The sequence below is a fragment of the Malaclemys terrapin genome, chromosome 8 (genome assembly GCF_027887155.1).
Source record: "Malaclemys terrapin pileata isolate rMalTer1 chromosome 8, rMalTer1.hap1, whole genome shotgun sequence".
Classification (NCBI taxonomy): domain Eukaryota; kingdom Metazoa; phylum Chordata; order Testudines; family Emydidae; genus Malaclemys; species Malaclemys terrapin.
This window is the reverse complement of record NC_071512.1, coordinates 78,935,076-79,056,971: the sequence shown is the minus strand read 5'-3', so window position 1 is coordinate 79,056,971 and position 121,896 is coordinate 78,935,076. Positions and strand designations below refer to the sequence as shown.

Sequence of the window (121,896 nt, the reverse complement as noted above, 5' to 3'; positions counted from 1 at the left end):
CTCCCATTAATAAACACGCAATATTCCTGTGGCAACATTCCTTTACCTAGAATAGGAATACTGGGTAAAGCATGTATTTTTAAATTCTTTAATGCAGTTTAGCATTAGCATTTAATGCAGTTGGAAATGAAGAGTCAGCTGTCTATGGACTTGAAATCAGTAAGTGCTCTGCAGAACACTAGTAAATCTAAAATCACAATTTGGGAACATCTAGACTAGATGACCTAAAGGGTCCCGTCCACCTGTAACTTCTCCGACTATATATGAGTCCAAAGGCCAGGTCCTAAGAAGGCCACGCATGGGTGAAGGAGGTGGTGTTTCACCGCTGTGGCTAGCACATGCTTGGACTCTGTGACCACAATGCGAACTTACAGCTGTTTCTCACATCGTCCGTCGTCGCCCCCGCCCCCCGCCGCTGGATCTTGCTCTCCAGCTCTTGCGAGCAGTCGCTGTCTCTGGTGCTAGGTGTTGGTCGGGTCCCCAGCCAGCACCCTGGGGCCCTTACCCTGGCTGGGGCTTTGGGGTGCTACCCTAGCGATCCGCGCTGCGGATGCCTGGGGGGCAGAGGCGCGGGCAGGGACGCAGTGATGTGCCCAGCCCGGCTGCAGCAGAGAGGAGTCCAAGGGGGGGTTTGCTCCGCCGGGCACTCGGGCGCCCACCCTGCCCGGGGACCCCAGGCAGCTCCTGGGCTCTCGCCAGCCGCCTCCCTCCCGGGCTGGGCCGGGTCCCCTGGGGGCGCCCGGCGGGCTGGGGGCGTGTCTCGCCGGCCAGGCCCGGGCGCAGCGGGCGGCCCCCGGCTCTCGCAGGAGGCAGGGGGTGGGCGAAGCTCTGCGCCTTTGTCTCCAGGCCCCCCCGGTCAGCGGTTCCGCCAGCCGGGCCCCCATTGGCGGAGGGGCGGTAACGTGACCAGCGAGGCGGGCGGAGCCTGAGGTGCCGGTTGGAGCCGGTCCCCCGCGGGGCGAGCGTGCGGCGGGGAGGCTGAGCGCCCGGCGCGCTGGGCCCTGGGGGACGCGGACCGGCCAGGTAAGCGGGGGCGGCGGCCGCAGCAAGCGCCTGGCTGCCCCTGACGTGCGGCCGGGGCGGCGGCCTGAGGCTGGGGGAGCCGGGAGCAGCGGGGCGGCTCGCCCGCCCGCCGGGAGCACCGGGGTGAGCTGCCCGCCCGGTGCCGGAGGCTGGGGGAGCGGCCTGCCCCCGCCCGCTGTGTGCCCCCGGGCATCTCCCATAGGAGGTGGGCTCCCGGGATCAGCCTCCTGCGTGCGCGGGGCGGGGGCACGCAAGTTGCTGCCAGTGTCTCTGTCCGGCCCTAGTTACATTGCTGTGCCCCGGGGGGGGGGCCGACAGTGGGTCTGGCTACCTGTGCCCCCCCACCTCCAAAAACGGGGGATTATCCTTCGGCGAGCAAAGACCCGTAACGTGTGTGCATGTCCCATAGCTGCAATTAGCCTGAGGACAAACCTGTTCCTCTTGTGAACCTTGCCTGCAGGTGTGTGGGATGGGTGGGACCCAAAGCTTTATTCTGCTTTACATAAGTCGGCTTTCTTCGCGTGTTGTCTGGTGACCCTGTGGTCTAGGTTACCTCAGAGCTTGTTTTCTTCTCTCCCCAAAATACTGATGAGCAGAGATGAACAAACCCCTAGATCCAGGTGTGAACTTAGTATCTGATCTTCAAAAGAGAGGGGCCCAAAGTCTGGATCTGAACATCCGATCAGTAGGAAAAGATCAGATCTGAAATTAACAGCTCAGGCTTGTATTGTGAATGAATACCTCTGGGCTTCCTCCCAAGAAACCGTTCAACAGAAAACAAAGAAACTTGGCTTCTTGCACTTGCTGCTTTCCTATCTAAAATCAAACACAGCTTCTCTTTATATTCCGAGCCATGGTGTTGAAATATCAAAATGCAGTGGTGGAATGAAACTTGATTAGGTGGTGGTGCCTCCACCCTCTAGAGCAAAGCTAATCCAGTTTTCTGAACAGAAATGGGGAACTTGAGTTCTACAATAAAATTAAAATTACACTACAGTGATAAAACTGTCAAAATTGACTGCCCTGTAGCTTAACCTACCTTTAAAAGGGTGTCATTTAAACTGTCCTGATTATGGAAACTGTTTCTGAAATGAGAACAAAAATGTTAATTTCTAGTTGATGCTATAGCAGGGGTTCTCAAACTGGGGGTTGGGACCCCTCAGGGGGTTCTGAGCTGTCAACCTCCACCCCAAACCCCACTTTTCCTCCAGCATTTATAATGGTGTTAAATATATTAAAATGTGTTTTTTAATTTACAAGGAGGGGGTCGCCCTCAGAGGCTTGCTATGTGAAAGGGGTCACCAATACAAAAGTTCGAGAACCACTGCTCTATAGTAACAAACTAAGGGCACTGAGTCCTTTACACTCTCATGTGTGCTGGGCCGGCTTTAGGAAGTGTGGGGCCTGATTCGAATACCCGGCGGCGGTCCGGATCTTCGGTGGCACTTCGGCGGCAGGTCCTTCACTCGCTCCAGGTCTTCCGCGGCACTGAAGGACCTGCCACTGAAGACCCGGAGCAAGTGAAGGACCTGCCACCGAAGACCCAGACCGCGGCCGGGTGAGTAAAAATTAAAAAGTTAGGCGCTCTTCTGTAGGGCGTGGGGGCCCTCTTAGGTGCAGGTGCGGGGCCCGATTTGGGGGAATCGGCCTAAAGCCAGCCCTGCATGTGTGAGAGTACATATCCTGCTATGCCTCTGCTTTGCTTCTCTGTCCTTTCTTACTGAATTGATAGGGTAAGGATCCTGCTTTCTGATGGCAGGATTCCTGCATATGTTAATATCCTGCCTGATGTGCACATCCTCAAAGCAAAACACAGCTGGTATGTCTAATTTTAAGTATAGTGGCCTTATATGTTTTTTTAAATCTTTCAGAAAAAGATAAAATGGGGGTAAAAGTAAAGTGCAAATTCACTATATCCTCCAGTATTTAAGTACAAGCCTCAGGATATAAGTTGAAAGATTATCATGATTATTATGTGCATTGAATGTGTGTGTTAGGAAGAAATGTTTATGCACCATATATAATCTTGCCCAGCTGGTTATGAGAGTTATGGGTGGAGCTTTGTTTTTCTCCCCACTCTCCTTTATTTAAAATGTCAGGTACTAGTTGCTGCCGGAGGCATGGTACTAGTTTTAATAGTGGTTCTTATATGTGATTTGTGGCAAATCCTAACTATTGATCATATGTACATTATGGCTTGCAAAGCAGTTTGGATGGCATCTCATTGTACCTAGGTATTCAATTCTTAGTATAATCCCTAATTTTACGTTGGTATGTAGAATGACCTAATTTTACTGTATTTTGTTAATTTTGCCTTAAAAACCGTTTCAAAGATGCCTGTGACAACGTACTTTTTTGCTCATCCATACAAAAATGAAGTATACACTGACATCATTCAGGTCCTAGTTTGAACAGATTTACCCTAATGAAACAAGAAAAACCAAATGTTTTTAATGGTTACTTTAACAGAATAGCTGCTATAATAATGTGATGTTAAAATGTATTACAAAACTGCATTCTGGCTTCTCTGATGCCATTTTAGTCTATATTCATGCACAACCTTTTTTATAATATCCTTTCTATTAAACCATTAGGGCATAGCCCTTGGGCTCTGTTGAGATGTGAAAAGATTTTTTTTTTTTTTTTTTTTTTTTTTTTTGGTAACTATCTTACAGATGTTAAACTGGAAGGCTGACATCTTTATCAGTTCTTCTCTCCCATCTTCTAACCCGGTCTATCTTCTCCTACAAACTCTCTTTTCTTCATAGATAGGACTCAGTAACATTAGATAATGGAAGTAGTACAGGTCTGCCGCATCTTATGCGCATTTAACATGCGCGATTTCAGCTTTATGCGGGCAGCAAAAACAAAAACAAAAAACGAGAAAAATAACAATTTTAATACTGTCCCTGTAGTGCGGGCGATTCCGCCCACCATTCAACGCAATGTAATTTTGACTATACGCGGTTTTCGCTTTACGTGCTAACCGTGGAACGGAACCCCCGCATAAGATGAGACTCATGTACCAACAGATCCTTCTTCCACAAAGGCCAAGGGAAGAGGAGTTGATCTAAGTTTTTCTGTCACTTTCCCTTTCTTCCAGGAAGTCAAAATGCTCATGAGGAGGAAGACAATTGCATTTTTCCTGTTGAATTTCCTGTATAGTTGTAACAAACTGAGGGCACTGGAACATCTAGAGTAGATGAAACATGCTGAGTAACTTCTGGGTAATTTTCAGCGACACTAAATAATCATCCCTCAGAATTGGGAATGGTACACTACAAGATAAATTCTATAGAGCAAGCTGCTATAGTGGGAGCACAAAGTATAGCATTTTTGGTGGGTTCCTAACACTTCTCCTGTTCCACCAGTGCATGACGAGACCAGCCAAGTGTCACTCTTCTCAGAGATAGTGCTGGAGAGAGACCTTCCCCCATAAAATACTTTGTAATGTATGGAAAGGTCATGCATTGGGCTGGGAGTCAGGAGACCATGAGTTCTAGGCTCTCACTGTTAATATTTCTGCAGTTCACAATCTTTATTATTGATCAAGGCCTTATACCCTACTTCGGAATATTATGACAGACCCAAGTCTTATCCCCTTAGATCAGTGGTCTCCTACCTTTTTACGTCTAAGATCACTTTTTGAATTTAAGGGCAACCCAGGATCTACCCTGCCCCTTCCCCGAGGCCCCCTCTGCTCACTCCATCCCCTCCTCTTTCCGTTGCTCACTCTCCCCCACCCTCAGTCACTTTCAGGGATGAGGTAGAGGGTTGGGGTTCAGGAGGGAGTGAGGGGTGCAAGCTCTGGGAGGGAGTTTGGGTACAGGAGAGGGCTGGGGCGGGGGGCTGGGGCATAGGAGTGGGAGGGGCAGGGCTGGGGCAGGGGGTTGGGGTGCAGAATGGGGTACAGGGTGCTGGCTCTGAGAGGGGGGTCAGGGCTGGGGTTTGGGGTGCAGGAGGAGGTATGGGGTGCTGGCTCTGGGAGGGGGCTCAGGGATGGGGTTGGGGTGTGGCCTCCTGCCGGGCACCACTTACCTCCAGTGGCTCCTGGTGTGTGGTGCAGTGTGGCTGCCGCTAAGGGCTGGGAGGCTGGGGGCACGTGGCTCCGTGCACTGCCTCTCTCTGCAAGCACTGCCTCTGCAGATCCCATTGACCACAGCTCCCCGTTCCCAGCCAATGGGAGCTGTGGGGCAGGGTGCTTGCAGGCAGGAGCAGTGTGCGGAGGGAGACCCCTGCTCCCGGGCTTGCGCTGGCCGCTTCTGGGAGCGGCGTGGGGCCGGGGCAGGCAGGGAGCCTGCCTTAGTGGCAGCTCTGCTACGCTGCCAGAAATCACGATCGACTGGGAAATCCTCTAGGATCAACCAGTCGATTGCGATCAACTGGTTGGTGACCACTGCCTTACAGTACCTTCCATGTTACAGGTATCTATCAGATCTCTCACCATTCACCAGATACCATAGATCCTCAGCATAGGCTTCAATGTCCAATTGACTCTTTCTACCAGACCGTTAGTCTGTGGATGATAGAGGGATGCCTGTTAAGAACAAAAAAATGGTCATACTGGGTCAGGTCAATGATCCATCTAGCCCAGTATCCTGTTTTCTGACAGTGGCCAGTGCCAGATGCTTAGAAGGAGTGAACAGAACAGGGCAATCTATTGAGTGATCCATCCCCTGTCATCCAGTCCCAGCTTTTAGCATGCAGCAACTGTCAAGCATTTCATAAAGTCTAAACACATTCTTGTAATTCTATTGCCTATTTTAACAATATAAACACACAGGTGAGCCAGAGGATTCCATCTATTTGTCATTGATCAATAGAGACATGGGAACGAGCTGGCACCTGATCTACCAGCATCATACATACCCATCAGTAAGGAATCTGATTATAATATAACATGGTAGTAGGGAGGCAGCTGTTTTTATTAACTTTTTGTAGTTTTAATTTATTTATTTAGATAGTAAATCATGTTTATAAAACATTTGACTCACTCAGATGACATTAGGAAGATTGTTTCCTTTTTTAAAAGATGCAGCACATTTCAATCTTGTATCCAAAACCAATATTGTCACCAACCATAATAAAGTGATACCAGCTTTTTTAAAAATCCCTTAATCACATTAAATTATAAGCTTTCTATAATTTAAAGTAATTCTAGTTCCAGTATACAGTTTGACAACATGTATCTTCCTATTAGGGATGGGGTTGGGGAATTGTATTGACAAATATTATAGTTTAGACATTAAATACTGTAATTTTTTAGGAAAATATTGCTCTTTGAAATACAATGATTATGCTATTGGCACTATAAAATCTGAATAAATAAAAAATTTAAAATATTAAGTCTATCCTGTGAAGAACAACAAATCTGAAAACTTAAATGCTATATTGTGGAGGGGTGAATTTGGGAACTGAATTGAAATTGTCATGTCTGAGTCTCCAGCCAGTGGTTTTATATTGATCAAAAGCATGATAATTTATGATTTCTAATCTGCAAGAAATGGAGGAGAGTGAAACTAATTCCTATATTGCTTTGCTTGTGGATTAGCATCATGTGAAAACTGACTGAGTAAATGTTAGACATCTTGTTTAAATATTAATGTTGTAGTGACACTGACCCCAGTTCAGCAAAGTACTAAAGCATGTGCTTAACTGAAGTGGGATGGGATCACTGATATGCTCAAGTACCAAGTATCAGCAATGGTGTCTCTACATGGCCCACCTCAGCCAGCTTTTCAGCCTCGACAGACTTGGGCTTGCACTACCACACTAAAAATTGCTGTGTAGCTGTTGTGGTTTGGGCTGGAACTCAGGTTCTGAAGCCTAGAGAAGGGGGTGTGCTTCAGAGCCTGATCTCCAGCCCAAGCTGCAACTTCAGAGCGCTGTCTACACAGCTATTTTTAGCATGATAGTGCAAGTCCCTCAAGCCTGAGTCTGTCAACCTGGACTGAGAGGATCGCTGCTGCAGGCTGTGTAGGTGGACCAAACAGAGTGCACTCTGTCTCACACCAACAATCTAAAAGTGCACAGGTAAGGACCTCCAGTATTGTATTTGCTAAAGTTCTTAATTGACATCAATGTTAGTAAGCTTATTAAACTTGGTTCAGAGTTTGTAGTATTTAGATGAAAATTTATAGTGGTGTTTCAAAGGCAACCTACAGAGAAGTGATTGTTCCTGTACTATTGCTAACTGAAGAAGCAGATATTGAATCTCAAAAGTAAAAGATTTTGTCAATCTTAAACCACTTTTTAAGGTGACTTGAGTAGCGCTTTTGTAAAGAACTTAATGCATTGTATTTTACTTCCCATATTATGTAATGTATAACTTGGCCTTGATGGCAGTATAAAAAGTAAGTGTGTGTACAGATATTGAGTCATGTTTTGCATTCACCTTGTGCAACTCAGTGAGATTACTCCAGGTCCTCAGTGCAATATTTGGCTTTTTGTGTTTGCGCTCAGTTTGAAGACATAACATTGCTAGTAGTTACATTAAGAGATGGTGTGTGTGTGTGTGTGTAACAAGATTTATAAAGGGTCACATTTAGGCACTAACAATGTTAATGTGTGCTCTAAAGTAGGGGTGGGAAATTGCAGTACTTCATTTAAAATTTTTTGACAGAGTTGGCCCTACAGTCCTGCAACAGCACAATATGCAGGGTGTAACATGGACCCAAAGTACACCGTGGAGGCACCTCACTCGTTATCTGAAGAATGGAAATCTCTTGCTAATTGGCCACCTCAGAAATATAGTTTTCTCCTCTGCCCCCCACTACTTCACAAAAATTGGTTTTATGGCTTAATTTGATACATATTCACTTTCACTCAGTGATAGTAAGGTGGACTTAAGATTTTTGTATAATGTTTATAAGTATAATACCCGAGACCTTACAAGATTTGTGGGCATACAATAGAGCTGATATCAATACTCTACCACCACATCAATTTGTGCCACTATATCAATTTGTAATTACCGTATATACTCGTTCATTAGCCCATTCGTTTATAAGCCGATCCCCCAAAATGGATAGCTGTATGACCCTTTCATAAGCCGACCCTATATTTCAGGGGTTGGAAAACTTTGGCTCCCAGCCCATCAGGGAAAGCCGATGGTGGGTCGGGATGTTTTGTTTACTTGGAGCGTCTGCAGGCATGGAGCCCCTCAGCTCCCTGTGGCCATGGTTCGCAATTACCAGCCAATGGGAGCTGTGGGAAGCGGCCACAGGGAGCTGAGGGGCTCCATGCCTGCAGACGCTCCAGGTAAACAAAACTACAATATATTAGATCAGGGATCGTCAACCTTTGGCACGCAGCCCGCCAGGGTAAGCACCCTGGTGGGTCGGGCCGGTTTGCTTACCTGCCGCGTCCGCAGGTTCAGCCGATCATGGTTCTCACTGGCCGCTGTTCGCCACTCCAGGCCAATGGGAGCGGCGGGAAGCGGCGCGGGTCAAGAGATGTGCTGGCTGCCTTTTCCAGCTGCCCCCATTGGCTTGGAGCGGTGAACTGCGGCCAGTGGGAGCTGCGATTGGCCGAACCTGCCGACGCGGCAGGTAAGCAGCCCGCTCCGCCAGGGTGTTTACCCTGGCGGGCCGTGTGCCAAAGGTTGATAATCCCTGTATTAGAAATTCAATTCAATGATTCCATAGAGTTAAAAATCATGAAATTTTGGTGTAGACCCATTTATAAGCTGACCCCTGCTCTTTGATGCATCACATTTTTACCAAAAATATTCGGCTTTTGAATGAGTATATACAGTACACATCCAAAATTAGTTTAATCTTACTAGGCTGACTTTGAATCACAGCTGAGTCTTTTTAGAACCAGAAATATTTCATCTTGTTTAATAAGAGATGCACTAACCACCAAGAACAACTTAGTCAGCTAAAATAAATCAGCTTTCCAATGACAGGGCTAGAATGATATATATTCTGTTCTGTAGTGTTGCATCTATACTTATACTTCCATGGATTTAGTTACAGTGTAGGACGGGTCGGCAACCTTTCAGAAGTGGTATGCTGAGTCTTCATTCATTCACTCTTAATTTAAGGTTTCGTGGGCCAGTAATACATTTTAATGTTGTTAGAAGGTCTCTTTCTATAAGTCTATAATATATAACTAAATGATTGTTGTATGTAAAGTAAATAAGGCTTTTAAAATGTTTAAGAAGCTTCATTTAAAATTAAATTAAAATGCAGAGCCCCCCGGACTGGTGGCCAGGACTCGGGCAGTGTGAGTGCCACTGAAAATCAGCTCGCGTGCCGCCTTTGGCACGCGTGCCATAGGTTGCCTACCCCTGATGTACAACTTGGAAATAATAAACTCAGAATCTCCTATCTTCCCTTTTGGAAAAGCTGTTTTAAGAGGACAGCTCACTTACTTATCAGATCAGCGGTGGTGGGTCACCAGTGTTGTGAGATTTTTGGCTGCGTATGTGTGTTTTTCCTGTGTGCTGCCCCAGCTTTGTGCAGACAGCCAGCACAGCAGACCCTCAGCAAACCACCGAATGACCACAAGATCTGTTAAGCTACGAAGGCACTAGGTCAGGTTTATTGTCAACAAAGCACGGTAATAGCACCTGGCACACTTTACAAGGATAGCGAGGAGTCCTGTGGCACCTTAAAGACTAATGGATTTATTTGGGCATAAGCTTTTGTGGGTAAAAAAAAAAAACCACTTCTTCAGATGCATGGAGTGAAAATTACAGATGCAGGCATAAATATACTGACACATGAAGAGAAGGGAGTTACCTTACAAGTGGAGAACCAGTGTTAACAAGGCCAATTCAGTCAGGGTGGATGTGGTCCACTCCCAATAATTGATGAGGCGGTGTCAATAACAAGAGAGGGAAAATTGATTTTGTAGTGAGTCAGCCACTCCCAGTCCCTATTCAAGCCCAAATTAGTGGTGTTAAATTTGCAAATGAATTGTAGCTCTGCAGTTTCTCTTTGAAGTCTGTTTTTGAAGTTTTGTTGTTGTTGAAGGATGGCTCCTTTTAAATCTGTTGTTGAATGTCCAGGGAGATTGAAGTGTTCTCCTACTGGATTTTGTGTTTTACCATTCCTGATGTCTGATTTGTGTCCATTTATTCTTTTACGTAGAGAAAAGAAAGAAAAAAAGAATAAATGCTCAAATAAATCTGTTAGTCTTTAAGGTGCCACCAGACTCCTCGTTGTTTTTGTGGATACAGACTAACACAGCTACTCCTCTGATAGTTTGAGGATACTAAGACATGTATGCCCGTGACAATGGATGCAGCTCAGTGAATGGCGGAACTTTACGTTCCCCTCTCGGCTGGACCAAGACACTTGCTTAGAGATCCCTCTATATACCCTGATACAAACAGGTTATGTCCTGCCCCTCTGACACAGTTAGTTACTGCCCCCTGATGTGGCTAGTTATCACCCGTTTCCTTGTACGTGTTGGTTTGAGTAAAACATTTTTATTTATTACACTGTCATCCTGACTTTATCTTTTAGGAGGAGTCAGTATGTTCCTGTTATCCTTTTTGTATCATCCTTGATATTGGAATGTTCTGGTGCCACTCTTCTGGAATGTGTTTGCATAAGTACTTTGTGACTAGCACTTCTTAGGAATGTGAGTTTCTGAAATATCAGCCTTGTTCTTGCCAGATTCTGTGAAGTTGCAAGCAGACAGAGCATGACGTTTGCCCACAGCCTGACTTTTGCTAACTTTGCTTTATATCTACAAAGCTTGCTCACTACTTTAGCTCAGGCCTCATACCAGCCTCTAATACAAGTCTCAAGCTCTCTTCCTACTACACCATCTACTGTCAGCAAAATTTAGAAGCTCTTGAAAACTTTCTAGACAAGTGGGTTTTTTTTGTTTTTTTTGTTTTTGTTTTTTTTAAATCAGCATTAATCTTAAACTTTTAGCTGTATTTCAGTGTGCTGGGAATTGATTTGATATATATAATGCATGTATTTTTGTAAAATACATTTTGACCTGCTAATCTCATTTAGATTTGTTGTTCTTAACAACTGTTCTTCTAACAAAGCTGTGTAAATCTTATCAATGTTGGAAAAACATCAGCTTGCTTTTTAGTTTAGATTCAGTGATCTTGAAAAATTCTGCTTATTTGTACCAGATAATCGTTCAAGTAATTTTAGCAATATAAAGGCTATTCTAACCAGAACAAAGTGCATAAAGAGTGCATTTAGACTACCGAGGTTAGAGTAGAGAGAATAAACACATTATGGATACTCCAGATGGAATAGTACTGGCCATGAATTGTGCAGAGTCGTTAGTGTGTAGAGCCATGCTATTTATTTCTGTGTGAGCCTGCTCTTTGATTGCTTGGCTATAATAATAATGCCTAGCTCCTATGTAGTACTTTTCATTAGCAGATCTCAAAGTGCTTTTACAAAGGAGGGTTGTATCATATATCCATTTTACAGATGGTGTGGGGGGGAGTTGCAGTAACTTGCCCTAGGTGACCCAGCAGGCCAGGCAGAAGCATTACAATTAGGTGTGCTAGAGACCATAAATAGTTCAATAGTATAAAGCCGTTCCAAAAGTGAAGAAATTTAAGTTCATGTAAAATGGAGATGACGAAAATCCGTGACCACTTGTACATTTTATAGCACTGGACATATTTTTTTTCAAAGCACAGTATTACATTTCAATCTTAGTTTCTTGGTGTTCATAGGTCCTAGTATGTTGGAGCAAGACCAGCAGAATCCCTGCAGCTTTTGAATAATTTTCATAGATTTTTAAGGCCAGAAGGGACCATTGTGGTAATCTAGTCTGACCTCATGCATAACAGAGACCATAGAATTTTGCCCAGTAATTTCTGCATCAAGCCCTAAACTTCTTTTCTGAGCTAGAAGATGTCTTTTAGAAAGACATCCAATCTTGATTTGAAGATTTCAAGTGATGGAGACTCCATCACACCCCTAAACAAGTCCTTCCAATGGTGAATTATCCTCACTGTTAAAATTTACACCTTAACATCTAGTCTAAATTTGTCTAGCTTCAGCTTTAATCTGTAAGGCAGCTACTAAAAGAACTATTGACCCCTTGTATCCCTACCTTGCACCAAAATATGGAGAGACAACCCTCATAGACCTCATATCTCAGAAACACCCCCTCTGACTGAGAGCTCTGCTTTTAAGGGGTTATCTTTGAAGTACTGTAGGCTGGCCCTGTGTGGATTTACATGAGTGCCTGCACTTCCTGGGGTGCCTCAAGGGGCATTTGAAGACACTGCTTGTTTTTCAGTGACCTGGGTGGCACATCAGAAAGTAGTTAAGGAAAAAAAACAGTAGAGACTATAAGATGGGAGCCACAGAGAAGAGATTCCTACCTTACCTGAAGAAGCTTTTTCTTGCTCTAGGAGATGTCTATACTGCATCTGGGAGCGAGCCTCCCAGCCTGGGTCCACAGGAGCCCCCTGTGGTAGTGGGGCTCCTCCTGGCAGGGCCGGCTCTAACGTTTTTGCCACCCCAAGCACCAAAAAAAAAAAAAAAAAAGTCGCGATCGGCGGCAAGTCCTTCACTCCGAGAGGGAGTGACGGCCCCGCCGCCGAATTGCCACCGGACGTGCTGCCCCTCTCTTCATTGGCCGCCCCAGGCACCTGCTTGCTAGGCTGGTGCCTGGAGCCGGCCCTGCCTCCTGGCGCTCTAAAAATAGCTGTGTCAATGTTGCTGTTTGAGCTGGAGCTCAGGCCTTCAAGCACCCCTCCCCCCCCCAATCTTCATAAAGCTGGAAGGCATGCCTCTTGGCTCTGTGCTGGCCTGAGGTAGTCAGGATGAAGGAGCTCCATGTCTGGGGCCTGCATAGCCATGTAAGGATGTGGGGAGCCCGTCGCAGATCCTGATCTTTCTGTCTGATATGGACCTGTGGTGATTACTGGTGCTTCAGGATTATTGTAAAGTCTCATAGGGCTGCCATACTGGGAAGGAGTAGAGAAAATAAGGGGGTAAGGGGAATCCCCAAGCTTGTCAAAAAAGTTTCCTTGGTATGGGATGTTTGTAATGATGGTGTCTTGAATCCTGTGCTTGGTGACAGCTCTGTTTCAGAGTTGTCAGCCAGGAGTACTGAATTAGTGCAAGATAGCCTCCTTTATAGGGACTCTTTTCCCTCTCTTCCCCCAGGTTCAGACTTTAGGTAGCCACTGAGAATGCACCCACTTTCCTAATACCCTTTTTCAGAGCTCACTGTGGGTGAAATCTGTGATATCAAAATTAAATTGCTCCATAACATTCATGCAGTCACCTCTGTGCAGAGGTTTCTCCCCTTTCCCTCCTCTTCCCTCCCCTGATTTGGTTATGGATTTGCAAAATGGACCCAGTAGCTCTGTGCTAAGAGACAGTTGGGGCTGGATTTTAGCCCTAAATGCTGTAGGATTCAGTTCTTTGTCATTGTAGCTTGGCTTGCTAAGTAGCAGTAGCACACCTTGTTGGTTTCTTAAATACAGATTAACTTTTAATTATTTATTGTATCCTTATGTTCCTCTGTCTAAATGGTTCCCTGTGAAGTGTTTGTGCATGAAGGATGCATTGCTTTCCTGGCTATATTTGATATCAGCATTAGCTAGATTATTTGATGGGATGGTGGTAGCAGTGGTTAATGTTTTTGCATTATACAATCCTGATAAAGTATCATTCTGCTGTCTGAAAGTAGGAGAAAAATCTATGGACATTTTTGTCTGTATTATTTTCCCTTGGAGCAAATCCTGCAGAACCAGAATCTCCATCAACTATAGCAATTAGCCCCTTCTCCAAAGTATAAACTATGTTAGTGCATGTACTGCTGGAAGACAGAGAAGGGGACAGCTAATAAGGAGACTGGGAAGGGGTCTGTACCCTAGAGGTGCCACCTAGTGGTTGGGTGAGAGCATGACAGATACTTTTTAGTCTTGAGCCACCTGATGATAGCCACTCCAGCCCTGCAGTGGTTTGTCCCCTCTGTGATTCAGCCCTCCATTTAGGGCACAAGTTGTGTCCACCCCTTCTGGGATATGTAAAAGGTCCACCAAATGCTAGTTCCACTGCCCAGCAAGGGACTTCAGGCTTCACCCAGCCAAAGTCCCAGACTCAGGACTCTCTGGGTTATGGGGTCTTCCTCATCCTGAGTCTAGTCTCAAGGATAGGCTTTTTGCCTCCAGCCCTATTAGGAGGCAGGTTGGGGAACCCAGGACCATCCTCTTCACCAGATTCTGATCCAGGACCCCAAGGTAGGCAGCTGAGTCCTGCACCCTGGAGTGCTGTGCGTCTGTCTCCTTGGATCACTTCCTATCAGCCGCCCAACACAAGAGGGAACAGCAAAGCCATGTAAACAAAAGAAATCAAAGAATAAATCTCCCAGCTTGCAGAGTCCTTTTCCCTGAGCAGGTCAGACCATCAATAGTCAGGGGCGTCTGTAGCTGGGCCTCCCACAGTGCTCCTTTTGCAGAGCTTCAGGTTGTAGATCTGCTTACCTCCATAGGCAGCCTGTAACTAAAAGGGGAACAGAGTAGCTCAAGGTCCTCTTCCAGCCTATGCATGCATTGCAGGTGTGGCTTGTACACCCCGTCACAGAGACCCATACAAGGTTTCAATCGGGAAACAATTCCTCTGGCACACTTCAATAGTTTGGGTTGTCAAAATAACCAAAGCAAGGCTCCGAACTGAATAGTCCAAGAATGCTAGTATTTTACAGCTCAGCATCTATAAGGCTGCAGCAAGAGAAACTGAAATGGGACATTGCCCCAAGTCACTGGGTAGCAAATAGAATTTGCTGGAACTATGTATTAGATACTTGACTATATTTGTAGTCTTTCCACCTCTCAATCCTTATCTTTGTCATCACGCTTTCTCCAGTGTGCCATGGTCAAACATGCTCACCAGTGACTCTCACCTCACACAGTCAGCTTAGGGCAGACAGCCCTGCAGGGTGGATTAAAAAGCAACAATGTATTATAAAAAAATAAAAAATGATTTTTTAATTTAAATACATTTTCTTTTAAAAATATAAACATACTTAAAATTATGACAACTTATGTTAAGGCCTAAACTTACTATAGAATAATCATTTAAATAAAAATAAAATACACACAGATTTCAAAATGGAAGTATTAGGATGAAAGTCCAAGTCCATGATGTGGCTGACAAAATCCAGGAAACACAACTTTGTTAGTTTGGATGCAAGCAGAGGATGAATGAAAGGGATCTGCTGAAGATAGCTTGGCAGAAGGGGGGTGCTAAAAAAGAGAAACTGAGGAAGCAGTGGATCGATTGCATCAAAGAAGATGGTAAGCAGGTGGACCTTAATGCCACCTCAGATGGACAAAGATGGTGGATGCTTACACAATGATCTGACCCCAGTTGAGGAGATAAGGAAAAGAAAGATTTAAATTTAAAAAAACATTCCAGCAGTACATTTGCTGCTGAAGTTCTGAAGAACATCACATCACTGAACTGGAGGAAGTCACTGGGTAAGCATCTTAAAACAGAGTTTTCGAAGTGTTAAACCAGCTTTTAACAGCAGTAGCCTCTTCCGCAGGTGCATTGAGAATATTTTCTTCATTTGAATTTATTCAGCTAGTTCAGTTTAATGATTATTTATAATATAAGAACGGCCATACTGGGTCAGACCAATGGTCCATCCAGCCCGGTATCCTGTCTTCCGACAGTGGCCAGTACCAAGTGCTTCAGAGGGAATGAACAGAACAGGTAATCGTAAAGTGATCCATCCCCTGTTGCTCGTTCCCAGCTTCTTGCAAACAGAGGCTAGGGACACTTCAGAACATGGTTTTGTATCCCTGCCCATCTTGGCTAAAAGCCATTTATGAACCTATCCTCCATGAACTTATCTAGTTCTTTTTGAACCTTGTTATAGTCTTGGCCTTCACAGAATCCTCTGGCAAAGAGTTCCACAGGTTCACTGTGCATTGTGTGAAGAAATAGTTCCTTTTTGTTTGTTTTAAACCTGCAGCCTATTAATTTCATTTGATGAGATTCTCTGTGTTATGAGAAGGACTAAATAACATTTCCTTATTTACTTTCTCCACACCAGTCATGATTTTTATAGACATTTATCATATCCCCCCTTAGTTGTCTCTTTTCCAAGCTGAAAAGTCCCAGTCTTATTAAACTCTCCTCATATGGAAGCTGTTCTATACCCCTAATCATTTTATTGACCTTTTCTGTACCTTTTCCAATTTCAATATATCTTTTTTGAGATGGGGCAACCAGATCTGCATACAGTATTCAAGATGTGGGTGTGCCATAGATTTATATAAAGGCAATACGAAAATTTCTATCTTCTTATCTATCCCTTTCCTAATGATTTCCAACGTTCTTCCCCCCCTTTACCATATCTTCACTTTCTCACTCTCATAATATTGGGTGTCCTTATCCTGTAGGTTAGTATATTAATTAGGCAAAGCTCATTAGTATATACTAATGTCAGTTGAATTACCATGGTTACCTGCAGTTGAGCATCTGCTGATGTCCCCTTCCAAAAATACTCTAAACTGGTGCAATCTGCCTTCTTGCGGTTACCTACCAACAGATTGCAATGCTTGTGATTATTACAAAACAATAAACAAAGTCTTGTGCCATCTCATGACTTAAGGTCACTATTAGTTTAATTACGTATGCTAATTTATTGAGCAACAATTCCTACTCAGGCCATAAGGCTTTATGCTAACTGCTTAAGCTATTCTTATAGTTCCAGGCCTATAGGTCACTTGTGTCCCTGCTATCAGTTCCTTACCCCTTTATCTTCTAATATCTACTATAATTATTACATGGCTACAATTAAAATTCATTTAAATCAAGATATCCTGCCTGCTGAGTTTAAATCATGATTAAAATCAGTCCACCCTGTAGCCATGCATTCACACTGACAGCCACCTTCTTCTCAACTCCTACATACTCTCTACAGTTTTTCACAGCTAGAAAATCAAGTAGAAGTCCAAACCTAAATCCTTCTTTTTTCCAGTCTTCTCTCTCTGGGCCTTGGACTATTACAATAAAGAATTGCTTCGTAACTGGATCCAACCTCTGATCAAAGGCAGGGCATACAGTGCTGGAGTTGCCTTTAGCAACAGTCAGAGAAAATACTTGGCTTTTTGAATTAAATCAATATAATTACATAAACTCCTATCATGAAAACCCTCTCAATGTGGATGCAATGGGAAAGATTGTAAAGAAGTTAGTCATACAGAAGAAAACTGACTTGCCAGATTCAAGCAGTACTGTGGGTCCATAATGCTCTCGCAATCCATGTTATGTAAATTCAGTAAAACATCTAGGGAACAAGCTAGCTTTTATCTGTAAGGGTACCTTATGTGTGCATTGAGCATTGTTAGCTTAATTCTTATTCTTCCCACCCACATTCTTTGTACGGTTTGCGAACTAACTTCTCCTGCTGTGATCAAGTGTCCCTTCTCGAGGGCCAACGTGAATTGGTTTTCCTCTTTGCCAACTTGCAGAGTTTTGCCTGTCTGTGTATTTGGACTGCTTTGTTTTCTTGATACACTTTAATGTTTTGCATATTGGAAGTTTTTGCATGGTGCTGAGATACCTGGTGATATTTAAAAGTGTCAGATGTCCTAGTGAGGGAAGGCCATATATTTCAGTTCTGTGAAGTGTCACTATTGGTAACTCTTTTCCCCCACAATTGAAGTGCTTGATATTTTGACTGCCAAAGCAAAAAAAAAAAAAACCTCCAGGAGCGCAACTGCCGAAGAAAAAAAAAAAGGGGGTGGCCGGAATCCCTCCCCTGCAATTGGTTTGCTGGTGCCTCGAGCCGGTCCTGTACAGCATTCCACTAGGCGGTGGTTTGGTTAAGTTGGTCCTATTTTCATTGTGTATGAATGTTGGAAGTGATGATTTCCAATAGAATCAATTTATAAATCTTATATTGTGTTCTCTATAGTGTACCCTTTAAGGTTTTTAAAGCATTTATTGATATTGAAAACAGTTCATAATTGTCCATGTATAATAACTGGTTTGCGTTATCTCTATAGGAATTGTCAAGCAGAAATTCCAACAGCAGAGCTCCCAAGTGACTGGCATTCAGCAGGTAGGACCAGTGTTTTGAACGCTGAAAAAACTCTGCCTTATCTCTCTTTGTATTTAAAATAAGATAAGCAGAGGTTTCACCACTTCAGAAACTAAGTAAAAGGAGCAAGTGCATAATTCTTCTCCTTAGCATTTAAAAAATTAATTGCACTATAGACTCTATGTGGGTGTATAGACCAAATAACTAAAAGAAAAATCAACAAGCATTGTAATAAGGTCAAATAAATAAAACATGAAGAGCAAATAAAACCTATGCCTTTATAATAGCAAAGAATTCACCATTTGGATTCCTTATAAAATTGATCTGGAGCATTCTATGCAAGATAGCTTCTTATATCTGCCTTTTCTATATTCAACATTTTAGATGCCATAGATTAGGACTTTTGCTTCAGAATTTGTACAAATCTTTGTCAGGCAAATTTGTAGTTAATAAATTAAAGGTACAACCATGTTTCATTGACAAAATAATTTTAAAAAGTTACTGTAAGTGCTCTTCAGAGTAAGCTTAGGTTTGAGGACGGGGGTTTAAAACTCGTAGGATGAACATAAATGTTTTGACACATTTGGTCTGGGCAAGCAGTTGACTCTAAGTGCTATTAAACTAGTAGAAATACAGGTGTAAACCAAATCTGTATTTTCCTGCCAGGTGGACAAACAGAACTATATGTTATGTGCTTATACTGAAGACTGTCTTGCAGAAAGAATGTAGAGACCCATGGTGTCTTAGAGCTTGTCTATATGGGAAAGGGTTTTTTTTTCAGTATCACTTTAGCGTTTTTTGGTATAAACTGCTTTGTGTCCATGCAAGTTTTGTTTTATTTTTTTTCCAATTTATCTGGCATCTGATCTGGTGAAATAACTCTGTTATACAATGAGTTATACTGCTAAAAGGTTCATGTGGATGTATCCCTATTTTTAATTAACCATACTGTTTCAGGTAGTCCTCCCACTCTTCTAGCGATATCTGCTTGACATCACAGAAGTAATGCCAACTCCTCCAACTCATCCAAAGCCGCCTGCCTGTATGATTGCCAGTACATCTGGTACACCTTATTCATATTAATGATAGTCAGGATCATGGTGCTTAGCTGTGCTTCTTCCATGTTGCCTGAGGTGTTTGGGCAGTTGGAAAATGGTCTTAGCCCACTAAAACCAGATGAGTTTATGGGATACCAGGAGAGGAATCATGGGAGTTTTCCTATTTTGTATTTCTGTTGACCCCAAGTCCTGGCATTCCAGTAGGTTTTGGTAGGTATCCCACAGTGCTCTGTGAGAAAAATCCCTGAACGCATTGAGCCTGGCAGCAGAACATGAGGTATCTGCCCAAAATGCAGAGCAATTTAAAAAAATAAAAAAAGTTCAGAGCCATGTGGACACAGTGACTCACAGAGGAAGTACATTAAGTCGGCATCAACAAAGCGGTGTGGATGTACTTTCACTGTAGTTACAACAGTATAACTATAGTAGAAAAACCTATACTGGGAAAAAATTTCCTTTGTAGACAGGTCCTAAGTTTCACTGCCTGACCTGTTGGGCTAATATTCAAAGTGTAGCACCTCACCATATGAACTGGACAAAAGTCTTCTGTGTGCCTTATGTTTCAGGTCTCAGTAGTAAACTAGTAATGGTCTGCATGACTCAGCTTACACAGAACTTGCAAGAAGGTAATAAAGATATGGCCAAAAATATCTGCCTATGGTGAGATGGTATGATCCACACTGCCAGACACCCAGCATAAAGCACATGTTGCCTAATGAGGACTTGAAGAGAAAAGCACAAGTTAAACTCTCCACTCTAAAATAGTGAAATTGAAGAAAATCTAGCAGGGGAAGGTGATATCTTCACTGTGTAGGTTTGAAGTCTGGAGAGGGTTTAGCTACTGAGATAATTATGCTCTCCAGCAAGATTTCTCAGGGGTATTAGTTACTTGCCCTTATTAAGGATTTCAAGAGGTTAGAATAATTTGTTCTAATAATTGGGCTGGTATCTATTTACAGTTATTTCACAGATTAAAACATAGAAACCTGTCCCTAGTGCGCTTTCGCAAACAATAGGGTGTACCCTTATGACTGGATATAAGATCTTCCAAAGAGAGATAAGAAAAGGACAGGAAGCCACAAAGCTGTGTTTAAATGTAGTAATCCAGCTGTGATTATGTGGTACATTTTAGAACAGACTTTTATTCTACTGCTGCATGCTGAGATGTTGGGCCCTTCCACCACACTGATTGCATTGCTCAGTTTCATTCAGGGAACAATCAGTTGCAGGGTTAATTTGATAAACCTTATTGCCATGAGCAGTCAGTCTTGTGTGAAATTAACCAATACATAAATAAGCAGAATTTTCCGCACATAGCAGAGAAAAACACTGAGGGCAGATGAAAGAAAGCAAGTAAAGTGAAAGAAAGAAATTAAGAGTGTGATGAAGCTAATTTATTTAAAGAATAAAGGGGCAGATGATATCACCAATGACGAAGGGTGTGATCCAATGCCCACTGAAGCCAATGAAGGAACTCCTACTTAGGGGCATGAAATTAACCTCTAGCTGCCATTTATTTTGCAGATTGTTCTCCTGGCAAGGCCTCTTGTCCCTCCCTTAGCTGATGATTGTCTTGGGCTTTCTCTACATGGGAAAGTTGCACTAGTTTAACTTAAATATTTTAAAACTGATTTAGTTAAACTGGTGGAAACTTCTATATAGACTTGCTTATTTTGATTTTAACTGGACCTGATTCCCAATCAGTTCAAGCTAAACTGCAAAAAGCCACAGTTAAACCAGTTTCTGCATAGACACACTTATTTTGGTTTAAATTCACATTTCCTGAAATGTTAGCAACTTTCTCAGCCGTCAGTGATTGGGATTGTCAACAGTTCATACTCGTGAGTTGGAACTAGTGACACCCAGTTGGACTGGCTGCAGGAGTGAATTGACCGAGTAGTTCCACACCAACACAGCATCCTAGAACTTGACGCTGCATCACATGGCTTTTGAATGCTGAGAAATTGCATAAAGAATCTCTGATGTTTTCACTTGTGGATCATAAATAGGATCTGTTAGAAAAATGATCTTGTCACAGCTTACAGTAAGACAGTTTTCTTTTGTGATTTGCACTACTTCTGAAGTTTGTTCAGAGCTTTGTAAAAATTACAGCTCAAATAGGTTTTCCCTCCCACCCACCGCTGAAGATTAAAGGCCAAAGTGACCGATGATGTAATCAGGCAGAAATCTCCATTGACGTAAATTCATGACAGTTCGACCCAAAGTTTTGTAATCTATTCCATCTCTTCTACAGTCCTGATGTTTTGGTACAGTTGATCTTATTAGTGGTTGCTTACTTGACCAACGATAAACTGAATCCTTTGTAGTCAAACACAGACTGTTCTTAACTGAGCGTGGGAGAATATTCTGTAGCTTGATGCATTGCTGAAATTTAGTCACTGTCATATGTGATCAGTTGACTTTTGGTCAAACAAGGAGTACAGCCTCTTCTTTTAGAACGTTTCAGCAGCACATCAATAGGTGGGGAAATACATTGAAATAAACCTAATCTAGCTCAGTTCAAATTTAAAAAAGAAAAGCAGTAGATTGGAAGGTACAAGCAGATGATTTTGTTCCAGTCTGCTTAGGATGTCGTGTGTATTCTCTTGCATAATATTTTGTATGGAAAATCAAACAGTACAGTGCTAAGGTTGTCATTGTGACTCCCCACTTGGGTCTGATTTTAAGACCTCATCCATATATTAATAGACAGACCCTTCATCTTAAAACTAAAAATGCTCAAGCCTATGGATTGTATCAGTGTTTGAAACCATTTTCCAACGATGTTGCGAACTAATGCCAGTTTTATCCAGCACTAACAGTGCTGGAAAATTGTCAAGTACAGTTACAGCAACAGTATGTGTTTAAGAATATGCATGCTGTAGTTTCAATAAGGGATTTACTCTCATAGGTTATTGAAACACTAGTATTAGTTAAGAATTTTCTGCAAGGCAATTGTGATTCTGGTCTCAAAGACCTTCTGCAGAGATTTATCAATGTTGTAGAATTTGGGGAACATTTTTATTGGTTGTATTGAATACAAAAGGATAAATGCTCATGTATGTTCTATTTCTCACTTACAGCATCCTCCTGAAAGAGCTAGGAAAGGATTTGTCTTAATTTTGTTGTCTGAGTCCTGATTGTGCTTGGTGCTGTACAGACACAGAGAAACACAATATCTACCCTAAAAAGCCTACAATCTAAATTGCATGAAAACAAAGAAGGAATAGTTCAGACAAATATGATGCAACATTGAAAGGCCAAACTTCAAGTCATGTAGAATTTTTATAAATATACTGGTGGGTGTAATCCTGAAAGAATTAAGGAGCCAGTTGTGCAATTGAATCTGCCTGGATTATGCAGCAGCCTGTTGACTTTGGTGGAGCCTGACACACAGTCAGAGATCTGCCCATGGAGTTCTGATTGCAGTGCCAGGTCCTTTGTTTTTAAAGATTGGATTTGGCAGTGGAGTGCATGGTTGTAATGAGAAGGATGGAACAGAGACTGCATGAAAGGTGACATGAAGATGAGTGAAAAGAATAAAAATAGGGTTTTTGTGATTTGTTTCCTTGTGGATTCACACTTTTCCCCTTAGTATGGGAATACTGTTAGTGTCTAATATAGTTCCTATAACTCAGATTTCTAAAAATTATCCCTTATGTAACTTTGTTTAAATTTAGCTTCTCGCTTGAAATCGTTATTTGCTTTTGAGCATTGCTTTTCCTCCAAAGCTTCTGCAATTAGTGTTGGAGGTCAGGAACTACAGCTTGCCTAATCAGTGACCTGGCAGTAACAGTATTGGATACATTTTAAGTAAAAATTGTTGGTGTCTCTTATCAGGGCCAGAAAGTACATCCTGTCTCACTGGAATAACAGAAGGGGGCCTTCTGAAAGACACTGGTTGAAAAGACTTGATGCGTGTGCTCTTCTGGAAAAGAGAACCTACAGAATTAGAGGGTCAACTAAAATGCTCGACAAGGTGTGGACTACATAAATTTGTTTTCTTTGGTTGATGAATGTAATTGTACTTTGAGCCAAATAATACGTAACAGGGCTCATTAAAGACTGCTAGTTATGAATTGTCAACAAAAAGCAATATCTCTTTAAAACTAGAACTGCAACTCCTGTTCAGTGAATCTTCCTCTCACACACCCACACCTTTTTCTCCCAGTTCAGCATTCTTGGGGAGAGGAGAAAAATGCAGCTTCTGGAGCTTATATATAATGTGGCATAAATTATGCAACTTTGACAAGTGATAGCAAAATCTAGAGACCACAAGACAAAGTAGTATAACAAAACTTTTTAGATTTGTAATATTGTGTAGGGCAGGGGTTCTCAAACTGGGGGGTTGCGAGCTGCCACCCTCCACCCCAAACCCTGCTTTGCCTTCAGCATTTATAATGGTGCTAAATATATAAAAAGGTGTTCTTAATTTATAAGGGGGGGGGTCGCACTCGGAGGCTTGCTATGTGAAAAGGGTCACCAGTAAAAAAAAGTTTGAGAGCCACTTATATGCTTTATAAATTGTAACTAATTACTAGTATTTTGTTTGTTTCCATTGACCACCCTTGTAAGATTTTCAGACCTGAAGTAATTATTTACCTGGAAACAGATTAGTGCTTTGCTGTCAGGGTGACAGGCCAATTTAGTCTGTGATGTAATTCCAGTGAAATCAGCAGAATTACTGTAAGGATGAATTTTTCACACTTTTAGGAAAGATTTCCAGTTAAATTAAAGCACTTTGGAAAGCTTTTATGGCTTTGAATTGGGTTAAAAGCTGCTGAGATGGAATTAGAACTGTCAAACCCACTACACTTAAACATTATTTCATTTGATGAGTCACTCAAACATATTCATACTACAGATCCGATCTGGAATACGGATCCTGTATTTTAATAAAATTGGTTTAAGCAAAATTATCATTAAATATAGTACAAATTGGTGGGATATTACATTTAATTGCTTAAATATTACAGAATTAAACACTGAAGTTATAAATAGGATTAATGCCTATAAGTTAATTTTAATGCACAAGCATAGTTTGCCAGAGGTTTCAGAATTTAGTCATTAACGAGTCCAGATGGTGTATAAACACTAAAAAACTTAGTAGTATGACACTTGAATTTTTCTAATAGAAAAATGTACTTGTGCTCAGAGACTAGAGAAAACATGTGGTCTGTCTGGGATATACAGTAAAACGTAGCAACCTTCTGGATGTGTGTGTTACAGGGAACTACAAACTGACAAAGGGAACTTGTATGTGTGTATGTATGAAAACTTCCATCAGTGTATAAACAAAAACTCATTGTAGTCTTTGCTTCATAGGACTGTTCTAAGAAACTGTCACTAGGTCATGCTTTCTCGATATTTAGTTTATTAAAAATATCTTGGGACATATTTCATCAGTCTTTGCTTTGAATTGATTTGAGTTTGCTATTTTCTGTCTTGACTACCATCAGATTTTAAAGGACATGCAAACTCTTTATCAAACATTATGAAGGATAATCACTGTATTGCTTTATTTTACATTGAGTTCTATGGGCTGCTGTATTCAGTGGAGGCCTTGCTTACACTATGAAATAGAACTGTTGCTAGCATTTGAAAAAGGGGTAGATGAAGTTTCTCTGCATTTGCAGTTCAGCCAGGCACATCAGTTCAGTTCAGTTCAGCTGCAATTGTTGCTAATTACTTGTCAGTAATAGTTCAAGTTCATAATGTAGACGAGGCCTGAGAATGAGAGCCCTGTAAAATACATAGCCATACCTGTAGTATTTCACTGGTGACTGAAGCAGGTCTATATAGCTACAAGAAGAAATCTTTCTAAGAGATTAAATACCATACTGATGCTGCTGTAATGTAGACTTGCTTATATTTTCTGTCTCAGTTTCCGAACTGGTTTCTCTCTCTCTCTGTCTAAGAAAGATTGGGAGAGTAAACAGGAAGTGGTGCACATTTGTGCAGGATGCGACAGCAACTTTACACTTCTTGCTGTTTCTTAAATCTTTATAGCACAGTCCCCTGTAGGCAGTGTTTAATTTGTGTCTCTAGGCTTGGCAGTTCGTAGCCCTGGCACCTCTGGGCTTGAAACATCTGTTATGAAAGTAAAAAAAACTTGCTTGACCCCGGCACCTAATTGCTTGAGCCCCGGCACCTCTTTCATAACAAATTAAGCACTGCCCGTAGGCATGCTGTAGGTATATTCATGTAACACTGAAATATTGTAGGCTGTGTGTTTTGACTGTGTTAAATTAGGAATTTTTTTCTGGGCGATGCTACAACCTTTTAAAATGGATGAGTTAAAAAGCTGAATGATGAACAATCTGGAAGTGTGATTCATTTCACAAGAAGAATAAGCTTGAGCAACAATGCACAAGGGTTAGGAGGATTATTCTGCCAGGATAGACGCACTTTAAGTGTAAAGGATGAGGTCTAACATGGTACTTATGACCCACTCATAGTAGCAGATTGACTGATTGGAAACACCTCTTAGAGTATGGTATGGATTTTTTAGGAATTTTTTGTAAATATAATGAGAGACTTCTAGTTGATTTGTTAGTCAGGAATCTGTCATAATTTGGTGTAACAACTACAGTATATCATGTGTTCCTTGCAATTATTCTGTATGCCCAAATTATATTCTACATTTTAGTGTCCAGTTCATTTTTTGTTTTACCTCCACAGTAGATCTGGATTGTTCTTAGCCTGTAATAAATGATAAAAAGCAGTCCATTTCTGAGCCAAAGGAGGAAATGGAATAAGTGAATTCAGACACAATTACAGTTGCTAAACACCATTTGTATCTAATTTATTGGTTTATTTACTTGGCAAAACCCTTTGTCTTGTACAAGCAGTCTCTCTCTTCTATTTGAACTGAGAGTCCAGTGAGGCAGAGGTAAATAAACATCTTTTTAATGTGCAGTCTGTTCAAAGGCAACTTTTTCTGTTTTGTTTTAAAACAGTCTTAATTTTACTCAGAGCTTTCTGTTGGTGATCCTCATCAGTTTCAAAGGCTTATTAATGTGTGGCAGGCAGTAGTAACATATGGACTATTTTAGGCCAGGGACTGTGGGTACCCAGGATAGTTGTGAATTAGGCTTTAGCAACTGCAAGCAAGCAGTAAACGAGCTGCATATAAACTGAATAAAACACAGAGAACTGTGTCTATATTATAATTCTAGCAAGTCCTCTCATAGGCCCTAGTTCAGGAAAACACATACACAGCCTTCCTGAATAGGGATGCTTTATGGAATCAAAGCCATAGGGACCTATTGGCAAGAGCTGGATATTCTTAAATGGGTTGTAAATAAGGGATTGAAAGCGGCCAACACAAGCAGATACTGTATTTAAAACTACCTTAATTTAAAATCCATATGAAAGCAGCCCCTCCATTTAAAATACTTGCAAGTAATCTACTAGACAATGAGACTTCTCTGTCTAGAAGGAAGAAAAGCTCTCCCAACTGCAAATAGGACATAGAAAGTGAATTGCAGTTTTACTTTACTGTTAAACAAAAAACAAACTTTGTTCAGATAAACTACAGCAGTGTAGGACGCAGAATGTCTAACCGACGAGAGCCTTTCAGCCTAACTGCCAGAGATGCAGAGTCCATGTTTTCAATCTCCCCACCTCTCCTGAAACTGGAGGGATGGGGTGCTCAGCCTCCCCAGTTCTAAAGCTAGCAGGAGGTGGAGAGGCTTCTCCAGCCTCAGAGTTGGGAGGAGACATAAGGGGCAGAGCTGTCTGGCCCTCGAGCTTGGAGTAGGGGAGGGAGGGAGGCACCAGAGAGTCAGAAGGCTCAGAAGCCCTCCTGGAAGGCTTCTGTCAATTTCACTTTTTACCTGCAGGCAGAAAGTAGAATTGACAAAGCCTTCCCTTGGGGTAGCTGGGAAGTTGTTGTTTTTTTAAGTTTTTAGTAGGAAAATCTCAATTTTCCATCAGGTACCTCAGAAGAACAAACAAACAAAAAATCAGAAAATCATTCCAACAGAAACTTCTGACCAGCCCTCTGAGTTTCTTATGTTGCCTCCATTACTGGGCATTGCACTCCTAAGTATGTGATTAAACACTGCTAATTGGGATCTATGCCTTTGTATTACTTAAACTTGCAGGAAAGATACAATTGCCTTTTTATTCTAGGTTTGAATTGAATGCAGCAGTTCAACAGCCCTCTTTCTGCAGCAGACTTGGTGCAGGTAGACCCCTGCACAGAGGCTCATTGGCTTCAGTGGGGCTAGGTGCACCTGAAGTCATTTGCAGGATCAAGGCCTTAATTTGGATATTTACAGTACCATTTTTCATGGTCTTGAACTTAAGTGTTTTGTTTTAAGAAGCAAGAGAGAGGACTATACCAACAGAAAATTTGTTTTTAGAAAGTATCAGGATTCATTTTGAAATGGACCTTTGAAGTTAGCAATCCCTGATTCTTTCATCTTGTTTAAGAATGGATCTCTGCAAGCATATACCAAGGAAGGGCAAAGAGGTTGTTTGTCTAGATGTTCAAATCTGGTGGAGTTCTAGTGTTACAGGGCTTTCCCTTCACCCTCTCCCCTGGTTCTTGTCACAGAGACAGAAAGCAGAAGACCTGAAGTCCGAAGCGCAGATAATGCAATGTTTATTGGGGTTAGTTTCCAAACAAGCATATTCCGAAGCCCTTCACACCAGTCGAGCTTATCTCTATATGCGGATAGACTGTTCCCCAGTGTTCTGTTCCCAGCTCTGATGCCGCATAGCATTTACCCCATTTCCCCCTTACCAGCTCTGACCCTGCAGTAGGATTACCATATTTTGAGCCTCCAAAAGGAGGACACTCCATGGGGCCCCAGCCCCGCCCACGCTCCGCCCCAACTCCGCCCCTTCCCCAAAGTCTCCGCCCCCTCCCCTGCTTCCCGCGAATATTTGATTCGCGGGAAGCCTAAAGCAGATAAGGAGGGTGTGGGGGGAGGAGGCCCGGCCCAGTCTGGCCGCCCCGGCGTCTCCAGCCTGGGTCAGCCCGCCCAGCACTGCCGGGCCCCGGGCCCCCGGCCGAGCACCCCCGGCCCGCCCAGCACTGCCGGCACCCAGGCCCCCAGCTGAGCACCCCCGGCCCGCCCTGCACCGCCGGCCCCCGAGCCCCCGGCCCGCCCTGCACCGCCGGCCCCCGAGCCCCCGGCCCCGGCACCGCCGGCCCGCATGTCCCGATTTTCCCGGACATGTCCGGCTTTTTGGGATTTCCCCCCGGACGGGGATTTGGAGCCCAAAAAGCCGGACATGTCCGGGAAAATCCAGACGTATGGTAACCCTACCCTGCAGAGTGTTTACCCAGTGTCCCCCTTCCCAGCTCTGACACTGCAGAGCCTTGCCTGTGTCCCTGTTCCCCCTTTCCCCCACTTTCTGTTTGACCCCAGTTTATATAGTAATATTCTCAGCTATACCTTAACCAATTTTTACTGAAATTTAACTAACCAATCCTCACATATTGTAACATAATTCTCTAACCAATTATATCCCACTACCCTCATCAAGTATCAGAGGGGTAGCCGTGTTAGTCTGAATCTGTAAAAAGCAACAGAGGGTCCTGTGGCACCTTTAAGACTAACAGAAGTATTGGGAGCATAAGCTTTCGTGGGTAAGAACCTCACTTCTTCAGATGCAAGTAATGGAAATCTCCAGAGGCAGGTATAAATCAGTGTGGAGATATCTCTGGAGATCACCGGCAGACTGTAATGTTGATTCTTTGAATTTATACACCTGTACCTAGCTAAGTGATAAAAATACACCTCAGTTCTTAAAGTATAGTCCTTTACAGGCAGGACTGAATATCTATAGTCTAACATCTAGCATTTTGATTCTCTGACATTTTATCTGTCTTTAGGGATGGACAATAGCTATCTGAGCCCTCCTTCAATTGCTTTTCATTAAGAGGTTCCTAGAAACTTAGCCCTCTGTCTCCCCATTTTAAACTCTTTGGAGTTGAGGCACCCCAGAGATTACCAGACAAAGGTATACTTTCTAATCAGTTTGCCCAGCTCTAGCATCTTGTAACTTTGGATTAGTAGCATCCAGAGTATGGGTATTAATGGTATTTGGCAATATTTTACTAGCTTGTCCCATATAGTAGAATTTGTACTCTTGTAATGGAAACTATTACCTCTTGTATGTCAATGCTGAAAAAATATTGAAATGGACTAAATTATACCTTGCGTTTTTTGAAATCATGCAGGTTCCTCCCACATATTCATTTAGCAAGAAACTATAGAATTGCCACCCAGTATTAGTTAGGGATAAGTTCTTTTATGTGGTTTCCTTTTTGTTTGTTTTTTGTATGGGTTTGGCATGGTGCAGAAAACTTGACCTTCAGATTGTTTCTGGGTATATTGTTGTTATGGCTGCAAAATGGAGAACATGCTGAATTAGAGAAAATGCTTGTAAAGCATACCCTTTAAACAGGTCACATCAGCAATGAGGTAAGAATTCTGATTAAGGCTGACCTACTTGCTCTCTATTCAAAATAGTCTGATACTTCAACTGTACTCCCAATGTTTTCCCATGCAGAATGAAGATAAATGCAAAGATGGCATGTCCAAGGAATTTTAAAAGGTGTAGACCTCCTGATTGAAGATTGTTGTGTATCTTATTCTGTTTAACTAGTAAAGTAAGTATGAACATTTTATGTATGGTATATAAATAAATATGGATTTGCACTTGCTGAATTAAAATAAACTCAACTATTTACTATCATTAACACGTAAAATACAATAGAGCCTTTCTAATACATACTAATTGGGCCACTCACCCTGACTATTGAATTTTGTGAATTAGGAATAAGCAAAAAATGCAAACACAATGTGTCATGATCCGTATTTCTCTTCACTTAACTGTGCTTAATTATAATATCAAACCATGCTAGTTTTCTGTTCTGTAGCATATCTTATAAAACTAAGTGTAGGTAAGCATACATTTGTCTGTAGAACTCTGCTCCTAAATTTTTGCTGGGGAAAGACAGAAGGGTTGAGGGGGGGGCCTATGTGAATTACTGGGTGTCAGCCATCAAAGTTGTATTGCATTTCTAGTCCATTTGGGGCGTTCTGTTTTCCTCAGTTGAACAGAATTCCATCTAATATCAGCAAGTCTATATCAGGCAGTACTGCTGATATCTTATCAAGATTGAAATGTTCTCCTTATTCTGTAGTAATTGGCCATAGTAATCTGGCTAGGTAATTACTCCTGGGGGAATTCTACACCCGAAAATTTAAAAGTTCTGTACACAATGTTTTAAAATTTTGCAAAATTCTGCATGAATTTGTCAAAATAACACAATTTAATCATATCAGTTTCAATTATTTTAGTAATTTATTTCAAAATGCCTGTCAGCAAATTTGTAACAATACAGACAAAAAAATTTAGGAAGTGTTATTTTGACAAATATATTCCTTACTAGATATATTAAGACAAACTTTGAGTAATAATTCATTTAAATTACAATACAGAAACATATTTCCCACACCCCTCAGAAACAGTGCAAAGACTTGGCAGAGTCAGGGGTAATGGAGGAACTGAGGGAGAGGGAAGTAATTGCTGGGAAGAAGCCTAGGAGTGAACCTGGAGGGTTGTTTGGTATGGGTGGGAGAAATATGAAACAGGGACTTTTTTGCAGGGAGTTGGAGGGGGGAGGAGAGGGAGGATTATTGGGTGTCTCCCCCATGCAGACCCTGGCAGACTCCTGGTCTCTCCCATTCAGTCAGGCACATCTGCCCCCATGTAGCCCCCCTCCCATTCAGCCTCTGGCTCAATGCCATCACCCACTAGCTCCTGAGCCCATGCCCCAGTCTGTCCACCCCCCTAGCCCTTCTGAGCCCCCTGTCTGTGACCCCACCCCCAGCAGTCCCATGTGCCCTGCCCTGCTCTAACCGTCCATGCCTCCTCACCTGGCTCCGAAGACTGGCTGTTCTCTCTTTTGGCACCAAAGCAGCCCCTGGAGGGTAAAAGGTATAACTGCAGCGCCTCTCCAGCAGAATATATATTCTGCGGAGAAAAAAAATCTGCGGGGGATGAATTCTGCATGTGCGCAGTGATAGGGAATTCCCCGAGGAGTAAGTAATGGCCAAGAGTAGTCTTAACTCTTTATGCTGTGATTCAAATGCCTTTCCCCAAAGGAGCAATATAATGTTTACTACTGTATAACTTTAAATGCTAAACAATAAGTGAACTGCTATTAGTGTTTTCAGTAAGAATTTCCCTAGCTAAGTTCCACATTTTTGTAGCTGTTCCTGTGTCAGAGCAGTAGAAAATGGAATGACCAAAGGGTCTGTCTCATCTCTAATGCATATAATGCTGTTTGAACGCTTCTTGTTTAAATGTTCATATTGTAAGACATGTTTACTTTATCTGAAATGGACCAAAACTTGGTCTCTTCAATGAGTTCTTCTCTTGAGGTCGGATTGTCAGCATTGAAGCCTTTCCTAAACATTTACTTAGTATTTATAGAATGTTACATATATTACTCTAAATACTTCCAATACCTTTGTGAGCCACATAAGTTTTAGCCCCATTTCACAGATGGAAAAACTGTGACACTGAGATCACAGGACCATGACTGAACAAAGCACTTAATCAATGCTTAACTTTGAATTCAGTGGGACTACTCTTGGTTTTGGTCTCACTGGTAAAGTTCTATTGGAGGAATCAATGGAACTACTCAGAACATGCCTAATTTAGGTAGTTTTCCCATTGACTTTGGGGGTTAAATCAGGCCCTAAATGACTTCCACCAATTCATTATTCAATTTTATGCAAGTACTAGGATTACAATTTTGGGAATTGCTGGGCCATAGTCCAAAGCTCAGTCCACTAGATCAGTGTTGTTATGCTTGTTTATAAAGGAGTAAACTGCCTAATAATCAGGACTTAAAATAATTGTATTGCATAGTTCGATTATATTAAATAAATAGATTTGAGCACTTGTTCTAAGGATCTTTCTCTTTCTCTTCTCTAGTTGCTGCTGTCCTACAGGTGAAAGTCATGATTACGCTAACTGAACTCAGATATTTAGCAGACGCTCAGTCATCCTACCACATATTAAAACCATGGTGGGATGTCTTCTGGTATTACCTCACCATGATTATGCTGCTAGTTGCTGTACTAGCTGGGGCTCTCCAGCTCACTCAAACTAGAGTGTTGTGTTGTCTTCCTTGTAAGCTAGAATTTGACAGTCGTTGTGCAGTGCCTTGGGATTTGGTTAAAACCAACCTTAACGTGTCCTCTAGCTCTGCCACACAAATAATTCTCCCTTCGAGAATCCAGAATGATCTTCATCGTCAGCAATATTCCTACATTGACGCAGTGTGTTATGAGAGACAGCTTCATTGGTTTGCCAAATTTTTCCCATACCTAGTGCTTCTGCACACTTTCATTTTTGCAGCTTGCAGTAACTTTTGGCTCTACTATCCTAGCACAAGTTCAAGGCTTGAGCACTTTGTAGCCATTCTTCACAAGTGTTTTGATTCTCCATGGACAACACGAGCCCTCTCAGAAACAGTTGCTGAGCAGTCTGTAAAGAGTCTGCCACTATCCAAATCCAAAATATTGCTTTCATCACCTGGGAGTCAAACGGATACAGAGGCAAACAGGCAGTCTCTGCCATATACACAGCCTGGTTTAGAAACAACTGGAAGAGAGAACTCTTCGAGTGTTCTAGACAAAAAAGAAGGGGAACAAGCTAAAGCTATATTTGAAAAAGTGAAAAGATTCAGAGTACATGTTGAAGAGAAGGATGTCATATATAGAGTGTATATGAAACAGATTATAATCAAAGTAATTGTATTTATAATAATAATGATTTATGTCTCCTATTATTTAACTTTTATTACACTTGAAATTGATTGTGTAATTGATGTTCAAGCCTTTACAGGTTACAAAAGGTACCAATGTGTTTATACGCTCGCAGAAATTTTTAAAGTATTAGCTTCATTTTATGTTGTTTTAGTGACCTTCTATGGCCTGACCTGCACGTACAGTTTGTGGTGGATGTTGAGAAGTTCACTTAAGCAATATTCTTTTGAAAAGTTAAGAGAGAAAAGCAATTACAGTGATATCCCTGATGTAAAGAATGACTTCGCATTTATTCTTCACTTAGCAGATCAGTATGATCCACTTTATTCACAACGATTCTCAATATTTCTGTCTGATTTGAGTGAAAACAGACTGAAACAGATAAATCTTAACAATAAATGGTCAGTGGAAAAACTGAAAAGTAAACTAATAAGAAATTCCCAGGACAAGATCGAACTTCATCTTTTCATGCTAAATGGTCTTCCAGACAGTGTCTTTGAACTGACTGAAATAGAAGTTCTAAGCTTGGAACTCATTCCTGAAGCCAAGCTTCCTTCAATAGTGACTCAGCTAGTCAATCTCAAAGAAATTAATATTTATCATTCATCATTAACTGTGGATTACCCAGCACTAAACTTTCTAGAAGAGAATCTGAAAACATTGCGTCTAAAATCCAGTGAAATCGGAAGGATTCCACTTTGGGTCTTTCATCTAAAAAACCTCAAGGAATTGTGTTTAACAGGATGTTTTTTGCTAGATTACCACAACTCTATATACAATGAAGGTTTTCAGGATCTAAAGAATCTGAGAACAATTTACTTAAAGAACAGCCTTTCCCGTATACCTCAGGTGGTTACAGACCTATTGCCTTCACTGCAAAACTTATCTATCAATAATGAGGGAAATAAACTGGTCGTACTAAACAACTTGAAAAAATTGGTAAACCTGAGAACCTTGGAGTTGATCTCCTGTGATTTAGAGCGCATTCCACATTCTATTTTCACCCTAAACAATTTGCATGAAATAGATTTAAAAGAGAATAATCTCAGAACAGTGGAAGAAATAATGAGCTTTCAACATCTCAAGAACCTATCTTGCTTAAAATTGTGGCACAACACCATTTCATATGTCCCTGCGCAGATCGGTGCATTATCAAACCTGGAACAACTGTACTTAAATTACAATAACATTAAAAATGTTCCACTGCAGCTATTTCTTTGTAAAAAGCTACACTATTTGGATCTTAGCTATAACAAGCTAACGTCTATTCCGGAAGAAATCAGTTATTTGACAAATCTGCAGTACTTTGCTCTGACAAAAAACCATGTAAGTAGAACTCTTAAATTACTTTAAGCATTAGAAATTCTGACTTTTGTCTATCCTGTTTCTTTTTGAAGACTCTCTGGCCTGCTAGAGCTCACCAGCTTTATGGCACTGTAAACAACAGGGACATGAAACCCAGTTAACTGAGAGGGGAACTGATTTTTTTAAAACTGGTCAAAGTAGGGTCTAAATGATCAGGTAGTTGACACAGATGTTCTGTGTAAATTGGCCTAATCTGTAATGACTGTTCAGTTGGGTTCAGCAGTGTAAGATATAACTTGACTGTTCACAGCTGTGTTCAAATATTATTAAAGTGTTTGTATAGCAGACCAGGTCTCTGAGTACTCACAGTATTGCATGGATGCAGTTCTGCCTGCGTTGTCAAAAGGATTGTGGGGTACTTAGGAGATGCAAAAGGAATGTCATTTATTAAGCATAATTCTTAAGAAGGAGCGTAAGTAGGAAAAACAATCTGATCATACTAGCAATTTGATTTTTAGATTTCCTTGATGTTCTGTGAAGAATTAAACTTTTCTCACCTAGCCACATTCATAACCAGAGATACACAGCACTGTTTTCATGCAAATATTGAAAGTAGACTTTTTCCTGACTGTACCCCTTTTATAGCATACAAAATTGTCATTTCCTTACGCTGTATCTATCTTTTTTTAATTTAAAAACATTTTGAGGGTAAAAAGTGTATTGGGTAATGAAAAATATGCAGTTTTTGTATAGGTTAACAAGCTCTAATTAGCATGTCTTCCTTCCTCTTTGTAGATTGAGATACTGCCAGATGGATTATTTCAGTGCAAAAAGCTGCAATGTTTACTTCTGGGATATAACAGCCTGACGAGTTTGTCTCCTCGTGTCGGCCAGCTGTTGAACCTTGTTCAGCTAGAGCTGATTGGGAACTACCTTGAATCGCTTCCTGCTGAACTAGAAGAATGTCAGTCTCTGAAACGGAGTTGTCTAATTGTAGAAGAAAGGTTGTTAAAAACGCTTCCACCTTGTGTGAGAGAGAGCTTGCAGACTTGCTTGGATAAATGTTAAATGAGATGAGACTCTGTACATCAACAAATCCTTTAGGCCTTTGACTTACTATCTGTGTAAAGATCGGTGCAGGTGGAAAGAAGGAAAGAGAGGTATCAAATAGTTTACAATTCAGGTCTAAATCGACCCGTATTGCCCTGAGTCTTGTTTATAAGAAAAGGAAAAAATTGCATTTGTCTTAAAACAAGCAAACAAAAGTGTAGACTTAGCAGACAGACATACATTTGTGAATAACCTGATATGTAAGTGATTGGGTTCTACTGGCTGATGTGCTTTCAGTAATAAATGTTTATGGTCACGAGTGTTGGGATGGAAGAGTTGGTTGCTTGGCTGTAGAGTATCTCATTTTTTCATGGAAAATGTATTGTGTTGTTTCTTCTGAAAACGATAATTTTAAATGGCTTAACCGTATGTTGTATTGGGAGCAAGGATTACCTAGGTTTGTTTTTTCAGACATATACTCACTGCTGACTTGGAGTAGCATGTGTTAAGTTAGGACTATCCTATTTAAAATAACACAATTAACTGGTTCATCGTGCGTTTTGAAAATCATTTTACAATGTAATTTTACAGTTTTAATGGGTTTTTTTTCATGTGACAAAAGTGTTGAACGTTAAACTTGTAACTTTGGAAGATGCCACTTGACTCTCTTTATTAAAACAGTTGGAGAAGTATTCTACACACCCTTCTACAACCCACTTCAATATTTTATGTCTTTAAAGTAGCAAAAATTGAACTAATTAACTATGTTGTTTGCCTAGTAGGTGGGATTCAAATATAGCTTATTTAGTTTTAAAAATCAATCTGAAGAACCCTAAGTATTCAAGTAGCTACTGTTCATGTAACAAAGATACTTGCTTTGTTCACATGTACTTAACTGAGACAACATAAATTGATAATTCCATAATATCTACCTTCATTGATCATAATGGCAAATGGAACACAGTGCAGCCATGAATTGTTTGGTAAGTTGTGGGGATCCCAGCTGTAAGTGGTGTATACTCCCACTTGCCACTTAACCTTCCAATTGTTGACTCCCTCAATGTTCCCTCCCCCTCACCCCCATTGTGGTGTTAATGTACTGGTGAAAAATTTTCATCAAAGATTAATGGATGGAGAGGGAAAGATACAACTTAAGAAGAAGAAGAAGAAGGAAATAAGCCCATGCAGTTCAGAAGTGCTTGTAAAAACACCATAAGCTTTCTCTTTTCTGCTAAGTGGTATGTGTCTACAAGGTGTGAGCTGAAGGGAAGCTCTTATTACCCTTTCCTTTATTTTAATATACTCCAAACTGGAAGGAAATAAAGTGGTTGCAGATTTTATATATTCTTTTCCTGTACACTTTGTTTTATTATTTACTTCTAAGTCTGCTCTTCTGGAATTTATCATCTCAGCTAAGAATTTTGGATTTTGCCTGTTATGGTATGTATATACACACACACACACAACCTGCTAGCATGCATTCAGGGAACTGATGTTTAATGTGTTAAAATTCAAATGTAAAATGCAGGCTAATGTATATTTAACCAGATACAACTACATCTGACAAAAACACTAGAAACGTTGACTTCTTAAGATTCTTGATGTTGAATAATTGTAATCCCTGGTTTGTCATTAAATCACTAGAGGATGAGTTAATATATCTAGTTTATTTTTGGTCACTCTTTGCTCTCATTCACAATGGCATTGTCTTGGAGTTAAGGTTTACCTTTTAATTTTTTTTTTAAAAATCATATACTTAGATTCTGATCCCCTACATATAAATAGGAGATGGTCTTTAGCTATCCAACAGGTTAATATTTATTCATCCTGCAAATTGCATTCCAAAGACCTTTCTAAATAAAACATTCTTCTCAGGGAACCAAACATATGGAACTTAATGAATTTTTCCATAGCTTTTCAATCTTTTGTTTTTAGTAGGTGCTGTATTGAAAGAAAAAAATTGTATCAACTGAACAATCACATCTAAATGTTAAGCAGTATTTCTGGAATAGTATCTTTTTGTAACTTCCATTTCTAGTTTTTTCAAGTTTTAGTCCAAGATATAATTTTCATGTCTCATGATAGGTCCAAGGGTACTTGCATATTCACAAACAGAGCTAGGCTTAGAATATAACTACGGAGAGCGGAACAAGTTGTGCCACTATCAATAAAGTTAAGTTAATAATTACAGTATAAATGACATGCGTCAGGACAACTTTAAAATCACTTTGTGCTGGAATTTGATGCACAAGATTTTGGCCTACAAAGTACTTTAAAAATAATTATTACAAAAGTGGATTTTGTTTTTGGTAAAAGTTCTTTTAGTCTTAAGCTTTATTTCATTCCTTTGTTGAAAAGCAGTATTGATATTTAAAAGAGCATAAGGTTAAACAGAACTGTTTGCACCAGACATTTAGAACAAAATTTTTACAGCTTTTTAGTTGTGTAAACCCTTTTTCATGATTAGCACACTGACACAGCTTAACTATAGCTTTGATCTACTTAGTATGCATTTATTTCATCCAGAGTTTGTCCTTCAGAAGTGAACTAGACTAATAAGAAAATAATGTAGAGGCTGATCCTGCATTCTTAAAATGTGCATAACTCCAAAAGAAGCTGGGGAAACTGTCTAAGAACCATGGAATTAGACCCATAAACATTAATGTTTCATGGGTGGAGTCTGTTTTTTAAAAGAAAACCAAAAACCTACAGCTGTACTGGATGAGTATCTAACATTTTGTTATTTTTTCACTTTTAAAAAAGATAAATGAACTCAAAGCCTACATCTTAAAGTAATATAATATGAATGTTATGTTACACCCTGACAAAAGCCAGGAAGTTTAAAGGCAGGCATCTCTGGCCTTAACTCATGCCACAGTGTGCCTTTTTTGTTTTCCTTTCTGTACCCGGACACTCCCTTCCCTAACATTTAAGAATTGAGGATGGAGGCAACTGTAACTGAATTTCATGATGTCTATTTCAATCATTTAAACATCAGCTTAACATTAAACATTTGTTCAGAATGAAGAGATCATCAGGGAATCAGGATATTAATCTAATTTCATAACTACTGTACAACAAGCTGTGGTGACATCTGCCGTATTTGTATAAACCAGTCCCGTTCAGCAAAAAAAGGCTTCTCAATTTGTTTCAATACTATTGTGGTGGTTTTTATGTATTTTGTATTAATTATGACCTTGTATATTTTGGACATTTTTGCCTGAAAAACTATTAAATTTTTTGCATAACAATTCTATGCACTTTATATTCCTTACCTACATACATGTCAGCAGCATTTCTCCCCATCTTTGACACATGAAATTTAGCCATTAGAACTTTGCTCTCTTCTGTTAAGAGAAATCAGTTATTTTAATTATTTATAGTCCCTCTGCGTTTGGATCTGAAAACACCCCAAAGAAACTGCTCCTTGAACTGCCTCAGCTGCCTTTAATTTGAATTTAAGATGCCATATAAACAAGTTCTGAACACTTTTTGGTAATGCAGCGCAGCATTACACAGTGGAACCTGGCAGACACTGAGCAAAGATCACTTCGGACTGGTTCTCTGCTGTTTTGAGTCTCCTGTGTTGAGCAGATAAACTTCAGTGCATTTAAACCGCTGCTTAATGATGGCCTATAGGGGGTTCTCTGAGGAAGCGTTGTTCCAGGTCAGCCATAAAAATGTTGGCATATTGTGGGGCCATGCGGGTGCCCATGGCGGTGCCACTGGTCTGGAGGTATATATTGTCACCAAATTTGAAATAATTGTGCATGAGGATAAAGTCACAGAGCTTAGCAACACGTTGTGCTGTGTCATGATCAGGGATACTGTTCCTGACAGCTTGTATTCCATCTGTGTGTGGGATGTTTGTGTAGAGAACCTCCACATCCATAGTGGCTAGGATGGTGTTTTCTGGAAGATCCCCAATGCATTGTAGTTTTCTCAGGAAATCAGTGCTGTCACGGAGATAGCTGGAGGAAAACACTTCAACCTCCCTGGCCACACAATAGCCGATGTAAAGGTAGCCATCTTACAGCAAAAAAACTTCAGGACCAGACTTCAAAGAGAAACTGCTGAGCTTCAGTTCATTTGGAAATTTGACACCATCAAATCAGGATTAAAAAAAGACTCTGAATAGCTAGCCAACCATAAAAGCAGTTTCTCCTCCCTTGGTGTTCACACTTCAACTGCTAGAAGAGGGCCTCATCCTCCCTGACTGAACTAACCTCGTTATCTCCAGACTGATTCTTGCCTGCATATTTATACCTCCCTCTGGAAATTTCCATTACATGCATCTGACTAAGTGGGTATTCACCTACGAAAGTTTATGCTCCAATACATCTGTTAGTCTTTAAGGTGCCACAGGACTCTTTGTTACTTATGACATTAACAGACATACAAGTATCACTTTTCACAGCGGAGGCAGTGGGGGCTGGAGTAACAGAGCCCAAAGTCACGCGGCAAGAGCCTGGGGCCCCCTGCTGCACCGTCGGAAGCCCGAAGCCTGTGGTCAGAGCTTGTGACCTTATATGGAGATATACCTATCTCATAGAGCTGGAAGGGACCCCAAAAGGTCATCAAATCCAGCCCCCTGCCTTCACTAGCAGGACCAAGTACTGATTTTGCCCCAGAGCCCTAAGTGGTCCCCTCAAGGATTGAACTCACAACCCTGGGTTTAGCAGGCCAATGCTCAAACCACTGAGCTATCCCTCCCCCTAGTGCTGAAGCCCAAATCCTGAACCCTGGGATGGTAGGGAACTCAGCAGCTGCCTGCTCCTCAGCATTGTGCCCCAGGTGTCTCCAGAGGGAGGCATGGCCCAATCTCTACTAGCGGCCCCAGCAACCAACACCAAGGTCGTGCATCCAAGAGCACCAGGGAGGGGCCCTGTTCCCCTCCCCGCCCCCCATAATCACAACCCAGGAGGCTGTGGCTGTAAGAAAAGCCCCTGGTGGCTATGTGCAGCAATGGTGGCCACACTTGAGAAACACTGGTATATATTGCTCATAGGGTGACCATATGTCCCATTTTTAATGGGACAGTCCTGGTTTTTTGGGACTTTTTCTTATATATGTGCCTATTATCCCCCACCCCCTGTTCCGTTTTTTCACAGTTGCTATCTGGTAACCCTAATTGCTCATGTTACAAATTGTGTGGTAATCTTTATTAATGGATTGCTAAGATAAAATGCTCACCCTATTGTGTGTTTTAGTTAGTGGGACTTAGCTTCAGCAGGATGCCATGTTTAATGCAAAGTTCCAGTTTATAGGGCTGGAGCTACACTGAGCATGTATTGGCAGGTAATGATTTTGAAATATTCCTTTTGCAAAGAAATTGTGAAGGCAATAGCTGTGGCAATGTCAGGAGCTTCAGCAGAAGTGTACTGTCTAGGCAGTTCTCATACAGTGTGCAGTAAAGGAAACACTTGTTGGTGATGGAAGCTACTTAGCTTTGATCCTCTTCATAGTCACGGTCTTGCTACAGAAAGGCCACATCCCCTAACCTTTCCAGCTCCACTTCTGTGAGCTTCTGATTTTATATAAGTATGGAGTGCAGGCAGGGGTCACAGTGGGGGTGGGGGGGGGAAGGTGATGGTACTCTTCCACTTTCTGACCCCACAATAAGTTCTTCCCAGCCAGATGACCAAAATGAGCCAGTGCTCACAGAAAATTGTACATATGTTCAAAATATGATCCTGTGTAGTCTTTGGACTCTCCTGGGCTTCTTGGGCTTGTCTCCATGATTTGGAAGGGGAAAAATAAGCGGTGGTATCTCCCAAATGCTATATTCTTGGGGCACCAGAATGAGACCTTGTGGTAAATTGTGCAGATCTGTGATCCTTCCCTTCCTCTCTTGTATGAGGAATTGAATAGTTAGCAAGGTTGGCATCTAAATTATCATCACAGAGTTAATGCCTCACTAAGATAAATGGGGCAGTCCACATCTCAGAGCTATGGTTCCAAGCTCTGTGAAGACTTGTCTCTGTCTCATTTAGGGCTTATCTACATGCACTCTTTTATTCTGGAATAAGTGTCCACATGGGGAATTTAAACGAGGATAAGTAGAATGGTATAGATGACAATAAATTTCCCTATGTAGACCAGCTCTTAACCTCAAAAATTTGAGTGTTTTTCTACAACCAGTCAATAGATTCTGGAGAATTAGATGGCAGGAGCTTGAGAGAGAGGCTTGTGTGGCAAAGGGGTGTGAGCCCTGAGGGCAGGAAACAGCTCCATTTCCTCTTGCAGATTGTTTAAATCAGTAAAGTTCTAGAACCTTTGAGGATGTGTCAAAGCTATTTGGGGCTTTATCATGCCCTATATTTTCTCAAGTGTACAAATCTGTTGTTGCATTTCATGTGTGGGAATGTGTGTCCTTGGAATGTAGGAAATACAGCATATAGTTTGTCTTCAGTGCATAGTTTACCTGGATTTGGGCCCCTCAGTAAGCCAAGCCCGGCTGCGAGCATCCACACTGCTGAGCCACACTTTAGCCATAGCTGTGTAGCTGCATCCACACAGGCACCCACAGTAACCTGGGTTAGACACTTGGATTTGGGAGTGGAGGGTGGGCATATCCCATGGTTTATAGTGCTGCAGTAACTTGAGCTACTCTAGGAATTGTTTCATGATATGCTTCCCGAGCTCCTGTGTGGAAGTATTCTTTGTCCACCAACACAGTAAACTAAAGCCCTTCTGGTTCTGTACGCACCTCACCTGTCCATTCCAGCTGGTGCCAAGGCATGGATCCAGCATAGGTCAATGACCTGTTCCTGCTTTTGGCTGAATTGTTACTGAGGGAAAGAAATGGTTGGGGCAGTGGCTTGTAGCTCTCAGAATATGTTGGCAGTCTTGTGAGGAGATCGTGCAGATTGTATGCTAACATGTTAGAGTGGAGACAGCTAATACAGATTGCAATAGCTGTGAATTCCCCCTGTGTGGACTGGTGGTTCTGGTGCAGGAAGTAGGAGGAGGAGTAATGCCACATGATAATGCACACCTGCGATGACCAGCAGCCACTCCAGAATTTCCACATGAGGAAGACCACCTTCTTGAAGCTGTGTGAGGAACTTGCCTGACCCTCCAATGCCAGGACATGTAGATGCAGGTTGCTATTGCCATCTGGAAGCTGGCTGCCCCAGCCTGTTACAGATCAGTGTCTAACTAGTTTCCTGTTGACAAATCAACTATTGGTGCTGTGAGGATGGAAGTTTGAGGCAGTTTGCTGTGATTTACCCACAGATGGTGGACATAGCTAATATACCTAAAATAATAGGTGGCTTTGAGAGAATGGGGCTCCCAAAACATCCTGGGACTCTCATGGCACAATTAGGCCCATAGTCTGCCCACCACACAATGCACATGAATGACAATTGTAAAGGATACTACTTGATGGCTGTGTTCATTCATGAGTACCAATGTGGGATGCACTGAGAGCATGCCCATACCCTGATGGAAGAGCACCTGGCAGAAGAAGGGTTAACTATACACTGAGCAGCTGCAGATGGCAGTGAAATGTACATTTGACCAGCAAAGCAAGATGGTGAGGCCTGCAAAGTCATTTGGATACCACTGTGCTCAACGCCATTCATCTTATCAGGGCGTGCTGCACACTACACAACATCTGTGAGGATAAGGGTGAGAGCTTTCACCACGAGTGGGCTCAAGATGGTGCTGGTTTACAGGCCCAGTACTGGAAACCTGAAAGTGGCCTCTGATAACAGGTGCTGGGGCCATGCAAACAATGGAAATAAGAGATGTGTGTGCCCACATCCTTGTGTTGTGTGGGGGAATGTGATGCTGTATAGTGTTGTAGTATGCATATCCATTTAGCTATCTGCTAGTGTTTTCATCTCTTTTAAGAGTCAGACTTTATTCAAAGCTTTGGATGCAATGTCCTACCTCTTCGTTGTTTCCCAAGCAGTCTCACACCAATGTGTAGTGTAAAAACCAACTACTCTTTAAAAATTAATATGGTCAGCTCAGCTGCCATTACATAAAGTATGCAAATGTTTGTAAAAGTGAAATGAACGTGAACAGGAAGGCTGGTCCAGTGCCAACTCACTAGTAATGAAATTCAAAGCTCATATAATCCCAGTTGTGTGTGTGTGTGGGGGGGAAAGAATTGGGCTAAAAGCCAGGTAACAGCCTGAGTCAACTGCAGTGAAGAGTCGTGCCTATAGCCAGCCAAGTCTGGCCCAGCTGCCAGTAACCAGCCATGTGCATTGATTTCTTATTTGTAAATGATCAGCCTTGTTCAGTAGAGAAATTGCTTGAAATAAAATCATTGGGCAGGTCGAATGATAACTTGAGCCCTTTGTCTAAATAAAATTACTTCCCACATCCTATGGGTCTGGGTGTTTTGCTTCTTTTTAGATGTCTATAAATTATACTGGAGCCTTAAATAGTTACACCTTTTAAAAAGGGCTACATTGTTTTTTGTAGCCCAGTCTTACGACATGGCATGTTACTAACTTTTTACGCTTTGGCAGTAATGTACTGCTATCATCTGGCTGTTAAATCCGGTACACTAACTGGTCCAGCACACACTAGTCTGCTGAATGGTTTCTTCTGTTATATCTAGAAGAGGACACCAGTTAAGTGGAAGGAGGTGTGTATGTGAACATCACCTAGAACCTAGTCATCATGAATTTTAAAATACTCCTTTCAAATGCTGGAATGAATGTTATGGAAAACCTTTATATAAGGTCAAATGTATATGGTGATTTACAAAGTAAAATCAAGGCAGCACTGTCACAAGAAAATGTGGAACTGTTACCTTATCTCACAGATTTAAAATGTATGCTATGTAACTGGCTGCTGTGGGAAAGAACAGCCAGCCGCAGATAATCTTTTTGTTCACAAGGAAGAAGACCTAGCACTTATTTCTGAATCAGCTCTAGAGAATATAAGACTTTATACTGTGATTCATTTTCATTTTTCTGTTAATGCTGTGTTTGTTTAAAAACAAAAACTTCCCCTCCTGTCCCAAGCTGTCCAATACCACCAAGTAAAAATACAATTCACAATCCTTGCACAAAACCAGCCCCCAATCCAACACAACATCCAGCAGCCCATCAGCAACCAGACATTAGTGAATCAAAATTATTCCACTTCTCTGATCTTTTTTAACAAAGCAACACCCACATCCTTTGCCCTCTCAGCCCTTTCAAAGGGCCGTCCAAAACAACAAATTCTGGTAGTGTTGGACTAATGGCAGCAATGGCCGAGTGATGAATGCAAGACAGACAACTCTGCTGACAGTTCCTTCTTTTCTTATTCTAAGGGAGCTGCAGCTGGAGGGTCTGCCCACTGCAGCTGTGACAATCACAGGGGAAGAGAGGTAGGAAAGTGCTATGCCATTAGGGCTTTACAAGTCAGTATCAACACCTGAAACTCCAACTGGAAACTCATAGATAGTGTACTTCATGGAGCACTGGGGCTGTGTGTTGACAGCAAGACAATCCTCTCAAGTGAGCTGCCATATCACTTCCAGAGCAGGTTGTGCATTGCAGTCAGGTGCTGGTGGAAGGCAGTCTTGGTTACCCTTGCTATCAGATCTTTTAAAAGCAGCCGGAAATCTAATCAGATCTTGAAACTGGGAACCATGGTCAAGAGGCTGATAGGTCTGTCAAGTATTCCAGCCTACCACAATCCCCTTAATTTTAATCTACATTAAGTCTCATTCACCTTGCGCTCATCCATGCCCTAATCTCATCCAGACACTGGGAAAGACAGTGAACACTTCATTCTCCCAGGCAATCCTTGTTTGCTATAGGAAATTCTCATTTACTAACGTGATGGGTGTACTGAATCCACTTCTGCAAGCTTATGTGTAAGCCCTGGCTTCTTACTGAAGCCAAGATGAGTTACTTGCACCTCACCCCATAATGAATAACCCTTTGTTTCCCAAAGATGTTTTCATAAATGAAGGTGGTTGTAAAGCTAGTGTTTTTTCTGTTCTGCAGATATAAATTATAACATATGCATGAAGAGGAAATGGAAACAAAATGATTTGCTAATTTAAAAAACTGGCAAGAAAACAAACAGCAATGTCAAGGTCAAGATCAGAAAAAAAATCTGATTTGAATTAAATCCATTTTATGCCAAGTGTGTGCAGCTCTTGTTAAAATCAGGAAACAGCTGGCCTAGATGGTCCTGATGAACTGAATACATTCTTTCTCCAGCATTGGTTCATTATGCACTTTATGATGATCTAAATGCTTGATCCTGTCTTTTAGCTACAGCTGCCCGTTTTCTGGATAGAAAAATACCATTGGATTGTTAATGGATGGTTGAATTGAATTCCAGTAGATTCATATATACTCCAGTGTGAGTATAGGCAAGGTCCTTATATATTCTATGACAAACTAGGTTCCAATTCTGCAGCAAGGTTCCTGGACCAGCCAGCTAGAGATTATGTAATTTTATTATTAATTTAATTTTTAAATGAGTTTTTTAATTAGATAAATCTGAAAATGAACAATCTAATCATCCAGCTTGTTCTGCCTGAGAGGAGGGACTTCTGCCAGCACAGCTCTGTTCCTCAGGGATGACACCTCTTCACACTCCAGCTGACACAGCTATGCCAGCAGGAATATGTAGCACAGACATAGCCCAAATTCAGAACATGGGCTAACAACTTTATTCACTATGCTCACCTCAGGCCTAGCCTTCAGATGCCGTTTTGGGCCAGCCCATCTACCATGTGAAGGAATGAAGCTAACAAGCACCACCAGTAAAAACTATGCCTCTTGGAAGGGTTGCCTACTTGAAACATGGGCATTTTCCAGTTTGCCAGGTAACTGAACATTTAAAAGGATGCAAATATATGTTTGTTATCTCCAAAGGATTAAGATTTAAGATTAAGTTTTTTAGGATTTGTTTTAGGAGTTATATAATTCTGTGGGACAGTGGGAAGGGGATAGAGAAGACAAATCAAGGCAAACCCTAATTAAATAATTATGCAATTTTATATTTTAAAACTCAGATTTGTGTGTGTATCTAATCCCCGCAGACCTGCATCACACTCTCTTTTCAGGGAAGCAGGGTGATGTGGCTCAATCACATGTAGTAAGTAATTTAACACACATATAACACAGGCCAGTCTGTTGTCTTTTGCCTATAGGGGTGGCCAACCTGAGCCTGAGAAGGAGCCAGTATTTACCAATCTACATTGCCAAAGAGCCACAGTGATACGTCAGCAGCCCCTCATCAGCTCCCCCACTCACTCCCAGTGCCTCCTACCCACCGGCAGTCCTGCTGATCAGCATCTCCCCCTCCCCGCACCTCCTGATCAGCTGTTTCGTGGCATGCAGGAGGCTCTGGGAGGGGGGAGGAGTGAGGGCATGGCAGGCTCAGAGGAGGGGATGGGAAGGGGTGGAGTGGGGGCAGGGCCTGTGGCAGAGCCAGAGTTGAGCAGTGAGCACCCCCCGGCACAGTGGAAAGTTGGCGCTTGTAGCTCCAGCCCCGGAGTTGGTGCCTATACAAGGAGCCGCATATTAATTTCTGACGAGCCGCATGTGGCTCCGGAGCCACAGGTTGGCCACCCCTGGCCTATAGGGACATGCTCTTTCACATAATATGACTATCAACACAGACTGCCAGATTGCTGATCTAGATGAATAAAATAGTTTCTCACATAAGTACTGAAATCAAATAGGTGTGAGTATCTACTTACCAATGTGGCTAAGTGGTTAATGAATTAGCCCAGATAATATCAAGATCTAGCAGTACCTGAATAAAATGACTGACGAAGAAAGAAAAAAAGAAAACTACTCCCAATAAATTAAAACGTAGTTCCTAGTGAGTGATGTAGGCCTACATCCAGTCAGGATCATGGCCTTCGGTTCTTTACATTTCCTTTCCCATTGGGTTTTATTTTGAAATTGCTCTCTTATATTTAATTCTGTGTACATGTAAGCTGCTCTTGTGTCCCTAAAAGCTGTCTAACTACTGTCCAATTGGTTATACCTAAAACTTCACATAGATGTGGCTTCTAAACATCTATTTTTTAAAAAAATCTACAATTCCCTAAGCTTTATTGGGGACACGAACTAAAACATGTTTTGCTCTTCCGCTCCCCCTGCTGGCACTAGAGCAGATTTGTAAAGGACAACTTTAACATGATCCAGGATGAAAAATTCAGGGCTATTTATTTTTAAAAGCATGATCCATGTTTTTTCATGAAATAAAAGATGAAAACACTATTATTTGAATTGAAACCTTCCCCAGCTGCTCAGCGAATGCAGGATTGGGCAAGTGTGTGGAAACCGAAGTGTTACATCTGATTTCAATTTTAGTCTTCATTTGCATGCCCCAAATAGGATAAAATGTAAAAAGCACATGCCCCTCGTAAGTGGGAGCAAAGCAAATGAGGTTCGTAAAAGTCAGGTTTAATGAAACCAAGGTATCCTAAGGTGGGTGAACACGCTGATTTTTTCAATGTGTCTTTTCCCTGCTGCTGTCGCTGTAACAAGCCTTACTCGCAGAGCGGGGCTGATCTCCCGAGTGAGGCTGGAGCCCAATGGAGAGGTACCAACACAACCTACCTTCACTTCCCGCCCCATCGGCACCAGAAGGAGAGGGGTGATTCAAGGGAAAGCAAGTCATGGCTGTTCAGGAAAACGTCTCCTTTGAGCTGGGAGAAGGGATCAGCAGCGGTGCTGGGGAGTTTGTCACCAATCACAAAGCGCTGAGCAGAGCCCCACCCATCCTGGCAGGGGGATCCGTAGCCGGGCAGGGCAAGGCATCGGGGCCGAGCGCAGCCCGGGGTACAGAAATCCCCTCCCCCCTCGGCAGCTCCCCGCCCCGCTCGCCAGCTGGCTTCCTGCCACCGCCCCAGTCCTGGGGCAGGACCGGCGCTAGCTCATTTGTGCTGCCTCGTCTGTCCCTCCTGCCCAGCCCTGCCCGGGGAGCTTCTCTTCGCCTCGTGCTGCAGTGACTCAGCTGGGAAGGTGTTTTCTCGGGTGTGATGTAAAAACAGCCCTGGGCGGCTCCCACCGCAATTTCACCCTGAATTTTTTAATCCTCCCCCATTATCAATCCATTTCTGGCTCGGATCCTATCACTGTATAATGGATCCATCCATCCGCTGGGCGGCGGTTCCCATTGCACTTGGGCAGGTAAGTGCCGGAGATGTGATTTAAAAGACTTCGCTCGCGGGCAGGGTTTATAATGGAAAATACCATCACTTTGCTGCATGATGTGTGGGTTACACAGGCAGGCCTGGTCCTGGCCGTTGCAGGCCAGGATGTTTGTGCATTGAGGTGGGGCCAGTAGCGCTCAGACTGTTAGGGCTGCTGAGACAAGCTGGTGTTTCCAAGTGCTGTAAATGTGCGGGGCACTCGCACCAGAAGTAGAGCCGAGGAGAGCAGAGGCTGGAGATCAAAGGACTTTGCCAAATCCACAGGAGCCCGCAGGCTGCCTGCAGGTGACCTTGACCTGAGAATGCCCCGGATTGGAATGGGGCTGGCGCGTGCATGTGGGAATTGCAGCAGAGCCAACACCAGTACTAGCAGTAACTGAAACTGTGTTTCCAGGCCCCAGAGATGTCACTTGATCATGGTTCTGAAAGTAAATATGCCACTCAGCTGACAGGGATCATAGATTCATAGATTCTAGGACTGGAAGGGACCTCGAGAGGTCATCGAGTCCAGTCCCCTGCCCGCATGGCAGGACCAAATACTGCCTAGACCATCCCTAATAGACATTTATCTAACCTACTCTTAAATATCTCCAGAGACGGAGATTCCACAACCTCCCTAGGCAATTTGTTCCAGTGTTTAACCACCCTGACAGTTAGGAACTTTTTCCTAATGTCCAATCTAGACCTCCCTTGCTGCAGTTTAAACCCATTGTTTCTGGTTCTATCCTTAGAGGCTAAGGTGAACAAGTTCTCTCCCTCCTCCTTATGACACCCTTTTATATACCTGAAAACTGCTATCATGTCCCCTCTCAGTCTTCTCTTTTCCAAACTAAACAAACCCAATTCTTTCAGCCTTCCTTCATAGGTCATGTTCTCAAGACCTTTAATCATTCTTGTTGCTCTTCTTTGGACCCTTTCCAGTTTCTCCACATCTTTTTTAAAATGCGGCGCCCAGAACTGGACACAATACTCCAGCTGAGGCCTAACCAGAGCAGAGTAGAGCGGAAGAATGACTTCTCGTGTCTTGCTCACAACACACCTGTTAATGCATCCCAGAATCATGTTTGCTTTTTTTGCAACAGCATCACACTGTTGACTCATATTTAGCTTGTGGTCCACTATAACCCCTAGATCCCTTTCTGCCGTACTCCTTCCTAGACAGTCTTTTCCCATTCTGTATGTGTGAAATTGATTTTTCCTTCCTAAGTGGAGCACTTTGCATTTGTCTTTGTTAAACTTCATCCTGTTTAACTCAGACCATTTCTCCAATTTGTCCAGATCATTTTGAATTATGACCCTGTCCTCCAAAGTAGTTGCAATCCCTCCCAGTTTGGTATCATCCGCAAACTTAATAAGCGTACTTTCTATGCCAATATCTAAGTCGTTGATGAAGATATTGAACAGAGCCGGTCCCAAAACAGACCCCTGCGGTACCCCACTCGTTACGCCTTTCCAGCAGGATTGGGAACCATTAATAACAACTCTCTGAGTACGATTATCCAGCCAGTTATGCACCCACCTTATAGTAGCCCCATCTAATTTGTATTTGCCTAGTTTATCGATAAGAATATCATGCGAGACCGTATCAAATGCCTTACTAAAGTCTAGGTATACCACATCCACCGCTTCACCCTTATCCACAAGGCTCGTTATCCTATCAAAGAAAGCTATCAGATTGGTTTGACATGATTTGTTCTTCACAAATCCATGCTGGCTATTCCCTATCACCTTACCACCTTCCAAGTGTTGGCAGACGATTTCCTTAATTACTTGCTCCATTATCTTCCCTGGCACAGAAGTTAAACTAACTGGTCTGTAGTTACCTGGGTTGTTTTTATTTCCCTTTTTATAGATGGGCACTATATTTGCCCTTTTCCAGTCTTCTGGAATCTCTCCCGTCTCCCATGACTTTCCAAAGATAGTAGCTAGAGGCTCAGATACCTCCTCTATTAGCTCCTTGAGTATTCTAGGATGCATTTCATCAGGCCCGGGTGACTTGCAGGCATCTAACTTTTCTAAGTGATGTTTAACTTGTTCTTTTTTTATTTTATCCGCTAAACCTACCCCCTTCCCATTAGCATTCACTATGTTAGGCATTCCTTCAGACTTCTCGGTGAAGACCGAAACAAAGAAGTCATTAAGCATCTCTGCCATTTCCAAGTTTCCTGTTACTGTTTCTCCCTCTTCACTAAGCAGTGGGCCTACCCTGTCTTTGGTCTTCCTCTTGCTTCTAATGTATTGATAAAAAAAGTCTTCTTGTTTCCTTTTATTCCCGTAGCTAGTTTGAGCTCATTTTGTGCCTTTGCCTTTCTAATCTTGCCCCTGCATTCCTGTGTTGTTTGCCTATATTCATCCTTTGTAATCTGTCCTAGTTTCCATTTTTTATATGACTCCTTTTTATTTTTTAGATCGTGCAAGATCTTGTGGTTAAGCCAAGGTGGTCTTTTGCCACATTTTCTATCTTTCCTAACCAGCGGAATAGCTTGCTTTTGGGCCCTTAATAGCGTCCCTTTGAAAAACTGCCAACTCTCCTCAGTTGTTTTTCCCCTCAGTCTTGATTCCCATGGGACCTTACCTATCAGCTCTCTGAGCTTCCCAAAATCTGCCTTCCTGAAATCCATTGTCTCTATTTTGCTGTTCTCCCTTCTACCCTTCCTTAGAATTGCAAAGTCTATGATTTCATGATCACTTTCACCCAGGCTGCCTTCTACTTTCACATTCTCAACGAGTTCCTCCCTATTTGTTAAAATCAAGTCTAGAACAGCTTCCCCCCTAGTCGCTTTTTCAACCTTCTGAAATAAAAAGTTGTCTCCAATGCAGTCCAAGAATTTGTTGGATAGTCTGTTCCCTGCTGTGTTATTTTCCCAACATATATCCGGATAGTTGAAGTCCCCCATCACCACCAAATCTTGGGCTTTGGATGATTTTGTTAGTTGCTTGAAAAAAGCCTCATCCACCTCTTCCACCTGGTTAGGTGGCCTGTAGTAGACGCCTAGCATGACATCTCCCTTGTTTTTTGCCCCTTTAAGCCTAACCCAGAGACTCTCAACACTTCCGTCTCCTATGTCCATCTCTACCTCAGTCCAAGTGTGTACATTTTTAATATATAAGGCAACACCTCCTCCCTTTTTCCCCTGTCTATCCTTCCTGAGCAAGCTGTACCCATCCACACCAACATTCCAATCATGTGTATTATCCCACCAAGTTTCAGTGATGCCAACAATGTCATAGTTGTATTTATTTATTAGCACTTCCAGTTCTTCCTGCTTATTCCCCATACTTCTCGCATTTGTATATAGGCATCTAAGATACTGGTTTGATCTTTCCTCCCAGTTTTTTCCTGACTCTCCTTTCTCTCTGCCAATATAGCCCACACTCCCTCTTGTTTCCGACTCATTTCCCCGGTCTCCATGTTCCCCACTTACCTGTGGGCTTTGCTCACCTGTCCCCGTCGAACCTAGTTTAAAGCCCTCCTCACTAGGTTAGCCAGTCTGTGTCCGAATAGGGTCTTCCCTCTCCTCGAAAGGTGAACGCCATCTCTGCCTAGCAGTCCTTCCTCGAATAGCATCCCGTGGTCTAGGAAGCCAAAGCCCTCCTGGCGACACCATCTTCGCAGCCAGGCATTCACCTCCATGATGCATCTGTCTCTGCCCGGGCCCCTACCTTTAACAGGAAGAATTGAAGAGAATACCACCTGTGCTCCAAACTCCTTCACCCGTGCTCCCAGAGCCCTGTAGTCACTCTTGATCCGCTCAGTGTCACACCGCGCAGTATCATTTGTGCCCACATGGATGAGTAGCATGGGGTAGTAGTCAGAGGGCCGGATAATCCTCGACAATGCCTCCGTAATGTCTCGGATACGGGCCCCCGGCAGGCAGCATACCTCCCGAGATGAAATGTCAGGGCGACAGATGGGCGCCTCCGTCCCCCTCAGCAGAGAGTCTCCGACCACCACTACCCTACGTTTCCTATTCGCAGTGGTGGCAGCAGACTCTCCAGCCTTAGGGGTACGAGGCTTCTCCTCCTTTACTGTAGGGAGTGATTCCTTCTTTCCTGTATCAAGAAGAGCATAACGGTTACCTATAACCACGGCAGGAGGGTTCGGAGCAAGGGTGGAGCACTGCCTGCTGCCAGAAGTAACCAGCTGCCAGCGTCCACCCTGAGCCATCTCCTCCTCCACCAGTGGTGTATCAGCAGTCCTGTGTACTGGGACAGCTACCTCAGCTGTCTCCACATGGACACTGTCGAGGAATTGCTCGTGGATACGGATGCTCCTCAACCTAGCCACCTCCTCCTGTAGCTCTCCCACCTGCTGCCTGAGAGATTCCACCAGCAGGCACCTTTCACATTGGATGGTCCCCCCAGCCTGGATATCAGTAAGTGGAAATTGCAAGTTACAGTCTTTGCAAAACCACACCAGGATCTGGGTAGAGGCATCCATGCTTAGGCACTCTGTCTGGCTACAGGCACAGGTGGAGGAGACAGCAGCAGTGCTGGCACAGGTGTTGCGGGTCTTCCTAACCATCGTAAGCCTCCCTCTGTCAAACTCCCGTCTGCAGCCCCCTGTCAGCAGAGGCTTCTAGCTTTCAAACCTTCCTTTGAAGCTCACAGCTTCCAACTGCCAGCCACAGCACACGGTCCTTCAAACAACCAAAACAAACAAACAGACTGACAAACACAAGCTCAGCACACAGCAAGTAACCCTCAAACACAAACAAACACACACTACAGACAGTCACTTACCCCAAAAGGTTGCTGTATTGCTCCTCCTTCACCTGGAGAACTCCCTTGCGAAACTCCCTGTTAGCAGCCCCTGGTGGCTTGTGCGCTGCTTTATAAAGCCCTGGCCTGTATGAATGCCCCGCCCACTGATTAAGGCTCAGCCACTTACCAGAGGCTTCTAGCTTTCAAACCTTCCTTTGAAGCTCACAGCTTCCAACTGCCAGCCACAGCACACGGTCCTTCAAACAACCAAAACAAACAAACAGACTGACAAACACAAGCTCAGCACACAGCAAGTAACCCTCAATCAGCAGCCACTGACTCCAGTGGTTACACGTTGAACTTCATGCAGTTCATTAGCATTTTGATGAACTGCCGAAGGATCATCAGAACCCATGACAGTGGTTAAAACTCCCCCCGGATTCAGGCATACCAGCCTGGCATTCCTAATTTGGCTTCAAATGCCTTTTTAAATATGTTTCCGGTTTGGTCCAGAGTGTACAACAACTTGGTCTTTTAGAGCTTGAAGTCTCCAAAACAAGCAGCTGCTGTAGCTAGAATGTAGGAGGAAAGGAATAAAGAGGTGTTGGGAGAAATTTCAAACTATGATTGGGTTCCATATCTTTAAGATGACTTTTACAAACCGTCTAATTTGGTAAAATAAATAAAATGTATTCTGGCCTCAAACCGCCCATCCCACATGTGAAATAGAATGAACTTTGAAAGGAGGAGAAATAAGGGAGGGGAGAGGGGAAGGCAAAGTTGAATTTAGGAAGAGTGTCGTTCACAATTGAAAACCCCACCCAGGAAGACTGCCTGTACAACGTGCTCCTTCACTTTTAGTGCAATTCCTTTATGATCTTAGGGGGGGAAATTCTTGATCCAAAAATACCATCTGGTGCATAATAAGTATGACAGGAACAAAGCAGGAAGGTGGGCATAGCTCCAGGGCCAGAGTTAAGGTTGTTTGGGAGACTGTAATTGTGAATTTCTATGCTGCCAAATGTTGGGGGGGTGGAGTTGGAATAACATATGATTTCCTGTCTTTTAAATGGTTTATTGTTATTGTTTTATACAAAATTACAGTGTTCTTGTAAAGTTTATAGCACTTGAGTCAGTGATTGTTTGTTTTCAGTCCAATAGCAGTTTAACAAAAACTTTTTTATGCAGGAACGGTTTGACACAGAGAAAGCAGAGTGTGGTGTGGAGGCTCCCAGTCATACTCCAAGAGAAGATCTTTGCTATTAAACATTCTCTCTCCTTCTGCTTTAATTTACTGTCATGTCTACCAGTGTTTCAATGAGGTCAAAGAAACCTCGAGTTGGGACTTGTGTAAAGTTCCAAGAGTTATGACTGCTCTGTAACATGCATCTGTTTGACATTGCATGTAACATCCTTAGGGAGCATTATTCTAGCGTGAACCGTCTATTAGTGTTTCATAGGTGGCTATGTGGTCTGGAGGAAAAAGCACCAATGTGGGAGGCAGATGGTTATATTGTTATTACTTTGTTTTATTATTTGTATCGCAGTAGTCATGTACCAGGACAACATTGTGCTACACACTGTATAAGCACTGAACAAAGAGACAGTCCCTACCCCCAAATTGCTTACAAATCTAAGTATAAGATAGACTTATCTTATACTTATCCAGTGGGTGGCTGCAGACAGACAGACTGGGGAGTACAAAGAAACACTGGGACAATATTGGTCAGCATGATAAGTAGTGGTCTGAGCACACCAGCAGCTCACTGTGAGCTGATAGGTAGCAAGAAGATGTGGAGGCTGCAAAGGCCCTAGAAAGTGAAGACAAGTAGTTTGTTTGTTTGTGATAGAGAAAGGGAAACCAGGACAGGGATTCAAGAAAGGAGTGACATCAATGCACCAAGCTAGGGAAATGATCTTTGCAGCAGCATTCTGAAGGACAAGAGTGGGGCAAGCTGGGATTTGTCAAGGCCAGAGAAGAGGATGTTGTAGTAATTGAGACATGAGTAAATGAGACATGAGAATGGATGTAGCTTTGTGGAGAGGGAGGAAAGGCTGTATCTTAGAGGTGCTGTGCAGGAAACATTGGCAAAATTTAGAAACAGTGTGAATGTGTTCTATTCCTGACTCCGATGTCTACATGGTGCCTGCCTCAGTTTCCTCCATTGTAAAATGGAACAGATAATACTTTACCTTACAGGGATGTTGTATGGGTTAATTAATGTTTTTACAGAATGTTGCATATTCAAAGTTACAGAAATGTTAGGTAAAAATTTAATATTTATTAGCCATAAAGAATAGGGCAAAGCAGCTATGGCATCATTCCATCATTGTCCTTCAAGCTGTGTTAATCAATGAGAGGAATAACATGACTGTCCTGTAGTACTTCCTTGGATTTACACAGATGGTTTCTGCATTTTCCTGCATGTCTGTTGGTGCTGGACCAACAACGGAAACAGCAACAATAGTAGCAGCTTGAGAGATTGTTTGGAAGTATGTTGCAGGAACATACAGTATCTATTTTTTCAGTTCCACACAAATGCCTCTGTGTATGATCGAAAGAATGTTGCAGAACTAGATTTCTGCAAAATATTCCCATTGAACCCCAAAGCCGTTCAGATGGAGCCTTGGGTCCAAGGTTTGATGTGCTCAAAAGCCCCAGCCAAAAGTCAGTGAAATGGGCTGAGTTGGTTTGTCTATAGAGCTGGGAAGCTGCCAGCTCCGCTTCCTCGAGCCTATCAGATTCTGTGCCCACGGATGGTATCTAAGGAAAAAGAGGATCTCCCAGGGCCTGCTAGAGAAGCAGATATCCTTTGGGGTGGGGTCAGGGCAAAGAGGTTCCCCTGCAAGGTTTGAATTAGTTGAACCCTGTGGGTCAGTTTCCTCCACCCTTACTCATACCTTACTTGGAAAGTACTTTCATAGATCTTATTTCTGGAGTTAGGTACTAGCCGGCATGAGCAAGGGTGACAGTATCTGTCTCTGAATGAACGTGCAAGGGTTGGGTTTCTAGGGCTTGTGAACCAAACTGCAGGAGTCAGATTTTTAATCAAAAGCTGCAGGGCTTGTATTCCTACATAGAATCTTTAGCTGGCTGCTAATTGTCATTGTGCCTGTCCCCCTATGCCTAATGAGAAAACCTGTTTTAATCATCCATTTATTATGGCAAAATGGACACAGACCGCTCACTGACTCGATTACCACTGTGTTTAGTTAGAAGAATAGTAGATTTGGTTTCATACGGCAAATCATATCATTGGACAGAATACTATTTATAGTGCACGAACCGTGTATTGATTTGCAATCAGAACCTGCTCCTGGGATATCAGATACCTTTATTAGGCTAATAAAGCCTTTTCACATCTCAGCTTTCTTCAGTCTTTGCTATAGGAAGTGCAACAAAATCGGCTGGTTTTTAGACCACATGCAAAACCTTTGTTTAGATGCTCTTCTACATTTGTCTTTCTAACTTCCATGAAACAGATCCTATTCCAGGAAATTCCTCACATTACCTGCAGTTGTGTGCTTTATCTGATGTCATATTTCTAAATTAAAATAGTTCAATTAATTTCCACTTGTTTGAGATTTCTGGAAGGCTTTGTCATATTTGATCATCTAAAAGGGTTTAGATGCAATGAAGCAGGTAACACACCACATCCAAAATGCACAATCAGCCATTCAAATAAATTATTAAAAATAGATTTGGATGAGAAAATGCCTCCTATGTGCTCTAAGTCCATTAAAAATCTCCAAATGTACATATGTAATCCTTAGCCACAGTAAATGTTCAGACAATTAATTTCCCCCTGTTGAACAAATGAACCATTATACTATACACTGGATCAAGTACAGCACAGCCTACAGCTAGCCCAAAACAAAGTTCTCAAACATTCTCCCCCCCCCTCAGCCTTTGTACTCATAATAAACAAAAACATCTCACAACTCTAGCAGCACACGTGCATCTATTTAAATACAGGCCATAGCTACACTCTTTGACTGCTAAGAATTAGGAGTAACTTCTTAACAACAACAAAAAGTTGTATCTAACCCAAGAAATATCTCAGCTTTTTATTTTGAATTAACAGACTTGCAAAATAGCACCCTTAAATCTTTGTTGGTTGGTGTGACTGGGGCTAGTTTTTCATATATACATAAATCTCTGGCAATGCAGCTTAGGCTCCTCAGACAAGTATTCAAATCACACTGCAACCAGGCACACAGAACAGATCTGAGAAGGAAAGAACGGGCTCCAGCACTACAATGGTAGGTCTATCTTTCAGTGGGGTGGGTCGGGAATGGCTGGTGGCCAAGAACTAGAGTAGAAAGAGCACTTTCAAAAATAAAGACATACAGACTCCAGAGCTGAGCTGTGCCCAGCATGTAACAGAGAAAGGGAAAGGAGGCAACTCAGGGAGTGGCTGGCCCATTAAGGGGAGTTGGATGTAGCTATATCCATGATAGATTTGCTACATCTCAGCTGAGACTGATCAGATAGGGATCAGGTGATTATAAAAGCCAGCAAGTAGGTCAGTTGGGTAGAGTGTGACCAGGCAGCCTGTTGCTCATGGAGGAGAGCTACAGGAAACAGGCAGAGAGAGAGCGAGAGTGCGCATGTGCGACTCTGTAGGGAATAGATATGCCCCTGCAGTGGGTTAGGGGGAAGGGATAGTTAATGTGATGTACTGTTTACATGTGAAAGAAATAAAGCTGAAGCCTTCTGAAAAGGGGCCTGAACAAGACTTTGGGCATGGACTTACTTCTTCCTAGGTTGAGGGGACAGGCCAGTAGTCTACAGGTCAAAGGTAGGTTTATGCCTCAGGGACTTGTTCAATCTAAAGGTTGCTCTAATTTATGCCTGGCTGTCCTGATCCCAAGGGGCTGTTCAAGCAATCAAAAGTGCAGTGGTTCCCTGGCCACCATGCTCATTTTCCCTCCGGGACATCCCCTTCACTGACTCTAAATCATGCGGGTGGCAGGAGGAATTCTCTGTATGCAAGAGGAATCCACAGGTGGCCTATTAAGCTGGCTTTTAGCTTCTTTTCCCCTTCAGAGTGGCATGAAGTGGTCAGACACCCACCCCAAGACTTTCAACAGATTAAGGAAAACCATTTTCTAGTAATGGCTCAGGACCAAAGTCATCCTTATTGAAAAACAACAAAGAGGTTCTAATAACTGTGTGTAGTGTATGCCAATCCATGGTTGTGTCTGTGGGTCATAAAAGGGAAACTCACCCAATGTGATCAAGTGTATGCCAATCCATGGTTGTGTCTGTGGGTCATAAAAGGGAAACTCACCCAATGTGATCAAGTGTATCCCATCCATGGCTGTGGGTGTGTGAATAAAAGGTAACCATGGTCCACAAAAATCCATAGCTTCCACCAACAAAGATGTGGAAACAATGGAGTAATATGGTGCTTGGGAACTAGAAAAGTAGTGGGGCCCATTCATTCGGTGCTTGTGACAAGCCCATTGATATTGGAAATGCTGGGCCCAGTTCTCCCCTCTGTTATGCTGATTTTACACACACCTTCAATGGAGTTATACCAGAATAAAACTAGTGTAACATTGTGGCGCAATAGGCCTGTTTTACCTATTCTGATTGTAGCAGGATGAACATATCGAGACTATAGTACATGTGAAAACTGGTGCCAGAACACACTATAGTGGCTAATGTCCCAATGCCTACTGTTAGAAATGCCAAAATATGAGTCTTATGAGCTGACCTGGGACATTGGTTCTAGGTACCCAATCTCTGCTAACTACAGAGGAGCCTAAGGCCATTTCACACATACAGAGGCCACCAAACAGACATCAGCAGCATTTGATCACTAACATCCCAGGCTGGATTCAAACCAGCACTTCTGTGGTGAAAGCCTTGAAGATTCTATTTCCCAATCCCTACAACCTTCCGGCCCCCTGCTGAACACTGTATTTCATCAAATCATTTGTGATTGCTTTCTAGCAATGAGCACTATTTTCAGCAGTTACCACCAGACTCTTACATGTTAGGTAGCCAGTACTGTTGCTATATTTTAAAACCACTTAATTTAAAGATCTCATTTAATTCTGATCCTTTCCATTTTCGTTCCTCAGATAACGACCATACCATATGTCTGACTATTCAGCTTCCCATGCAAAATAGGGAATCAAAAACTCCACATGATTAACAAACATTCTTCTTGTTTACATGAAAAAGCAACTGTTTTAAAATGCCATGAAACATTGGGGGAAATTTCTTTCAAACATTTACTTTATCGTTGTTGGAGGTGCAATGGGAATTTTTTTAGGAACATGCTGTTTATGTGTTTTAGTTAATGAATTATTGACATAGATTTGCTGGCAGAGAAAGCGCTGAAGACTGTTTTAAAGGCAGTGGAAAAGAGGTTGGGTAATATAATGGTGGGATTTTGTAGGAGAAAACAAAGAATAAAGATGTAAGGCTGGGATTTTCAACAGCAGCTAACAATGTAGAGATAGGCACCTAAATCCCTTTGGCTCCTTTGAAAAATCCTAGTTTAAAACAGACCACACTCTTATACCTCTTATACCAAAAGAAATCAACTGCACCATGTCATGCTGCGTGTTTCTAAAATAATGTAACACCATGGAAAGGATACCATGCACAATTCAGCATTGCTATAGCAAACAGACACTGATGGAATTGGAGCAGCTCTGAAATAATTTCTGAATACTGTATGTTGATCTGGTTAATGGGGTATGTACTGGTTTAGTTTAATAGGGAGCTGTAAGGAAAAACAAGCAGGAAAGACACAGAATGGCTCTAAATAAGTAACTTCTCCACAAACACTTAAGGATTAACAGACAATACCATTACAGGAAAAGACCAGCACACACCAGAGATCAAAAGGACCATAGCAGTTTGAAAGGTGACTCTGTCTCAAGAGCGGGGGAGTTGTTCAGGGGAACTTGACTCAGTTATAGGTACTCAGTGGGTTGTCTGAAGAAGTTAGCCCTGCCCAGCTTACCAGCAGGAGATGGTAGAACCTTCAGGTAAGATATATATATATATATATATATATATAGGCCTGTACACTCTTGTTCTTAAATCCTTTTTTTCTTTTATGCTTTGTTCCTATTAAAATAACCAACACTTTAGTTTAAGAAGACTGTCTGATCACTGTATATCACTGATCAGACTTCCAAAGGGAAGAACCACAGGTGCCTGAACCCAGTCAGACCTGCTGGTGCTGGGGAAGCACAGTGGATACAAAAGGGACTAGCCCCAGCACTGGTCTAGGAGTGAGTGAATTGTGGAATTTCATTGTCAGGGGAGAGTAAGGCACACGGCCGGGTGTACAAGAAAGTGGGGGGAAGTGCAGCTAGCCCTGGAACTGTGCCGGAGGTGAATGATGATTTATCATTGTTAATGCTGCGGACTGGCTGAAATAACTTGTTACCATATGTGACTACTTAATTCCGCTGGTTGGCTGAATTAATGAGATACTTGTATACGAGTACGCAATGCTGCAGGGAGGCCATCATTACGATGCTGTAAGGTTAGTTAGTTAGGACACTAATACATTTTGAAAGGGCATTTTTATTGCCCTTTTTATATATTATTTATTAAATAAATAAATAAAGACACAATCCTGAAAACCCTCATTCATGTGAGCAATACTGACCCGGGCAGGAGTCCCACCGAAGCATGGACTGCCCTTCTAATTCTGGCCTGCTGACCCTCTCTTTGCTTAGATCCCTCCTTAACGCTTGCCTCTTCCATGATGCCCATAAGAAGTGCATCAGTAATAATAATCATTATGTTTAAAATAACATGTCAGTGAACCATCTCAAAATCTTCATGCTTATGCTGAGTAACCCTGGGCTTTTATTGCTGTAACCCTGTCCTCCTTCCCTGTGCGTCTTACCCCCAAACTCATTACATCATGGCTAAAATTAGCCTATAACAGTGGTTCCCAACCTGTGAACCCCTTTCACTAAATGTCAAGTCTTGCGAACCCCTCTCTTAAAAATGAATATTTCCAGGGATTTTCTCCTTTACCCGAGTATAAATTATAAAAGCAGTGAGCTTGGAAATATAAAATTTGTTTTTGTGATATGCTTATTACAGACTATTTATTATTCATTATTACAGTATTTTTATTACGTTATGAAAACGGCAACACTCTTCCAAGATCTCACTTTCGTAGCTTGTATCACTTTGAATAAGCCTGTTATAAGACAAGGCTCCTATGTTTCATCAAGGAGTATCAGATGTGAAACAGCATGAAGGTATTTAAGAAGCCAACTCAAAGAGTTCCTCCTACACATGCATTCAGGTCTTGAGCAGTCTAAGCAAACAACTCACGTTACAACAAAGCTTAAACTTGTTCTTCATAATAATTTTAAAAACAATACTAGCTGCCTATTTAATTTTAAAAACAGCAAAAAATATCCACCTCCCTTTCCATTTCTTGAAGTTTAAATCTCCTCAGTGTGGTAGATATGTTTGCTTTGATCTGCTTAGCTCTTGGAAGTCTAGGGGCTGCTGGCCCCATGCTGCCCAGGGTCCCTAGGGACAGGTCTGTCCGCCATTAGGTAATTTTTTCCCAAGAACCCCCTGTAACATTTCGCAAACCCCCAGGGGTTCACGAACCCCAGTTTTGGAACCACTGGCCTATAAGATCCTGTGGTCTTCTCTTTGTCCTGTAAAATGCCTAATACGCTTTGGGACACTGTAAAAGCAACCACAATAATAATGAATAACAAACAAATCTGCTCGGCTTTTCAATTAAAAAAGAGTTTTCAGACAGACACTAAAGAACCTAATGTTGATCAAAAGCATACTAGTCTTGGAAACAGCATTCAGAAGCCCAGTTCAGCCAAAGTTCAGAAAATGGGAGTCAATCCTTTTTTTATGGTGTGTGCATAGTTCTTCACTTATTTAACAATACAAGGTATTTGGAGACCATTGTCAACAGCTAAAATTGTCTCCACAGATAAAACAATTTGGGCCAAATTCTTCCCTGGTGTAAATTCACAGATTTCACCAGAGTTACATTAGGGATGAATTTGTCCCCTTCTCCTTGGGAACAGCAAGAGAGATCAGGAAATTAAACTTCCCTTGAGCTTTTAAATTCTGATTAAAGCAGTTTTCAGTATGTCTAAAATATTCCACACTTTGTAACAGTAATATATATTTCAGCTTATCTAAGAGCTTTGCTTTTCCTTTCCAGATTCACCCCGATTCACTAATGCTCATGATTCTGAAAGGCCACCCTTGAAATTAACTTTATTATTTGCATATTTTGTTTATTTAAATTCTAATTCAGATTTTAAAAAATATTTTACCCGCTAGAGAAAAAATTGAAAAATACAAATCTGACTAAAAGCAAATTGTGTGGGTCACATAAACTTATAAAGGCAGAGGTTTAAAGTAGGCTAAGAGATATCAGGAATGCCAAGACTTGTCTTTCCTATTTGAATTGAACCAAATCTCTGTCATGTTCTCAGAGATGCTACTAAAAACAATATTGTTTGGTCTATGTTAGAAACATACACTGTTTTCAATAGTTGCTACAGGGGAATAGTTGATGGGAAGCATTTTCAGCAATGACTCCATTTCCTCGAGTAGTCAAAACTCTTGATTAATGCCCCCTGACAGAAATGGTCTGCCCCCTAACACTGTCTTGAAGCATAAAGAGTGTGATTCTCATCTCCCACTGGCTTCAGTACTACTCACAAGGGTGATGAGTGCTGGATGTGCCCTGGTTTTATATTTTACAAGATCAATTCCTGGAATTCTAACTTAGAAAAAAGACCCAAGCTGAAATCAGTGGAAGTCAGGGAGCATTCTTCTGTAAGGTGCTAAGCATCTCTGCCAGGGTAGTCCCTCAGGATTGGGCCCTTAGGACTACCCTAGATAATTAGACTATTGGTAATTGAATTGGTGGGATAATACCAGGGTAAGCCACTAGTGTGATGTGTTCACATGGCTCCTGTGGTTTTGGATGCAAGTTGGTTGTAATTTTACTCTGTGTCCAAACCAGCACTGCATTACACTGTTGTAGTGTTGTGGTTGTACTGCCTTCTGCGTATATCTCCCACAGTGTCCAGTACAAGTGCCTGGGAGATTTCAAAAGGCCTTGTGGGGTCCTGGGCTGCTGAATTGGGATCCAGATCTGAGCTTTCATTGAGTTCAGAAGTTTTTGGATCTGGAGTTTTGCTCTGGGCCTGTCACTGGGCCAAATTCTGCTATCAGGTACACTAGTGCAAATCAAGAGTTACTCCACATGTATGCTGGTGTAAACGAGAGCAGAGCTTTAATATTACTGATTTTGATTTTTTTTCAAAAGAAACATTGTAAATGGTCAGGTCACACATCAGATCTTATCTACAAGATTCCAGCCATGTCTGTTTTTCAATTTGTGTCTGTTGTTGCATAAAACTAAACCAATACTTACTAAGTGACCAAACATAAACAAACCAATACCACTAGGACAGGAAACTCATCAATGTGTTTACAATGGGAAGCATACTGAGGTGAGTTTCCTTCTTCCTCAAAATATTGCAATGAAATTAGTTTAAAGCAAGAAAAGTCCTGGCTTACAATATGTGACAATCTCTAATAAATACTGGCATGTTAGGTTAATCAATAATAACTCTTATGCAGCCTCATCCAAAGGCCAATGAAGTAAATTGGACTCGTTGACTTCAATGGGATTTGGATCAGACATTCAACTGGAAAAGAAACATTAAAGAGGCATAGCTGGAAGGGAAGTAAATTGAAAACTGCAACCACATAAACATTTTCAGTTTTAAAATTGGCTCCCTTCTATCTCCACCTCCATGACTTTTGTCTGAATATGGTGTTCATTCAAAAATAGTTACAGGCTTCAAAAGCCTCCATAGCCTTAAAGCATGTAATACAGGCATTTGTATATTTGTACGGAACAATTTTCAATGCACAGCAAAATGTTTCCAATGCACCAAAGATGACCCTGGCCCCAGTCCTTTATGCACATGAGCAGTCCCCAAGGGACTGTTCCCATGCATAAAGATACTCATGTGGATAGGTCTTTGCAGGATCAGTGTAATCAGCACTGAGTATTGGGGGGGGGGGGGGGGAAAGTATGGGCCCAGTCCTATTCCCGTCAAAGTTAATGACAAAATTTCCATTGACTTTTATCTATCTATCTATTATGTAGGCATTAATACCACACACATACGTCCATAGCATCTGAATACCTATGTTAGTGGTGTGACGTTCCCCCCGTGGTGTTATCTGGATCGGCAATCTGCTAGGTCACTCCAATCCTCGACTCTGGGAGCCAGCCTTACTCTGCTCTGCTGTGAGAACCCCCACTCCTGGGCTGTTTACACACAGCCTCTGGCATGTAAGCTGCTCCTTGGATTGTGCAACCGAATGACACTAGCCAGTATCTCCAGTCCCAGACACAACCCTAGGAACCTCCATCTTGCAGTGTCCAGTTATGCCCACTGGACGCTGCAAGCATATATGAGTTCGTCAATTTAACAAAGAAATTGATATGTACCAGGCTTGTTATCCCAAGGGGAGTCTCTGACACGCTTCAAACCAAACGCACTGCTTCAGTAGAATAAACGCACAGATTTATGAACTACAAAGATAGATTTTAAGTGATTATAAGTCATAGCATATCAAGTCAGATTTGGTCAAATGAAATAAAAGCAAAATGCATTCTAAGCTGATCTTAACACTTTCAGTGCCCTTACAAACTTAGATGCTTCTCACCACAGGCTGGCTGGTTGCCCTTCAGACAGGCTCTCTCCTTTGATCAGTATTTCAATCGCTTGGTGGTGATGTCTGTAGATGGAGGTGGAAGAGAGAGGAAGAGCATGGCAAACATCTCTCCCCTTTATCATGTCCTTTCTTCCTCTTGGCTTCGCCTCCCCCCTTCAGAGTCAGGTGAGCATTACCTCATTGCAGTCCCAAACTGACCAAAGGAAGGGGGGTGACTCACTCGAGAGTCCAACAGATCCTTTGTTGTTGCCTAGGCCAGTGTACTTTGTTCCTGTAAGGCTGGGCTGGGTTTGTCCCATACATGCCCTGATGACATGTGAACTGCCCCTCTGCTTTTGGAGAGTTTTTGCCTGGGCTTGCTTTAAGCCACGAGGATACATTTTCAGCCTCATAACTATATGCATGAAATTATAACCTATAAGATTACTGTAACGACAATTACTATAACAACAATGCTCAGTGCATCATGAGCCTTTGAAAGACACCAACATGACAAACTTTGCATTGGATACCACACAATCATTTTATAAGGATGAACATGGGGGTGTAGGATGTTCCCACGAGGTACAGAACATCACAATTGGAAGTAGGCTTGAACCTCTCAGTTGCACTTTTATAAATACTGTACTGATCTTCTGCTGTTATGACCCAACTCTCTGCTTGTTACCAAATATGTATATAAAGTACAAAAACATCAGTGTCCTCTAATAAGGATTCAGTTGTGTAATGTTCTTCTGGAGTCTGACTAATTGGTTTTTATTTACTTCTATCACTCAGAAAATTCCCATAATTGAGAATTGCACATATCTTGAAAGGAATCCATAAACAGTTGAGAAACATCATCTCTCATTAAAGAACCAAGAGCTCTACTAGGAGCTCACACATCACTACGCACTAAGCCCACATACTTAAGAAGCTTGTGCCATAGCTGCCAATAGAACCTCCTTTCCCTTCCCACATCAACCATCTTTCCCTGACTGTAAACTGCCTATTGAGAAGTAGATCAACATTCAAAGCACTTTGGTAACGCTGAATAAAAATAACCCAGAAAACCACAACAGGAAACGCTAACAATGGCAGGGTTACTGGCCACCATATCATATCAAATAAATGAGCAAGTGGGAGGAAATTAGAGAAAAGCAACATGATTATTGCCTGGAGAGACAGGCCTGTGAGAAAAGACTGAATAGGCTAAGTGATGACTAAAGGCCAGGGGAGCATAATAACTGTTTACAAGCATTTGAAAGGAGTAAACATCAAGGAGAGAGAAGAATTATTTAAGGTACTGCCAGGAGATAGAAGTTATGCGTAATGGAATGAAATCAAGAAAGAGAAAACATTGACTGAATAGCATGATATTTTAATATTCCACCTCTAATTTCTATGAGTTTAGGAGAAGAAAAACTCTTGTCACACATATAGGTAACCTTGCTGAATTGTTCATACGGGCTGTTTTATTTATCTAGACTTAGCATTATCCTCAAAAGTAAATGATGGATTCTCTGTAACCTAGTCTTTAAATCAAGATTTGAGGACTTCATTACCTCAGCCATAGGTTACCGGCCTGTTGCAGGAGTGGGTGAGTGAGATTCTGTGGTTTGCATTTGCAGGAGGTCAGACTAGATGGTCCCTTCTGGCTCCTCTGAGGCCCCATTTCAGGAAGGTAGCCTTATACATGGGGGCACTTATGCACAATTTTCACTGTAAGCATGTGCTTAAATCCCATTGATTGAAGTCTCATTGACTTCAATGGGCATGAAGCACATGTTTAAAGTTAATCATGTGCTTATGTGCTTTCCTGAATCTACTGTTATAAACTTAGCACTTTAGATAATGCTCTGACTTTGCTGGAGCACTAAATATGTGTTCCTGGCCTCTAACTCACAGTGAGAATCTGGCGGATTTAGATTTTTGGCAAGTGTTTTAACCCCTGAAAAAAGAATTCTCCTCCACAATAAAGACATAGTCTAGTTCAAATAAAAAGAAATATGGGTCTCCCTACCCATCACTTGTCCGGCAGCTTGTAAATTCCTTCTTCATTCCTAGAAAGAGGAGCAAGTCAAAATCCCAGTTCTAGATCTTATTGTTTCTCAGGGTCCTCTGTTTGAACTGGAAAGTAACGGGCTGTTTCTGGACTAGATCGTGCAGAAAGGTCACAGTTACAAATACCCCTTTAGAATGTACTTTTGCTCCACATCCTGTTCCAGTTATATTTCATTTAATCCAACAACCCTGATATCTCTAATCCTATTAGTTTTCAAGCCCCTCCACACAGTGTGTGTGTGTGTGTGTGTGTGGTTTTTTTTTTTTTTTTTTTTAACATTTTCTCATCAGGGCTATCTCTAAGTCCTTGACAGCTGCTCCCTCCAATGCAGACATTTGTCTCTATTTCTGTGCCCTGGTTCTCCTTGAGGTTGACATTTTTCAGTGATAGTGGACAGTACTCGCTGCATGTCAGTAAAAACACTTGCTTTTAACAGCTCTTATAAATTGCTGGGATAGATATTGATGCTTTTAATTTGCATTCTCTCAGTCATGGTCATTGCTAATAGTTTCAAAGATCCAAGACCTCTTAATGTTTTTTTCTATGACCCTGAGTTTTAGGGTCAAACACTTCCCATAACATTTTCTGCTGTCATTCTCTGGACAAGAATTGAAGCTGGCTGCCAAATATGAGAAATGATTTTTGTTGTTTTCTTCCTCTTCAGATGTAAGCTCCCACAAGTAATTCTCGTGACACAAACGTCAAATTCACAAAAACACCGCATTTTCACTAATTTTTCATGTTAGTATTAACATGCGTATTACTGGAGCACCAACAGGCTGAGATCAGGAGCCACTTGTGTCTAGCATTGTACAAATGTAGGGTGACTGACAATCTCTGGTGGGGAGGTCACATATGGAAGTACACCTCTACCCTGATATAACATGAATTTGGATATAACGCGGTAAAGCAGTGCTCCGGGGGGGGAGGGGAGGGGGAAGCTGTGCACTCCGGTGGATCAAAGCAAGTTTGATTATACGATTACAACGGGGTTTGACCTATAACGCAATACGATTTTTTGGCTCTTGAGGACAGCGTTATATCGGGGTAGAGGTGTATTTGTATTGTTATTATTACAGTAATATTTTCCTTAAATTCCATTGCAATGATTAATGTACTTTTATCAATAGGGCTTCAAAAATGTTCTTTAGATTCCTAATGTTACAGGAGGGCTATTCAGAATCTTCATATCATAGCTATTCTTCATCCAGCATTAAACTGTTCAGAGCATAGGTCACAGATGTTAGATATGGGAAAAAGGATGGATATAAAATTTTTATTAAAGTTAATGTTTAAAATTAAATATACACAAGTTAAGAGGGAAGGTACTGTACATCTGGGGTCAGGCTTGGGTTATGAGGGATTACAGGTAACGGTTGCAAGGATGAAGAGATACATACATATCACATAACCGATATAGACCCAGATTGGGGTGCAAGAGTTTTTTAAAGTGTCAGTGGATAGGTGGGCTCGCCACCCATGGAATTTATAAGGAGTCCAAGTCAGTATCTGTGCAGCGAATGAGTACATGGGTGGGGTGTGTCCCTTGGTTCGTCAGGGAAGGAAGTGGGCTATTTCCCTGGTTGGAGGTCTCAATTACTCAATGTGGTATTGACAGTGTCCTATGATGTGTTCTGTATAAATGTCTCTCGACCACCTGATAGTGTCGGACACCATGAGCGGTCTCATGAGCCAGCCGTAGCGTCGACCGACTCCGCACGCTCTCAGTACCGGCTCGTTGCGGGGGTCCCACAAGCCCAGGGCTGCCACGATCAGGGCGTGTATTTGCACCTCGTAGCCCTGGGCTCTCAGGGTCTCAGCCAGCGGGGTGTACTTCGACGCCTTCCGTGCTCGGGCCTCGTGGAAGGCCGGTGACCGGTTTTTAAATGGCACCGTGACGTCTACCATGAGCACCTTCTTCTTTTCTGCGTCCAGTACACTTGATCTTAGTGTTCCTTCATCTGTGCATCAAAGTGCTCCAGGCTCTCAGACACCCCAGAGGAGGACAGAAGAGCTTTCACACTAACTCTTTTTGTACCATGAGATGGTTCTGCACATCCTTGTCCGCCACCTGCATCATTCCAAAGAGTTCCTAACATTTGTTTCTAAATATTTTAAAGCCACAAGTCCTTTGAAAATGGTTATCCTGATTGCTGGAGGGATGAGGGGGATCCCAAATAAATATCAAACTATCAGAGAACAAATTCTGAAATCACCTGGGTGAAATCTGTGGGGCATATTCAGGGAGAACAGAGCAGCTTCCCTATGAGAAGGGGAAATCCAGAAGAACTGCAACCCTGAGGGTGACACTTTCACTCTAGATCACTGTGTGGGGAATGTGTCCCCCAGCAACAGTCCCATTGATCTCACGGCATTAGTCAGCTGTGTGAAATTATTCACCTGCTTACAGGCTGGGGACTAAAAGACACAGAGAAGAGAAGCAGGACGCACTGGCTGGGGAGCCCAGGCAGGGCAGTAGCCCACGGCCAGATCCTGCAAACGCTGCCTGAGTTTGCTGGGCTACAAGGTGCCAAGCTCGCTTTGGGGCACCGTGACAGAGCAGTGATGGGTGACCAAGGCTTGGCTCTCTTCCCCCCCTTCTTGCTGCTAGGGGCCAAGGCTGCTGCTGGGCTGAACTGGTAGGGCTTGTGGGGGCGATTCCTGGGGATCCTCCCGCCGACTGAGCTGAGCCCTGGGCCTAGGGCTGCCAACCCTCCGGGAGTCTCCAGGAATTAAAGATAAATCTTTGATTAAAGATGATGTCATGTGATGAAACCTCCAGGCATATGTCCAACCCTGGCTGGGCTGGGGGTTACCTCCCACCACCCAGGATAGAGGCAGGGGCAGGAGGCAACAGCCGCCCGTCCCCGGCCTAGCCATGTGGCCCCTCTCTCAGGCGGGCCCCGCCAGGCTGCGGGCGGATGTCTGGCCCCAGGGGTCTGGCCCGGCCCCGGCGAGGATGAGCCCCGCTTCCTGCGGCGAGCCCCTAGCGTCGGCGCGGAGCCTGGAGTCGCCCAGTGGCGGCGGCCGGGACAGCAGCAGCAGCAGCGGCGGCGGGAGGAGGGGCTGGAGGAGGGCCGGGGGCAGCGGCCTCGGCGGCGCCCAGCGTGGAGCGGGGAAGCCCCAGCCCGCCGCACTGTCGCCGCCGGGAGCCACGAGCGCCGCCACCCCCGAGCCCCAGCCCGCCACCGCCGCATTCCCCCAGGTAGGCGCCGCTCGCCGCCCCGGCCGGGCGGGATCTCAGCCCCGCCCGGTGCCCGCGGGGAGCCCGCTCCGTTAGACCGAACCCGGCAGCTCGGCATCCTCCGCCCGGCGCTGTGCGGTGGCATCTGGCCCCGGGCCCGCGCCCCCAGCCCGACCTCGCCCGCAGCCTCCAGGTACTGCCCCGGGGAAGGTGCCGGCCGCGGGTTCCGGGCGCCGGGGAAGCCCTGGAAGCGGGCAGGGCTGGCGCCGTCGAGGTGGGGCTGCTCGGGGGGCAGGGAAGCATCCAGAGGAGCCCGGAGGCCTTTTCCCCGCTGGCCCGGAGGGCAGAGGAGCCCTGGAGCCGCTCGTTCTCTCCCGGGGGCTGGGAGGCTGGGGAACTGCCCATCCTGCCTTTTGCTAACCGGGGCAGGCAGCTGCGTTTCCGATGCAGGCAGGGCTGCTCTGTTGGGCAGCCGCGCAGAGCTGGGCTCCTCCAGCAGCCAGGGGAGGGGGTCGCCTGTTTCTCCCAGCTAAAGAGCCCAGGAAGTCGGTGAGTGCAGCCAGAGGCACTGGGGGACTCTCTCCTCTCCCCCCACCTGCACCCATCACTGAAGAGCTGGTTTAAACCGAGAACGTTTCGATATTTCATTGTGCACAGTCCATCTCCTTCCCCCCACCCAACCCCCCTGTAGCACTGTGAGAGCAAAACTTTATCTGGAATCTCAGAATTTCCTCTGCTGACACGGTACGTTTTAGGGTTGCCATCAACATAAAGCCAGTGTAGATGACAACAGACGAACTCCCAGCGCTGAAACCTGTAGCAATTCTGGACATTTGGTTTTCTGTTTAGAAACAATAGGCTTGAGTTACCATGGTAGAAGCAGCCCTGAGGAGTAGCGGTACAGCAGAGGAAAACAGAAGCAGCTTCTGGTGTAAATGACATGTTTTCTTGTTCCCGTTCTTCTGATTTACGAAGAATTCAGATAAAAGAAGAAGTCTCAGTAGTTGAAAGATAAAATAGTCGCGATTCATATGGATTAGTTGAGTTAACCCGTTTTTGTTTATATTTGTCGGTGGGAGGGGACACAAATAACGGAAAGCTTTGAATATGCAAGCCGTCGACAGTGCTTTCCGTATATCACTTTACAGAGACATGAACAGAAATCCTGTAAACAAGAATTATTCCAGTCCTTTGTATGTACTCCAAGCTTAATCAGGAATCTATGAAAAGGGGTTTATAAGTGATGGATTTGATTAGCACTTCAGAAGGTCTGAGCTCAGACGAGTAAAATATTTTATATTAGAAATTTCAAAATATGTATTTCTAGCTCGTATTGTGAGCCTATTGTATTTCTAGCTCTTATTTGTTATATGTGTGGTTTGGTAATTAGCAGTAAGGTCCCAGCATAATGAAAAGGGATGACTGAAGAGAAAATATAGTTAAAGGCTCAAGAATACATGGCTCTGATTTTTGTCAAAAATTAAGATGACCCTGATTTCGAGATCAGTTTAAAATAGCTTTGCTAATGCTATAATGTGATGGATGTTTTTGTTCATTATAAATGTAATTTATCCAGTTAACCAAACAGAGTTTATCATGCAAAATGAGTAGTTTATTAAAATCTGCCAAATATACCTTATAATAAGTCCATTAGGAATTTTTTTTCAAAATTGATGATTTTTATCTCACAAACAAGTACTTGGGTTATAGATTTGTTTTGTATTCTCTTACGAAATTTACGTTAGATGTCCGAGAACATAACATTTGGAATAGCACCATTAGAAATATATGTAAACCTTTGCTTGTATAGATCACTTAGGTTTTTAGGATACTGTGGCGTATGCTAAGAAAGAGAAAAGCTCTTTTAAAAAAATAGATACATGTGAACAGTTGGGGGGTGGAAATTGCAAACAAAGCTAAGGAAAATGTGTGCTGTTCAAATGTACTAAAACTCAGTTAAAAATCGATGTATTTTAATTTCATTTTTGGGCTTAATCCATGTAGTTAAAAGTCCAGCACTCCTCATTCCCACTTAATGGTCTGCATCTACTGAAAACTCTCTCTTTCACTTCAGTGGTGCAGGGTTGGACCTTAAAGAGGAGTGGTGGATGCTGAGCATGTCACAGAATTGGGCCCTATTATGATTTTTAAACTAATGGCAACTTGCTTATGTGTAAACATGACTGAATTGTCGCCACTGAAGCATAAAGGCCTTGTACTGAGCACCTGTGTTGTCTGAATCATTTCCTTTTCCAGTCTCACTCTGATTCTGTTAAAAAGTTTGCTGAAGTTTTTGCTTTGTTCTCCTTCAATATCTGAGTGTTTAAAGGCAGCCACTGGACAGCTCATATGCAGTTTTAGATTTTATGGTATCATTTACTTTTGTCCTGTGAATTGGTTTCAAATCTAAACTTTTGGTTCCCAACCCTAAAAATCTAATTACTCTGTACATACAGTATTTGTGACCTGTGCATCTTGGTTCCCAATAGAGGCAATCAGAAGAATCCTTCTGAGTTTCATCACAAAGGTACTTAGTTGGGTGCTCAGCACTTTCTGGAAATCAGGCCCCTTTAGTGTGCATCAAGCTGGGCTCCCAAAAATGGAGGCATCCAAAATCCCTCATCACTTTTTAAAATGTATGCCCATATTAGTGGATATATTTTTGTAGTAAATGTGTGTGTTGAGTGGAGACCTGAGAAAGTTAAACAAAACTCAGGTGGCTGGATGGTCAATAGGTAGCATTATACTGTCTTGTGATCACATGGGCCAGAAAGTGTCAGGACTGCTGGAGATGCAGAACCTTGCCTTTCTTTGAACAGTGTTGTGCAGTGACCTTAGAAAAACACTGCTTTACTTCAGAGGCAGCGAAACTTGGCCTTCCTGAACTGGAAGAAATATGCTTCCCAACCAAACACCTCTGAATGTGAAGGGAAATGAAAGAGGTAATTCGTCAGAACAACTCACAATAGTGTGAGTTGTGTTACTGTATTTAATTCTAGAGCTGGTCTGGAGAGGGTTTCTTTCTTTCTTTCTTTTTCTTTTTCTCTGCTAAAAAGTTTGATGAACCTGATTTTTTTTTCATTCAAAATTATTATTTTTTTAACCTTTTTTGGGTTTCTTAGAAAAACTGAAAACCAAACATTTTTCACTTTCTGAAATCTGAAAAATGTTTTGGTTTTCAGGTTTTCTAAGAAACCCCCAAAATTTTCAGTGGCAAGAGATTTTTTTTTTTCATGAAAATCTCAGTGTAGTTGAGAAACCATTTTCCACCACAAAAAGATTCCATGGAAACTTTTCAATCCGCATTTAACTCCACACATTTGGTGCACTGAAAGCTTCTCTCTGCAGTTCATCCTTAACCTCTCTGTCTTGAGATCTTGTGACATAACACTGTTTGGGAACTCATGGCACAGTGAATGGGGACCTCTGAATAGCGCTGATGCTGTGGATTTATCAGGTCTTTTTCTCCCCTAAAAATGACAAGATATGAGGCTTGCTTGCATCACTCTTTTGGGCTCTGAGTGTGCAGTGTGTACCTGCTGTACCTTCAGACATAGCTCCATTAGTGGGATCATTCACTCCCAGGGCAGGCCAGGCACTGTTACCACTGTTGTTCTCTGCCAAAGGAAGCTTCTTTAAACTTAAACTTGTCCAGCAGACACTGTCTTTGGCTTTTCTCTACTATATTCTTATATAAAAGTGCCAAACCACATCCTCAAACTAGGCGTTCCTCTGCCTACCTTGCCTGAGAGGCCTGCTGTGGGAGGCATTCTCAGAGCAAGCCTAACCTCACACAAAATGGCTTGTGAAGGAGTAGGTGGTAATTAAATTTGCAGTGGAGCTGAGGGACTGAACCTGGGTCTCTCACCTCTCCCAGGTGAGTGCCCTAATCACAGGGTTGTAGAGTTATTCTCACACACTCTTTGGCTCTGTGCATATTTAATTATTTATACACAGTAGAACAACTTAAACAGGGGACACTGAGAGTGCTCTCCCCAAGAATATCCCAGGGTCCAATGGTTAGGGTTCTCTTCTGGTGGGGGAGACCTAAGTTCAGATCCCTTTGCCACATCAGGTAGAGGAGGGGACTTGAACCTGGGTCTCCCACATCTCATTGGGCTAAAAGTTATAAGGGAGGACACCAGCACCTCCTCCTCTGTTTCTTGCAAACCACAGCTTAGATGGCTAACTCCAGGAGAGGGTGCACAGCTGAAAATCCCAGGCACAGATAGGCACCTAAATCTAGCCCAGATTTGGAACGTGGGCACTTAGGCTACATCTGTCTCCTTGGCATTTCCTCTGGTTAGCTGAGGTGGCTCCCCTACTTAGTGTGTTGGTTTTTGTGAATCCTAATCTTAAGAGCCTATCTCTCTCCCCGTGCATTCTATAGGGAGCCTGTATGCCTACATTGGGGTTGTGGATTCCACTGGTGGCAAGTCACCTAAAAGTTAGGCATTGCAATGCCTAAGAGGCTCGTCTACACTACAAAGTTAGGTCGGCTTAACTACATCACTCAGAGCTGTGAAAAATTTCATTCCCTGTGCAATATAATTAAGCTGACCTAAGCCCCAACGTAGAAATTACTAGGTCAACCGAAGAATTTTACCATGAACCTAGTTACCAGCTCTTGGGGAGGTAGATTTACTACAGCAGTTGAAGAAACCCTTCTATCGCTGTAAAGTGACTATGCACCACTGTAGCGTTTCCATGTAGACATACCCCAAGTCCCTTTGGAGATCTAGCATCTGATCTGGACTGACCACTTGCATGCTACTGAACATAACTGCTAAATGCAGCAAACCCAAGAGTCAGGTATGTCATACTGGAGTGCCCATGTTTCATGTTGAAATGCAATAACAAAAAAGTAGATATTGAACTGTAAGAAATGTAACTTATGTTTGTCACCTGAAGAGAGACAGTTGTTAGGCAAGTCCTCTAATTGGTCAATCAATCTGGATGACTTTTTGGTGAATTGCACCCTCCTCTTGCATTGTGCCATAGAACTGTTCTATTTTCAAGTGTACATGAAAAGTATTTATCAGCAGAGGAAACACCTTTTTGTGAAACCTACTAGTCCTGCTGTATCATGATCAGAATTCCAGACAACTAAAGCTTTTATCTTGCAAAATTTAGGCTTGACTACTTTCTGTGTTTTGTCGTATAACAAGACTTTTTGGTTAAGAAAACTCTAATCTGCCCTCAGAAGGGCATGGCTGGACACTGAGGCCAAGTCTACACTATGGGGATTGTGGTGGAATAACTATGAAGGAGCTTTTCCGTCACTGTAGGAGCACCATGCCCCCGAGCTACAGTGGAGGCTGGGTGGATTTTTCACATCCTGAGCACTGAAGCTATGTCGACCTAAATTGTAAGCGTAGACCAGGCCCGATGAGCTGAAAGAGTCCTATAAAGAGTTCAGACTCAGATCTATTTTTCTGGATCCTTCAAACTTTTGAGCTTTATGACCTGTAAGAATCCACTTAATGTTAGTAATTATCAATATACAGTGGCTGTTAACATTTCTTTTTCTATTAATTCAGAACAGGATTTTGAAATAAGGAGATTATCTGGACCGAGTGCCTTTAAAAAAAAAAAAGCATTCCTACCTTTTTTTTTTTTTTTTTTTTTTTAAATGTGCGTAGACCAGGGGTGGCCCACCTGTGGCTCTAGAGCCACGTGCGGCTCTTCAGAAGTTAATATACTGCTCCTTGTATAGGCACCGACTCCGGGGCTTGGAGCTACAAGCGCCAACTTTCCAATGTGCTGGGGGGGTGCTCACTGCTCAACCCCTGGCTCTGCCACAGGCCCTGCCCCAACTCCACCCTGTTCCCTGAGCCTGCAATGTCCTTGTTCCTCCACCTCTCTCCCCACCTCCCAGCCTCCTGCATGCCAGGAAACAGCTGATCGGGAGGTGCGGGGGACGGTGGGGGAGGCGCAGATCAGTGGGATTGTGCCCGTGGGCGGGAGGCGGTGGGGAGAGCTGCTGGGGAGCTGCTGATGTATTACTGTGGCTCTTTGGCAATGTACATTGGTAAACTCTGGCTCCTTCTCAGGCTCAGGTTGGCCACCCCTGGTGTAGACTATATCAGTTTTAAAAATTTGAAAGTTGTATAAACTAGCCTTTCCTATTGCCCAGTCAGAAATGATACCCTTAGTATAAAATGGGCTATGCTTTATTGATCTGTCTTACAAATGTGGTTTCTAGTGGGAAGCTTTTTACACTAAGGAGAAAAATGTGTGATATACATTTCGGGCTGAAAATATCTGTATGTTTATCCAGGTGTATTGGGATTAATGTTTTATAAGAATACTGCAAATTTTAAAAAGTCCCCTTGTACCACATGCAAGGGATAGAAGAAAAGATCCTTTATATGAAAAAGGCATAAATCATGAAAGCAAACACTTCTTTAATTTTCTTTGGCTCCACTACAGTGTGGTCTTTAACATTTCAGATGATAGAACTGCTTGAGACTCAGAATGGATCTTTTTAGATATTTTATGTTTCCTGACCTGGTCATGGTTGATTTTAATTTTTAATTACATCAGTGAAATTTGTTTATGCACCTTCAGATTTATAGATAATGAATATTTGTATTAAGCTATGGCCCCTGCATATTTCTAATCAATTATTTGCACTGTTTTTTACAATGTTTGTATCCTCTAAAATTGAGGATTATTTCTCTGTGTATGCTATCTGACTATGTTAAATAAGGATTCTGAAGAACCTCGCAAAACTTTTGCTTCTCTGAATCAGTCTGTCAAATTTTAGGATGTTTTAAAATATCACTTTTTGAATAATTTCTTCTTACTCAATCTTTGAGTTTGATCTAATGTTTTTTTTTTTTTATCATGTAAAGAGCATTTTGCTGCTCTGTAAGCAGAGTTCTAAGCTTGAAAGATATGTTAACCCTGTTAAGATAAGAGTGTTATTCCCAAAGCTGCAAAATGCTGTATATGCCCTTTGAAGCAGTCTCTTTTGGGACAGAAAAATTGGGGACTTCAGTATTTCTCTAAATATGTTTAAGTAATCTTTCCTCAGTCCTGCATAACTTGTGCACACACAACTCTCATTGACCTCAGTGAGGTTTTGAGGTGCATGATCCAGCCCTACGTTTGTGTTTCCGTAATCCAATAAAGTTGAGAGAGTAATTGAGCATGCAAATGTGTTTATGCTACTCATATGAAAAAGTATTATGGCTTTTATGTATTAAAAAAACCAACAAGAATATTTTTTGGGGCTACTAACTCAGTAGCAATAGATACACTTGTGTGTAGGCTGAAATTGCTGCTACATACATGTTAAAACACAACATATAAATCAGAGAAACTGATTTTATCTGTTGAGTCTTGAAGTTAGCTCTCTGAGTTTCTTCTGCAGCAGTTGATGATGTCACAAACACTTAAAATAGAATAAGAAACATTTCTTGCACTTCCTCCTCTGTATTTGGTATGTGTCGTGTCTATAATTGTTTCCCAACATCTGCACATAGTGCCATGTGTCTGCAGAATGACACAGGCCATGATTTTCAAAAGTGATTGGTGAATGCGGGTTCCTAGCTGGAGAGACCTGAGGTGAAATCCTGGCTCCACTGAAGTCGATAGCTCTACTGAAATCATTGAAAGTTTAGCTACGATTTTCAGGTGAGTGTTCAGCACGTCCTGAAAATCTGCCACTCTTTAGTGATTTTGTGGCATTTGAGACACTTTAGTTGCATATAAAAGTTTTGGCCCCAGTCCTTGCCCTGGGGATCTTAGAAACTGGGTAAACAGAATCTTCGAACTCAGGGTTTTACTGGAAAGTGATGGAGAATCTTTTTAAATGCTGTGTGTGTGGAAATGTGCTGAATTATAGCCATGGAGACAAAAGTCCTGTTTCTGCACTGGACGGGCATATTCCAGGGAACTGTGTATAAGCCTCATCCTGCAGCCCTTATCTAAGGAAAACTCCCATTAAAGTCAATGATGAACATTGACCACGTAAAGATGGTAGGATCAGGCCCCATTTTTTGTCTGAACCCTGACCTGCAGGGTCATGTTTCAAGGTGAGAGAATAATCCATTCTACAGAACAATTCAATGTTGTCCCTCCACAGAAGGCCAACTAGTACTAATTATGACGTGGAGGATTTTTGTTCTTTTTGGTATCAAATGAGCTTGATTTCACAAAGCCATCAGAGAACAATTTTCAGTCACTACCAGCTCAGACTAGATTCTTTCCAGAGAACTAGAGAAAATAATATATAGTACTGTTCATCCACACATCCTGTCACGCTTTACGAAGGTAGTAAGCCTCATTATGCACATTTTACAGATGGGGAAACTGAGATATAGAGAGATGAAGTGGCTTGCCTGAGATCATGCAATGAGCCAGTGACAGAGCTGGAGCTCGGTCTCCTGACTCTTACTCCATTGTCTCACTCATTAGGCCACATTTGTTGATCAGCCCCATCCATCAAGAAAATGAATTTCAAATATTTTGTTTTAAAATGTTTTTAGAAAATGGTAAACATGTAGACCTAAAAATGACTGCTTTGAGGACATAAATCAGAGGTGGGGAAACTACAGCCCGTGGGCCACATCTGGCCCACGGGGCTGTCCTGCCTGGCCCTTGGCTGGCTCTGGCCGGGTGGCATGGCTGCGAGCTCCTGCTGCTCTGAGCGGCATGGTAAGGGGGCGGGGAGTGGGGGGGTTGTATAAGGGGCAGGAGGTCCCCGGGGGCAGCCAGGGGACAGGGAGCAGGGGGTGGTTGGATGGAGTGGAGGTGGGGAGGGGGCGGTCAGGGAGCGGGGCGGGGGTTGTATAGGCATGGGAGTCCCGGGGGGCCTGTCAGGGGGCTGGGGTGTGGATAGAGTCAGGGCAGTCAGGGGACAGAGAGCAGGAAAGGTTGGATGGGGGTGGGGTCTCGGGGGGGTGGTTAGGGGCGGGGGTCCCAGGAGGGGGTGGTTAGGGGACAAGGAGCGGGGCGGGGGGGTTTGGATGGGTCAGAGGTTCTGGGGTGGGCGGATGAGAGGATGGGGCCAGGCTGTTTGGGGAGGCACAGCCTTCCATACCCAGTCCTCCATACAATTTTGCAACCCTGATGTGGCCCTCAAGCCAAAAAGTTTACCCACCCCTGACATAAATGGATCTTTAAAAATGTATTTTTACAATCTTTCCAATTCTTTAAAATTGAGTTTATTACTGAGCAGTAGCAACACTTCTTGTTTGTATTCCTTGCTCCCAAATATTGATGTTTCTCACTGTGAAATTCTTAGTTATGATCAACAGAACTAAGTGTAGCTCTCCAAAAAAAGAAGAGCTGGCAAAAAGTGCAAGAGCTTTACAAATGATCTGTATTCATTGTAGTTTTTCCAGTTCACAGAAAATAGTTGTGGCTTCAAAGCTTAACGGGGGAGGATGATTCGTTCTTAGATGTATTGTTCCCTTCAAATGCCTAAAAGATAGGAAAAAGTTAGTAGTAGGAGTTTTATTTATTTACACATGTTATTTGTGTGTTACAGGAGGACCAACCAGAGACCCCAGTCAGGATTAGGTACCCACTGTGCTGGACACTACTCAAACATATAGTAAAATGATTGCCAAAATAGAAAGACAAGTCAGCCTTCTTATACATTTTACTTACACACACACACACACACACACACACACTAGTAAAAGAACATTGTTAAGATGATAAAGTCAAGCACTCAAACGTTAGGAAGTGCCAGAATTAAGGTTGCCTGTGCATCCTTAATTCATCCCTTTTGTGCATATGAATAATGATAGAGTCATCAATTATGTGATCATGTACTATTTTTAGCTTTCCCAGCCAGTTCCAGTCTCCTGCCTCCAACTCCCAGTTTCTTTCCCCCAGTCCCATGCTCATCAGACTCCTTGTCCCAATTTATTCCTTTCCCTCCCCCGGTCTGTCCTTTGTCCCCCTACATTCAAATCAGATGGTGTCCTCCAAAATGCTGACTGGGTGCCAGCAGGGGCTGGGGTTCATTGAGAGCACAGGAGAGACAGGCTCCCTAGTGTCAGTTACAGTGCCCAGCCTGGAGTAGCTGGGAGTACCAATTACAGAGAAATTCCATCTGAGCCCCTGTAGCTTGGAGTTGGAGCATACTCTGCAGCACTGGCACATGTGCACTGTCCAGTCACACACAGGCGCTGTGAGGGGATGGAGCATGTTCAATCACTCTGTGAGCATGGTGTATTCACAGTCTGGTCAGCACTCAAGCATGCTCAGTGAGGGTGGAATCTTCAGTTATTTCTAGCTACTAAATCAAAGAAGTCTCCACTGAGCATGTTTGAACTGCAATTTTTCAAAGGCTTATAACTTGGCCAAATTTGGCAGATTTTTGCATGGAAGCAAAAGGTTCATCCCTGACACAAACACCAGGTCCTACCAAATTTCAAGTCCCTGCTTCAAAGCCTTTCAAAGAAAAAGTCTCAAGAATTTTTTAATATGGGCAAAATGTATTTTTCCCCAACCTTGTTCTCAGAAACAGTGGAACCATATTGGCTACGTTTTTCTTCTAAAAAAAACAGCAACTATTTCAGACTGAGGCAGACACCCCGCATGCAAAATTTCAGGCCAAACAGTTCAGCAAAGTTATGACAAACTGAAACAAGGTCTTAAAATGGGAAGTGTTGGACAACCTCAATAAATGGTAGCACCAGCCCTGCTTATTCTGCTACAGTTCAGTCTAGGAAAACTTGGCTGTAATCAATGAGGCTCCACATGGGTGCAGTGATTTTTGCCTAACCCAGCACCCCAGACACACCCATGCGGATCTGGCTGCAGAACTGTGGCCATAATTTAGTCTTATCTGTTCTAGCTGGCCAAAGAGCTGAATCCTGTAGTCTCTGTGCAGACAAAAACAAAACAATTACTGGGAAGATTTATCTGCTCAGAACTGCAGAATTGGGCCCTCTGTCGTTAAACAGTTTAGCTTGTTTCCTTAACATGGTGCCTTGCCCAAGGCCAAAGACATTACAGTACCCCTTGACAGTTGCACTAAAATATTACTCAGAGTAACAAATGTTTATGATCTGTGACAAAGTGCTCCAACTTCAGGAGTGTGCAGTGTAATGTTTTATGTGAAGTAATACTCGGTGTAACCAGCACTCATCCAATACAAGGAACATAAATGCTTACAGACTCCGTCAGCGCCCAGCTACCAGGCCACAGGTTCATTGCTGCTCATAATTACTACAGCCTGTATGTTAAATATGCATTGCTCTCTGCTTTTTTTAATGAAGATTAATGTTCCATAATTTGTGTATGGGAACCAGCCCAGAGACCTACTTGCAGCAGTTTTCCCAAAAGACACTTGATAATTCATACTAACACAAACAGTATATTTAAGCCAGCAAAGAGAACTACTTTTGCCAAGCCCAGCACTTTCTGCCATCAGTGGATCTCCTGGCTTGAAATAGCGTGAAGTCCCCCAGGGTTACCATCTGTCCCAAAATCACAGAATAGGCTTGATGCACAAACCTTCCACTCCCAGCTCTGCTGCTGTTCTGCCCCCAGCTGGAGCCAGCCTGACCTTATGCCCCTCTAAGTCAATGGAAAAAATTCCCACTGACTTCAGAGGAGCGGGATCAAGTCCATAGCCTTGTGACACACCCTCAAGAGGTGATGGGATTGATTCTCTATCCTATACTGATGCAGTGTCATGACTGTGAAATGTATTGCCAGCTAATGAATAATTTTATATCTCCTAGCTGGTTATTTTAAGAAAGCCCACACCTTTCAAGCCTCCAAGGTGTACTTAGTTAATTATACCTGCAACCCCTGTCTTCCTGTTACCGTCATCTTCATCTTCCCTCTTCTCCTCCTCCATTGTGTTCTTCACTCCCTGTTGCATCAGTGAGCTCCTGGGGGCAGGGACTGTATTATTAAATGTTTGCATCCAGCACAATGAGGCCCTGACTGTAACACACACACAATAAATAATGATTGCCTCCCTGTGTTGTAACACAATTGATTATCTTTTTCCACATGAAGAATAAAAATAGACAAGGGCTCGACCTGTAGTGAAAAACTCTGCAGTTTGGCAGACCCATTACTCTTGGAGTAGCAAATCTTGTTCCCCTGTGGGTGGTCATGTAAAAAAACAAAAATCAGTGGAGCTGCCATTTTATACTGTATGTAGCGGACAAGCTGTAGTGAAGTTGGGTATGGGGACCCAGTCTTGGGGCATTGTTCAGCGAGGATATGGGGATGGTGTGGAAGGTCGCTGGGACAGATGGGGCCTCCCAGAGGGTCAACAAATGATACCAACCCCCTGATTGAAGTCTCCCATTTAGGGGACACAGAGCCGTCGGTAGCCTCTGCCACATCCTGGAGACTGCAGTTATTCTCCCAGAGGGGTTAATCCACCTGCTAGGACAGGGAAGGGGAACTCCATCCTTCCATCTCCTGCATGTCACCTGTGCACAACACATTTGTTTGGCCTTAATGAACCTGGGAAAAGCAACTCTATACAAGCAGCCATCTTGGTGTCAACTTTTTGTTATTTTTGGGTGGTCCATGAAGAAAATATGCTAAGTGGCCATACAGACATCTACAAAGACATGCTCCCTATCCCAAAGAGCTTGCAATAGATAAAATAAAGGGACACTATCCAGTTCATTCTTTTATTTAATTGAATCTGCTTTTCCAATCATAGCGCCTATTTAAATTGCATCTAGAAAGCAGAGACAGGTAAGTTAAACATGCACAGCAGTTTCATTTGACCAACCCCCTTGTGCACTTAAAGGTTAGTACTTATCCACTACCAGTTATGCTACATAGAATGAAATATGTTACTCAAACGGAATCTTTAAAAATGACCACAGTAGCCTGTTGTTAGATCCGAAGGCTATACTCGCACTATTATTGGCTGTAGCTTTTTAATTCAGGACTGTATTTTAGATGCATTTGTGTGTGTTGTTTTTAATTATAAAGTATTTTTCAAGACACTTGACAAAGACACACTGGAGAAAAAATATAGTAAAGCTCTTATAAACTACTAAACTCCCTCTCTGTCATGGGCCTGAAGATATCAGCCCCACAGGGGGATAGTCGGTGAATGGAAAACCCTGCTCTGCTATCATCACCCCTCCACAGCAGCACCCTGCAGGTATTCCTGTGAGCTGTCAGTGGTTCAGGAATTGAATTATTTAATTTCCTTCATATCCTGAAATGCACGTCATCTGGATCTCCTGATCTATAAAATATATTCACTTTTCTCTTCAGCCGTATTGGCAAGAACCTTCATTACTTCCTAACTGCCTATACCACTTTTCTTTATTTAATATGATGAAGGCCAATTGCAAACAGGCAGATTAGTGCAGTGGCGCAGCCATTTTAGAATCATCATTTGATTTAATTTCTCTCATTTATTAATGAGACTAATTTGTCTCCAATTCCCTTCTTCCCCACCCTCATCTATTTATTCTCCTTAACTCCTTTAGGTTGCATTAACTCAGTCTGCTTTTTGCTGCTCTCATCTGCTCCTGAAAGCATTAACTGACTCTGTGGGCCAAGTTCTCAGCTGATGTAAATGCGTGAAGCTCCACTGAAGTGAAAGTTGCTGTGCCCATTTAAACCAGCTGAGAATGTGGCCCTCAGTGCTCTTGTTTGCTTCTTCCCCACATCTCCATTTCCAGCACATGCCTGTTTGTCTTCATATTCCTTCAGAAGACCACATTGGCCCCTTCTTTTCCATATGCTATTCTTTTGCTGTGGAATTTCAGGGTTCCCCAAAATTCTTTTGCACGCCTGTATTTTCACATCTCTCATTGCCCCATATTCACGGAATCAATTTTCAATTCCCTTTATTTTCCATTGTTTGAAATACCTCCCTAGAAATATTAAAAATATATTTCCCTATTGACCCTTTCCCACCAGTTTTCCATGTGGCAAACCCTACATTTTATTTTGAATTGTTTACAAGCTAGTACAGCTTGTTTTGTGGTGTTTATCCTTCCTTGTTTGTATATCACCATTGGCTGGTTCTCAGAACAGAGGTTAACTTGGGCTTCTTCTCTTAATTCTCTGCAGTAGCAGAATGCCAGATAGTCTAGCTCATACCTCCCTTTCTTTTTTAAGTTTCTGGAGAGCAAGGTGGGGTAGGGGAAGCAAGAGAGAAAAGAGAACAAGAGTGATGATTTTAATTAAGAAAATTAAGAGTATTTAGAATTCAGAGATTCTCCAACCAGATTATAACGACATTTAATACAAGTCAAAGCTTATGCCTAAACTATTGGGTATTGTGCCTGTAAATAGTAACTGGATGCAACTGAATTGAAGTCAGTGGAGCAGTACCAATTTACACCAGCTGAAATTCTAACCCACAATGTTTAAATTCATCTTTAATATTGCAATTCCTTTTAATAATAACATAAGAGAAACTCCAGTAGTTAATGTGTTGATCTTTGTCCTGAAATGTGGCATTGGTTTTAAACTATCTCTGTTTTGACTTGTTTAAAATAGTCAGCAGAATATAGATTGAATCTGAACCTTTTCCGTTTGCAAAATCCTTGTCGCATCTGATTGGAAATGAATCTATGAATAAAATACTGTTTGAATGTATTTAGGGTCACTAAATAGACCCACTTCTTTAGGGTCAGAGTCCTTGTGCAGCCTGGAGGAGTTCTTTAGCAATTCTTTGAAAAAGATAAACATGCAGTCAGTTTTTCTGAAGCTTTGGAATCCTCTGCTTATGGAATTCCAAGGAGTCTGCATGGTAACAGGGCTAGAAGCATAATGTGTAAAAGCAAGCTACTGTTGTAAAAGGAGTGGTAGTTATATGTATCCACTTTTCGTGCAATCATTCAATCCAGCAGTATTGTAAAATACAGAATACAGATACCTTCCTTTGAATTTCTTATAGGCCTTTGCTGTGACTTCTAGTACCACAAAGGTAGCCTGCCATTAGAGGGAGAAATGACTGAGTTTCTTGAGAGAATGATAGAAAATGTCTCAAATATTCCATACCTTTGTGACCAGTCTCCATCTTGCAAATATCCATGTTTGCAAAATATTGCAAAAGAAGGATCAAGTGTAGAAAGTCCCCACTCTATGGACAAAGGACACACAAGTCAATTCCTGTTCCTTGTATTCATTGTATACTGTCATTAGTTCATTCACATCCACCATTGGGACCATATGTTGAGTAAAGAATGCTGAACAGTGCCTTAAATAGCATTCTGATATAGTTGTCACAACAAAACTGAACACTAGATTGACTCACCCCAACAAGTTTTTTTAATAGTCGTTTTTTTCCAGTTCATCTCAATACTTTTCTGAGTGATTTTCTTCCCTGGTGATGTTCTCTAGTCTGAAAGAATGGATACTAATTTTCAGGTGCTGTAGATCTTGACTTAAAAAGATCAGTTGGTCTGTTTCTATTTTTAAAGTAACCAATCTATAAACTTTCTACTGTGCAACAATAATGGGGCTAAGTATTATCTAGAGCTGGTTCGGACAAAAAAATTCCATTCTGAGGGAAATTCTAACGTTCCAAATTTTGGTTCCAAATCAGAACAAAAAGCCAAAATTTTGATGTTTCCCATGGAATGCTTCAATATGACATTTTCTGACAGAAAAACATTGCATCTGAAAATTTTCAGGCTGTTCTAGTATTGTCACTTAGGTATACTCAGATCATCCTTCTCCACAGATGGACCTGTGAGAGACTTTCCTCATGGAACTTCTCCCTCATCGTCTGTGGACCACCAGCTAGACAGTGACGTGGTCATGTGCTCTTGAACAGTTCTAATATTCCATATGACATTCCATATGCTCATTATCCAGTATACTGGAGGAGAAGGGAAGGAGATCTGAGGAGCATTTCCTTGTAGTGGCGTAGACTATATGTCTTCATCTAAATTCCTCATCGATTACCTACCTATAAAGTAATCAAACACTGTTATAATAAAACAAAACTACTTACAAATATATAGCGAAACCAGAATTCAGATTTATCCGGGCTTCCCAATGATTTCAGTGCAGAATGATTTTCCATCCCATCTACTCCTGCACTCAGTGCATTTCTTGCTGTGTAGTTGCCAACTCTCATGACGTTAGGCGCTTTGCTTAAAGCTTTCCTTCTGGAGTCATAAGATTGTGTGAGAATCTCAACTTTGGTTTACAAAAAAATTTCTACCCCTCATAGTTGTGGAGAAAAGCTTGAAAATATAAAACCCTACAGGATCTGATGCCAGAAGACACAACACCTCCCCTCCCCCAAAACAAAAAACACCCCACAAAATAATCAACCCCCCCCCGAAGTTGTTAGCAGAACAAAACAAAAAATGATTTCAAAGCCAGTCATGATCTGCGGGATTTTTGAATGTTTGGAGCTGGCGGTACTTCTGTTGTCAGCAAAATGCCAGCTTCCAATGACTGAGCTGACAGCCATGTAAATAGCAAAGCTTCATCAGGGATCACTAAATGGCATCTAATAGATTAAAATTGTATTTATATATTCTTTAAAGAATGTATCTATCTATGAGTGTTTGATAGAAAAATAACAATTTTAAAATAAAAATCTGATGGAATAGCATTCCAAAATTATTTAGATTTGTGCTGGAAATAAAGAAAAGGAAGGAAGGAGTCTTCCTAGCAATGGCCATAAAATAGTACAAATTCTGGTACTCAATTTATGTCATGCTTTAGCTCTTGCTCAAGAGTCTTTCATCTGTGTGACACTTATGGGCACTGTGATGCTGTCAGGTAAAGGATACCTAAAGTACAGTGCTCCACTGATAAGTGCTGGTCATATAATTTAAAGGGATGGATTTTTCCACTGTTTTCTAAAAGAAAAAAGAGTGAAGAGAAGGTTTGTCCTATTAGTCACTCACACCAGCTGTCCCTCTTTTGAAGAAGCACTTTTCCCTGGTTTCTCTGCTGAGTTTTTCTGAGATAAGCACACAGATATCAGAAGGGGCTCTCCTGGCTGGAGAGTCATAAAGAGAGCTGTATACCATCACCATTACTGCAACAAACTGGGCATCAGTGCAGATCTATGGATACGGACACTGCCTCATAAATATCTCTGATTTTTAATGTGGTTTTGTGACGTAATGCTTCAGTTGTAGTGGTTTCATTGACAGTGTATGAAGTCTGAAGGATTTATGAAGACAATATGTTAATATAACTCATGCTTAGAGTGCCTTCTATCCAAGGATCTCCAAACACATTATGGCTATGAATGAATAATCCAGCAACACCCTTGTGAGGTGACGATTATGCCCATTTTTAGATCCAAGGAACTGGGAGGGCAGGATGTGAAGCACAGAATTCCTAATGATTGTAGAAGGTCAAAATAGCATTCCCCCCTCCCCCCATTGAGTCAACTATCTTTTTTCATGAGTCATATGGAATGGAGGAGGATAGCATGAAATGACTAAACACCAGCCTTGCTTGACTGTCTTTCAGAAACATGATTCCTGTTACCGAATTTCGTCAGTTCTCTGAACAGCAGCCGGCATTCAGAGTACTGAAGCCATGGTGGGATGTGTTTACGGACTATCTCTCAGTAGCCATGCTGATGATTGGTGTATTTGGATGTACTTTACAGGTAAATTAAACAAAGTATAACTTAAAAGCATGTTGTTGGGGTGTTCAAAAAATGCCAGACAGAGCCTTCTTTAGAAGAACATTGTCAAGTTTTGTTTTTGCTGTAGTCAAAATCTGCTGGCCCAGATGAGTAATTTGTTTGAACAGATGAATAAAATATTAAGGCCCAGACCCTTAGCTGCTGAAAATCAGAAGTCAGTGGAATTATGTTGGTTTGCACCAGCTGAGGAATTGGCCCATTTTGTTTTTTAATGATCCTCAGTCATGGCAAAGGAGCGTGAGGAGATTTTGTGCCTTTTTTTCATAACAATTTTTCAAAGCAAACCTGACCGTAGAGTTAAATTCTTGTTTTTCACTCTTTATTATTTACAACTTTCTTAAGGGCTTAACAATATATATTTGTCTTTTTTCATTTGGCAAACATCAATTTTATTTTTTTCCCTGTGTTTTGAATAGAGCTGAAATGAATATGCTTATTTTATTCATAACCACCCATAATTAATAACTGTGCCTCCTCCGTGCCAAAACATTTTGAGGATGCTTGGTACATAAACAATTGATGTTAACTGCTGGGTTAGTTAAATGCTGCTACAGAGCCAGAATCTGACAAGGAGCAGAAAGCTCTATGTATGGTGGGCTCCACAGAAATAGCTGTTGTTTTAAAAAAAAATGTATAGCTCTTTGGTCCTGAATATTTTTTGTTTTTACATGTGTAAATTTGAAGGACCTTTCCAACAGGTTAGCGAGTAGATCAAAGTTTAGACCCATAAACATTAACTGTCCCCTTTAATAAAAAAAAGTGGAGGGGGGTGCCTAAATTGTGATTTTTTGTGTATGAGGCAGTGCACAGTTGTGCAGACCCAGGAACTACCTATCAAATCACGATCTACTTCCCAGGTTTCCCCATTCCAGTTAGGACTTACCCCAGTGATGAGCTGGCAAAATCTTAACAACCGGTTCCCTCCTCACCCCACAAGGGGGTCGTGGTCCACCCCCGCCTCCTGGGACTCCTGCCCCATCCAACCCCCCACGTTCCTTGATGCCCCCCCAGGATCCCCTGCCCCATACACCCCCCTTCCCTGTCCCCTGGCTGCCCCCTGCCGCCCCATCCAACCCCTCTCATTCCTGATGGCCCCCCAGGACTCCTGCCCCATCCAACCACCCCTTTTCCCTGTCCCCTGCCCATCCCTGGAACCTCTGCCCCTGACTGCCTCCCACTACCCCATCCAACCCTCCCTCCTTCGTGACTGCTCCCCCAGGACCCTTGCCCCCATTCAACCCCCCTGTTCCCCGCCCTCTGACCACCCTGACGCCCTCCTGCCCCCTTACTGCGCTGCCTGGAGGTGGCTGGTGGCACTACAGCGGCGCTGCTAGGCTGGAGCCAGGCCACGCCACCGCCGCGCAGTTCGTGGAGCACCGGGTCAGGCCGAGCTTGCAGCCCCCCCGCTTCCCGCGAATCAGCTGTTCACGCGGGAAGCCTGGGAGGGCTGAGAAGCAAGCGGCAGCTTCGTGCTCTGGCCCAGGGAGGCAGAGGCGGAGCGGAGGTGAGCTGGGGCGGGGAGTGGTTCCCCTGTGTGCCCCGCCCCCGGGTTACCTGCTGCGGTGCGAGTGGCCCCCCTGCCCCAGCTCACCTCCCTGGGCCTGAGCGCGAAGCTGCTGCACCGCTTCTCCGCCCTCCCAGGCTTCCCGCGCGAACAGCTGATTCGCGGGAAGCCGGGGGGAGGGGGAGAAGCGGGGCGGAGCGTTCAAGGGAGGAGGCAGAAGCGGAGCGTATGTGAGCTCGGGGCGGGGAGCTGCTGGTGGGTGCTCTGCACCCACAAAATTTTTCCCGTGGGTGCTCAAGGTGCCACTTTTGGATAATGTGCTCGGGGGGAGTGGCTGCTCCCCCTCTCCCCCCTTAGCTACGCTCCTGGGTCACTTCAACTTACTGGTTGTTAAATTTAGAAGCCCTTTTAGAACCGGTTGTCCTGCAGAGGACAACCGGTTCTAAAAGGGCTTCTAAATTTAACAACCGGTTCCTGCAAACCGGTGCAAACCGGCTCCAGCTCACCACTGGACTTACCCTATGCTCGGCTTATATCTGGTGCAGTATATCTCCCACAGCCTTTGCTCTACCCACCTATGCAGGGAATAATGACTTGGCAGAGGCTGCTTCTCCTCTGCATAAACCCATAGAGCATGCCACAAACAGGCTCTATGTTCCTGTCACTGATACGAAATAAGCCTCATCATTTCCTGTTTAACTCCTATGCCGTTTCTTACCGATTCACATTTTCTTAGCAGGATTTTGATCCAGCTGACGCTGCTGGATCCAATAATACTGCTTAATGTGGAACTCACATTCCCTAGGAAGTGAAGTTAAAGGGACAAATTCTCTGCTGTCATAAACTGGCAGACTTCAGTGGAGCTTTGCTCATTGATACCAGCAGGGAATTTTCTCCAGAATTTCAATGATAAATGTCCCAAATTGTGCAGGATATAAGGTATAGGTTTGTATTATATTTTTTAAATGTCTTCTGCTGTGTACAGAAGATGTGTGTATGTGATATGTGTTCAAAAATTCCACTTCACGAGGGCACTTTTTGGGCCAGCAGCCAAGTGTTTGTTGACGTGAACAAAGCATAGTTTCAGTTACTTGCATACTTAACTGCTTGACTGAATAAACCACAAGGGAAATGGTGTGTGAAAACAATTCAGATGAAACAGACAAATATTTACATTCCCGTTTATTACAATTGTGTAAACCCAATTTCAAGATAATGGGCCAGATCCTCAACTGATGTTGATTGGGGTAATTCTGTTGACTTCACTGGAGCTTTATACCAGTTTATACGAGTTGAGAATCTGGCTCAGTGTATCTAAAGGAGCTTTCTAAGCCTGGTCTACGCTACTGCAGTAAGTTGACCCAAGTTATGTGAATAACATAATTGAAGTCGACATAGCTTAAGTCAACTTACCACAGTGTCTACACCATGCTGTGTAGATGGGAAGATGCTTTCCCGCTGACTTACCTTACTCTTCTCGGGGAGATGGAGTACACAAATTGATTGGAGTGCACTCTCCCATTGATTTAGCATGTCTTCACCAGACCTGCTAAATCGACACCCACTGCATTGATTGCAGCAGCGCCAATCTACTGGTAAGTGTAGACATGGCCTAAGTTTCAGCAGTTACCATGCTGGAGATAGTTAAAAAATAATGGTGGGGTCCAGTCCTGCTAGGTGGCATGCTTCCTCAGCTCCTGCTGAAGCCAATGGGAAGTGTGGGCACTCAGGCAGAGTAAGCCCCTGTGTGTATATGTGGTGGGTTTAAATCTGATCGGTTAGTACTGTATTCATGCAATGATCACCAAGTCAAAGACAGAGTTACTCTTTCATAGGTTTGTTTACATGTGGAAGATTTTTATAAGTATGGAAATGACTAAATAGGTCAGACAATCTAGTTTTTAGCATATATTAATCGTGTGATTAGCACATAACAAATAACAATAATGGATTTAACCACTGAACTAATACTCAGCATAGAGTATGTCAAGAAGAAATTACATTTAGCTGATGCTATTATCCAAACAGTGATTACATTAGGCATCATCTCTACATAATTTGAAAGTGTATCTTTCTGTGTGTTTCAGGTTATGCAAGACAAGATAATATGCCTTCCAAAAAGAATACAGCCTTCACAGAACCACGCTCACATTCCTAATGTGTCTAATGCAGTCCCAAATACAACCCCACTTCCTCCACCCAAACCATCCACTACTCCTGCCACTGTTGAAATGAAAGGACTAAAGACTGATTTAGACCTTCAGCAGTATAGCTTTATAAACCAAATGTGCTATGAACGTGCCCTGCATTGGTATGCAAAGTACTTCCCTTACCTTGTCCTTATACATACTCTGATCTTCATGCTATGTAGTAACTTCTGGTTCAAATTCCCTGGATCAAGCTCAAAAATTGAACACTTCATTTCCATACTGGGAAAATGTTTTGATTCTCCCTGGACAACAAGGGCATTATCTGAAGTGTCTGGGGAAGACTCAGAAGAGAAGGACAACAGGAAGAACAACATAAGCAGGTCAAATACTATCCAACCTAGCACAGAAGGCACTTTGGTCAAGACTCAGTCTTTAAAATCGATACCTGAAAAGTTTGTTGTAGATAAGGGGACAGCAGGGGCACTGGATAAAAAAGAAGGAGAACAGGCAAAAGCATTGTTTGAAAAGGTGAAGAAATTCCGACTGCATGTTGAAGAAAGTGATCTGCTCTATGCTATGTATGTTCGTCAGACTGTACTTAAAGTTATTAAATTCCTTATCATTATTGCTTACAATAGTGCACTAGTTTCAGAAGTTCAATTTACAGTAGACTGTAATGTTGACATTCAGGACATGACAGGATATAAGAATTTTTCCTGTAATCATACCATGGCACATCTATTCTCTAAACTTTCCTTCTGCTACCTGTGCTTTGTAAGCATCTATGGACTAACATGCCTTTACACTTTATATTGGTTGTTCTATCGTTCACTAAAGGAATATTCTTTTGAATATGTTCGGCAAGAGACTGGAATTGATGATATCCCAGATGTTAAGAATGACTTTGCTTTTATGCTTCACATGATAGATCAATATGACCCTCTTTATTCAAAGAGATTTGCAGTGTTCCTGTCTGAAGTCAGTGAAAACAAGCTGAAACAGCTGAACTTAAACAATGAATGGACTGCGGATAAATTGAGACAGAGGCTACAAACAAATGCATATAACCGGCTAGAACTGCAGCTCTTCATGCTTTCTGGACTTCCAGACACTGTTTTTGAAATTACAGAGCTGCAGTCTTTAAAACTTGAAATAATTAATAATGTTATGATACCAGCAACCATTGCACAGTTGGATAATCTCCAAGAGCTCTCTTTGTACCAGTGTTCTGTGAAGATCCACAGTGCTGCCTTGGCTTTTCTGAAGGAAAATCTGAAGATCTTGAGTGTCAAGTTTGATGACATCAGAGAGCTTCCACATTGGATGTATGGGCTCAGAAATTTAGAAGAGCTCTACTTAATTGGTTCTCTCAGTCATGATATTTCCAAAAACATTACTCTTGAGTCTTTTCGGGAACTTAAAAGCCTTAAAATTCTCTACATTAAAAGCAATGTATCCAAAATCCCACAATCTGCAGTTGATGTTTCAAGTCATCTTCAAAAAATGTGTATCCATAACGATGGCACCAAATTAGTGATGCTCAATAACCTGAAGAAAATGGTTAACTTGACAGAGTTGGAGCTGGTTCACTGTGATTTGGAGCGCATACCTCATGCAGTTTTTAGCCTTCTCAGTCTCCAGGAATTGGATTTAAAGGAAAACAACCTCAAATCAATAGAAGAAATAGTTAGTTTTCAATATCTGAGAAAACTTACAATCCTAAAACTGTGGTACAACAGTATAACATATATCCCAGAGCATATAAAGAAACTCACTAGCCTAGAGCGTCTTTCCTTTAGTCACAACAAAATAGAGGTTCTTCCATCCCACCTATTCCTATGCAACAAAATCAGATACTTAGACTTGTCTTACAATGATATACGATTTATTCCACCGGAAATAGGAGTGCTGCAAAGTTTACAGTATTTTTCCATCACTTGTAACAAAGTGGAGAGTGTGCCAGATGAATTATACTTTTGCAAAAAACTTAAGACTCTCAAGATTGGGAAAAATAATTTGTCAGTCCTTTCACCTAAAATTGGTAATTTAGTATTCCTCTCCTATTTGGATATTAAAGGCAATCACTTTGAAATTCTCCCGCCTGAACTTGGTGAGTGTAGGGCTTTGAAGCGGACTGGCTTGGTTGTAGAAGACACTTTGTTTGAAACTTTGCCTTCTGATGTTAGAGAGCAGATGAAAGCTGAATAATTAACTTCCTTTTACTCAGTTTTACAGAAAGATGCTTCTACCAAATACACTATATAAATAATTTGATAGTCTGAGTATGCCTTTATTGATGTGTTTATTTTATTTTTTCTTTTGTCCTTTTAACACAAAACTATCTGTACAAACAAATGTGGAGTAAGGAATATATATATATTTTTAAATAAAAATTTACTTGTATTTTTTCACAGTTTAAAAATATTTTAAAGTTTATTTTGCCCTGATAACAAAAGAGTGTTTGAAAAATTATTTTGTACTGGCAAAAGCTAATGGTTAGATCAACTGTTTCTTAATTTTGGCTAGAAGGGGATGGTGTGTTTCCAACTGTCTACCTTGAGTAGCATATTTTTTTTAATAGATGAATGTATCATCTGCTGGGCCATTGTTAATGCCTTAGGATCTGATTTTCTAGGGGTTGATTCTGTGAGATGTTGAGCAGCCTCAACCCTTATTTTCATCAATCGGCGTTGAAGGTGCCCAGAACCTCACAAAACCTGACCTTGATTAAATGTCCTTTTGTTGAGACTCTACATGTACCAACTATTCTCCCAAGTGGTCAAAGTGGCCTAAGGAAATTAGGTGCACAACTTCCATTGAAAGTCAATGGGCACCTAACTCCCTTATGCCCCTCTAGAAATCTCAGCCTCCATCTCATGCAGTATGCTGAACAGAACACATCTGCTGTCATTATTCTTCAGAACTGAACACGTAAGGCTACGATTTTCAGAGTAGTATAGGAGAGTCAATCCTGGAAGGATTCAAGTTTGAGATTTTAAAAGAAGTGCAGGAGTTGAACAGAAGGTATGTGACTAAGTCAGTGCTTTGAAAATCTCAACCCAGATCTTTACATTCTGCAAGGTGAAGATGAAATACCACAGTCAGGGAGCTCTCCCTCCCATCCCCCAACCAAGGGCCTATTCTTACACAGTGGTGAATGCCTTCAACTTCCACTGAATTCAATCCCCTCCCCTCGCCATTCCCCTTCCTACCCCCTACAGGGTGTTTGGCATCTCATATGACTGAACTGTTTGGGGCTCAGGATCATTGCAGTTACCTTCGGTCTGTGAAGCTTTTGACCAGGAAACATAAATGCTTCCAGGAGCTAAGAAGCTCTGCAGTGGGCTTGGTAGCGTATTTCCAGGCTTGGCGGAGGAGCCTTACAGATTTTCAGAAACCAGATTAAATAAAAAAAAAATCTAATATTAACATGTGAAGTCTCAGCATAGCAGAGGCTGGTGGTGAAAGCCACATTTGTTTTAATTTTCCAGCTAGTAATTAAATTGAAAATCGTACAATTGGAAGCCTGCTTTTTAAAATAATTTAATCATAGGCTGACATGATAGTGCATCAGGTTGGGAATTTTATCAGCTAAATCTGTGTTAAGTTATTTTGTCAACTACTCCTGCCATTTACTTTCTCATGGGCTGGTCGGGCAGGTGTTGTCCATTTTAATTCTATGTGCTATTCAAAAGCTAATTTAAGCCTAATAAAAAAATAATTTAAAATTTCCCCGGGCGTCTCCTCTTCCCCTGTATGTTTGAATCACAATGCAGGCACTGGATAATTGGTAGCAGATAACTAGAAATAAGTACTTCCTTTGAAAGGGCAGTCATGCTGTTTGTAAACTGCAGAGGCTTGGCTGCTAATTTTAAAAAGTTATGTGAAACACTTACTAGGTGGTTATCAGGGTATTTGCTCTTTGTTGCCAGTATTGCATGTGTGGCTTGCACTACAGTTAATTTAAGTTTTGGGTCTTGGTACAGAAGCATGTTGTTGCTTTAAGAATCTGACATATGGGGGTGGGAGAGATGAAGAAAAATAATGTTTTCCCCATTAATCCAGGGTGTACTATGTAGTTCAGTACGAATACTTGCCATAGTACCAAAGTCAGACTTACTTTTACCATATGATTAATGAGATGGGTTGGATGTGAAGGAACCAAAGCACGCTTTTTAAAAGGTTCAGTTTAGCTCTATAATTGATCTATTGCAAGGGCTACTTTTATTTATATATGGAATGCACTTACAAGAACTGCTTCACAGTATAAGTACTCTAAATGTGCTTCAGTTGGATGTGATTTGGGAGAGAGAAATGTTTCATTGCTTGTATGAACCTAATTATGTAAACCCAAGTGCTGTAGTTCCTGATGAATGTAAATTGTTTAAAATGTCCAAGTAATTAGTGAATCTGTATCGTTATCTTACTTAGATCTGAAATAGGAGATTACATTAGGGTTGATAAAAAATCTTTACAATGTCTATATTCTTAGACAGCATTTCAAAAACATGATTTATTTTGTGTCTATTGTTGTCTCCCTTGTATAGTGCAGTGTATATTCTGAATGGAAATTACACACACCTTTTAGCTAAAGTTTTGAAGGCCTGGCCTACACACAGTTCTTGTACTGCTATAACTATGTCAGTTAGGGACGTGATTATTTATCTATTATAGTTGTACCAGTACAACCTCTAGTGCAGTGGCTCTCAATCTTTCCAGACTACTGTACCCTTTCAGGAGTCTGATTTGTCTTGTGTATTCCCAGGTTTCACCTCACTTAAAAATTACTTGCTTACAAAATCAGACATAAAAATACAAAAGTGTCACAGCACACTAGTACTGAAAAATTGCTTTACTTTCTCATTTTTACCATATAATTATAAAATCAATTGGAATATAAATATTGTACTTACAATTCAGTGTATAGTATATAGAGCAGTATAAACAAGTCATTGTATGAAATTTTAATTTGTACTGACTTCGCTAGTGAATTTTATGTAGCCTGTTGTAAAACTAGGCAAATATGTAGATGAGTTGATTTACCCCCCAGAAGACCTCTTTTTACTCCCAGGGGTATGTGTACCCCTGGTTGAGAACCACTAGTGTGGACACAATTATACTGATATAAACATGCCTTATACCGGTATAGCTTATTCCCCTTCCTGTATGGGAGTAGCTATACTTCTATAAGCACATTGGTATAATGGCATTCACACAAGGGGGTTTTATAGCTTTAATTATACAGATGTAGATAAACCGGTAGAGTTGTGTTTAGACAAGCCTTTAGAATCACAGTGAATGATAAAATATCAAATCACAATTATCAGTTTAATCTTATGAAACAAACTCAGGTAAGCGGCCTGTTGGCTTTTTCTAAACTTCTTAATATCTAATCTGTGGGATGTATTTTCAAATTACAGTATTTTAGAAATGCTCTTGCTAACAAATGATTGTTTCCTAATTCTGTATGAGATTCAGGAAAGATTGCATATGTAAATGTAAAAGTGCCATATTTACTCAGCCATTCATTTACTACTCATACATATATTTACTTGCAATGGATTATGGAAGATCTTTCTGGGAACTACAGTAATCTAGTAAGAATGGATGGACTTTTTATTGATAATACTATAGGCATGATTTGAATGAGCATATATGTCCAGTTATATTAAACCAGGTGCCAAGTAACTAACAAAATTCCCGCATATAAACAAAGCATTTTACATCATTACAGAAAATACAAATCATTCTTAGTAATAGGAACAGAGATAACAGATGGTCGATCAAACATAAGAAAACTATCTTCTGATTTTTAAAAATGTGTACTGAACCTTTAAAGCAGACCTATTGCATGATCAAAATCTGGGTATATCTGTTTCCCCTGTTGTATCTAGCCAGTCTGACTAGCTTGTGCATATTCCTAATGAAAAGCACCTGTTCCAAGTCTCATATCTCACATTTCCAGCACTTCCATTAATGCATGTGCTTACGTGGTGACAAGATCTGTAAGACTGTCAAGGAAAAGCTTTGAAATTTGACTTAATGGACAAACATCTTAATCCTGTGGTGAGAAACTTCCTAATTGATAATAGGCCTGCCTAGTGTTATATTGCATTAAAGAACACACACACAAAAATAATAAAAATTGTTTTTTTGTAATTTAAAACATTGACTGTAATGTGATTATTTGTTTTGCAAACATTTTTCTTTTCCTATGTCTGTTTTACCTAAACACCAATCATAACCGTTTCTTTGATAATTATTTTTGGGGGGTGAGGAGTGGGGAATATACTTTTGAAATACATCAAAAGGTTTTAAAGATTTATAATAATTTAATCTGACCTCCTGTGTAACAGAAGTTATAAAATTTTCACCCAGTAATTCCCGCATCAGCAAAAAAACTTGTAATTAAACAGTGTATATACAGTGCTCTATTTTATTAGTAATATTTCCATATCCTGCTTTTCTGTGTCCAGACTAAATTCCAGCTGAGGTTGGCAGCATGGAATTACCCAGATTCCCTGTGTAGTTTCAGCCGGTTAAAGTATTCCTCTCTCAACTTCTTTTGAATGGTTATTGTGAAATGCTGCTGCAGGCTGTTAACAGGCTGCCAACATGCAACCTACTGTGATTGCATTTCAGGTAAGAAGATTTTGGTTCTTGAATCTGATTTATATTTTATTACTTTATTTATAAAATATACCTATCCAAAATAATGGGCACTCGTATTGGTGGCATTCACCTTGTAAAGGATCTTGGATTCTTAGGGATTCTTGCATTAAAGATGCTATGTAAATGCTTCAGTTTTAGTAGAAGTTAGTACAGGGGTCAGCAACCGAGTCTTCATTTATTCACTCTAATTTAAGGTTTCGCGTGCCAGTAATACATTTTAAGGTTTTTAGAAGGTCTCTTTCTATAAGTCTATAATATATAACTAAACTATTGTGGTATGTAAAGTAAATAAGATTTTTAAAATGTTTAAGAAACTTCATTTAAAATTAAATTAAAATGCAGAGCCCCCTGGACCAGTGGTCAGGACTCGGGCAGTGTGAGTGCCACTGAAAATCAGCTCACGTGCTGCCTTCAGCACACGTGCCATAGGTTGCCTATCCCTGAGTTAGTAGACTGTGTTAGCTGGCTGTGTTTTCCTTTAAGTTTCCCATAAAGGACTCATTTGTATTTTGAGATGAAGGATTTTGTCAGACTCTTCAGTGCCCTCAGTCACGGCAAGAGATGTGTGGAAGGAGAAATCACAGCATCATACAGTCCTGAAGGCTGCAGTTACAGCACCTGAACAAAACAAATCAAGTTTAATCACTTGTTAGATTAAAAAACTATTGTAGCCAATTTACACATTACCCCAAATTCAAGTCAAATGACTAACTGAAATGTTCAGTAATTCTTGTTTGGGTTTACCATAGAAATGTCTGCAAAGTCAAAGCTCACGATTCAGCTCTTCCCTGTTCCTGTTTTTTGCCCAGAAAAGTGGGATTCTGGGGATTGTAGTCCAGAGGGAAGAATGGGAGTTGGAGGAATGATAGCTAGGCCTGCCGGGAAGGGAAGCTTTATAAAGACTAGTCCTTTTCTTCATTGTGAGAAAGATCAGGGGAAAGAGCAGGACTTGTGATTCTTTCTGCTGAGAGGGCCAGGACAGAGTAAAGTAGATAAGAGGGAATAGGCTGGGTTTCTTTACTGAGGAGGGAGACTGGGTAAAAGCAAGAGCTCTGAAACTCTCCAAGGAGAAAAGGGTTTACTAGGAAGCTTGTAAAAGGGGCCAGGAGGGAAACTTAGGAGGCTGATAAGAGGTTACCCAGAGGAGGACCACAATGTAGGAGATAGCCGTGGGAGAACCATAACCTATACCACTCTGAGGAGCTGCCTGCTGATTGCGTCGTTTTTGCCCTGCATCAAGAAGGGTGAACCCGTCACAAGGGATGAAACTTTGAACAGACCCTGGAGACAGGGCTGTGGCCCAGGGAATGAGGGACTGGGTGGAAGGCTGCTTTGGTCAGAATTTTAATTTCTTTTGGACCTTTCTTACCCTGGAAAGGGCGAAGTTCTTATTTTGCTGGAGAACAAAGAAAACTCTGAGGCAGCAGTCAATAAGGTAAGCAAGTGCTATGTGGCTCAAGGGTGATTTTCTTTTCTTCAAAGGTCACATTTTAAGTAAACAAACAGCAAACCCTGCTTTAATCAAAGTCCACCAATCCAAGGAAGATGTTTCTCTTTAAGAAAAAAAATCCATATTTACAACTCTAGAATCATGCAATCAGAAATGTAGGGCTGGACGGGACCTTCAGAGATCTAGTCCAGTGCCCCATGCTGAGGCAGGACCAACTATACCTAAACCATCCCTGACAGGTGTTTGTCCAGGTGTTCTTAAAATCCTCCACTGATGGGGATTTCACAACCTCCCTTGCTAACCTATTCCAGGATTTACTAGGAAAAACTTATGAGCAATAAGGATAGGTATCAAACTGAACTCTCCCTTGCTGCAGATTAAGCCCGTTACTTTTTGTTCTACCTTCAGTGGTATGATGAGGTGTCTACCCTACACAAGGTCTGAATAGGTAGAAAGACCAATTAACTCCACCACAGGCTGCACCTGGAGGAAAGTCAGGGCCTATAAACTCTAACTGATGATGAAGCACAGCTGGGCAGGGGCAGGGTGAGCTGGTATAAAACCAGGAAATGGAGAGCAAGAAGGGGCTTGCAGGAAGAAACACTGCAGTCACGACCAAAGAGAAGAGTTGAGGAGGAGTCCTAGTGGTAAGTAAGCCCTGGAATCCTGCGTGGGAGTACAGACTCTAGCAAGAACCCAAGAAAGGGTGATGTAGCCACAGGGAAGGGAGGAGGTTCCAGATGACCAAGCAAGGAAGGTAAGAAAGAACCCAGGGAAATAGTGACAGGGTCTGGGATTGCTTAGACCTTAGTTGCTGGACTTAGGGTTCCAGGGCTGGTTCACTTACCAGCCACTTGGGAAGTGGCACAGATTGTTCAGTGAGACTTTATTACCACAGAAGGGGTAAACTGTAGAGACCTGGCTGGAGGGCTAAGTCAGGAGGAGTGTGTACTCTTGAGTCCAGAGAGAGACCACAGGGTGAGCAACTGAAGGAGAGGGCATCAGACCAGTCAAGAGCTAATCTCTGGATGGCTACATACCGCACTCCTGTTCATACACACCAGAATAATTAGCCTTTTTTGCAACAGCATCACATTGTTGAGTCGTATGCAGTTTGTGACCTGTACCACCCCAAGATCCTTTTCTGCAGTACTACTGCCTAGACAGTTATTTTGTAGTTATGTATTTGAGTTTTCATTCCAAAGTGTTGTACTTTGTGCTTGTTTTTATTGAATTTCATCTGGTTGATTTCAGACAGATTCTCCAATTTGTAAATGCATCATGCATCCGACGAAGTGGGTATTCACCCACGAAAGCTCATGCTCCAATACTTCTGTTAGTCTATAAGGTGCCACAGGACTCTTTGCTGCTTTTACAGATCCAGACTAACATGGCTACCCCTCTGATACTTGACAATTTGTAAAGGACACTTTGAATATTAATCCTACCCTCCAGAGTGCTTGCAACCGCTCCTAGCATGGTGTCCTCTCCAGATTGTATAGGCGTACTCTCCATTCCATTGTGGAAGTCATTAATGAAAATATTGAATAATACCAGACCCAGGACAGAACCCTGTTGGACCCCACTAGATACACCCTCCCTGGTTGTTAGCAAACCATTGATAGCTACTCTGAGTACAGTTTTTCAACCAATTGTGCATCCACCTTATTGTTATTTCATCTAGACCATATTTCCCTAGTTCATTATGAGAATGTCATGTGGGACTGTATTAAAAGTATTACTAAAATCAAGATATATCACTGCTTCTTCTTCCTTTCTATACACTGTCAAAAGTTGTTTGGCATGATCTGTTCTTGACAAATCCATGTTGGCTATTACTTATCACTTTATTATCCTCTCAGTGCTTCAATCATTTGTTCCAGTATTTTTCTAGGTATCAAAGTCAGGCTGACTGGTCTATAATTTCCCAGGTCCTCTTTTGAAAGATAGATGCTATGTTTGCCTTCCCAGTCCTCTGGGACTTCACTCATCCACCATGAGTTCTCAAAGATAATTACTAATGGTTTGAAGATTGATATGCCTAGTTCCTTACATACCTTAAGAGGAATTTAATCAGACCCTGCTGACTTGAATATATCTAACTTTTCTAAATAATCTTTGACCTGTTCTTTCCCTGTTCTGGCTTGCATTTCTTTCCCCTTGTTGTTAATAATTAATTGTGTTGAGTATCAGGTCACTATTAACCTTTTTAGTGAAGAATGAAGCAAACTAGACATTAGACACCTCAGATGTCCACCTTGATTGCATTGGCCTCGTTAGCACTACAAAAGTAATTTCCCCTCTCTTGATATTCACCCCTTCTTTGTCAACTGTTGAGAATAGGCCTCTTCCACCTTAATTGAATTGGCCTTGTTAGCACTGACCCCACACTTGATAAGGCAACTCCCATCTTTTCATGTGCTCTGTGTGTGTTTGTGTGTGTGTATGTATATGTATATGTGTGTGTGTGTGTGTGTGTATATATATATATATATATACACACACACACATATATATATATATATATATATATATATATATATATATATATATATATATATATACTGCTTACTGTATTTTTCACTCTGATGCATCTGATGAAGTGGGTTTTTGCTGATACAGACTAACACAGCTACCACTCTGAAATCAGACTTCTTGGTGTTGTCTGTTATTAGCTCTACTTCCCTGCAAAGCAGTGGACTTACACTTTCCTTTATCCTTCTCTTGCTCCTTAAATATTTATAGAACCTGTTCTTATTACCTTGTAATGTCCCTTGCTATGTGTAATTCATTTTGTGCCTTCACCTTTCTGGTTTTATACCTAGACATTTGCGCTTTTCTTTTGTTTTCCTCCTTAGCAATTTGTCCATGTTTCCACTTTTTGTAGGATTCCTTTTTTGATTTTCAGGTAATTAAATAGCTTCTGATTGTTTGTTTTCCCACATTCTCCTTTTTTGACTAACTAATCTAGTCATTTATGGCACACTTCCCAGACATTTGTGGGCACTTACTATATTAGTAGATTAATTATACATCCATAGAATACATCAGTCACACAAGGAGACTCATAAATTCTCACAGCTCTGACACCAACCTACTTCTGTCACTCAGATTCCTTCTTCCCTTTCTTACTGTCATTGGGATGCTTGGAGTGTTCTTCTTAATAAGCTATGTAAAATAGCCAAAACACCTCTGATACGGACTATGAAGATTGTCATAGACAATATCCCATGGAGACAAAAAAGATCAGCTTTACAGGGATTTGAGGAAAATGATGCCTGACAAATGAGGAATCAAGGAAAATGGGGGTATCAAAAATCTACACACTTCAGATTCACTCGTACTCCTGTTATAGTTTTTGCAAAATGTCCATTGGCTTCTGTGGGGGAAAATGAGCTTTAATTAACATGCTGGTAAAATGCTGGATGTCAGCAGAGTCTTGTCAAAGCTGGGCTTTCCACTAGTACTCCTGCTAGTCCATCATTAGAGCACTTAGGAAAAAATTTTTGCAAAATTCTTCAGGTAGAGTCCGACAAGGCTTAGCAGTTCAGGGGAGATTGCCCTTAGCCCATTAATCCAATGAGGCAATAAAAGGTACATGATAAATCTATTTAGCCCATAGCAATGGAATTTATCACGACTATTAGCTCCACATATATGTATATATTCAATCCAGGAATTAATATTGTCTATCCTATGCCTTGCACCTGGATAACTTAAATAGTGTGGTGGGGATGGGGAGGGGGTAAATGGTTGCTGACTGAAGCTGCTCAGAGATTTCCAATAAATAAGTGCTGGGAGGTGAATTAATGCAAAGGCCTGATCCTTCACCACTGAAGGCAGTGGGAGTTCTGTTCAGGGGCAGCTCCAGGCACCAGCGCAGCAAGCGCGTACCTGGGGCAGCAAGCCGCGGGGGGCGGCAGTCAGGGGGCTTTCGGCGGCGTGTCTGTGGGAGGCCCGCCAGTCCCGCGGTTTCGGTGGCTATTCGGCGGCAGGTACGGCGAAGCCGCGGGACCGGCAGATCACCCGCAGAAACACCACCGAATCCGCGTGACTGCGGACCGACCGCAGGCGTGCCGCCGAAGGCCGCCTGACTGCCGTGCTTGGAGTGGCAAAAAACATAGAGCCGTCCCTGGTTCTGCTATTGACTTCAGTGGAAGCAGGCTCAGACCACAAGCGAGGCAGTCAAAGGAATACAATAAATGCAGTGTGTGACATGAATATAAGTTCAATACATGTGGTGTGTGAGATACAGATTTACCCTATAAAAACATATCTATATAGACCTAAAGTTTGAGAGAGAGATCCAAGACACAGATTTTGAGCTCTTCAAAAATTCAGAGGTGTTTTGGTTCAGGAGTTTTGGTTCAGCCCTTCATAAAAATATAGGTTATTTGCAAACCTCAAGCCTGGATTTTGGGCTGTGTCTAAATGGAACAAAACTCACACCACTCTTTTTTCAACCAGTAATAACTTGGATTAAAATTATTTTTCTTATTTAAGCTCAGCATAGTGAAAACCTAGCTTTAAATCAACTTTCCTGCAAAGTTTATATAAAGGGGTTGGAGATAGTATTAAACTCCATCCATTTGGACCTTAATTCTATACATTTCTTGTTTAGAGGAAGCTACGCCTGCAGGATCTGCCAAATTAATTTATGACCATGTTATTCTTATCCTTTCCCTGCCTTAATATTATTGTATTAGAAATCATTCAGCTGTTAGAGATCCATTTTAATGAGGGTTTAGATACAGTTCTTGAAAGGAATTTAGACAGAATGCAAACATATGGTCCTAAAGTTTTCCCCTAATGCAACTATTTTTTCTCTAGAACATGTAAAACTTTTAACGGTCTCCAAGTGTGTGTTTATAGTCACTTCAGACCTCCACACAATTCTAACATTTTGTTATGGTCTCTTAAACCCAAGTGTCATCATATGAGAATGGAGTCCAATAGAGTTTATGTGAGACTTTGAACTGATCCTGCTCTAATGCCAAATCTTAGCAAGTTTTATAGCTCTTAGCAGATTTAGAGTCAGTCTTAGACTCTTTATTATGCATTGGATGCTTAGATTGGTTTCCAAGTTAGTGAGTCTTAGTCCATGTTTTTTTTTTTTTTTAAATAACATGGTGTCACTGGGTTCTTTGTTTTCAAGTCTTTAAAGTACAGTAACGCCTCACTTAAAGTCATCCCGGTTAATGTTGTTATGTTGCTGATCAATTAGGGAATATGCTTGTTTAAAGTTGTGCAATGCTCCCTTATAATGTTGTTTGGCAGCTGCCTGCTTTGTCCACTGCTTGCAGGAAGAGCAGCCCGTTGGAGCTAGCTGGTGGGGGCTTGGAACTAGCTCCCCGCTCCCCTAAGTTCCCTGTGTGGCAGCTGTCCAGCAGGCTATCAATTGCTGGCAGTTCAGAGGGGGCTAATGTCAGGGTGTCCCCCTTCCCCCTGCTCCTACTCCCTGCTTACCCCATCTCCATAGAGAAGGGGGACGGGGAACACGACAGGGCTCAGGGCAGAGGGAGATTGCTGGCAGCAGCTGCTGTCTCAACTTGCTCATCTACTTAAAAAGGCAATGTACTTAGAGTGGGGTCAATGTACTTAAAGGAGCAATGTGCATCTCTCTCTCTCTCACACACAGGTTGTGTCTCTGTCTCTGTCTGCCATGCTGTCTCCCCTCCCTCCATTTGTGCTGCCTTGTAGAGTGTGAGGCTACATTAACAACAATGTGTTAACCCTTGAAGGCTCAGCCAAGTACTGGTTCATCATTTAGCAGTAAGGCATTCCCTGGGAAATATTCCACCCTCTGACTTCACCACCTCAATGAAGCTTCACCATCATCATCGCTGTGTACAGTATTAAATTGTTTGTTTAAAACTTATACTGTGTGTGTGTGTGTGTATATATATATATATGTGTATATATATATTGTGACAGACCCAGACCAGTGGGGTACAGGAGTCTGGTAGAGGGCAAATATACTGGTCACTGGATGAGTAGTTTTCTGTTCCCTGAGTGACCAGAGCAGGGGCTGCACTAGAGTAATCAGGAACCTGCTAGAACCAGTTAAGGCAGGCAGGCAGGCTAATTAGGACACCTGGAGCCAATTAAGAAGAAGCTGCTAGAATCAATTAAGGCAGGCTAATTAGGGCACCTGGGTTTTAAAAGGAGCTCACTTCAGTTTGTGGTGAGAGTGTGAGGAACTGGGAGCAAGAGGCGCAAGGAGCTGAGAGTGAGAGGGTGTACTCCTGGAGGACTGAGGAGCACAAGCGTTATCAGACACCAGGAGGAAGGTCCTGTGGTGAGAATAAGGAAGGTGTTTGGAGGAGGCCATGGGGAAGTAGCCCAGGGAGTTGTAGCTGTCATGCAGCTGTTACAGGAGGCACTATAGACAGCTGCAGTCCACAGGGCCCTGGGCTGGAACCCGGAGTAGAGGGCGGGCCCGGGTTCCCCCCCAACCTCCCAATTGACCTGGACTGTGGGTTCTCCCAGAGGGGAAGGTCTCTGGGCTGTTCCCCAACCCACATGGTGAATCTCTGAGGCAAGAAAATCTGCCAATAAGCGCAGGACCCACCAAGATGGAGGAGGAACTTTGTCACAATATATAATATAGTTTTTTGTCTGGTGAAAAAAATTTCCTGATAACCTAACCCCCCCATTTACATTAATTTTTATGGGGAAATTGGATTCTCTTAACATCGTTTTGCTTAAAGTTGCATTTTTCAGGAACATAACTACGTTAAACGAGGAATTACTGTACCATTTGCCATGAGTGTATGAGAAAATGCACTAGGTCCTAGATTTATGATGCCTCATATAGAATTATGTGAATTTTCTCCCATTTCAATCCACATGGTGAAGTTTGTTTGTTCTGAAAAACTTCAAAGCATTTAAATATAAACATTTTGTTTTTCCTTTTTTTGGTTGTGGAAGAGAGAGGTGATATCCGCGGTGTGGGCACGTTTCACAGTGTCATACAACAGGCAGCAGATGTTATGGAAGCAAGAAGAAAGCCATTAGCTATGACATGTGAAGCAACATCTAATGAGGGTAAGGCACAGGATCTGAGCAACATACACCTCTACCCCAATATAACGCTGTCCTTGGGAGCCAAAAAATCTTACCGCGTTATAGGTGAAACCGTGTTATATCGAACTTGCTTTGATCTGCCGGAGTGCACAGCCCTGCGCCCCCACTTCCCCGGAGCACTGCTTTACCGCGTTATATCCAAATTCGTGTTATATCGGGTCATGTTATATCGGGGTAGAGGTGTAGCTGAAAACGGAAGCTGAAAAGCCTGGCCTCTCAGAAGGCTAGTTTATTACAACACTTACTTGGCCGGACATAGGAAGAAAGATGACTGAGGTCCCTGCTTAGATTGTGACTCTGGCTGCTGTGAAGAGAACAGGGATTAACTAGTTTATTCTTCCTGTTACGAGCAAATGGGTGGGGAATGGGAGGAGCCCTGGCTCTGCCCTCTCTACTCACTGGCCAGAGTAGCTGGCTAGACATACAGTGGGCAGTAAAGTGGTCCACTGGTAGAGGTGAAATAACTTATTCCTCTCCCAGCCCAAGCAGGAAACATGGGTGAGTTGGTGACTGTCACAAATTGTTCTTTGGTCCACTCCGGCAATAGTGCACTCTGCTCCCTTAGGCTGTATATTTTGAATCTAGCCTATATTGACATATGATATGGAAGTCATTTTTCCCAGTGGCTGTAGCACAGGCCTGGGAGCTGGAAGTTCTGAATGCTATACTTGGCTCTGCAACTTATTTGCTGCCCCACCTTGGGCAATTCACTTAGCCTCTCCAGGCCTCCAGTTCCCCATCTGTGATATGGGGATAATTATCTACCTCTGAAGGCGGTTGTAAAGATGAATTCATGAATTGCAAAGTGCTTTGAGCACCTCAGATGAAGTGATCTTTAAAAGTATTTTATATTTACTGTTATAAATATCAGTAGATTTTTGGACCCTAGCCCACAAACTTTTTTATATATTTAAAATCATAGTCAACAACATTTTAAAACAGTATCCATTGCACGTAGTCATGTCTCGCAAATCATCCCATGGAACCAGTTGGTAGCTGGTACCTTGGTGAGCTGTAAATAACTGAAAATAAAGCTCTTTCTTTTCGGCTGGTTCCAGATCCTGGCTCTTAAAAGGTTGGATCTGGGCAGATGGGAATATAGATCTCGCTCTGATCTAAGGATTAACTGTGTGTTCTGCCTCTGCTGTTCTCCTTCCTCCTTGCCATGAACATTACTGCTGTTACACTTTCACCTTTAATCACACTCCTGTCTCTGCTTACAATGCAGTTGGTTGCTTATTGTCTTATCCTATTTCTCCTCCTCCTCTGCCCTTTTTAAAAAGGTGGTTATTTTCCTAAAGCTCCCTCCCATCACGATTTCACATGCTTCTGCATGGCCCTTAATAAACCTAGAAATATTGCCTGTATCCAAAAGCTCGGAGACCAGCATTCAAGAGGGTCACAGAAACCAGAGCTGTTCACTGAAGTGAGTCCGGTAGAGCTACACAGCCAAGTGAAATGATTGAAAGGCAGCCTAAGGCAATAGGGAGAGCTTTCTCTTTCCTCTCTCTGGACCCTCCCTTCCCCCCTTCTAGTGTCTGTGAAATGCAATATGTTAAAGTAACAAAGGCATCTAACTAAATTCTGACTAATATACATTAATGGTGCTGCTTCATTTATCTACCATAGCCTTTGCCTCTTTGGTGCTCAGCACCAGCCCAGCCTGGGGCGATCCTTGGCACTGCTGCACGGCAGAGATGAGGGGAGTGTGCTACGTAGTAGGAGAAACATGTTCTGCTGCTACTCTGAGTTGTTCTTCCCCTTTTACAGCTGAAATTTTAGGAGTTCTTTGAGGAGACTCTTACTTCCTGCTTCATTCCTCCTTCAAAACACCCTCTTCCCCTCTATTTACTCTGAGGGCTTTTTAAATTTCTCTACTTGTGTCTAAGTCTCTCCCTCTCCTGTTCCCTGTCACAGAGATTAAACACCACGTTATGCTCATAATAAAAAAGGAAAAATGCAGACTTACAGGAAAAACTGGGCTATTTTTAAACTTCCTCTCTCTCACTTCATATCTGGTGGGGATTTTCAGCATCCAGCACCTTTTGCTGTCTGCCTGCTGAGATAGAGCTCCAATAAGTGTCAAAGCCTGCGGGGTCCTGTGCAATATAGCATGCTCTCCACCCCCAGGGAAGCTCTCACAAGACTCCTTTCACGTTATAAAGTTGGGACCTAAGTGGGTAAGAGAGAAGCTTTTATTTTCTTGACTAATTAAGGTACTTTCCTGATGGGAAAGAGGCATTGCTGTTGTTAAAAGCAAAAATCGTACTGTGGTTAGCCAAGAAAAATAAATAAGAGCAGCTTCTATAAGTACTAACTCAAGTATATCACACAAGTCGGATGTACCTACAGCCCAGATCCTCGGAAGTATTTAAATTCATTGAATTCAATGGGAGTTAGGCACCTAAATACCTTTGATCTAAACCTAAAAGATTATCCAATAAAAGCAATAAACTAATATGAAATCACCGTATATGTGTGCGCACACGTGTGTGCATGTACACAAAACTCCCTGGACCTACCCACTGATCATTTTCAAACATAGCAGTTGTCAAATACAGCTGGGGAATAACAGCATTTGACTGTTTTCAGAGTGGTAGCCATGTTAGTCTGTATCAGCAAAAAGAACGAGCAGTACTTGTGGCCAGGGCCAGCTCTGGCTTTTTTGCTGCCCAAGGCAAAAAATCCTCCCGCCGCCCCCTCCCCCGAGCGCAGCAGGGGAGGGCGCCAAGCCCGGCCGCGGGCCGCTCTCCCCAACAGGCCGGAGCGCCGGGGGGAGGGCGGAGAGCCCGGCCAGGGCTCCGCTCTCCCCGGTGGTCAGAGCGCCGGGGGGAGGGCGGCGAGCCTGGCCGGGGCTCCGCTCTCCCCGGCGGCCAGAGCGCCGGGGGGAGGGCTGCGAGCCCACTGCGGCTCCGCTTTCCCCAGTGGCCGGAGCCGGAGCACCGCGCCGCCCCTCTCCAGGTGCCGCCCCAAACACAAGCTTGGTGGGCTGGTGCCTGGAGCCGGCCCTGCTTGTGGCACCTTAGAGACTAACAAATTTATTTGGGCATAAACTTTTGTGGGCTGGAACCCACTTCATCAGATGCATGGAGTGGAAAATATAGGAGCAGGTATAAATACATGAAAGGATGGGGGTTGCCTTAGTGTGAGGTCAGTCTAATGAGATAAGTCAATTAACAGCAGGGTACCAAGGGAGGAAAAATAACTTTTGAAGTGGTAAGAGAGTGGTCCATTACAGACAGTTGACAAGAAGGTGTGAGTAACAGTAGGGAGAAATTAGCATTGGGGAAATTAGGTTTAGGTTTTATAATGACCCAACCACTCCCAGTCTTTATTCAGGCCTAATCTGATGGTGTACAGTTTGCAAATTAATTCCAGTTCTGCAGCTTCATGTTGGAGTCTGTTTTTGAAGTTTTTTTGTTGAAGAATTGCCACTTTTAGGTCTGTTATTGAGTGACCAGCGAGATTGAAGTGTTCTCCTACTGGTTTTTGAATGTTATGATTCCTGATGTCAGATTTGTGTCCATTTATTCTTTTGCATAGAGACTGTCCAGTTTAGCCAATGTACATGGCAGAGGGGCATTGCTGGCACATGATGGCATATACCACATTGGTAGATGTGCAGGTGAACGAGCCCTTGATGGTGTGGCTGATGTGGTTAGGTCCTATAATGGTGTCCCTTGAATAGATATGTGGACAGAGTTGGCACCGGGGGTTTGTTGCAGAGTTTGGTTCCTGGGTTAGTGTTTTTGTTGTGTGGTGTGTGGTTGCTGGTGAGTATTTGCTTCAGGTTTGGGGGCTGTCTGTAAGCAAGGACTGGCCTGTCTCCCAAGGTCTGTGAGAGTGATGGATCGTCCTTCAGGATAGGTTGTAGATCCTTGATGATCCACTGGAGAGGTTTTAGTTGGGGGCTGTAGGTGACGGCAAGTGCCGTTCTGTTACTTTCTTTGTTTGGCCTGTCTTGTAGTAGGTGACTTCTGGGTACCCTTTTGGCTCTGTCAATCTGTTTCTTCACTTCACCAGGTGGGTACTGTAGTTTTAAGAATGCTTGATAGAGATCCTGTAGGTGTTTGTCTCTGTCTGAGGGATCGGAGCAAATGCCGTTGAATACATAGCCTTTCCCTTCTCTTTTTTTTTAATATTTTTGGTAGGACAATAATGGATAATTCAGCTGTCTCACATTTCTGCTGGTTCATTTTCCTCTCTTGCATTTGGAATGTCTGTTAATGAACAATTGCTTCCTTTTGCCTCCAGCAGGACTGAGCAATAACTTGAGGGGAAAGGAGACAAAACTAATCTTTCTTCTCTTTCTAAGCTGGAAAAAAAGAATTTTTGCCCCATGGGTAGGAGCAGGAGGGGGGAAATGCTGCCACTTCTGGGAGCCACGTGGAGTGGGGCAAGCTCCTGACTCTGCTCCACGGCTGGAGCGGGGCAAGCCTCAGACCCCGGTGAGAGTTCGAGGGCTGGATTAAAATGTCTGGAGGGCCGAATGCGGCCCTCCGGCCATAATTTGCCCACTCCTGCTGTAGTGTAGTGCCTGGGCCCCTATCTATAGACCAAGATCCCATTGTGCTATAAACACAGACCAAAAAGACACTCCCTGCTCCAAGGGGCTTACAATCTTGGTATAAGACAAGAGACAACAACTGCATACAGACAGATGGGGAAGTATCATCTTCATGACTTTAGTATCTGAGTCCTTTCCAGTAGGGCATTAATTGATGTGACTAGCATCTGTCAAGTCTGATTCATTCTGTCCCGATAGAGCAGAGCAGGGTACTGTTTTGTTTTGATGGGGGCTTTTTGGATTTAGTTTTTAATAGCACCACATACATATAAGGTATGTGTTTATTTTTGAAAGCCAGATCCAAGAGGAGTGCCTTGCACTTGGAACTAAAGGTGAGTGAGTTCCATGGTCTTGAACCAGCCCCTGCAGGAAGCACGGTCTGCTGCACAGATATGCTTTACCTTTATGCTGGACAGCTCCATTGTCCCCGAGAAGCAAAGCTGTAATTGGCAGGCCTCACCCTCGGATCTTCTAGATAGCCTGGGTCCAGGCCACTGAGCACCTTGAATTTTACTCCCTTCTATGGAAAGCCAGTGTACAGTGCAGAGGACGGGTTTAGGATTACTTTGTGATAATCCATATAGTTGAGGAGATGTGCTGCAGCATTCTGCGCTAGTTGGAGTTTCCCAAGTGCTGATGGCTTCATGCCCATGTATATGGCAGTGATGTTGCACCGATGGGAGGGGACAAAGGTGTGTATAATTGAGGGTCAGCATTTTTCTCTAGGATGGGAAGGAGTCTTCTAGCCCGCAAGAGATGGTAGGTGGTGTTAGTCATGGCCAGACCTTCAGTTACCATGGACTTTTCTGCTGCTTTTGCTGGGCTGGTGGTTTGTGCATTACTCAGCACTTTTGAAGAGTAAATGAGTTCGCTCTTGATGCCTTCTCTGGAGCTGCTGCTTCCACACCATAACGGACAAGCCCAGGGAAGATGTTAGTGTCAACAGGGTGGCATATTTTAAAAACCTAGAAGTAAATGGCCTATGAGCAGTTTCCAGGATCTGTCTTTGGTTCTGACCTTTTAACAATACACTGTATTGGCTTTGCAGCAGCAGCGAGAGTGATCTGCTCTGTGTCAGCTTTTATCTGCCTTTTTTAGCCATACTCATTACGTATGCTCAGTAATTCAATTCAGATTTGAAAGGAAATATATGAGAAATTAATTGGCAAGACAGCAGCAGCAATACGCTTTGCTGTGAAAACTCCAAAGGAAAAGAACTGAAGACTCAGTAAGCTGATGGAGTCATTGGCAAAGCTTGCAAATTACCTCAGCATATGTGCATCTCTGGAACAAGAGAGAGGGACCCATAGAAATTATATGAAAAGATTTAACTGCAACGAGACAGTCTTCCTGACCCCATCTTGTTATTCACAGGTCCAAAGTTGTGCTAGGTACCTTACAGAACATATAGCAAGACACCATCCCTGCCAAGAAGATCTTACAATTTTCAGTATGTCTAATATTTGCTCTTCATGGTTAGGGATCTCTTGCTGTATTGCTAGACCAATGCTCCCTGGACTATCACTTTGCATTTGGAGACCAGTAAAGTGCTCAGCGAAAATCAACTTTCAGTATCACATGGCCCCTACTGCAGAAATATGCAAGACAGAAAAGACAGACAAGTGGGGTGTGAAGAGTGACCTAAAAAACTGGGTCACATTTTTCATCCAAAATTTTTTTTAATTGAAAAATTCAGATTCACGTCAACTGAAACATTGCATGAATTTGTGTAAAATTTGCTGAATTGTTTTAGTCAAAAAACAAAACAAAAAAAACCCTCACAAATTTAAAAAAATCAAAACTTTTCATTTTGACATTTTTGAAAGGAACATTTTGATTTTTTTTTATTCAAAATTTTGTTTAGAATTTTACCTCCACTTTGTTTTTTAAAAAGGTTAAAAACTCAAACTAAACAAAACATTTTATGGCAGATTGAACAAAATGTTTTGTTTGCCCCCCTCCCCACCCCAACTATTTGTTTTCAGCAAGAACAATTCATTTTGAATCAACCCAAAATTAAATCTTTTGGTTTTTGGTTCATCCTGTGAGTTTTTGCACAGTTCTATGATTTACATTTTGCTAAGTGGACAGCAGCTTGCACTGGCTTTGAAGTGCAATGTGCTCTAAGGAGCTGATCCAAAGCCTGTTGAAGGGAGTGAGAGTCTTTCCATTGACCTCAGTGGGCTTTACATCAGGCCCTAGAGGCTAAAATTCTATCCTGTCGTGTGAGGCTATGATCAGCACTAGATGCTGGCAGCAGGTCTGTACTACTACTTTTTTGGAGTAACAGTGAAGAGCACATTGCTTTCCCAGCTCCCTAAGCTATCCTGACCTGCCCTGGCAGGGTGTCTCATAGGCCTTCTGACCATTCACTATTTCCCCCATCACATCACATGCTCCTAGAGGCATGAGTTTGCCCTACATATTATTATTAATTGGCCCAAGCATAAGATGTTATCTCTGAGTAGCCAGGTCTGGTAGACTTGAAGTAGAAGCATCTTTAAATTAGTTTGTCAGCACTGAAAGGAAGTGAAAAGAAGTCCCAAGTCACTGTTATATTGTTCTTTGGTAACTACTGTATTTTCTGGCATATAAGACTACTTTTTAACCCAGGAAAATCTTCTCAAAAGTCGGGGGTCGTCTTATACGCCGGGTGTCGTCTTATAGGGCGGGTGCTGAAACTTCCGAGCCGGACTGGAGAATCTGCGGTCGCCGCATATGGTGGGGGGAGCTCAAAAACGGCCGCGGCCGCATCCCCGCCCGATGACGAGGTGAGGGGGCGCCTCACCGGGAAGGTGTAAGTGAAGGGCGGAGCAAGCTGCAGGCGTCCGGGACGCCCGGGGTATGGAAAAAAGAGAGAGAGCGGCGCTGTGCCCAGAAAAACACGCCTCTTTCACCCGTCTGGCCCGCCCTTGTATCCTATTACCGTACCTCCTTCTCTGCCTCTCAGATCTCGCTCCTGAGGACTGCAGTGAAGCGGCGCAGGCGCGCATGTGCGAGATCTGAGAGGCAGAGAAGGAGTTAATAGGATACAAGGGCGGGCCAGACGGGTGAAAGAGGCGTGTTTGCGCTACCGCTCTGATAGTCTTGGAGACAGGGAGGGCTGGGCAGGCAGGGAGAGCTGACCAATCCAAGCAGGCTTTGTATACAACAACCAGCCAATCGCCGGTAAGGTACATCGCTTGCCGTGATTGGCTGGTTGTTGTATACTGGGTACCACATACAGTACAGCACCAGTATCTGTACCTGTTCATACAGTATAGCACCAGTACATACAGTACAGTATACAAATGTCCAACAGTCAAAACCCCATCATGGCTCCACCAGCAAGAAGAAAGAAATATGAAGCCAGTTTCAAACTTAAAGTTGTAAACTTTGCCATGGAACATAATAACTGCGCTGCTACAAGACAATATGGAGTAACAGAAAAGATGGTTCGGGACTGGAAAGCAAATGAAAAAACATTAAAGAGTATGCCAAGGGGTAAGTGTGCATTAAGAAGAGGCACTCCACATTGGCCAGAACTCGAAAAACATGTAGCAGACATGGTGAATGAGCATCGCCAAAACGGTTATGTAGTGACACGAAATAAAACACATTTGTTTGCACTTCAGTGGGCCAAATCTAACCCAGATCACAGCAACAGATTTAAGGCCACTGTATCCTGGTGTACTAGATTCATGGGAAGGCATAATATGGTACTGAGGCAAAAGATGAAAATTGCCCCAAAATTACCTGCAGATCTTGATAGCAAAGTAAATAGTTTCCATCGATACGTAATACAACAGCGCACTAAACATGGCTATGCGTTAAGTAGTATTGGAAATATGGATGAAACTCCAATGAATTTTGATATGGTTGGAAATAAAACTGTCCATCAAAAAGGTGAAAAAACAATTTTAATTAAAACAACAGGACATGAGAAGTCCAGTTTTACAGTGGTACTAGGATGCACAGCTGATGGCGCCAAACTGAGACCAATGATTATTTTTAAAAGAAAAACAATGCCGAAATTCAAGTTCCCTGTTGGTTGTTTTGTACATGTGAATGAAAAAGGCTGGATGGATGAAGAAGGGGTAAAGCTATGGCTTGATAATGTATGGAGCAGGCGACCAGGTGGACTTATTAAAAAATGTAGTCTACTGGTGTGGGATATGTTCAGGGCTCATTTAACTCCCAGCACCAAGCAAATGCTTGCAAGACTAAACACAGATGCAGCAGTTATTCCTGCAGGATTGACATCGTTGGTACAGCCACTGGATGTGTGCCTAAACAAGCCATTTAAAGATCGCATTCAAGAACAGTGGAATGAATGGATGGTTAGCGGCGAAAAGTCGTTCACAAAAGGAGGAAACATGCGTGCTCCACAGTTGGATGTTTTGTGCAAGTTTGTCATAAAAGCCTGGAATGATATTGATGCAGAAACAGTAATCAAGTCTTTCAAGAAGTGTGGCATATCAAATTCATTAGATGGTATGGAGGACGACTACTTGTGGCAAGATGAAGAGGAAGCCGAAGCTGAGACCACACCATCTGATACGGAATTCGATCCATACGATGACTGCCTTACAAATGTATCACAAGATGTCATTGATGTACTTATGATATCAGATGACGAACAGGAGGATTTTGAAGGCTTTTAAAGGGAAACTGTCACGCCAGCAAAACCTGTAAAAATACCGTAGCTTGCAGTTATGATGGGCGTTGCTAACTCGCCAGGGACTTGCCCGGCACTTGCTCTCTCTCTCTTGTTTGTTATCTTCCTCCTATCATCATCAGTTCCAGTTTGGTTGACAGCTTAGAAAACAAACAGCATGGCAGCTCCCATGGGTTTATTGTCTTATCCTTCCTTTCAGCTTTAGAGTGAATTAGGAAAAGTTTAATCCACTTGCACTGTTTTATGTTTACATGTTTGATGACAAACAGCCTTATGTTTATAAGTGACAGTTTTCCTGCTAAGTACCTGCATGTCATAAGCATTTGAATTAAAATTACCATATTGAAATCAAATCTGATGTTTTTTTAATTTTTTTTTGGTGTGCGTTGGAAGAGGGGTAGTCTTATACGGCGAGTATATCCCAAACTCTATATTTTAACTGGAAAAGTTGGGGGTCGTCTTATACGCCCAGTCGTCTTATACGCTGGAAAATACGGTACATGGGATTCATGTTAGGCCAGGGGCAGCAGCATGGTCCCTTATCTGCTTCACAGGGGAGTTCTGTGCTGTCACCTGGGTGTGGTCTTCCCATGCCAGCTGAGTGGCTGATGTATAGGTTACGTGAGCCAAGTGGCTGATGTATAGCACACCGCTGGCTCACTCAGCTCTGCCCCCATGAGGTAGTCAGCTTCATGTAATTCTACATTTAGAGCTGCCTAAGTACATGTGTAGGCAGTTCTAAATGGATACTGTTTGCCTGGTTAAATACATATTTTGGTTCACATATGAAGGTTGAACACACAGTAATGTATAGCCATTTTAGACTTGATTCTGATGGACAGGGAGGGACTGGTTGTGAATCTGAAGGTGGAAGTCAATTTGAGTGAAAGTGACATGTAACGATAGATTTCATAATTCTAAGAAAAAAGGAGTGAGAGCAGCAGAATAAAGACAATGGACTTAAAAAAAAAAGCAGACAGTAACAAACTCAGAGAAGTGGTAGGTAAAGTCCTATGGGAAGAAAATCTAAGGAAAGAGAGTACAGGAGAGCTGGCAATATTAAAGGCACAACTGCAAATGTTCCCAGTCTGAAGGAAAGGTAAGAAGAATAACAAGAGGCCAATAGGGCTCACAAGTAGGTCTTTAATGACATGAAAATCAAAAAGAAATCCTACAAAAAGTGGAAACATGGATGAATTGCAAAAGAATAGCACAAGAATGTAGGGACAAAATCAGAAAGGCTAAGATACAAAATGAGTTACACTTAACAAGGGACACAGAAGGCAATAAAAAGAGGTTCTTTAAATATATTAGGAGCAAGAGAAAGATGAAGAAAAATATAGGCCCTCTACTTAGCAGGGAAGTAGAGCTAATAACTGGTGACATCAAGAAAGCTGAGGTATTCAATATCTGTTTGGCTAAAAAAGGTTACTTTTTTACAATACTTTTACAATACAATACAATACAGATACTTAATGCAATTAATATTAACAAGGGCAAAGGACCTTGAGCCACAATAGGGAAAGAACAGCTTAACGAATATTTAGATAACTTAGATTATTCAAGTCAGCAGGGCCCAATAAAATCCCTCTTAGGGTATGTAAGGAACTCAATGAAGCAATCTTGGAACCATTAGCAATTACCTTTAAGAAATCATGGAACACATGTGAGGTTCCAGAGGACTGGAGAAGGGCAAACAAATACCTATCTTTAAAAAGGGAAACAAAGAGGACCTGGGAAATTATAGCTCAGTCATTCTGACTTTTATATCTGGAAAATACTGGAACAAATAATTAAATTATCAATCTGTAAGCACCTAGAGGATAATAGGTAGAGCCCTGCAAATCTGCGGTTATCCACTTTATATCCGCGAACTATGTTTGTGGGTCACGGATCGGATGCGGGTACAAATTTTGTATCCGTGCAGGGATCTAATAATAGGGTTAGAAGTAATAGCCAGCATGGATTTGTCAAGAACAAATCATGCCAAACCAACATAATTTCCTTCTTTGATGGGTTATTTGCCTAGTGGATAGAAGGGAAGCAGTAGATATGAGGTTTTTTTATATAAATATATGAGAGAGAGATTTTAGAAAGACGCTTGACAGAGTCCCACCTGGTATTCTTATAAACAAACTAGGGAAATGTGGTTTAGATGACATTATATAAAGTGGATTCACAACTGATTGGAAGATTGTACTCAAAGGCCTGGTCCCCACTAAGCCCCCACTTCGGACTAAGGTACGCAAATTCAGCTACGTTATTAACGTAGCTGAATTCGAAGTACCTTAGTCCGAACTTACCGCGGGTCCAGACGCGGCAGGAAGGCTCCCCCATCGATGCTGCGTACTCCTCTTGGCGAGCTGGAGTACCGGCGTCGACGGCGAGCACTTCCGGGATCGATTTATCGCGTCTTAACCAGACGCGATAAATCGATCCCAGAACATTGATTGCCTGCCGCCGGACCCTCCGGTAAGTGAAGACTTACCCAAAGAGTAGTTATCAATGGCTTGCTGTCAAACTGGGATGGCATATCTAGTGGAGTCCTGCAGGGGTCAGTCTAGGTCTGGCACTGTTCAATATTTTCATTAATGGCTTGGATAATGGAGTGGAGAGAGTGCTTATTAGATTTGCAGAGGATGCCAAGCTAGGAACGGTTGCAAACACTTTGGAGGACTGGATTAGAATTCAAAACAACCTTGACAAATTGGAGAATTGGTCTGAAATCAACAAGATGAAATTCAATAAAGACAAGTGCAACGTACTTCGCTTAGGAAAGAAAAATCAGATGCACAACTACAAAATGGGGAATAACTGGCTAGGTGGCACTGCTGCTGAAAAGGATCTGGGGGTTATAGTGGATCACAAATTGAATATGAGTTAACAATGTGATGCAGTTGTGAAAAAGACTAATGTCATTCTGGGGTGTATTAGCTGGAGTATCATATGTAAGTCTGTCTACACTACTGTGGTAAGTTGACCTATGCTACACAACTCCCGCTAAGTGAATAATGTAGCTGGAGTCGACATACCTTAGCTCGAGTTACCATGGGGTCTACCCCACAGGAGGTTGACGGCAGGAACTCTCCCATCGACTTACCTTACTCTTCTTGTCAGTGGGTAGAGTACAGGGGTCGACTAGAGCATGATCTGCTGTCTATTTGGTGGGTCTTCACTAGACCTGCTAAATCAACCATTGGTGGATCGATCTCAGAGCGTCAATCCCGGCTGTAGAGTAGACATAGCCTTAGACACCAGAGGTAATTGTCCCACTCTACTTGGCACTGATGAGGTCTCAGCTGGCGTATTGTGTCTAGATCTGGGCGCCACTCTTTAGGAAGGTTTCAGAGTAACAGCCGTGTTAGTCTGTATCCGCAAAAAGAAGAACAGGAGTACTTGTGGCACCTTAGAGACTAACAAATTTATTAGAGCATAAGCTTTCGTGGACTACAGCCCACTTCTTCGGATGCATCCGAAGAAGTGGGCTGTAGTCCACGAAAGCTTATGCTCTAATAAATTTGTTAGTCTCTAAGGTGCCACAAGTACTCCTGTTCTTCTTTTTACTCTTTAGGAAAGATGTGGACAAATTGGAAAGAGTCCAGAGGAGAGCAACAAAAATGATAAAAGGTTTAGAAAACCTGATCTATGAGGAAAGGTTAAAAAAATTGGGCATGATTATATATAAGAAAAGGAGACTGATGGGAGACCTGATAATGGTCTTTAAATATGTTAAGGGCTGTTACAAAGAGGACTGTGATCAATTGTTCTCCATGTCCACTGAAGATATGACAAGAAGGAATGGGCTTAATTTGCTGCAAGGGAGATTTAGGTTAGATATTAAGAAAAACTTTCTAACTATCTGGATAGTTAAGCTCTGGAATAGGCTTGTGGAATTCCCATCACTGGAGGTTTTTGAGACCAGAGTGGACAAACACCTGCCAGGATTGGCCTAGGTTGATTTGATCCTGCCTTAGCACAGGGGGATGAACCTGATGACTTCTTGACTATACCAACTCTATTGGGATTGTGATAATTTATTGAGAGACATGTCAGTAAGCACCTCATTAATTATTTATTCCCATTTACCATTGGCACATGAATCTCCTTAGAGTACTATGTTATTCAAGAGTCACATCTTGTCCAAGTGAGAGATTTCTGGACTAAATGTTTAGTGCATTTTTGCAGCATGGTTACAACTCCACAGACACAGAGTGTTCTGTACTGGTTAGTTCTAGCAACACCTGATTTCCACAGTTGTACAGCCATGGAATGGCTCCTTAGGCAGTGTATGTACTTTCCCTGTCCCATGTGTCAAGATGTGAGACACCATGTCAAGGCCCTACCAGAAAAGGGAAATGCCACAGAAGATCAGGCGGTTTTCTCCTGTTGCTCAAGGCTGTGGTTTCTCCGCGGAAGTGGTTACAAAGCCTGCACAAAATGGAGTCAGCACTTTAACCCTGGGACACTTTGATTTTTTCCCCCAGTCCTATTTAGGCCTGCACTAGGGATGTAAAAGGTTAAACGGGCAGGCCGGACACCAGCCCTGGCGGATCCCCAGACCTGCAGCCCAGGCGGGACCCTAGCCCCGGCCGGGCCAGTGGGACCCTAACCAATTAAACGATACAATTTTAATAGTTTAACCGATTAACTTTTTTTAACCAATATTTACATCCCTAGCCTGCACTTATCCAAAACGTAACAAATTATTTCACCAAGCTAATTAAATATGGTTACGCTGCAACTTGGAACCAAACAAAACAAAGTGATAATAATTGCTTTCCAAGGGAGCCTGAAGTGAAAGGCATATAGAGAAAAGATTCTTCAAATAATGTTGCTAAGAGCTTGTCTACATGGAGATGCTATTGCAAAATAAACTAGGGTGTGAATTTAAAGTGCAGTAGCTATTCCACACTAACTCCCCGTTGGATGTTCTTATTTCGCACTGAATGTGCTTTTTAACAGTTTATCTTAATTCACCACTACACTAAGGCACTCCTACTGTAGAATATGAATGTCCATATAATAGCTATTGCAGGCTATTTCCCTGCGTAGACAAGCCCTGAGAAGAAGTGAAGCCTCTTTAAACCACTGCAATAGCTATTATAAGGACCACTTGTTGAAATATCAGTTTTACCATGTGAAATCACTTAGTTCCTGATTCCAGGATTCCTGTGGCTGATGTACAGGGGCCATAAAGCCAGCAGCTTGCCCCATAGGGAAATATTCCCAATGTAAGCGGGATTCCCCCTGCAGCGTCAGGCTGGCATAACAGCCTTATGGTGCCTCTCATCTCCCAGTGTAGGGGCATGACAAATCCATGGCTTAGGGAGGGATGTGACTGGAGCACAGTCACTTTTAACTCTTCTAAATTGGCTGTGGCATGGAGCTATAAATCACAGCAGCCCCTAGGGATAATCTAATTTATGCTGGGGACCGGAACAATCCAGCAACTGTGAGGACACAAAAATGTCATAAAACTACACTGCTGCCCTTACTCCTCATACACATACACACTCCTGAGCTGCGCTGAGCTCAGCATCAGGGCCAATATGATGGGATTATTGTCAGATTTGGAATGGCAACACTGAAAGATGTGCTATGGACTGGTGGGACTGAAAAGAGGAGGCTGCATCTATGGGGGGATTACATTCTATGACAGTGGTCCCCAAACTTTTGAGGGTTGTGACCCCTCTTAGCCCTGTCCACATACACTCTTCCCTTCCACCCGTGAGCCAGGGCCAGGCCGCGGCTTGGGTTGGGAGGGATGTGGATGGGGTAACAGGGCTGAGGATGGCGCTGCAGCTGGGGGTGGGTCTGGGGCAGGAAGAAAGGCTGGGGGTGGGGCCGCAACCGGGCTGCAGTGGTGGCCAGCAGTTGGACCCCTGGCCGGGTGTGCAGCCGCACTGAGGCTAGGGACAGGACCAGGTGTGGGGCTGGGGCTGGGTGGTGCTCCCTCCCTGCCCTCTGTGGGGGCTGATCCAGGCCCGCTGTGCCCCCCTGAATGTTCCTCCATGCCCCCCTAGAGGGGCATGCCCACAGTTTGGGGACCTTTCTATGGATATGCCTACACTGCAATCATGGAGTATGACTGCAGCTTGAGTAGACATATTTGAGCTAGCTCAGGTACTGGTAGGAGTAAAGCTGCAG

General features: G+C 42.5%; 2 protein-coding genes and 1 long non-coding RNA gene across 8 annotated transcripts; 2 read left to right on the top strand and 1 right to left on the bottom strand.

The window, feature by feature from the left end:
- The first annotated feature begins 924 nt into the window (after nt 1-924).
- LRRC8B (leucine rich repeat containing 8 VRAC subunit B) lies at nt 925-38,502 on the top strand. The gene is made up of 6 exons (XM_054037504.1): nt 925-1,023; nt 17,999-18,054; nt 22,932-23,070; nt 29,622-29,721; nt 32,061-34,222; nt 34,997-38,502. The coding sequence occupies exons 5-6, from the start codon at nt 32,087-32,089 to the stop codon at nt 35,267-35,269; spliced, it is 2,409 nt and encodes an 802-aa protein (XP_053893479.1). The 5' UTR covers nt 925-1,023; nt 17,999-18,054; nt 22,932-23,070; nt 29,622-29,721; nt 32,061-32,086; the 3' UTR covers nt 35,270-38,502.
- Nucleotides 38,503-48,353: 9,851 nt separating this feature from the next.
- On the top strand, nt 48,354-93,725 carry LRRC8C (leucine rich repeat containing 8 VRAC subunit C). Of its 6 annotated transcripts, none has more exons than XM_054037062.1 (4): nt 70,007-70,088; nt 70,917-70,998; nt 87,483-87,624; nt 91,255-93,725. In XM_054037062.1, exons 3-4 carry the CDS (start codon nt 87,487-87,489, stop codon nt 93,523-93,525), a joined length of 2,409 nt encoding a protein of 802 aa, XP_053893037.1. In that variant the 5' UTR covers nt 70,007-70,088; nt 70,917-70,998; nt 87,483-87,486; the 3' UTR covers nt 93,526-93,725. The 6 variants fall into 6 exon arrangements, with proteins under 6 accessions (XP_053893038.1, XP_053893039.1, XP_053893033.1 ...); XM_054037059.1 differs by lacking the exon at nt 70,007-70,088 and adding an exon at nt 70,172-70,260; XM_054037063.1 differs by lacking the exons at nt 70,007-70,088; nt 70,917-70,998 and adding an exon at nt 48,354-48,372.
- LOC128841719 (uncharacterized) lies at nt 79,302-85,658 on the bottom strand. The gene is made up of 4 exons (XR_008445911.1): nt 85,294-85,658; nt 85,038-85,119; nt 81,840-81,931; nt 79,302-79,499 (listed from the first exon to the last, which is right to left on the bottom strand). It is a non-coding gene; the product is annotated as an uncharacterized LOC128841719 (long non-coding RNA).
- Nucleotides 93,726-121,896: the final 28,171 nt, after the last annotated feature.

Excerpts from the sequence above, each read along its gene's own strand:
- LRRC8B (XM_054037504.1), top strand. The coding sequence starts at position 32,087 with ATGATTACGCTAACTGAACTCAGATATTTAGCAGACGCTCAGTCATCC. Across the intron at positions 34,223-34,996 it reads TTGCTCTGACAAAAAACCAT|ATTGAGATACTGCCAGATGG; the intron begins GTAAGTAGAACT and ends TCCTCTTTGTAG.
- LRRC8C (XM_054037063.1), top strand. The coding sequence starts at position 87,487 with ATGATTCCTGTTACCGAATTTCGTCAGTTCTCTGAACAGCAGCCGGCA. Across the intron at positions 87,625-91,254 it reads TATTTGGATGTACTTTACAG|GTTATGCAAGACAAGATAAT; the intron begins GTAAATTAAACA and ends TGTGTGTTTCAG.